Source organism: Ischnura elegans, chromosome 4 (genome assembly GCF_921293095.1).
Source record: "Ischnura elegans chromosome 4, ioIscEleg1.1, whole genome shotgun sequence".
NCBI classification, from domain to species: Eukaryota; Metazoa; Arthropoda; class Insecta; order Odonata; family Coenagrionidae; genus Ischnura; species Ischnura elegans.
Genome location: NC_060249.1, coordinates 51,323,373 through 51,467,551, shown reverse-complemented (window position 1 = coordinate 51,467,551; position 144,179 = coordinate 51,323,373). Strand labels below are relative to the sequence as shown.

Sequence of the window (144,179 nt, the reverse complement as noted above, 5' to 3'; positions counted from 1 at the left end):
CACCCACCCACCCACCCGCCCGCCCGTGTCCATCAGCATCGCCTCAACCCCGAATCCTCCCCATTCCAACCCACTGCGCTCTCTCTTGCACGTTACACTCACACACCACCCCATCCCATCGCAACCCGCTCGACGTCGCCCGACCCTCGAGACGCGATGGGGGGAAGGGGGACCACCCAAGTCGCGCTTCCTGCCCCCCCATCCTCCCTACTCCAACACACAACGGCCCCTCTCCCATCTCGGCCCCACCCTCTGCCCTCTCTCCTTGCAACTTCCTCCCCTCTCTCCACACAGCAACGTTTAACACCCCCACTCTTACCTAAAGGATTCCACTGTTATCGAGATTTTCCGAAATTTACCAATACCGAATGGTCCGGACAAAGAAATAAATTTGCAGCAATTAGACTACAATCTTGTATTACAAAGTATTGCCATAGCTAATTTTTGTTTTCTCCTCGAAAAGTGTTTGCAGCAATTGGGTTATATTTCGTCAGGAAGGAAGGAGCTTATGAGAGGATCATTATGTAGGAGCTCAATTCCATGAAGATGAAAATAATAATTCGTCTTTATTGGGTGATATAGGGACTAGAAAGTCCCACCTTCCATCTAGCCCCTCGTCAAACATTACATTTTTGCAATTAAATACATTGTCAAGATGCTCATGTAATTACATGCAGAGAAATTACATTAAGACTAATAGTAACACGCTTTCCAATAAACAAACAAAGTCATACGTTAAAATAATTACCATTTACCAAGTGTAAAAAGATGGGAGCAAACGTGGGAAAAACCTAAGGAATATTGACTTTCGTTCTTATTGGAAAAATCCCACTGCAAGAAATCGTCCACATAAGAAGATGGCATGAAAAACCTGCGAAAACTTACTGAGAAGAAAGGCAAGACCGCCGTAATATTTCTCATATACTCCATTCAAACATACAATAATCGGATCAAAATAATGATGAACCCGTACAAATAAAACAGGATCGGTATTGTGCCTTTGTAATTTGGGAGGATTTTATTTTTTGCGAACATCGCTGAAAGAAAGAAGCAATGAAAATGCATGCAAATATTGTATCTCACGTCTGCATTTGCTGTTACAATTTTATTTTCAAATTTTCCACAAGTTTTTCCTATGACCTACGATTCCATCTATAGTGTCCTAAGTTTTGTTTAGGACAGAGACCCTGCAGCTATCACAGAATATAGTGTGCAATAGCTGAAGCTGATCTAAGAGACCGTTATTATTCTTTCTATAAAATAGGCTCTATTATTTCTTTCCTTTGAAATTCAACTTATAAAAATGCTAACTCACATCGGCTCCGGCGAATACCACCGTGGTCTTACCGTAATCATTTACTCGTTGCTGGCGAGAATTTGACTTCGCTAATTGAATAAGGGAATTCGCGGATTAGGTTTACATGGTAAGTTAAAAACAAGAATTTTACACTTTGCTAGAAAGAAAAGTGAACGTTAGTTCATTGTAAACAAACTTCCTACTCCTTACTTACGTCAAATATTGTGAGAAAGTACCCATTTCCTCCGCTTGCATTGCATCGACTAGAGTTAACTTATGTCCGTGTTGGTATCGTGGCTTGTCTAATTGCTGATTCCAATTTCCATCGTAGATTCCCTCGTTCATGCTCAATTCGTAAAATAAATGAAGAATCTTTTCACTGACGCCACTGCTTCATTTTTGTCAGCACTTCTATGCCATGACTTTTTTTCTAATACGACAGATAAATTATATTTTTTTCAACAAGCAGACAAGTATTACTATGGGGATCAATTTTCCGATTACAGTATGCTAAGCCAAAAAATTATCGCGGTAAAATGGAGAGTTCAGTCAGTGGAGAACGAGAAAAAAAACCAAAAACATACGTACAAGAATTGCAATGAGATAATTCCCATGGCGATTATACCGAGGCTCATAGTATTAGGTGTTCATGGCAATTTTCGTATATTTCACCCTCGTTCACGCAGTAGGACTAGAAATATTACACAAAAACATATGTTAAAAGATTCAAGATAATGACCTTTACTCCGTTTATCTATGAATTATTTTTTAATACATCGTTCAGAGAAAAATGATGGCAACGTTAAGGACTTGACCTGTTCTTCCTTTTGATGTGTATCCGTAAAATTTTCTCGTAAGATGAGCCTCAACTTTATAATTGTTCAAAGTTGCTTCGGTTTAATTAATCGCATTTGTTTCTACGCCAGTAATGATACATTACGCAATTTTTCGTGAATAACAAACAGGACCTGTATCAACGACTAAAAATGCTCCATTCCTCTATAGTAATATGATATAAAGGGATTTGTAGTAAGAAATAAAGCCGGGAGAATTTCGTTAGAATATTCTCGTATGTACCATGAAAGAAATCAAAGCCAACACCACTAAAAAACTTGTTCTACTTGTAAATATCGATAGAAATAAAATAGAATAACTTGCCATGAAGGCAACGATGACTAAATCGAGGTATTTTTGGACCTTATACCTTCCCATGGAGCTTCCTGCATAGTTTCGTTACACGACGTCCCAATAGACTGGCCGTCTCATTTCTCTTCAATTTTGTTCAAATCTGAAGCTTCTTAATGGCAATCGCCAGAGGTAGAATATTTTGCCAAGTGTCCATGCTGAAAGTATTTGATCAAATGATAAGAGCCTTTTTATCGGTCTTCAAGCAATTTACCAGATATTTTTCATTTTTTATACGTCCCATTTGAAAAACAAACGTGGAGTTAGTAATGAAACAGAATAAGTATAACTTGAGAAAAATAATAGAATAATAATAATGGCCATTGATTGATTCATAATGTAGATAAAATTTTCAGACTAGTATCGTGGTAACTAACTCACATTCCTACTCGATGAATGCGCGATGGATGAAAACAAGACATTTTTACAGTCTCTAATTAGTTTAGTCTTCGAAAAGACCAGGTGAAGTAAGAGTTTTGGCAAAAATAATTGCTGCCTTAGGCTAGAGAGGGCAATCCCCCACATACTCGTGAGGGCCACTGCTTTCTCATACCTCGTACCAATAAGAGCCTCTAGTACTTAATCCCCTTTAGACCTGTCTTATTCTGTTTTCGATGCATAATAATCGGTTAAATTCATGCTCATGGGATATAGAGTAGGTCTTTATAAAATAAAAGTAGGCGGACAAAAAATTGAACAAACAGAGAAATTCAACTATTTCGGCGGAAGTACACAACGAGGAAAACGGGTACAGTAGTAAGGAAATTAGGAAGAGAATTGCGTTAGAAAATGACAGGATTAGTTTGAACAGGAAGGAGCTAATGAGAGGATGATAGCTAAAGAGTTTTAAAGGCCGTTTTACACGGTACACGGAATTGCGCAGTCTGACGTACGTGTGAAGGCGCAATCAAAATTGCGTCGTGTAAAGCGGTGAATTGCTAGAAAATGGCAAAATAGCCCCTGTTCTAATTTCGTTCATGCATTCGCGCAATTCCTCGCCATTTTAGAAATTAATGCAGCTCTGACGTGCGCAATTCCGTGTACCGTGTAAAACGGCCTTAAGGAAAGGCTGGAGAAGATTCTTATCTGAAGTAGGGAAATCGCTTTACGGTGCGGAAACATGGACAGTGGACACTTATTAGTAGGAAGGAGAACGAGAAAAGTCTTCCGGGGAGTCCGGACCCCCACTACCATTAACCCCCCCCCCTAGCTATGCCGCTTATTAATCCTCTCGGTGTAAACCATTTGTTGTGGTATGAGTTCACACGACGTCTTTGGTCTGCACACGCACGGACGCAAATAGTGATCCATGTTGTGGAGCGGGGTATAAGCTGATCCGGTGTGCGTTATATGAAAATCGTGTTTTTTCAATTGTTTTCCGTTCAGCTAAAAACTCTTCCATGTGACCATAAATTCCGAGTTCCAAGTTTCCCTCTTCTGTGGGTACTATCCTTCCTGAGCAACGCCGGGCTGCCTGCTAGTGTGATAGAAATAGGAAGTTTGTGAATCAAACCGCGAATTTGAGAGCGGGAAATAAACGCTACTCCTTTGAACTGTGATAGTGCTCGTCTTATCGAGCATTTTAACCTGCATGCCATATGGGAAGAGCTCCGCTCGCGAGCGGAAGAATTAATGAAAGGTTGCTGGACAACTACATTCTCCTTTCCGACAAATTATTTTTAATTAGGGGGTGTATTCAATTGCCAGAGAAAGTTATTTTTTGACAGCAGATCGAAAATGTGGATTCCAGATGCTTCCTCTAAATCACTTTTCGCATATTTTTTTACTTAATCCAAGAGTCTCTCTGACTAATTCTTTAATTATAATTGTTTTTTATTCTTGTACCGCAAGTCCTAAAAATGAAACAAGCTACAAAAGTCATAATCAGCTATAATCAATGAAACAGTTGCACCCTGACTGCACATGGCGTCATTATTTAGTCGGAAACATTTTCAACACATTCCTTAAGGATGACACTTTGAACCCAGAGGGTTAAAAAATTCTTTCGGAAACCTCCGCCATCGGATCCATTTCCGAGGCATCCTCTCAGAAGAGAAACAAAACACACACGACGCCTTGCATCGCATTCCCTCCCCGACGTCACCAGCGCGGAGACGCGAGGAGACACCCCCGACCACATGCCTCCTCCCCACCCTCCCTCTTCCCTTACGACCGCTTTATTTTTACGAGCACTTAATCGGGTCCTCGAAGGAGGCAGGAGACAAACGATAATGGCGCGAGCAGCCATCGCCTTCAGTGACTCGGGACCCCCAACGAAGGGACGCCCCCGTGACTCCCCTACCACAGCTTTCAACCCCTCTCCTCCCTCCCCCAATATTACCCACCATCGCAACCCTCTCTCCGTGTAAAGACGGGACTTCAGTCACTATTCAGGGCAATAATGGGGTTCAGTGATGACGGACACGGGCGTCCATGCACGAAATCGAAGGAGCATCCATTAGCTCACACCCAGGGCCGGTTTAAGCGGTAAGTAAAGTAGGAGGACGCATAGGGCGCCAGGGAAAACGGGGTGCCTCAATGTGCAGTAATAATCAATTCAGACCAATGTTCAATACGAATTTGCCAAACTGAAAGCTAGAAAAATCTCTTTTCAGTATTCTAAATATAAACTTCTTAAGAATGTTATCATTTGTCGAATAAATACATGGTCGAATTTCTTGAAAGCTCTTGATTAAAGCTTTTGCGGCTCATGGTGATTAGTGATAGATATACGGGTGTTTGCCGCGTGATGTATCGTAAATTGCCCCGACGTTTCGTGACCGACCGCTGGTCACTTCTTCAAGGGAATGGTGCTGGGATTTGGTTTTTGCTGCCTTTGAATTTCAGGTGGGAGAGGTGGGCGGAGCGGAAGAAGAGTAAGGACTGGAGGGGGAAGATGAGGAAATGTTGTGGATGACTGGGATCAAACTCCAGCAACTTTTCCTTGAAGAATTGACCAGCAGTCGGTCACGAAACGTCGGGGCATTTTCCGATACATAACGCGGCATACACCCGTATGTCTCTCTTTAATGTTCTTGAAAGCTGACTTTTGTTGCGTTTATTTATTTATTAAAATTTTTTGCCCTGAATTTTGTACATAAAATTGTTTTTTTTAGCTCTAATAATATCACATTCAATTAATAATATCAAGAACGTTATAAGTTCACGTTGATATTTAAATCTTTACCGTTAAAACCAAATTATTTATATTTATTTTGAAATATATCCAGACATCATCCCTACCACCTGTTGTGAGCACAAGGGAAGGTATGTATGAATATCGTTTGCCAGAAAGAGACAGAGAGAGAGAGAGAGCATAAGTCTACAAAACCTATTTTCACACCTTTAACTCAATTTGTAACTCAATAACTTTGTAATAATAGCTATTTCCATCTTGCCTTTTCCCCGCAAATCCTGTAGGACTCCGTTACCTTCGGTAATGATGTGCCATTTCATATTTCTTCTTTCGGTTCTAATCTTAGAGGGGAGGACGCGTAGCGGAAACCCTCTCCTTCTAGCTTAGGCGGATGTAGAATTAAAGGGAAGTGCACAGAAGGACAAGGCAGTTCGTCGTCAAGTCAGAGTAGTTAGTCGTTAGTTAGTTCGGGTTAATTTTGATAGTTGGTTATTACTTGTTAGTTCATCGTCCTGAGAAGAAACACACTGTAAGTAAGCCGTTTAACTATAAGACACTTGACTCTCTCTCACTGCTTCGAGAATATTTGCACTCCCCGCCTAAATCCACTACTAGTGTGCACAAACTGTGACTGTGTAACAAAACTTGTTTTAAACGTAACGGAGGTGTTCGATTACCTGAAGATCATTGTAAGGTAATCGAAAGGCGATGAGTTGTTGTGAGCATTTAGATAAAATTAGTGGTCAGTACGATATCTTTGTTTATCAGTCCTAAGATTGGTTTGACGCAGCTCGCCACTCAACTCTCCTATCAGCTAATCTTTTCACACCTACGCATCTCTTCTCTTTCACGTCCCTCTTTACCAGCTACAGACATTGAGTTAAAAGTATTCTTTTTCTGTTCTTACCATCTACTGCTCCCTCGGCGATTGTCTTCATCAGACTGCCAGTTGCCTCCATGCCTCTTTTGGGAGAATTTGGGGGTCAAAAAATCGATTTTCAAAAATGATATTTTTCGAATCTAAACCACGTGATACGTCAAAAAACAAATTTTTAGACAAATCAAGGCACTTTCAGTAATGGTCAAATTGTTCAATTTCACTATTTCATGAATTACCATTGCAATAACGGAGGGAGGTACGTTATTGCGCCATTGAGAGTGGCCAGAAAAAGCCAGTCCTTTTCCCGGAGGCTGTGGGGATAGGAACCTCCCCCCAGCGAGCGAAAGCGAGTTTTCTCACTAAATTCGGATCGCCCAGCTCGCCAGAGACGCAAGCGGGGAATTTTGTATACCCATTCCAATTCGCAGGGGTTGATAACATATCCAGTAGCTTTATGGATCTCTAGTCATAAAGCTACTGTAATATTCATGTGTGCTCAATTGCAATATTCGTGGTATGGTATTTGGAAGAGGCGACCGACAGGTGAGGGAAGCGTGGGGAATTAAGGGTGGAGTGAAACCTGACCACATCAAAACCCAACTATGAAACGAGGAACTTGAAGAGCAATAGAAGACTGTCTCCTTTTACTTTGATTGTAGAGTGTAGAGATACCTGGAGCCAGCGTTAGCATTTTCTTGATGAAGGACTCCAGGAGGACTAAGGCTTTAAGTCCCATCTGAAGGACGAAGTGCTGTGCTGAAAGTGCCCTCCGAGAAGCACTACAGAGCAGCAATCGGGAAATTGTATTTGCGCCGGGATTTGAAACCGGACATACAGGGGAAGAAGCCAACACTCAATCCATCACACCAACTCAAACACGGAGCCAAAGTACTAAACCAAAACAAAACTACGAAACTAGAAATTCCATGAGCGATTGAAAACTCTCTTTTCTCCGGCTAGGTGTCATTAAAACTATGACTTTAGATAACCCTTCCCTTCAGTAGCAAATTTTGATTCGAGTATACATCTAACCAACATCCAAATTCAAACATCCAATTAACAGCAAGGTATGCAACCATTCACACAGTGTCCATATTTCATTCATTATTATCACAGAATACCTTGACATTATATTAATACAAATATACATTCATGTCGTCAACAGGATAATAAAAGAATGAGATGATAAAACCACAATAGTCTTCGGTGACTCGGAACGCCCACCGAAGGAACGACCCCTTTACCTCCCACACGGTTTTCCTCCTCATCCCCCGACGTCACAACCTTGTTCCCCTCCTCTCTGAGCAAATATATCCTTTCTGACCGGACCCTATCCACCTAGGAGAAAAAAGGATTCAGTATCGCTCACCCCTGTCTTCTCTATCAATGACTGATCTCTCCCAACAAAGGATTAAAACAGACTTAAAACTTATTTACAATATTCTAAATTCACACATTGATTGTCCTGATTTGCTTCCATCCATTAATTTCAGAGTTTTTTGCCGACCCACTCGTACACATTCCTTACTCCATACGCCTATCCCTAGACTATCCCTCAGTAAGCGCTCACTCTAACACCGCCTTTGCTCCCTGCTCAATTCATTACCAGACAATATTGATCGGTTTTTTTCTGCCATTAAACTCATTTGTCAAACTCGCCATGTCCCATTCCTCGGCTAATAAATAAACCGCCCTCTCCACCTCCCTTCCCTCGTGCCTTCTATTTTGTTCTTTACTATCTTATGCCTCTTTGTTCAGATTTTTTATGTTAAAATTGCATGTTTGGTACTGCGACACTATAAATTGGCAGAAATGCTGTATGTGAGCAACTCCTTAAATAAATAAATAAACACTGATTCCCCCGTCGGACGGTTGTCATGAAAAAAATTTCTACACTTACTGAGGATTCGCCCCCATCAAGACGGCTATCGAATAATCCATTCACGTGATACCTCATAAAACCTTCAGGGTCGTAAATACCGTTAAAAAATCGCATTCAAACTACTCACATTAAAGAAATCACATTAATTGCAACAAATCCCTGACATAGACTTAAAAACATAGCGAAACGTTGGCACAAAATTACGCAATTAATTCTAAAATACCTACACTCAAATACACTAATAAACGTTAAAAATTGAGGTCAAGGGAAAGAAAATATAACTCAAAAACTCACATTGATACCACCGCATTAAAATGATGATTAATTTCGATTATCGCTCAAGTGAACTGCGTACCAGTATGCATACTACAACAATTACATATTACGTATACAGAGCGAACCATACCTGATAAGAAATGGAGAAGTGTGTGGGGCAATACTTATCAGGCCAAGTACTTTTTTCACAGGGAATTTATTATTTTGGGATTCACATATTTGTGCTCGAGACTGCGTACTTGGTCACTTGTTCGTGAAAAGAATAAAAATAACGCTATTTCTCGCGAAATACGGAAAAGGACAAAATGATGGAATTCGGTCCAATAACACGTTTGGTAGGGCAGTGGCGTAGCCCAGAATTTCGTTCGGGGGAATTTCGTCCAAAATCAAAGACGGAAACTCTTTAATAACAGGGTACTAAGCAAGGGTTTTAAACTAATTTTAACACTTTTCATAATCGAAAAAACTTCATTTTACAAAGAAATCTTTTAATTCATGATATATCAATATTTTGTTTCCTTTTATTAAGCGAAGTAATTATGTTCAAATATTTCGTTGGGGGTGTCCGGAACCCCCCCCCCCCCCAACTCGTAACGTCACTGTGTGAGGGGGGCAAATAGATAATTGTAACGAATTTAGTATAGCTAAAAATTATTACATAAACATCGAGTCTCGTAAGTGTTCGGTCTTCGGAGAGCTAATTTATAATGTTTGTACTAATTTACATATGTTTTGATCCACGCACGAGTTGTGGCGTACGAAACTTCCGGCGCAACACCGCGGACGGAACGATGCAAACGGATAAAGAGGCCGTGGAAGGGGGTGGGGTGAGTGGGATGGGGAGAGAGAGGGGGTGGGAGTGAGAGTTTGAGGGTGGGGAGGGGGTGGAAACGTCTCCAAGAGCATCGGTGCAGGACGGGTGCATTGTTAAGTGAAAGACCACCCAGATAGACCGCCGACTGAAATGCCACCAACGGACCCCCACCACCGCCACCACCCAAGCACCATTACCTCAACCACCACCTCCTCATCCGTATCCCATTGAAGAAAAGGAACTCCCCCCCCCCACCCCCTTTTCGCCTCACCCCGTGGGGTATCGCGGTTGGAGGAGGAGGGGAGGTAACAGAGCCCCAGTATTCACTTAAAACCCCCACTCATCCTCGGAACCCTATCATTTCTTTCTCCCTCCCCCACGACAAAGGAAACGTTAAAAGGGAGGGATATGCGGAGGGGAAAATTAAACGTAAGATGTGGGTATGGGAATCAAATCTATTAACTCATAGTCGCCCAGAAAACTTCCTGCTTGCGATTGTTAAGATATTGAGGCATGATGCTGCTATGGTCGTATTTAGTAGTCTAGTGAAATATATTGGTGATGAATCAGCTTGCAGTGGCGGATCTAAGGGGGGTGGAAGCTAAAGGGGATATTGTATCATAAAATAAAGCAGGGAATGGCATTGTATATATTATTTTAACTTTCCTTCATGCAAAATTGTGCTTGCCCCCAATGGGTCGAAAAACACGCTAGAAAAAAATCGAAATATTTGGAGGTTGCCACTTTGTGTAAAAGTATTTAGTTATATTTTTCGTTATATTTACCTACTTTAACGAATTTAAATATTAATTAGCTCCATAAATAGTATCTATTTTATACCCATTTGATATATTACAATCTAGGGGCAGATATAGAGGCGAACAGGGGGGGCTATAGCCCCTCTCCTGGGTATCCATTTTACACTGGATATAATGGTAATTTTGTTCGGACCCCCACTACTGTTGGGAGGTTACCCCCCTCTAAGCCCACCCTCCTTGCCCCTATCCTGGATCTGCCACTTTCAGCTTGTTTTCATAAAAGAGTACGGCCTTAAGGACTTTATTTTTTCTAATATTAAAAGGCCGTAGATTGTTAATTTATTTCTATAAATAACATCTGAAACCACTGGCGGATTCAGGGGGGTCACAGATGTCATGAATTTTACCAAAACATTTTATTAGTTTAATATTTCATGTATCCTTAATTGTCTAAAATTGTTCCATTTAATCTGTTGTTAAGAATAAAAATGAAATTATTGGCTTCACAATGCGAAAAAAATGGGTACTTACCTAATATAAAATCCCCGGACCAGTGTCATGATCCATGTCATGACTCCCCAAAATTTGATGCTGAATTCACCCCTGTCTTAAACATAACCACACTTTTCAACTTTCAAAGAATTCACGGGGGGTCACTACTCGTTGCCCAATCCAAATAACAGACCAAACATCTATCCTTTCACTGCTTTGTTCCCGAGAAGAAGTTCGAAACGAAATTCGAGGAAACCAAGAGACCGTGCCGATGTGCGCCGTTTCCCGGTTCGCTTTGGCGTAATTCCTTCCCCTCCTTCTCTAATCTTTCCTTCTACATGGGCGAGGGGAATTGAACAGGGCACGAAGGTAACACATTCTTCCCACTCTAACCTGAAGCTCCACCCACCCGTCCACCGCCCGTAACCTCCTGCGCTTCCATACCCTGGAGCTCTTCCTTTTTAATGTTCCTCGGTGACCATAAAATTCTTTTCAATGGAGTTATAGAGCGAGAGGAAGTCAGTGCCATTTTCTACGTTAAACTCTAACCTTAATGACTTTTTCCGGGAAGGTGGCTAGAGCATCGTTTTCCCCTAACCATACTGGAGACCACACACAGAATTTAGTACCTGTTTAAAATTCGACGATCATACCTTAGTGGAGAAAATTTCATGGTCATTACCGTTGAAACTGTTGACGCAAAGTGATTGACTTGACTATTATACATGACATGGGACTATATTAAATAACCGAATACGCGTATGTAATCCTCCGTCGACTTTATTTTTTATCCAAGCAAATTTTGAATTGAAAAATAAAATGCTTTCATTCTAAATCCATATTATTTTCTTCATGAAATGTAGATGAAGGAAGCGTGATCGTCCCCCTATTGTTCATCGCATAAATTAATTACCTCTGCTCCCGAATTAGCGTTAAAATACGTTTATTTGCATACGACGCAGTCATTTATCGTGAAATTAGTGATCATTCTGACTGTGAAATTCTATTATCTGATTTAAACATCGTTCATTTGTGGAGCCAGGAGTGGGGACTCTTAATCTGAACAAATGCATGTCGGTACATTTTTTGCAGAGTTTATCCAACTATAACCATGTTTATGCTGTGGATGGTATTAACATAAAGGCAACAGACGAATTGAAGTACCTGGGAGTTATGATAACCTTGAACCTATCGTGGGGAACACATAAGGAATATTTGCAGCATAGGCCTGAAGAAATTAGGATTCGTTAAGCGTATTGTGGGAAGATTTTCGGATGAGAAAGTAAAAGAAAGGTAGTATTTCGCACTCGTCCGACCGCACCTTGAATATGCAGCGAGCATATGGGATTCGGTGCAGAAAGACTTAATCCGCGAACTGAACAAAATACAAAAGAAGGCTACTTGGTTCGTCAAAAACCTCTACCTAGTAGAGACAGCGTTACCCAGATATTAAGCGAATTAGGTTGGGAGCCGCTGGAGACTCGGAGGCTGCGCGCTAGGCTTAGATTGCTTGAACAATTGAGAATGGATATCTTTAACAACGACACGGAGAACGTAATATAAGAGCCGCACTATATTTCCAGGTCCGATAGAAGCGATAAATTAAGAGTGATATTTTGCGGAACGGATAGATATGGGAATTTGGTTTTCCTCCGAACCATAAAGGATTTCAATAAATGCTAGTCCTAATTTTCTTAGAGCACTCCCTTTTTATGTAAGAACGGCTGGTGTCCTAACACCCCCTGCCACACGTCTTGCAGACGGCTTGCGGGGTACTATGTAGATGTAGATGCCAACGCAATATTTATTTTATACGATGTGAGGCACGATGTGGCGTGGCAGAAGTTCTTAATCATCATCATTAGCAATAATCCTAAGATTGGTTTGACGCAGCTCTCCATTCCTCTCTTCTATCCGCTAACTCTTTCTTAGCGAAGTATTTCTTCTGTTTTACAGCCTTTATAACCTGTCCAATGTAACTCAGTCAGGGCGGTCCCTTGCCCTTCTTCCCTTCCACTTGTCCTTCTACAATTGTCTTAATCAGACCATCAAGCCTCAAAATGTGGCCAACCAAGTTCTGTTAAGGTCTTCTGCTTAAGGTTTTTATGAGACTTCTCTTTTCTCCCACTCTTCTTAGCACTTCCTCGTTACTCACATGGTCAATCCATTTTATCTTCATCATTCTTCGGTAGCACCACATTTCGAATGCTTCCACTCTTGACTTCTCTGCTGCTATCAACGCCCAATCTTCGCTTCCATTGAGAAACATACTACATACTCTGATGAATTGTTTCCTTACTTCTATGCTTAAGTTCTTAATATTAGTGAAATTGGAAAAAATATAAGTCTAACTTTACTCATTAGCAATAACAATTCTTTAATAGTCAAATTGGTATTTATTCTCAAGCTCGAGAAAAGTAATTCCTTTAGGAATAATAGTATAACATTTTTATCCATGTATCTATACAAAATCGAATCATGAGGAGGACTAATGAAGCAGGAATCTGACTCCAGACAACCTATTCACCCTCAGAACTACTGTTTCCGTCAGAAGAACCCGCGCATACCTAAACCTTCTCCACAAACCCCAATCCTGTGCCAACCAGGGCAAAAATTCCTTCCCAATTATAACATCCATGTTTTGGAATTCATTACCCTCTCAACAAAATGCCCCGCCACTCGCAAACTTTTAAGAGGAAACTGCGCGAAAATTTAAAGCGGCACCACTGTTGTTTCAAAATATAAAAATATTTGTTCTGAATGATATCATAAAGCTAAGTTTTATTTAAGTATACCGGGAATATACGTAAGTTTTATTTAAGTAAACCGGCCACATTAATGACTTTACAGAGTCAATCGCAATGCACAAATTGTGAGAAAACTCCGCAGAGAAAAAAAATCATTCGCCTTGACCGGGATTCGAACCCGAATACCTCGATTTCCGGCCGAGTGCTTTTTATAGATGGAAATTTTACACACAAATTTTTTTAAATTTGCTAAAGCACTCGGCCGAGAATTGAGGGATCCAGGTTCGAATCCCGGTCATGGCAAATGATTTTTTCCTCTGTGGATTTTTCGCACTAAATTTTTTACCACTATATTAATGGATTTTTGGCATTATTTATGCTGAACTAATCAATAACGATAAAACGTCATAAATTATCGGAAAAAGAGACGGAATATTTGAAGTTTTAATAAATGTAACGACACGTTTGCATCAAGACGATATATCGGCAGGCCGCACTTTTCGTCCACGATGCAAAAGCCGCTACAATGTAGAGTCGCCGCCGATGTAGAGTCTACATCGGCTCACGAATATTACAATGATATCGGCCCGACGCACTGAGAGGGCTAATCCTTCGTCTCCCTCTTCCACGGACTCATCCAAAATTCACCCCATCCCGCTAAGAGTCCCCTTCAACCGTCACTCACACTTCACCCTCATCCCCATTTAAACCCCTCGCAAGAGTATTTCGCCGTGGGTGGTCGAGAACCTTGCCCCTAAAGTCCTCGTAAAATGATAATATCGGCGTCAGCGTTCCGCTCACGAAAAGAAAGAAAAACATCAACCAGAACCATTAAAAAAGGAGAATAAAACTAAAAATCCACCAGGGTTTTCGGGTGAGAGTACACAAAAATATCAATAAACCTGCGAGGAGCTGGAAACCTATGCCAAAGAAGTCACCTGCAATGAAGAGAAAAAATTCATCGCATGTTGTGTGTTCGATAAACATAACGTATAAATAACAGTGGTGGTTTTAAAATTAAATCGGCTACGGTTTTCCACACCAGAAAATAAAGAAGAAAATCAACCAGAACCATTAAAAAAGGAGAATAAAACTAAAAATCTACCAGGGTTTTCGGGTGAAAGGCCAAAAAAATATCAATAAACCCCCAAGGAACTGGAAACCAAAAATGTCGCCACCAACGAGGAGAAAAAATTCATCACATATTATGTGTTTGATACACATAACGTATAAGTATTACGTGGTGGTTTAAAATTAAATCAGATTTGGCGTTCCGCTCCTGAAAAGAAATTAAAAAATCAAATAGGGCTGACAAAGATTTCCCAAATTTAGGTGATTTTTCTAACCTCAAATGGCATAACTCTGGACAATTAAAGGATCGAATTTTTCTGAATGTAAAAAGCATCCAAGACTGAAATTGTTTGCATAGTGCATCGATATTTTTTATAATAAAATTTTTTTCTAAGATAAAGCTTCACAATAATAGCAATCACAAGGATAAAATAAATGGTGGCCTTTTTTTCGGTATTGAATTGTTAATTAATGGCTAATTTCTATCCTTCAAATAATCCCTTTTTGTGTGTTAAAATTCCCCACTACCCCGCTTCAAATTACCCAAAAGCTACATCAAAATATTTATGTATGCATATTCATTTATATAAAATAAAATATACTGCACTATGCACTTTGGTTCCATAGTTTTCAGTATAAATGTAAATTTTCATTTGTTGCTTCGACGCTTGACGCAGCTGTTTAAAGGATAAATAACTTTCGGTAGGTTGGGTTCCGGGATTAAATTACGCTGTTAAATTTAATCAAGAGAAATTTATTCACATACATAACTAAGAGAATTCAGTATTGGTCACTGGACCTGATTTGGGAAATAGCTTCAAATGGCGAAATGGTTTTAAAGGAAAAGTTTACAATATTCAGTTCCGGAGGGAAACGAAAATAGGAGTCATAGGTTTAGTTTCGTTCCCACACGAAATTAAAATCACCAAGGAGTTTAGTTTCGACCCTGGAAGAAACTTTACTCCCAGGAACGAAACTAAATTAATCTAAACTCCGCTGCTCATAATTAAGTTTCGGTCCCAGAAGTTGAGTGGAGGGGGAAAATAGGGAATAGTTTCGACCGGTTTCGACCCATTTCATGACAGAATATAGAGAGGTTAAAACAATGTGCTCAAAAATCGAATGGACAGTTTTCGTTCACTGTTCTCCTGTGTGTGGTAAAAATATGAGTGTTCTATGCATCTAATGACAATAAGCCGAACCGCTACTTCATTCAGCCATATTTGGTAATCGGTGTTTGGGTCGAAACTAAAGTGTTCGAATGTGAATCACGTGTTCCCTCCGGTGCGAAACATAATATGTGTTTCATTTCGTCTCAGAGGTTTAGTTTAGTTTCGACCCGAATTAGTTTTGAATGAGATTTCGTTTCGACCCTGACTTTAGCTCCGCGGGTTTAATTCTTTTTCGTTTCGTTTCTACTTTTCTCTCCCGAGAACGAAACTATTGAAACTTTACTGGTTTTGACTTTCGTTTAGTTTCCAATGCAAACCCTGGTTTGGACCCAATAGATCCGCCCCTGGATGTAGATGAACACTTAAAAACTAATATGTGGAATATGGACGCGCCGTACCGCACGGCGAGTCAGTCAGTCAAGAGCGCATTGGTTCACGGGCGGCGCTGAGAAGACCACCTACGAGGCGGGGAAATCAATTAAGGCCGCGGGAATGGCCGCCCCACCCCACACCTCCCCCCCCTTCCCCACACTTCCCCTCTCCGGCGGGATATCCCCCGCAATTTCCGACTCTCCATTCACAAGGAGAAGCCGCCGCGGAAGGGGGAATGAATGGGCTTGGGCGGTAAAGAGAGAAAGGAGAAGTCCGGAGGAGAGCGGCCGTAGGAGAGAGGACACACACACACCGGGTAATAGATACGCAACGCGGGTGGCCCGTGCTCAAAACCAGGTGAGGGAAGATGTAGGATGGGGCTATCACGCGGGGCTAGGCGGCCCTATTCGATGAGGCCCTATTCGATCCCATAGAAGGCTCATTTCTGTTGCCACTTCGGTCACATTTTAATCGGCTTTCAAAAATGGTGATGGGTGAAATACGATCAATTTTTTTCATATATTTGTCTGTATAATGTTTATAATGGCGAGGAATATCATTGAAGTTCTGTGAATTTGATAAACAACAACATCTTGAATGTAAATCTCGGTTATAAAATCATCATGTCTATAAATTTTATTAATACCCCCCCTAATTATACCTTATTTCCACGTGAAACTCGTAACAATTTGTCCGTCAGCGACACGAGTGGCGACTTGTGTAAACCCATTTAAATGCGCGGTGTGTGACAACACATTTAGAGGCCGACTTGAGGATCCTCTATTGTAGAAATTCGCGCACGCAGGCAAATCGGGGATGGCCAACCAAAATGAACGAGTACGAATATTACAAAAGAGGATCCTCAAGTCGGTTTCTATCCACCGCGCAATTAAATGGGTTTACCAAAGTCGCCACTCGCTTCGCTGACGGACAAATTGGTATAATTAGAGGTTCAACCGAAATTTTCAATCATGGTGATGCGATTTATCAAATTAATTACTATTCAATGCAATTTATTGCAATGGCAAAAATTATACTGCAAAATATTGGCTAAAAGAGAGTCGCATTGCACTCATCACCGCGCCGCAGACATTTTTGAAAACCGATTAAAATTCGATCGAAGTGGCAGCAGAATTCAACCCTCTTTGGGATGGAATTGGGCCTCCTCTATGCAGTCCCCTTCTGAACCACTTTGAAAATATATCACAACTCCGCGGGACTCGTATGAAATTTTGAACAATTAATTTCTGCATAAATATAGGCACAAACAACCTATTTTTAGTATCGTACATTGATTTTCACTACTTTGGTCAATATATATTAAATATAGATTTTACTAATGAGCAACATTTGAAGAAGGGGTATGGTGTATACTGAAATACAGAAAGTTCGGGAACCTGTAAATAAGACCGGATATTGTGGCTGCTGTGATAAGAAGTAATAGAATTATGTGGCTTGGTCATGTAAGAAGAAGGGATGAGGATGCAAAGATAAGATGAGTGTGGAGAGGTCTAACAGAAGGAAGGCGGCCATGGGGAATATCAAGACTTATTTGGAATTTCTATGTGGTTGAAGACATGAGAAGGCTTGGGGGAGTTATTGACAATTGCGAAGCACAAAGGAGTCCGCAGACAACCCGTTGGTGGAGCTAAAAATCGAATTTGATTTGAGTTGCCACGAGAGTAGGTGAGTGTGTACCATAGAGTAGTGCGAAAAGGTTTACATTTTTATTTCAAATCTGCTTGGGTGCGAGATAAATTTTGACAGGTGGGTATTTAAAAAATATTCAAATTGGATATCTTCGAACTGCGCTAGACGTTTGAATATTCAAAAAATTGCGACTTTGGCCAGTTTTTTCCGTAATTTTAAGGACAGTCCTTCGTGTTTTTTTGCATGAGAAAAAAATACTACATAATACGAAAAAAAACTGTAGTTTCTTATTTATACCTGGATAACTAGATATTTATTCCTCTCTATACCGACGCTAGAAAAGTCAAAAATACAAAGTAATACAATTTTCTTGCATTTTTAAAACAAATATCTGTCAATTCATAAGGATCCACGATGGATACAGAGGCAACGGGAATCCTGTAAAGGGTTTATTGCATTATGGATGCATCTATGGCTCGGTATAAGGTCGCTTACGGTAATTATTCAAATTTTGCGCGGTGGACGAGCCAAAAAATCATTATTGTTGCTTGGTCACAATCTCTAATCGTAAAAATGTTGTTAATGACCTTCTTGCATGACTCCATACAAACGACTCATTATATTGATGACAATACTGACTTTGTTTTCTCAGCTCAAAATGCAACTCAAACCTACCCCAACCAGCCTTCCTGGTTTTTTCCACTCCACCATCGCAATGATTTTTTCCCACTCCACCCAGTAGAGGATACAGAAAAAACTCGAGGGGGGGCGCAAAAGATATCTCGAGTTACCTTTACTTTTATCCAAATAAAAATAATCAATTTTGATTGAAATCCTAATTAAATATATTACACACACATATACCAGACAATGCCATCTTATGAAATAAAGAATTTATAATTGTGGTTCTGCAATATTCTGCAATGGTAATACGGGCCGGCCCGCAAGGGGGGGCGCGCCCCCCATCTGTATCCTCCACTGATTCCACCATCTGGTTGTTTTCTGATGGTATATACGAGAAGAAGAAATTGATTGATGAAGTCGTAAGAAGAAAGTATTGTAACTGTATGGGACTTGCCTGAAGAAGAAGTGACCATATAAAACCTGGGTCGCTCAAATAATTTTTTAATGAGGCACAAAAAAGTAATTTCCTTTGCTAAAATGCGTAAAATCTCGTGGACCGGTAGAATTTTCAACGCATTTCCAGTGATCGCTCAAATGATAGCACAAATAAGATCGTTTCACACCATTTTTTAAATATTTTTTCTCAAGTTTAGATTCATTTTATTTTCTCTCAGGGAAAAAGTCAAAAGTGATTTTATTTCCTCATCAGAAAAGAGGAATTAAAATTGTTTCTCCGTCGCAACTACGATTCCTTTTTTTCAACCTCTGCCATCGCAAAAGGTATTGGCACTCCAAAGACACTTCTGCGTAGATACTTATATTGATATATCGCTTCGGACTTTATGCAAGAGTTTTAATAAAAGGTTAGTGAACAGTTTTATCGGAAGTGTAACTCTCTACGGTGTGGAAACGTGGGCACTATGGAAGGAGGACGAGAGAAGATTGGAGGCATTCGAGATGTGGGTATGGAGAAGGTGAAATGGACAGAAAGGAGGACGAACGACGAAGTGCTGGACATGGTGGGTGAGGAGAGGCAACTTCTAGATGAGATACGGAGGAAACATAAGATATGGATGGAGGGAGTACATACTTCGCGGGGAGGGGATGTTGAAAACGGTGTTAGAGGGTAGAATGTTAGGGAAACGAGGGAGGGGAAGGTAGAGAATTGGATTTTTAGATATATTGAAAGGGAGTAGGCCTTACAGTGAATTGAAGACGGCAGTTCTGGAAGGAAAGAGATTACTTCTTTAGTACTCCATGGAAACCTACCTTAATCGGTAGAATACTATAATAATAATCGCTTGGGAGCTACTGCTATAGCAGTCCATTGCCTGGCCGTGTTTGCATTGCATCCTAATCTCGCGGGCTCGAAAAGACGCCCGATTCCAACGTGGCAATTACTCAGGCCACATGAATTGGTGAACAACACTAATCCAAAACAAATGTTTCAAATCCGCCATATCCTCCTTGAATCTTCTCACATGAGAAAATACATCGTATAATCTCGGCTTCAGAGTTTTAAATAGTCTATGCGTTCTTTTATGGAACATGTGATAAGGCAAAGGCGAACAGGTATCCCGCCGGCTTTTTTTCTTGCGGCCACTAGCGGCTGAAGAAAATATTGACATTATACCAAAACATCCGTCAAAAATAAATAATGTTAAAAATCGCATTGTTTGACTGAACTTTTTAACCGATAAAGATTATTGCACTTTGAAATGATGTGTTTTTATTTAATTGATGTAATAGTAAAGTGACCCGGAGTATTGTGGCCATTCGGACGATGTGAAACCGATTTTTCGCCCTTGCATTAAAAAAGGTTGAAAACCCCTGTGATGGGGCAACAGATTTCTCTCGGAAAAAAATCGATGTAATACCTATTTACCGCCAATTTTCGCGCAATAATTTATCACTCAAGCAAATATTTACGATCCGCATGGTCCTTACCCAAGGGCGCACCCAGGATCAAAAACAGGGGGGGGGGGGGGGTCAAGCCATGGTTGTTCAAGTGGTAGGTAAGATTTAAGCATGGAAAAGGTGAATGACATCAGCGTTTTAAGGAAACTGTAACAGCTCTTTATTAATTTTTATAATCATTTGCTTGAAAAAATATTATTTTCCTTACAGACATTTGCGATTTTTGCTCCTGGGGGGGGGGGGGAGGCAGCTGCCCCCTCCTGCCCCTCGCTGGGTATGCCCATGTCCTTACCTAATAACCTGAATAAAAGTTGAACAAAGCGCCATTATTTTGGCACGTCAACTGACGCGGTCTGCTCCGATCTGGTACGTAATACTGATGAAATTCGCCATTGGTGGCGCTAGCAATCAATCGTCGGTACTGTGGGAAAAAGACCAGCTATAAAGCGAATGATCATGCTGAATGATCACGTCATCATTCACGGGATCATGCGCAGGGATGCCAACTTACAAAATATTGGGGGGGCCCAAACCGGGGATCTTGCCCCGGGAAATTTAATAAGTAGTCAGTTTTAAGTTTTTTAAGCATTATAGAGGAGTCACATGATCAAAATTAGAGCCATGATAACTCGAATATCGATATCTGGGCATTCCGGGAAAAATCAACAACATTTTTTCCACACAACCATAACGAATTTTTGAGGGGGCTCGGGCCCCCTCAGGCCCTATGGAGTCGGCGCCGCTGATCATGCGAGCAAAATAGAACATGTTCTAATTTTCACCGAATGATAATGCGCATGACGGTTCGTTCGCGAATTTTTCCGTTATACACGGCGAATGATTTCATCCGCATGGTCCTTCATCGTTTAGAGCGGTCTTAACACGGGGAAGTAGGTGTGCCACAGTGAGTCTGAGGGGTTAAAACCAGTTGAAATCTCTTTAATTTTAAGTGCACCAAACGCTTATATTCTCGTTTAATATATTATTACGCCTCGCCACGATTTTTCTCAATTACATTAATATAATTTCATTTCAATTCCAGCCAGTCAAAGGAAAATTTCACAACCCGAGACTGAGACAAAACTCCTGGAGCAACGGTTCCCAACGTTTTTTCCCTCCCGTACCTCCCATCCTCTATATGTATATAATATAACTAATATTGTACCCCCAAAAATGTAACGTGCACATTTTATTGCATAATTTAACTACGGATAGTCGACTTTTTTAGTTATAAATAATTATATAAACAGATACTTTGTTTTAAACATCCCATATAATCACTTCGGGGACTTTACCCCAGCGCCGGCCTCGGTGTCGCCGTGGTAAAGTTCCCGACTGTTAACATTGATTTGAGACGGGATACAGGTGAGAGCAGGGTTTTTTCGGGGTCTGACAGGTCATCTCATTTTTTTTAGATCAAAGACAAAATACAACAATTACTGTAAAAAATATTCTCTTTATTTTGATGTGAAAGTTATTAATATTAAATTAAATGATTGATGCTCTGTAATACACAAAATAAAATCAACGTAATGATAACTGCTTTGTCCATTTTGACATCTTGACCATTTTTTAAGCATCTGAGGGGGGGGGGGGCACGTGCCCCCGTGCCCCTCTAAATCCGCCTATGAGTGAGAGAGAAAGGTTGGTGAAGATCGCCGTCATTGAGAAAATTAGGAATGCAGGGTTCAACGAACGATGAGAGAATTCGTGAACGTTTAAACAGTTTAAAGTTCTTCTCACAGCACCCTTAAAAGAGGCGGTTATCCCTCGGATGAGGATTATCGACGAGTTAACTACGTACATACAAATAACACCCCAACACATGGGCATACCCAGGATCCAAACTAGGGAGGGGGCAGGCCGTGGTTGTTCAAGTTGTAAAATTTTAGCACAGAAAAGGTTAGTGAAACCAAAATTTTAAGAAAATTATGACTGCGTTCCGTTAGTTTAGAAAATTATTTGCTTGAAAATAATAATTATATTTATTTTAGTTCCATGTAAATATCTTTTAAGCTTAATTTATTTTCGCTTTTAGGGAGGACAGCTGCCCCCTCCTGCCCCCCTCTGGGTATGCCCATGCGCCAACATTGTGTCAAAAGTCATACAACGCTTGAAGAACTGGTCCTCATGGAAAAATTATTTCAGCACCTGCTCATCCAGCATGGCTCCACGAAATTCATCTTCATACACAAAATTTTATTAGTGACTTAACTTAATTAACTTAAAATTAATAAAACTGGCCTTCACAATTTAAATAAATAAAAGATTGTGGCACTATTCCACAAATTTTTTTACTGCATACAATGCGTTTCGGCTCACAGAGCCATCATTTGGTACAAGACCAGTCTTGATCTGTCTTGATACCTGTCTTGTATCAGATCTGTCTAGCACCAGATGATGGCTCCGTGAGCCGAAACGCGTTGCACGCAGTAAAAAATTTTGTGGAAAAGTGTTACAATCCTTTATTAATTTAAACAGTATGTCTAACTTCCACCAACTGAAGCCTAAACTAAATCTGTTGAACTTATCCTTCACAAACTCAATTACCGAATTTAGTAATCTCTATCACTCATTAGGAAAAATTTATATTGAAATTCTAGAAAACGAGAGGGTATGGTCGAAACAGGGGGTATATGATTTTACATGTGCCAAATATGAATCTGATTTCAGATTTGAAAAGTAGTTTGTACAGCCAAATAGGGGCCGTTTTCAGTGGTGGATCCAGGATAGGGACAAAGGGGGGGAGGGAATGCAGGAGCATGGGGGTAAAACTCACAGCAGAAGTTGGGGTCCCTGAGGTTACAAAAATGCTGAAAATTTCGAGGCTTGTATTCACCACTTCAAAGTCGTCTCATCAGTGGCGGATACAAATGGGGGGTGCCCGCATTGTCTAACATTGCAGAACCACAATAATAACTTTTTTTATACCATAAGATGGCATTGTCTTGTATATGAATTTTTTCAGTTTACATAAAACTTATTTAAACTTTGCATGTGACTTAATTATCTGTAAAAGTAAAGTAGTAAATTACGACAAAAGTAAAAGTAGCTCAAGATATCTTTTGCGCCCCTTGAGTTTTTTCTGTATCTGCTACTGACTGCAATGCCATTGATTTGTGCCATTTCCACAGCCAAGTGACAGACAAGCATTGGTGTTTGGCCAAAGTTCATTTTTGATTGGCATATTTTATGTGAAAAATGGGAAATTGGGCTGTATGTACTCAGAGATGCAACATGAAATGAAAACTCAATTAGCCATGTAATATCTTCCACTTCTTGTCCACCTTACAAACATTAAACTCTCTGTTGGAGGGTGGGAAAGGGGAGAGTTACACCACAAAGACCAACCCCAACAACACACATTTGGATATACATATGTATATATATTGTATTTTCATGGGTCACATACATATATATTTTTGTTATGTATAACATCTGTAGTACATATGTATTATTGAATGTATTTCCTTTGTATTCATACATATGTAAAAGTGGCACTTGTTACACGATAAATACATTTGTATTTTTTGTGTATTTTGAAATTTGGATACTTATGTAAATGTGGTCAAAAATACACAAAAATACAAATGTATTTATCGTGTAACACGTACCACTTTTACGTATGTATGAATACAGAGGAAATACATATGTAAATGTGGTCAAAAATACACAAAATATACATTATGTATATTTCCTGTAATACTTGGGAGGTAGATTTTCGTGGCGTCTTGCGAAACGTTCATAAACATTTTTTCCAGAAATAATATGTTCACTGCAAACGCCAGATTTCCCTATTTTAATGATCATTCATCCATTCGAATTTATACCCAGAAAGCTTAAAAATAAATCATATACTGGTCGATGTGAGCAAGGGTAGTAAATATGGCGGCTATTTATGTTAATTTGTAAATGCACGCGAAATACAGACGTATTACATATGTAAAATTCAGTTTCTATCCGCGAAATATACACATGGAAAAATGGTTCACAATACATGAAAAATACAAAACATAGTACTTGCACAGATCAAAAGTAAAAGCGAAGTTTGATTTTTTAAACAATATTTTAATGTAACTGTTTAGACAAAAAATTAAATTCTCAATTCCGCGGCTCACTGTCGCTAGGGAAGTGAGTGGGAGTGATACTCTCGTTGACAGTAAACCTCGGCCTCTGCATTTCGTTCGAGACTACGAGAACGTGCTGTAGGAGGAACTCTGGCATCTACGCTAATTAGAAAAAGGAAATCCGTTATTAACTAGCTACTGATGTATAGTTAATTTTATATTTGTTTGTATTATTATACTTATTGGAAGAATTGACATAGTGTTTTAATCCTCGATAACCGGTGCGTGTGGATGGTGTGCTCAACCCGAAGCTATGTTTTGCTGGAAATGTGCTTCAATCCCACACGTTATTGCGATTCGTGCAAGCCAGCTCCAGCAGTTTCCTGTCACTGGATTATTAAGGTAAGGTATGATTTATCTTTTATTGTATTGTACGCCTACATAGACTACATTAATTATGTTATTTGAGTATATTTGGATACAACTATTGGCGCAATGTGTTGACCACATTGCGCCAATAGAGGTAATTATTTTGTTTATGTTTGGCTATTGTTTTCCTTTTTTGTTGAGTTATGTATCGAGGAGACTAGTGTCCATTGAAGTTATATGGTAAAACATAGTAATGTCAATCTTGTACGTATAAATTAATAGATTATGCGTCGTATAGTAATTCCGTGCTTCGCGGCTGAAGTTAAATTTTTTCTTCTCTTAATTAAGAGCAGAAAAAATTGTTTAAGGAATGTTTTCGTTCACGTGTAAGTTGTTTTATCGCTGTTTATTACCACAACCTACTGTATTGTAGTTCTTGCATTCCTAGTTATCCTATGCTTTAGTCATAACATATTTGACCGTAGACTTATCAGCGTAGCCTTGTCACTAATAGATTCCTCGAGGTTCCGAGCGGTTTTGCCCTCTACTTCTAATTATTTAACGAACAAGAAGTATTGGTCGTGTAATATATCGGTTCCCTTAAAGCAAAATGTAATATTTCTTTCATCTTGAAATGCAGTCAATCAAGGTGCATTTCGTCATTATTATTAACACAAGATAAATACGTAATTTTCATGCGAAAGTTTGTCATTATATGTAAGAAAAAGGTGCGTACGGGCCAAATTAATTAATTATAATTTTCTTTTCATGCTCTTTCGCGCATACCCAGCAGGCGACGATGTAAATAGCTTGGCCTGGACAAGAGGAGAATGGATTACGGAAAAGACGACGAAGCATAGCCAGAAGACCAGGTGGAATTGTTAATACCGAGGTAAGCTTTGAGGGAAATTTTTTTTTTACCATAATGGAGAGGTTTCTTAAAGTTAAGCCTGAAATTATCGGTTATGTATGAAATTTATTTGTTTGAAAATTTGATATCACAAGTTTATATTTTTTCTGTGTGAGTCATCCGCTACTAAATCATGGTAGTAATATATTAGTATCATGTAATAAATAAGCATACTCAAGTAAAAATTTCTCCCTTGCAACTTGACTGAAACTGGGCTGAAACTACCTTGAAACTCACTGCCTTGCTTCTATGCTGAAACTGCATTGAAATTGAAACAAACCAGTGGAGTTTGGGAGAGGGATGGCAGTGCAGTAGCAGTGCAATTAAGAACTCCAGCTACTCCAATGAAACTCCCTTGGCTGACTAAACTGAAACTCCCTTGGCTAGCTACACTGAAACTCCCTTGGCCACTAACTAGACTGAAACTCCCTTGGCTACCAGCTTGACTGAAACTCCCTTGGCCAGCTAGACTGAAACTCCATTGGATAGCTAGGCTGAAACTCCCTTGTATGCCAGGCTGAAACTCCCTTGTTTGGCTGAATACATTTCCCCTACCCAATCCATTAAAATTCCCTTGTCAAATCATATGAAACACAGTCAATTAACAACTTATGCAACCCAGCCAACAGTGGATGATCACATAACAGATTTCTCCCACAATTTTGCATGCATGATAAGAGATAAAGGGTGGATAGGTGATTGCGATCAACAATAGTTATTATAACTGCAATGACCACAGCATTTTTCAAGACACAATTTATTAGAACATGAAAATACATCAATAAATTAATAACTGTTAAAAGCACATAAAAAATATTCCAAATGAAAGAAGTCATGGAAGTTAGATGCTCCTGAAAAAGAGAAGAAACATGGCTGATGAGAGTCACATACGACTTAACTCAAAATCAAATTAGCAAAATTGCACATGAAAACTCTCCTTTACTTGGCTTATTAGTTATATGGTGCATTAATGTGAACCATTCAAATTATAGAAAAGCAAAACTTAAATTATCACTGAGGAAGCATGCGCTTTGCATCATAGTTAAATAAAAAACGAAGCGATGACTCGTTACTTAGGCTATGTGTGAACTCCAAACGAAAACCACGTAAGATTCCAAAACATTCAGCAGTAACTAAATAAGTATAAGCAGTAAATATACATTGCACTATAGCGAAACATACCCGCATTCCTTATTTCTTCGAAAGCCCGTTCGAGCTCACGGAGTCCGGTCCTCCGCAGGATGACTAACGGACGGCCCGGCATCCGCGGCATTGATGACCGGTCGGTGTATTATCCTCCTCGTCACTCCTCGTCCGGGGTATCCATGAGGCAGGAAAAGTGGACGGCAGTCGCCAACGCGTTGAAAGAAGAATTCGTTATTGGCTGCATGACCCCCGAAAAAGGAGCTTGAAATCCTTAAACGTGCCTGGATTAAAACACGAATTCAATATGTCAACGTTCTCATGGCTAAACATGGAAGGAATAAACATGCCATCAGAGAAGTTAAAATGCTTACCTCCAATTATGACTGCAGTCACCACCACCAACCTCGTTCTCCCCTTCACCTTAATTTCTATTAATTCTTGCCGTTAAAAAACGTCGAAGTACCGGGAAAATATTTATGCAATCAATCTTTTCATGCTAAAACCCACGCTCACCTCGCTCCTAGCAACTTGAGAGAAATAACGGCAACCGACAGCTTGACGCGCGGGAAAAGGTATAAGTGTTGCCAAAAGCTAAATTTAAAAAATGCATTGCCGCTGGAAACAGGGGTCGCGTATATGTCCGGTAGAAGGGTTCCGTATGTTGGCAAATCTTACGATGGGTAGCACACGCGCAGCAAGGGAGAAGCAGTTCAAATTCATGAGGGAGAGGGGATACCCAAATGCTGCAGCAGCTCTGTGGCAGGGCAGTTAGACATTCGGCAAGAGAGATTCAGTGGAGTTATTAAGTTGGCCTGGCCTTTGAGCCTACTGTCCAGCTCAGTGCCAGTAGAGCTCATGTGCAGCAAGGGAGAAGCAGTTCAAATCCATGAGGGAGAGGGGATACCCAATACTGCCGCAGCTCTGTGGCAAGGCAGTAAAGACATGCGGCAAGAGAGACGCAGTGGTGTCATAAATTCGGCCTGGCCTGAGCCTATTGTCCAGTTCAGTATCAGTGGGGCACATATGCAGCAAGGGAGAAGCAGTTTAAATTCAATGGACTTGCAAGGGAGAATGGCATCAGAGTTTCAGTTGAGTGCTCTTTTTCTTGTTGAGGACAAGGCAGTGCAGTGCAGTGACAAGGTTGTTTCAAGGCAGTTTGAGCGCATTCAGTGGAGTTTCAGCCCAGAATCAGCTCTGTTTCGAGGGAGAAATTTTTACTTGAGATACCAATGGATTCACGTTTTCCTAGTTAATTTATATTTAAAAGTAGTCATATGATCTTTTCTCATATTTCTCATTCTTCTTAAGAGAAAGGCTATTAATTTTGTAAAATGAAAGCATATCCCCAAAATATATGATTTCTCAAAGGACAAGGTCAAATCTGTGCTAGTTGGGACCTCGACATAATTGGTAAATGAAAAAATTTAAAACTTATGTCTGGAATCTATCAGAGAAGCCAAACTTTCATTTGCATTCAGAATACAGAATTAGTACTAAAATTACAGACTTCACAGAATACTGACTGCCTATATGAATTGATAAAAATAAAATTGAAAGGCCTTGAGCTCCTATTCAAATCTTACAAAAAGATATATTTTTGCATGACTTTTAAACTTGACTTCTTCTTTTCTCCTTTCAGAAAGTGGCTAATTGTGCAGAGTTGGTTTCCTGAATTCAGGTTTCTTCTTGTGCAATGGGTTACAATGCTTGTTCCGTGCTAACATTTTTTTCTATTTTCCAACTCAAACCATTGTTTGTACTTGATTTATCTTTGTGCCATTTTTTAAAAACTAAGTGTCACCTACTGTTTGCTGGCCCTTAATGCTTGTTAGCAATATTCATGGCCACACTTGTTATTTGTGTTTATTATTTTATTTTTCTCTTTGAATAAATGTTTTATTATCTGTACGTTCCATGGTTTCCTTATATTTATTCATCCGTTTGATCCATATTGATATTAAGTGGATGTGGGTCAGAAAATCAATATGTATAATTCGTGTACGAGGGCCTGCAGATACACATGTATATTACATGTAAGGATATTCAAATTTCCAATTTGTAATACGCATGTATACATACATCCTGAGGGACTTTTGAGCCACTTTTACGTGAAATATACAGACGTAATACGATTGTATTCCATTGTATACATATGTATAATTCATGTATGGGTATTCAGATTTCCAATTTGTAATACGCACGAATACATACATCCATAGGGACTTTTGAACCACTTCTACGTGAAATATACCGATGTAATACGATCGTATTCCATCTTATACATATGTATTTGGTCACGTTTTTTTTGTGTATTATTGATGTAATACAAATGCCGTGTTATCTGGGAAACCTCAGCCTCTCAATGGGAATAGCCAAGCTACTTACAAATGCATGTACTACACACCAACTCATGCATTCAAGCAGCAAAAGCAAGATCCTTTGGGAGAGCCTTAACCGGTTTACAACCCAGGATTCTTCACAGGGCAGGAGAGGCTCTGCTAAGGATGCCTGGTTTTTTGAAGATGTACACTCATGCACCTGATAAATAGTTGCACACTCATTCACGTTGTCAAGTGATCTTCAACATTCCAGGAGTAAATAGCTCAAAAAAGTGTGTTGTGAAAGGTAAGAAGGAGACGAGGAACAGGTAGAATGAGTATTTAAAAACACAAGGTGGCCCTCTTCAGCAAGCTGAAGGAAAAATGCACTTCCTACACAAGGTCAAAAGGTCATATTGTGTACTACCATACATATAAACACATGGGCTGCTATTCTGGATAAGCGTTGCAAAAAATAGCATATGCTATTCTTCGGGTCATTATTGCAACGACCCCGTATTCTGAATGACGTGTAGTAATAATTTTGTTCGGAATAGCATCATGCTATTCCTTGCGCGAGCTATTTGGAAGCTCCGCCCCTTCCCGTATGAAAAACTTTCTGAACAGTTTGCGCAACCAATGGGGGAGAAGATATTTTATATATTTTTCTGTATTTTATGGAATATTGACTTGCAATTTCAAATAATTGCTTCATTTGCATTTAAAAATTATATTAAACCGTGGATTTATATAATACGCTTTAAAAATCTCGTTTAGGAAATCAGCTGATTGTTGTTGTTTTGATAATATGACAATGGCTTCAGACAGGTGGGTTAGGTCATAATTTTACTGTTATAATGATGATTTATCGGGCATAAATATTGAATCATTTACCTATATCCGATCGGTCCTTTATCGTGAGATATATGTTATGCGAAATAATCATTGAAAGCTAAATATGTTTGATTTTCTTCGTAATTGTCTTAGGCTTCGAAGTCTGTCTGTTCGTTGCATGTCAAAATAAATATGTACCAACTTTTATTGCTTTGATCGTGACGATATAGCTTTACTGTATGGACTAGGAGCTTTCGTTTTTAATACTAACTTTATATTATATGACTCCCTAATTTCAGTATTCAATCTCTGTTTAGGAACTGAAGTAGGTGGAAACGTCACAGCTGTGCTTTCATGTATTACGATGGAATAGTATCGATATTTCAGCTGCAGATTTGGAAAAAGCAGAGGGAGGTGATGGTGAATTTGAGGATGATGGAACAGCTGTGAAAAAGTGAATCTAGCGATAGTGAATCGTGTGGAAAGTGCTGTTGTGTCAGTTATCATTGTTTTCGTATCAGCTGATTTTAATGTGTAACTGAAATTTTTATAGACCCTGAACTGTGCCGATATACTGAAAATTAATTGTGTGAATAACTTGCTTGGCTATAGAGGAAACAATTTGTATTGAATTCCACATGATATGTATTGCGTTTATGATGTACATGAATATTCCATTAAACGTTTGTGGTGAATCATATTTGTTCGGAAACTTTTTTGTGTTCGGAGAAATCCTTTGTTTTCAAGCAAGTAATTCAAGTCGACTGCCCCTGTTATAATTTAGTAAATTTTAAGTTTTAATTGTAGAAGGTAGCGAATAGTGGGGAAAATAATTTCGACGCGTTGCATATATTTGTATATACTGTCCAACTGAGGAAATGAACGGCTGATCAAAGTATATGGTATTATTATGGTAATATATGGTTTTCATTGAAAGCTATAACAATTATTATATTTGGCGAGTTAGTGTGTTAACACAAGCTTGAAATTTTTCAAGAATAGACCTCATAGCCTACATTGAGGATATTTTTAGTAGCAAGTCAAGTGATGAAATAAAATTATGAGTTGTACATATGAGTAAAACGCGGAAAATTTGGGCTAATCGTAGTAATTCTTTGCATTAATTGTTGGGTGCTTTCCAATCACCTTGCGCAGACTAGCTCACATCGCAACAGATTGAAACACACTAGCGCACACTGAAACAGACGATTGGAACGCATCTGCGCTGGTGTGTGGACCGATCGGCGGCAAAAGTTGAATGTTCAAATGACCGGTAGCTTTTGAACTGACCTTCGCCACATTATTATTGAAGAAGGATGATAAATGTTCGTATATTTCATTTTGTATTTAGTTAAAGCACTATTAAGTATTAATTGAAAGAAAATAATGGAACTATCGCTACTTATAATAATTACCTCTCCCGAACTGCTACAGTGCCGGCAGTTATACCATGGAAGAAGAACATGGTTATACCAGTTATACTTCATTTCGCATTTCTAGATTGAGATACATGTACAACTTACATCCATATCACGCAGGAAAAGCCGTAAAAAGTGTTAACACCGCATCATAAATCTGCCGATTCTATAGTGATTTTGCGGTACTGAATTTCAGTTAATGGAATGCAATTAACGCCACATGAACGTTAAAGGAAATTTGGTATATAATACGCCCGCTATCCATGTAAGCTAATGAAATAAATCTGCTTAGAATCTAAGCATTATAATATTTTAGTTAAATAGCTTACATTCTCCATTTCTAATTTTTTTGATAAGGACAATTACTCTAGAAAATCTACTAGCCTCCTCTTGCTATCGATCTTTGCTCATGCGTTATATCAATCATTACGTTTGACGAAGATAATATTATATTTCCCAAATTACGACCTTAATTAAACTTATGTAAGACATATATAGATGAAATTATTGTTTATTATTCTCAAATGATCATCATACGTATCTTTGAGATGGTGGAATTCATGCATTCATTTTCCGTCACCAATATATTTTCCCGCCATCACAAGTTTTGTCTGCTAGCGCAGACGAACGACGGTGCTGGGTGTGTTCCCATCTGTTTAGCGCAGATGACGTCACAGCTGCGATTGGAACACGCTCTGAGCTAAACAGTTTAAAACAGATCAGCGCAGATACGCGATTGGAAAGCACCCGTTATTGTTTTCGTACTGTCGATGAAGCAAGCTTGTGCTTCATATATTAAGCTCGAATGTTAATTTCTAACCAATTCACTTAACTAGTTAAATATTCATCACTTATGCTACTATTATTTAATTAAAATAAAGCAGATATCATTTTATTTTTGGCTATTATTCCATTTTTCAATACTGATTATGTTACTTTAACCTCAGAAAAACAATCCGACATCGCAATGCGCACGTTTTCAGGGTTGCAATACCGAATAGCTCGGTCTCGAAGACCGCGTAATATTATAGCAAGCCTACCGGTTGCAATACGCCGTTCAGAATAGTGAATTGCTACGGGCCTATGCTATTCTGAGAATTACGTCTTCCGGTGTAGTAAAAACACGAATTGCAACCGTTCTGAATACCAAATAGCATAGGCGTTGCAATACGCTATATTATAGCAACATCGGTTGCAATATCGAAGAATAGCATAATGCAATTCCATCCAGAATAGCAGCCATGATGGTCAACATAATAGCTCAGGCAAAGAAGACTTTCTACAAAAAGAAGAATCTTTTTACAGCTGAGAGTACAAGCATAGAAGTAAGGAAACAATTCATCAGATGCCATATATGGAGCATGCTTCTTGATCATAGGCGGATCCAGGGGGGGGCACGGGGGCACGTGCCCCCCCCAGACCCTTAAAAATATGCTAGATTTTTAATACGGGCCCATTATCATTTCGTTCGTTTTGCATAACAAGGTATCCTTGTGCCCCCCCCTGAATAAAATCCTGGATACGGCCTTGCTTGTGCCCCTCCCAGAAAGAAATCCTGGATCCGCCCCTGTTTTTGATGGAAGTGAGGCTTGGACATTGATAGCAGCAGAGAAGTGAAGACTGGAAGCATTCAAAATGTGGTGCTACCAAAGAATGACGAAAATAAAATGGATGAACTTGTGAGTAGGTAATGAGGAAGTGCTAAGAAGTGTGGGAGAAAAGAGAAGTCTTCTAAAAACCTTAAGCAGAACAGAGGACAACTTATTTGGCCACATTATGAGACGTGATGGTCTGATGAAAACAATCATAGAAGGACAGGTGGAAGGGAAGAAAGGCAAGGGATGTCCCCGAATGAGTTACATAGGACAGGGTTTGAAGGATATAAAAGAGAAAATATACTTCGCTGTGAAAGGGATAGCGGCTAGGAGAGAGGAATGGAAAGCAGTGTCAAACCATTCTTAGGACTGTTGACCAATGATGGTGATGATCATGAACACATATTGGTTCTCTCACATAAAAGTACGTGTTTCAGCATCCAGAGATAATGGTATGGTCACATATTTTTACAAGATTTTGCATTTTAATTTGTGATTCCCCTCTATGGAATTACTTTAGACTATATGGACAAAGTTTTTGTTCTTGCAAAAAAATAAATGCATAAATATACTTTGAAATATATGCAAGTAATAAAAATGTGATTTAAAAACATGCATTAGTTCTTGATTTGCATGAGTTTAACTGTGCACTTCCTTGGTTCAAATCCATGATGATACCGTGCCAAGCAGCAATCAATATCCCAAAAATTTCCAGACAACATTTTTGGTGTTAATATAGAACATCCATGCATTTTCCATATCAGTCCAATTAATTTTGTGAAGATATCTGTCAAATCCGAGGTGGCGAATATTGAAAAAACTCACAGGGAGGGGTGCAATGCTGCAAAGTATTTTTCTAGCAAAGAATGGATTATCTAACTACCTTAAATGTGTCATGCTCACAATTTGCCTCGCTCAAAAATCTCAGAATAAGTCCTCTATTCATAGGATAACCATAGCAGTGATTAAATATGATTTGATGCTTTCCCGGCAAATTACATGGGTAAACTGTTCTCGGGATTCCAAGGCTGTTATGAAAGAATTAACCCGGTGGGAATCTAGAAAACAGTTTACATGGCAGTCATTATTTATTAAAGTTTTCCACCAATTAAGGTAGATTTCCATGAAGTACTTAAGAAGCATTCTGGGAGCCTCCCCTTCCTTCAAGCACTTCCCTCTTTAATTCATTGTAAGCCCTTCTCTCTTTCCTTCTGTCTAAAAATCCAATTCTTTTCCTTTGCCTCACTCGTTTACCCAACATTCTACCCTCTAAAACAGTTTTCAACATCCCCTCCCTAATAAGTACTCGCTCTATCCATACTTTCTGTCTCCTAACTATCTCATCTAAAAGCTGCCTCTCCTCGCCAACCATATCCAGCTCTTCTTCGTTCCTCCTCCTTTCCACCCACTTCATTCTTTGCCACACCCACATCTCGAACGCCTCCAGTCTCCTCTCATCCTCCTTCCTAAGTGTCCACGATTCTGCACCGTAAAATGCTATTCTCCAAATTGAACTCTTTACTAATCTTTTCTTTAAACTCTTGTATAGCGATCCTCTCATAAACTCCTTCCTGTTCATGAACCCCTCCTTTGCTAATGTAATTCTCTTCCTGATGTTCTTACTGCTGCATCCGTTTTCCTCTAATGTGCAGCCCAAATAGTTGAATTGATCTACCCACTCAAGTTTTTCACAACTTACTTTTTCCTTGAGTCTCACATTCCTAGCTCCTTGGCCCATGCTTGCCCACCCAGATTCTCCGTCAGCTACCCTCACTTGCCCAGTCTGGGCCATGTATATAGATTACGAATCAGTCGCCTATACCTCCAGTCTTCACCTATTTTCTTGAGAAAATCCATTAACTTTACCCAGTCCACCCTATCAAATGCTTTCACAAAATCCACGAAAAAGGCGTACACTTCTTGGTCATATTCTAGGTTCCTCTCCACAAGGGACCTCATTATTGCCATTGCATCATGAGTTGACTTCCCTTTTCTAAAACCAATCTGATCCTTGCCCAAATACCCATTTGCCCTCGCTTCCATTTGCCTGTTCAATAACCTCAGTAACACTTTCGCCACATGCGATATCAAGCTAATGCATAGTCCTATAATCTCTTCATTCTTCTTTTTTGGTAGAGGAATTAGAATTGTCTTCACAAAATCCTCCAACAAACATTCCTCCTCATAGATTCTGAGTACTTGTTCGAAAAACCTTATCTCCATCCCTCCCTAGATTCTTCAGCAGCTCACTCGGGATATTGCACACGCCCATGGGCGCAGCTAGGAATTAAGGCTAGGGGGGATTTTAGGTGCAACAAATACATATGGTATGGGGGTATTGCATACCCACCAGGGTAAGCAGGAGTTGCGGGGGGCCTCCTCCAGAAAATTTTTAAGAATAATGGTTCAAATGGCGAGTTTTACAGCTGAGAGATATTTGATAAATCCTAACACTATTCTATAAGTAATAGGTACTGATCCAAATAATTAAAATGGATTAAAATTAAAAATTTCTCTGAGCTCTGGGGGGGTTTTATCCCCCAAAACCGCCCCTCGCTGCACCACTGTCCACACCTACTGTTTTCTTAGCCTTCATATCCCTGAGGGCTCTCTCGATTTCTGCATCTAGGATCCCTGGCCCAAGATTATCCTCTTCCTCTGCCCTTTCCTCCTCTAAAGTTAATCTCTCCATCCTGCTCCTTCCATCATACAGATCATTGACGTATTCCTTCCATCTACTCTGTACCTATTCTCGCTCAGTCAGCATCCTTCCATCCTTAGCCTTAATTTTTCACATGGCTTGCCCTCTTTTGCCACCCGATAGCGATTTAACTTTTGCATTCAATGCATCGACCTCTCCTTCATTCTGAAACTTATCCTATTTCATCACACTGTCTTTTCCACCAAGCCTCCCTTGCCCTCTTAGTTTCATGCCGTAATCGATTATTTATTTGCCTATGCATTCTGTTACCCTCTTCTCTGTCCATGTTCTTCCACTTCCTCCTCTCTTCCATTTCTTTTATCATTTCTTCCATTATCCACGGCTTCTTCATATGTAATTCCACTGTCAATGTAGCCAACTTATTTCTCATCCACTTTAACTATTCCAGATTTAATATTATTCCACCCTTCCTCCACATTCTGTGGATTTCCAATTTCCTGCACACTATTTTCCACTATTTATTGCTATTCCCTCCTCATAGTCCCCTTTAGAGCTTCTACATTCCATATACTCGCCTTTCTAGCTTTCAAAATAAGTTTTTGAATCTCACGCTCCATTTCATAAGTACTAAGTTGTGGACTAAATCTGCTGCAGGAAAGCTGTGTGAGTATTTCACATTATTCCTAAACCTCTGTCATACCATTATGTTATCTATCTGATACCTCCCTATATCCCGTGGACTTCTCCATGTGTACCTTCACCCTTTATGATGATTTAACCGCGTGTTTGTGATGAATAACTTGCTTCTCCTGCAAAATTCTGCTATTATCACTCCTCCGTCATTCTGCCTTTCTAATTCAAATCCTCCTACTTTGTTTTCATCTCTTCCTTCCCCGACTGAACCGTTCCAGTCTCCCATCACGACTAGATTTTTCTTACCTGAGGTTTCTCTAATTATTTCCTTTAGCTGTTCATTCACCTCATCTACTTCTTCTTCCCCATGATTGCTAGTGGGCATGTAAATTTGAACCACCACAAGATTGGTGGGTCAAGCCTCAAATTCTGCCACAAGAATTCTATCCCTTACCTGATCTATACCTACCACATGCTTACCCATCTTCCCGTTTAATACTAATGCTACCCCTTGTTGACTTTTCCACCACTATATGTAACCCTATACCCTCCACTCCAATAATCCCCACAATCCTTCCACCTTATTTTGCATAATCCCAAGATATCAATCCTCCTTTTCTCCATTTCCCTTTTGATATTTTCTAACTTCCCCGCCCTCATCATTGTCCTCAAATTCCATGTCACCACATTTATTGCTGACTTCTTCTTCTCCATCTTCTTGATCTTCTTTTCTTCTTTCTTGATTGTTGCTGCTGTTGATGATGATAAGTCTCAGCAAGGATTTCGCATGTTGACGACCCCTAGGCCCTTACCGGCCTCTCAGCTGTGAAGGACACCCACCCTTTGTGGACGGGTCCTGATCGATGAGATTCCGAGGATCATTTGGTTGTACTCCATGTTTTCAGGGAAGAGATAGTTGGTAGGGTTTCCCACTTCCATTCCAACAGTGTTTTTTTACATGACACCATCACGTGGACTACCTTTCATTAGGCTCCCACACTTCGACCTATCTGGCATGGGTGGGCCTACTGGGAATATTTTTGAATTAATCCCACCTGTGGAGCTTTAGGGATCATGGGAATGCACAAGCCTTTCCACCACGACAAGGTTGTAGCCCAAGGGAAAGGCATAGCAGTCATGGTATGCAAACATTGCATCATAATTTATGGAGTATTTTTGCCAAATTAACACTCATGAGGAGCTAGCTTTTAATTATACCCATTAAATATTTTTAAAGGCAGTTATAATAGCAACAAAACTCAATTACACCTGCTGTGAAATCACATGATGATTCTTTATGCATCTAGACCTATTCAGGTTGCAGCATTCAGGTTGCTTGGCCCCTCCCCAGAAATAAATCCTGGATCCGCCGCTGATGGTGTTCTTAAAGCCACAATGTCAATACCTTAGGTCTGAAATTTAAGCCACCAAGTTGGTCCATGGGGTTGCAGATAGTAGGTCAGCCTCTAGAAATAAGAGGCTAGATGTACATAATATAAGCAAATTAACTTGTTGAATAAGCAGTCGTGGACAAAAAGCAATGGAACTCTGAGGTGGAATGGGTCTACCCCTGGGTAAGGTAGGTCGTCTAAATGGTACAATAAGCCGGTGAAGATTTCATGACTTGGTGACAGGAGGCCACCAACAATTATGCCTTCTATTAGCCAGGAAAAAGGGCAGCATCTCTTCTTCATGTGAGCGAAGGTGAAGACCACAATGGCCAGCTCAGTGACACTCATTTCACTGCAGGCGTGGTAACATTTACTTTAGCAGCTGTGGTACTGTGATGTGGAAGGCCAAGGGAAACCACCACATTATTAACCAGAGGAGTCACAGCCACTCCATCTTAAAGAATCAGACATGATGGAAATCTCTCAGCTAAAACATTCCAGAGGTTAACTAGTCCCCCATTTGGATCTCCGGGTGGGGACTACTCAAAAGTCAACTACGATAAAGTTATGAGAATAGGAACATGGAAATGAGATCACTTAAGACCTGCGGTAAGCTAGTAAGCCTTAAGATGGAAATGCAAAGATTTAATCTCGACATGCTGGGAAGCGGTGAAATGAAGTTACCTCAAGATGGAGGCTTTTGGAGTGGAAGCTACAGGATTATACACACAGGATCCCTAAATCGTAATGCTGGGGTTGGGATAATGCTCAGATGGAGTGCTGGAATGCATGTGAAAAGCTTCCTACAGTACAAAGAAAAGAAAAGTCATGATAAAGTTATGGACTAAACCCGTGGATGCCGTAGTGGTACATGCCAAGACAGATTACGAGGATGAAGAAGTTGAAGATGTCTATTAATGTGTCATGGATGTAATCAAACAGGTCAGTGGTGAAGACAATACAATTGTTTTTGGTGATTGGAATGCTGTCATTGGCAAAATTCTGGATGGAAGAATAACAGGAAAATATGGATTAGGAAATGGAAATGAAACAGGATAAAGGCTTCTGGAATTCAGGCCAGAACACAAATTAATGGTTACCAACACACTGTTTAAGAATCACAATCAAAGAAGATGTACATGGAAAATGCCAGAAGACAAAAAAAGATTTCAACTAGACTATATTTTAGTAAAGCAGAGGTTTAGAAACCGGATAGGGATAGGGGAAAGTTACCTGGGACAGATATTAGCATTGATTATAATTTAGTGATGATGAAATGCCATATAAAATTCAAGGTAGAAAAGAAATCAGCAAAAGACTAATACCTTACCTTACCTATGTGGCCACTCAAACCTCAGGAGGTTTTTGGCCTCACCAACAACATGTCGCCATCTATCTCTATCCGCCATCCATTCTGCATCTGCTCTCATCTTCCCTAAGTCCCTTTTCACTTGGTCCTGCCATCTAAGTCGGGGTCGCCCAAGCGGACGTTTTCCTCGGGGTTGATTTTCAGATACCATTCTTAGCATGGACTCATCTTTTCTCCTCTTTACATGCCCGGCCCATCTTAATCTCCTGCTTTTTATTTGCGCTATTATATCCGGATCTGTATATAATTCTCTGAGCTCTTTGTTGGTTCTGATCCTCCATACTTCATCTTCATTAATAGGACCATATATTGTTCTGAGGATCTTATTTTCAAAAACTATCAATTTCCTCTCCTGGTTTTTTGTTAAAGTCCAGGTTTCGGATCCGTAGAGTATTACTGGTTGCAGGGGCGGATCCAGGATTTCTTTCTGGGAGGGGCACAAGCAAGGCCGTATCCAGGATTTTGTTCAGGGGGGGGCACAAGGATACCTCGTTATACAAAACGAACGAAATGATAATGGGACCGTATTAAACATCAAGCATATTTTTAAGAGTCTGGGGGGGGCACGTGCCCCCGTGCCCCCCCCCTGGATCCGCCTATGACTGGTTGTATTATTGTCTTGTACAGTTTTGATTTAGTTTTTCTTGACAGAAGTTTACATTTTAGCAATGATTTAAGAGCCCAATAACAGTTGTTCCCGAGAAGTAACCTTGCATTTATCTCTACCTCCTCTTTATTTTCCTGTTCTATGGTTACTCCTAAGTATTTAAAGTTTGTTGTCCTTTCAAAGGTATAATTTTGGACTTTTAAAGCCTCTGCTTCTATATTTTCTGCGTGTCGACCAACAATTAAGTATTTTGTTTTTTCTTCGCTAATTTCTAATCCTACTTTTTTGGTTTCTTTTATCAGAGACTCTGCAAGAGTTTTTAACCCATTTGCATCCTCCGCCAATAAGGTCACGTCATCTGCAAAAGCTAGCAGATTTATCTTTTTGCCGACTTCAATCCCCGGTTGTTGCTCCTTTACGGCTTTAAGTCCATTTTCTAATGACAGGTTAAAAAGCAATGGTGAGAGTGCATCTCCTTGTCGTACCCCCGTGACTACATCAAAACCTTCTGAAAATTCATTATTTATCTGTACTTTGCAACTTGAGTTTTCTGTACATATCTGAGCCAGTTTGACTAGTTTGTTTGGGATTCCCATTCTCCTGAGATATTTCCATATTTGGTTTCTGTTGATACTGTCGTACGCCTTCTTAAAATCAATAAAGAGGAGGTGCGTATCTCTATTGAACTCCCAATACTTTGATAAGATTTGTTTAATGATAAAAATTTGATCAATCGTAGACATTTGTTTTCTAAAACCTGTCTGGTGCTCTCCTATAATTTCTTCCGAGTATTCCTGTATTCTGTTATACAGTATTTTGGACAGTACTTTGTAAGCCGTGTTTATTAAAGATATTCCCCGATAATTGCTGCATACTAACCTGTCTCCTTTTTTATGCAGCGGGACTATTATAGAGAGGTTCCATTCTTTTGGTATTTTTTCCTCGTTCCATATTTTCACTATTAGTGCATGCAGCTTTCTTAAGAGAGCATTTTCCCCGGCCTTGAGGAATTCTGCTGGTATACCATCCTCTCCAGGAGCTTTGTGGTTTTTTAGAGCTTTTATCACATTGCATACTTCCTCCTCAGATGGATCTTGGATCTGTATTTGAGGATATATATATAATTCATCTTCTTCTTCTGCTGGGGTCCTGCCCGCATTAAGGAGGTTGCTAAAGTAATCCTTCCATATATTAAGGATATCTTTTTGGTTACAGGTAATTTTACCATCTTTACCTTTGACCCCAAATGTTCTAGGTTTAAAACCCTGTTTGAAATATCTCACCGAACGGAAAAATTCTCTAGAATTGTTATTTGTTCTGTCTTCTTCCGCTTTCTTTGACTGATCTTTCACAAAATTTCTTTTAGCGGTCCTCAGTGTCTTGTTTGTCTTTCTATTAATTCTTAAATATTCTTCCCTTTTTTCATGGTTGTCGTCTGTAAGTAGTCCTGCCTTGGCTTTTTTTCTCTCCTCTATCATTTGCCGGCAGTCTTCATTGAACCAAGTTTTCTTGTTCTTTCTATTATTTTGGAACCCAACTACTTCCTTCCCTACTTCCTGAATTGAATCTCGAATAACTTTCCATTTTCCTTCTATAGAATCCTCTTCTTCCTTTTCTAAGGCTTGGAACCTATTAGCAAGTTTAATCATGAACTCTTTCCTAATATTTGGGTTATCAAGTTTTTTGAGATCAAACTTTTGTTTTGTCTTTTGTATATCTCTTCTGTTTTTGCACACTTTTTGCCTTACTTTTATTATTATCAAGTAATGGTCCGTTCCACATTCTGCTCCCCTCTTGCTTCTAACGTCTGTGATGCAGCTTTTATGTCTATCCTCAGTCAAGACATGGTCAATTTGGTTTTTTACTTGTCCATTTGGAGAGACCCATGTATACTTATGAATATCTTTTCTTGGGAAGGTGGTCGACATGATCTTGAGATTTTTTGCGCTTGCAAAGCTTATGAGCCTCATTCCATTTTCATTAGTTGTTTCGTGCAAACTGTTTCCTCCTGTATATTGTTTCCAGCTTGGTTCATTTCCTACTTTTGCATTTGCATCACCAAGTAGAATTTTCATGTCATAGTCTGGTATACTTGTCATCAGCTGATCCAGATTGTCATAGAAAAAGTCTTTTACATCATCCTCTGCATCCTCTGTAGGTGCATAAAAGCAAATCACAGATATCTTCTGAAATTTCCCTTTCAGCCTTATGTAGCATAATCTTTCATTTACAGGTTCAAAGGTCATCACAGATTCCATAAATGTTTTTCTTACAGCAATTCCTACGCCTGCGTAGTGATTACCATCGTCACAGCCACTGTAAAAAAGGGTATGACTAGATGAATTCAGCTTGCCATTGAATGGCCATCTTGTCTCTTGGAGACCTACTAAATCTAGTTGGTAACTATCTAGTTCTTCCATGACTAGTTTAAATTTCCCTGGTAAAGCTAAGGTTCGTACATTCCATGATCCGAATCTCAAATCCTTAAAACGAAGCTTTGGTCTAATTCCTTGATGTCCGTCCTTTTCCGAGGCTTGTTGTTGGTGTTTCTGAACAAGATTTTTTTCTGGTGTAAGGTTGTCAGCCTTACGTCCAACCCCCAACCTGGGGGACCAGGAGTTTGTGATCGGAGTCCTCTTCTCCTAGACCGATAGTCTTTTTTTTTTTTTTTTTTTTTTTTTTTGCAGGTCTTCAAGCAAAAGACTAATAGCAATTAGAAAAAATAAAGGAGCCAAAAAATCAATATCTCTTTCAAAAAGTAGTGTAGAGCTAGATAGGATGTGATCAGAGTGAGAAATTAGTGGGGAATAGCTAAAGAAATATCAAAAATGAGCTTCATTAGACCGCTGAAGTTCTATGGTGAAGAAAATTTGTTGAGAAAAAGCGATGGATCACGGATGAAATCCTTGATGTCATTGAAGAACAGAGAAAGCATAAAAATGCGAAAACTAAGGAAGTACAGGCTTGGTGCGAGAGAATAAGGAATGAGATTTGTTGCAAAGTGAGGATAGCTAGAGAAGCGTGAATGATGTACATATTCGAACTAGTGCAAAATAACCTCGTACAAGGGATAGTGGAGGTGGCCTATATAATATTTAGTGAGGAACCATTACAAGGAATGGAGTACAAGACGTAGTACCATAAGGAACCAGTAAGGAAATATTTTGATTGGAAATGAAGACAAAGCCGAGAGATGGAAGGGATATCTGGAGGAATTATTCAACAGAAGCAAACTCAGCAACACATTATCAAGGAGGTAGAAAAGGATGACATGGGAGCCAGTATCTTAAGATTGGAATTTGATGCATCAATAATAGACATGCAAAAGAATAAACCCCCTGGAATAGATAACATATGAGCTGAGCTAATCAATGCAAAAGAAAAGTTTTTAACTCATTTGTACAAAACTATCTACTATTGTGTACTCAAGAGGAGATTTACCCAGTGACTTTGAGAGGAACATTATCCTTCCTTTAGGGTCTTCGAGGGTTATCTCGTATCAAGCAAAATAATTGCACCCTATATAACAATTAAAATCATATCCGTTTATTTTAGGACACAATTACAAACACACGGCAAATGTGAGTGTTGGCTGATGGCCGTGGATTCAATCACCGTTTTGCATGTTGGCAGGTAAGTCTCACTCTCCTGCACTCCAGGGAGCTACTCCTCGTTCAAGGAAGCCAAAATCCCTAGCGCCCCTTTCCCTACCGGCACCAAGAGTCCTCCGCCTGTCTCCCTCCAGGCAGTGCTGCTAGTAGCTAATGATTCGAATGCTACAATTCCTATACCCAAAATGAAGAGAGCAGAGAAGTGTGAGGATTTTAAGGCGACAAGCCTGATGACACATGCGTCAAAGATTCTGACAAGAATCATTTACAGGAGAATACAATGAAGAGCAGAAGAATTCCTGGATGAGGACCAATTCATATTTTGGAAAAGCAAGGGAAGATAAGAAGCAATTTGGCTCTTAGGCTGCTCAAAGAGAAGAGAACGGAGCAAGATTTTTCAACTAGGAGAAGGCATTTGATAATGTGGAATGGAATCCAATGCTCATAATTCTGAGAGAAATTGGAGTGCCCTACTACAATGGTCGTACAATTGTGCCCAGTTTGTATAACCAAGTAGCTGTGATAAAATGTGGACTCCAGTCTACAGAAGTACCTAATAATATCAAAAGGAGTGAGACCAGGGTGTGCACTTTCCCCCTTAATTTTAAACGTTCATATTGAGATTGCCATCAATGAAATAAAGGAGAAGGCTTTGGGTATTAATATCCACAAAGAAAGAATTAGTATGGTGCGATTTGATGATGACATAGCAATCATAGCTGAGACAGAGAGGGATTTGAAGAAGACTTTGACAAATATGGAAAGGACTATAACCAGATATCAGCTGAAAATCAACAAAGTGAAGAGTGAGATATAAGTATACAGTAAAAGAGAGGAGGCTAAGACAAACATTAAGCTAAGAATACAAAAGTTTGAAGAGGTATAAGAGTTTTCTTATCCTGGAAGCTGATGACGATGGACTAACCAAGAAAGAAATACATAGTAAGTATAATAGCGCAGACGAAGTGGGCTTTCTACAAAAGAAGAGTCTACTCACTTCTGAGAATACAAACATAGAAGAAGGTAAACAGGTCATCAGGTGCTACATATGGAGCATGTTTCTCTATGGAAGTGAGGAGCACCAAAGAAGTCAAGAGTGGAAGAATTCAAAATGTGGTGCTACCGCAGAATGATGAAGATAAAATGGAATTGAAAGAGTGAGTAATGAGGAAGTGCTGAAAAGAGTGGGAGAAAAGAGGAGTCTTCTATAACCCTTAAGCAGAAGACAGGATAACTTAGTTGACCACATTATGGGACATGATGGCCTGATGAAAACAATCAAAGAAGGACAGGTTGAAGAAGGGCAAGGAAAGTCCCAGACATGATATACAATTCACTCTTATCCTAGCTTTCCACGGTTTAACAATTAGTCCTCTCCCAGTAGATTGTTGCCAAACCAGTCAAAAAACCAGTTTCAGAGATATTATTTTTTTAAAGTGGTAATTGGCATTTGAATGAGTAGAATACAAATAAAGATCTCATTTTTGAAAATGTATCATTGCTTAACCCTTTCACTGCTGTGGACGTACTTTTTCGTCATCCCTACCATGCGGTTAGCACTTTTGCGGAAGCACTCCGAAAGGTTGCTAATCCGGGACCCGGAATCCTCGACCAACTCACTCACGCAGGAGCGTCTCATCGACCCTACCAGCGGGGGGGCCTACCTCCCAAAAAGTGACCGCTCTGACTACAATTTGAAAATCAATCAATCAGTCCGATCATCAAAAAATAATTACTTGCATTGCACTCCAGCCAAATAGGGAATCAAGTATGTCTTTGAACCGTGTTTCTGTGATGAAAAATAACGATTTTGTTGACTTTGCTAAATTGGCCATTTTCCGGTTGTCCGCAGCCATGTTTTTAGTAAACTTAACTAAATCGTTATTTTTCATCGCAGAAACACGGTTCAAAGACGTACTTGATTGTTTGATTGGCAGGAGTGCAATGAAAACAATCATTTTTCGATGATCGGATTGATTGATAGGTTTTCAAAATGAAGTCAGAGCGGCCACTTTTCGGGAGGTAGGCCCCCAGCTGGTAGGGTCGAGGAGACGGTCCTGCGTGGGTGAGCTCGTTGAGGATAGGGTCGCAGATTAGCGACCCTTCGGAGGGTGTACCACACCAATCCTAAAAGTACCTACTCCATGGACCCATGAAACGCATTTTAACCTTTTTGCCGCATGTGAGGAGTAGGTTTTCGGAGATTGAACAGCAGCGAAAGGGTTAAAGGCATTTATCAATTGTGATGTGATGTATAAAGAGACTCTTTCCCGTTGTATGTGATTAATAATTTTTTTCGGGTCGCCGCTTGGGTCAAAAACTCCACCATAGCCAACTTACGATGAGCATGTTGCTCATTGTCTTGTCAGGGCAGACTGATATAGGGATCCATGAACTGGGCTTATTTATGATTGCCCAGGGATCAATCTAGGTGTGATTTGTCTAATGATTGGGTTCCATGATTGGCTGAGGTGAAACCCTTGGTCTTGATTAGTAGTTGTAGAATTGAGGATTAGGGTGCGTTAACGGCTAGGTCATTTTGCACCATTTTCTCTGTTTAAAACTTTTTCTTATTTTAATAATATTAAGAACTTCCACCATATCGTGCCCAATATCATGCAAGACTTTTTCTTTTTGTCGGTTGATTTTCAATTGCTTCTTTCACTGCCCTGTCCCAAAACCCTTGGGTGTGACAGAGCATTTTTGTCTCTTCCGATTTGATGGCATGGTCATTGCTGATAGCATGCTCTGCAACAGCCGACTTCACAGGTGGTGCAAGCCTGAGGTGGCATTGATGCTCCGTCATCCTGGTTTCTATGGCCCTGGACGTTTTCCCAACATATCATTTGGTGCATCCACCAGTCGCATCCAGCTTGACTCCTGGGCAATCACATATAAGCCCGGTCCTTCGATCCCTGCACCAGAGTTCCCTGAAGACGATGTGCAACATACTCTTCGAAACATTGGCGACAATGGATTTTTCAGCCCGAGGGGATGCCTGAGAAATATTCATTGCATCAGTAATTACATACATCTGAAATACCAAGGTCTTCTCACCTATCTTGTGAATGCCATAACCTCTCAACAACTTTTACTTGATTGAAGATTTCACAGTTCACGATGAGCATTGATGCGATTACGAAATTCTTCCTTTATGAAATCACCTGCAGAACTTCATTACATTGGGAAGATGGGAAGCACTGTCAAAACTCGATCGGAAGAATGCAAACTTGCTATTTGACTGAGGTAAACAATGAAGTCAGCTGTATGGTAACATGAAGCCACAGGACATGTGATTGACTCTGATAAATCTTTAGTGATCAATTAAGAGGGATATTTCTATCCCCAACTCATCTATGAAGCCATTGAAATCAAGAAAAACTAACAAAATTTCAATGGACTCTTGGTATTAAAATAATATAAGCAATACACGGAATCCATAAATTTGAATGTACACTCCTTAACAGTGGCGGCTTGCCCATAAGGACTCTCGGACACCACCCCTCCCAAAGATTTGAAAAAGGGAAAAAAATTTACTTCTAATTAACCAAATTATACATCTATAATAATAATTATACATACATAATAATTATACATCTAATTAACCAAAGCGTTTTTTCAATCGTATATATCAAAAATGTAGGAAAAACACACAAAAATAGTGGGAAAAGTTTGCATTTGTAGCCGCCAGACACTGGCCAGAATGTCCCAATCCATCATCATGCAGTTATATGTAGAGTGGTAGTGGTGGGGGCTGCTGGTGCTATGACACGTCTAAGCTTGTGCCTTATGGAAGTCTTATGGGACGCTGCCTGAGCATGCGCAGAGCGACGTCTTATCTAGTGAGTTGACATCGCCATGCTGGCCGTCAGCCATATAATCTTGGTATTGCAGTGTTGCAGAATACCTTGTTTTGGTGACAGTTGACTTATTATGTGTAAATTGTTTTAATGTAAATAGGACTAGTTGTAGTTGAGTTAATCGAGTTAGTAATTGTTGGTGTTTTAGAGTTAGTGATTGTTTTGTGTATTAGTGAGTCATAGTGGTCTCTAGATTGCCTTAAAAACTCACTAAAATGTACAAAAATAATAAAAATTTTGACCCCCCGGGGGAGTTTGCCTCTCCCAGCATTTAACTCATGAGCCGCCACTGCTCCTTACTCCTCTCAAGCCAAGTTTTCATATAATAATTTTGTAATTTCCTTTAATTCCCATAACTTAAATACTTTTCATGCATAAATCATTATAAAGATGTGAAATATGTATGTAATCCAGCAAAAATATAATGTAAGTCAACCTATATTTCAGCCATCAATATAGAGTTCAAAATTATACCAAGGGCTGTAATCAGTGGCGCCGACTCCATGGGGCCTGAGGGGGCCCGAGCCCCCTCAAAGATTCGTTTGAGGGGGCGGAGCCCCCTCAATATTTCAAGAAAATAATTAAGTTATATTATGTTTTGTGAAATCACAAAAATATATTGGTAATTTTTATTTCCCATGTTTGACGATAGTTACCTTTTAAAATAAATTCAACAATGTGTTAAAACAAATAATTATAAGGTTAAGCAGATTAACTGAATCAGGTGGTGTGAATCATGATAGTGTTTCGGTGCTGCGACACACTTTGAATTTAACCTCTTCCCGGGGCAAGACCTCCGATATGGGCCCCCCCAATATTTTTTATAAGTCGGCGCCCCTGGCTGTAATTAACTTTCTGATACTGATAATATGTTATTTCAAGTTAAAGGGAAACTATGAACCTATAATCTATTGTAACTATTAAGTATCCAATGCTAATAATGGCATGATGAAAAATATTCTATAAATTTTAGAAAAACTGGAAAAATCTAAAAAAGAATTTAATTGAAAATGTAAATAATGAACCATTTTAAAAGTCAATGGAAAAATTAAAAATTAAAAAAATAATTCTCTTCTGAGATTTGAACTTCAGTCCATCAAAAGTGACTCTGTGAAAGTACTCATATTTTAGTACCATAATGTCACTGTGTTGTGTAACAAGGGACTGGACTTAAAATCGAGGAAGGGATTGGTGAAGTGTTATGTGTGGAGTGTGTTTATGTATGAATCTGAGACTTGGACGATGGGGAAGAGAGACAGGGACGGGATTGGGGCGTTTGAGATGCGGGTTCAGTGGAAGATGGAGGGAATACGGTGGACGGATCGAGTAAGGAATGAGCAAGCATAAAACAGGATAGATGAGGAAAGAACAGTGATGGCTAAAATAAATAAAAGGCAGAATAACTGGCTGGAACACATGATGAGAGGTAATGCCATTCTGAAGGTAGCCTTCGAGGGATTGGTGGAAGGGATAAGAAGAAGGGGAAGGAGAAGGCTAAAGTTCATAGGTGTACCCATAGGTGGATCCAGGGGGGGGGGGCATGGGGGCACGTGCCCCCCCCAGACACATAAAAATATGCTAAATTTTTAATACGGTCCCATTATCATTTCGTTCGTTTTGTATAACGAGGTATCCTTGTGCCCCCCCTGAACAAAATCCTGGATATGGCCTTGCTTGTGCCCCTCCCAGAAAGAAATCCTGGATCCGCCCCTGGGCGTACCCAGCGGGGGTAGGAGGGGACAGCTGCCCCCCCCAAGGAGGGAAAATAAATTTAATTAAAAACAAGACAGTTTTGAACAAATTTTCTTTTGAAGAAAAATGATTTGGTATAAGACATGGAACTAAAATAAAAAAATTATTTTTCAAGCAAATAATTTTTAAAAAGCTAATAAATTGCTGTCATAATTTTCCTTAAACTTCGGTTTGATTAACCTTTTCTGTGCTAAAATGTTACAAATTGAACAACCATGGCTTGCCCCCCTCTCTCCCCCTATGCTTTGATCCTGGGTACGCCCTTGCTAAAGTTGATTGACCGTTTGAAGATGGGAAAGTACAGAGACTTCAATTGAAGTTAAAAGAGATGGCCAGAGATAGGATGGAGTTGAGATGGCATTGGCGCAAGGAACCAGCCGACAGGCAGAACACCATATGATGATGATGTCACTGTGAACCTTATCAATTACCTACGAGAGTCTCAAGGGGCTTCTGTTAGCGTAAGGGATAAAGGGTCAGGTCGACCCGGACCCTACTCTTTAGATGTGAATTGTATGTAAACTTAGATTATGTGTCTATTGTTTTGTAGATGCCACGACAGGTCAGGGGTATTGAGATGTATGTGTTCTTCTCTGGCGTGGGAGTGTGTAGGCCATGTCGTAACGGTACTGTACTGTGTTCTTATATCGGTTGTGAGCGGTATGTGTGATGCAAGGATAATAAAGTGTTTATCCGAATGGACTATGTGTTTATTAGTTCCGATCTCTTCTGCTAGGGAGCACTTCAAGATGAAAGGAGAAAATGATAAAACATAGCATTTGCATGGAAGTAATGTGGAGGCCAGATGGCAAACATGGAAAATGTGCACTTTCTTTGAATGGTAATAACAAATCCTTCATTCTGAATAGCAAAATCACCTGTGGAATAGTCATTGGATCACTAAAGGTATTCACATTAGATAAGTAATTGGACAGTGGACCAAAATTCCATTACAGTGGACATAGAAATTCGTTTCAAAATTGATCATGCTTCTCACGACCAGAATAAACCTTGCCTAAAGCAAAAAGGATTTAATGAGTGAAACAAAATTCTTTCGCATTTTCAGTGCGTGCAGGGATACCACTGATAGATCAGCCCAAGGGGAGATCATGCTCGCTATCACGTGGAAGCAAATCTGCGGCGTGGCATTGAAACTATTTGCTATTCAATCTCCACTCAGAACAAATCTATAATCAAGCGTAAATACAGAATTTCCATATGAAGAGGGATCAGCAAGTGAGCAGCTCATTACAACAACCCTAAGACTCCCATTAATAAAGGACCATACGGCGAATCCACGGGATGGACAAGAAAAGGCAAAAGAAAACCTTTAACACACTGAAATTGCAGCATACACTGTAAATATATTACATATAGTTGCATAGCAAAAGAAAACCAGAGGGTATACACTTGGATGGATAACAACTATATGACAATCGAGAGAAACTTAAGAAATTTACTGTGGAACTTTTTACTATCATACTCTTCAAATACCAGGAGCGCAGGAGGTAGAAGGGGTGCAGCTAGGAATTAAGGCGGGGGGGGGGGGGGTTTAGGTGCAACTAATACCGGGGTGTGTGGGGGTAAGGAATACCCACCAGGATAAGTGGTAGGAGCTAGATTATTAAAATGCGGAAATTTAAGATAAACGGATCAAAATGGTGAATTTTACGGCTTTATGAGGGATATTTTATTAATCCTTACACTATTCTATTAGTAATATCAATCTAATTAAGTAAAATGGCTTAAACTTAAAAATTTCTCTGAGCCTTTGCTGTGCCACTGGGAGGTAGGACCTGAGACGTGAGATGAGAGAGAGAGAGGCGGGCGTTGCCATGTTTTCTCAAAAGACTTGTCAGTGCATGGAAGGGAAAGATTGTGTCAAAAACTCTCTTCCCACTTGGCAACACAGCTAACTTACTCCCTAAGTGTACACCACGGAGGTCTGAAAGCGACTAAATTTCCTGTAGGCTAGACTCTGCATATCGCATTTTGGTTGGTGTTCAGGATGTCATGTGCCCTAGGGCTTGCGATTTTATTACCCACCATTAGTGTATTCATAATATGTATACAAATTATTTGGTTTTAAAAACCCCAGTTTAGACGAATGTTAATTGTCAATTTTAACCTCATTTGAAAAAGGCCAGATTGGCACCCACGCGATGCCACCCCACGTGACGTCACAGGGACCTAGATGCTATACGAGTAGATAGGAGTTTTACATCGTCTGAGATTACCAATGCATGCATGAGGCACAGAGCTCAGGGAAACATCTCTTAATAATCACCTATTAAAACTGCCTATGGTCAGAAAGTTTCCTACGTTTGATAGGGTATTAATAATCCTTAATTAAGCCAAGCGCTGCCTGCACCAGCAGCCTGCATTGCTCATAGCCTCGCACCAAGGTGGCCTCACATGGTGGCAGCTGAAACCAGAATGACATCTCACACAGGCTTTCCCCAGCATTTATACTTAGCCACCACCATTTCGCATGCTTGAAAATTTTCACTTTTCATTTAATCGCTAAAATAGATACCGTCACTTAAAAATCTAAAAGCATGAAATACGTACTCCAGGAGTAATAATCTTTCCATTTAGGCAATAAAAAAATAGGAAACCAACCTACTGGCAGAAAGGCAGTTCAGGTAGAAATAAATGCATGGTTGTTACATAACCAAGCCCTTATACGATTATACGATTGAATGGAAGACATCAAGTGATGGCATGAATTCACATGAAAATTAAATACGTAATTATATAAGTACTACATGAAAACTAATATTATTTTGCAAATAAAGATTACTGCAATGGTTGGTAGTTTTATTAAAATACATTTATAATTAGAGTTTTTAAGAGATACATAGATATTGTGTATATTTTCATGATGGAAAATTGTGTACATATATATAATCAGTGAAATATTACTTGTTTACATCCATTTAAAAATCTTCCTTGAAACAGGCACACAATTACATAATACCATTGATTCTGATCAGAGCACATGATTGGAATATGTACATATTTTTTTGGGAAGGCAACATTTTATCTGCCCGTTTTCCAGCTAACAGGCTCCCTAAAAATCTTCTGGGAACTTACCTCCGAGCTTCGTCTACATAGTTACGGAGTAGAATGCTGCAACAGCGATGACAATTAAACTAAATGTGCTGATATCAAGTTCTAGGTTAGCATTAGTTAAACCTATTAGTTAGCTTTGTCTTAGCATTAAAAGCATTGGCGAACCCAGTATCAAAACTGGAGGGGGGAAAGCTGTGGCCGTTCATTTTATAACTGAGATAAAGTTAGGGAAACCAAAATTTCAAGAAAATTATTAAAGCGCCTTATTAGTTTATAAAATTATTTGCTCGAAAATAAAATATTTTAATTACATGTTGTATACTAATATCAACATTCATGGATTCAAAGAACATTTGTTCAAACTTTCGTTTTGATCATAATTTACTTCTGCTTCTTGGGGTTTCCTTCGTTTGATGGGGTATTAATAATCCTTATTTAATGCCAAACCCTACCTGCTGGCAGGGCACTCTGCTACCTGCTAGCAGCCTGAATCGTGTCGGCGCTCATAACCTCGCACCAAAGTGGTCTCACACGGTGGCAGCTGGAACCAGAATGACGTCACACGGGCTTTTCCCAGCATTCATACTTAGCCGTCGCGTTTTCGCGCGCTTGAAAATTTTCAGTTTTCATTCAATCGCGAAAAATAGATATCGTCATTTAAAAATCTAAAAGCGTGAAATGCGTACTCCAGGAGTAATAATCTTTCGATTTTAGCAATAAAAAATGATAGGAAACCACCCTATAGGTATTATTTCACGTCCCAGGCTGTGTCTCAGAAACAAGAGGTATCGCTTTCATAAGTATATTACCCTAAAAACCTATTTTGTTTTGCGATCTTATGGCTGCAATCTTTATTGGCCTTAAAGGTTTAATAAACAAACGCGCATATCGCCGCCCACTTTTGATGAGTTGTTGACAGTTCAACACTCGAATATTAGAAAAGAAGATCCTCAAGTCGGTCTCTAAATTTGTTGTCACCCACCACGCATTTAAATGTGTTTACAAAAGTCGCCACTCGCGTCGCTGACGGACAAAGTGATCCGAAGTTCATGGGAAAATATGGTATAATTACGGGTGTGAAACGAAATTTATACAACTGATAATGCGATCTACCAAATGCTATCCAATGCTATTCCTCGCAATTTCAAATATTATGCTGGAAAAAATTGGAAAAAAAAGGATCGCATTGCGCTCTACGCCGCGCTGCGGACATTTTTGGAACCCGATTAAAATGCGACCGAAGTGACAACAAAAATCATCCTTATATGGGATGGAATTGTGCCTCCTCTACGCGGTCCCCTTGGCTCAACAATTCGTGCTCAGAGCACAGCCCACTTAGAGAATTTATTGCCAATAAGAGTGTGAAGAGTCAAACGAACCACGCGAAAATGATTCGAAGGAGAATGTTGAGTACCTGTTCAGCGGTGACTTGCTCGAAAGTAGGGCTTGACGTCATCATGTTATCTGGATACCTGGAACGTTATGGATATCAATTTTTCGTCCCCAATAGTGATGAATGGAAAAACGATGAAAATACGATTATTTACATTTTTCAGACTAATCGGCAACCAAATAAATTTGGTGGACGAACTCATGCTTTGTTTATTGCTATTGCGATGGTTTTCTATGACTAGATTTACGATTTATCATGAAATGTCGAATATTTGGTTTAGTAAAAAGTTGTCGTTAAGGAAGAATTCTCTAGGGTTTCCTCGGCGTAAAACGACTTGCAAGGCTCAAGGGTTTTCCACCATTGACCATATCACAATGGGCATTCCACCATGTCATAATTGGCTTGGTGAAAAACCCGAAAAGTCTTTCATGCGGTTTTTGAGAATTTAGAGCATACAATTAATTGATCGTTAATTTCTGAAAAGCAAAGGCAGGAAGCCAAAAAAGTGTGATTGAAGAATTTCGAAATACATAAAAGGACCTTCGAACGATTACAAAGTAGTTCGATTATAACAATAAGATTCAGGAAACAATAGACGGCCGCGTACCGGAACCGACAAAGAAATACGAGTTCGAATGGGATGATGGAGGACAATGGTCACAGATGAAACATCCCACTCAAACTCATAATATAACACAGCAATCTATACTTCCCCCTCTAGGAGTTGATCCGTAACCACGGTTTACTTGCTCAGGCATTTCGATAACAGTTGGTCCACTTGAGTGTTCTCCTCGAGGCTCATTTGATTTCCGCTTGAGTTTTTCCTCAGCCGCATGCCTCCTATTTCTCTCCTCCTCCACCGTTTCCATCAAAACCAATTTCTCTTTCCTCCACTCCTCACCCTGCCTCTCCAAATTCCTAATCTTCTCCTCCATTTTCCTTCTCGAGCTGGCCTCCTCCAGGTTTCTGAGCCGCTCCCTCTCCTCCTTATCCATTTCCTCCCTCTTCACTTGGATATCCCGCCTCGACCTCTCCTCCGCTTCCTTCCTCAGCCTCTCCGCCTCCACCCTCACCTTCAACGAGTCCACCCTCGCCTCCTCCGCCTCCCTCCACAGCCTGCACCTCTCCTCCTCCAACTCCCTCTCCCTGCTCTCCTTCTCCGCCGCCCAGTTCCTCTTCTCCTCCTCCACGTGGTTCCTCCACCAGGCCTCCACCTCCTCCACACGCAGCCTCCACTTTCTCACCGTCTCCTCCTCCACCGCTCTTATTCCGCTCCCCTCCTCCTCCTCTAGCCTTCTCCTGGCCTCTTCCTCCCTCCTCTTTACCTCGACTTTCGCTCGCTCCAGGTATCCGGCCGCCTCCTCTTCCATCTTCTCCAGCCTTTCCTCCGTCACCTTGGTCGTCCTCTCCAGCTCCTCTTCCCTGTTCCTCACCTCATTCTCCCTCCTTCCGATCTCCTCCTCTTTCCTTCCCAAATCTCTCTGCCTCTTCTTCAGCTCCGTCTCCAGCCTCAAGAACTCTTCCTTCTTCCTCTCTTCCTCTTCTCTCAGTCCCTTCTCTTCCGCCTCTCTCCTCTCCTTCTCCAGCACCATGGCCGTCTCCTCTCTCCTCTTCAACTTCTCCTCCATTCGCTTTTCCTTCCTCTCCACCTCTTCTTCCATCCTCTTTATTTCCCTCTCTCTCCTATCTATCTCTTCCTCCCTTCTTTTCAACTCTTCCTTCCTTTTCTTGTTCGCTTTCGCCTCTTCCTCCTCGAGTCTCCTTTCCGCATTATTCCTCTTCTCTTCTTCCATCCTCTCCTTCTCCTCCTTCGCCCTTCTCTCCTCTTCCCTCTTCTCCTCTTCCTCTCTTTTCCTTCTCCTCTCCTGACGCTCTTTCTTCATTTTCTCATCCATCCTTCTTATCTCCTCTTCCCTCTCCTTCATCTCCTTCTCTCTTTCCTCTCTTTCTAGCCTCCTAGCCTCTCTGTTCATCAGCAGCTGTTGGTACTGCCTCTGTGCCTCCTCTGGATTTTTAGAGTGCAAGTGGTAAATGATTTGTGGCTGACCAGGAGGCTGTTCCACACTCGGCATCCTCGCTTCCTCCCTGAAAAAGTTTAAGAGGCAAATATGAGCGGTAAAAATCTATATGAAGATAAATTATGCTTTTCGAAACCCACTGGTTGCATGAGTAGGTACCAATGTTGAGCCTTGGCGATGTTTTTCTAGTTGGCTGCAGGCACGTAGCCAGGAATTTACTTCGGAAGTTCTTGGTTGCCTTTGCTGTTTTTTTTATAATTAAAGCGTAGGAATCGGAAAACCTCACACTTCATGAACTTAATGCTAAGCATTATGCTAGCTCAAGATATTTCGTTTGCAGATTGGCGAAAGTTAAAGTCATCGTTAGTTATTTACAGACATTAAGAAATGCGAAACTATGTGTATCGAAAAATGGATTGTCAGAGATTAAAAGCCCCTGAGCTAGTGGTCTTCTTAGAAGATGTATCGCTGGTAGTCGCCACAAGGGAAACAAAATTCGGTGGGGCAGAAGCCCCCTTGAAGTCCCTCACCTTGCTACGTGCCTGGCCGGCTAGAATACTAACAATAAGGTGCGCATGTGTAAATTAAAAATTCCCTGCAGATATTAAGCTACCGAAGGCCTATTCCGAATAGTATTTCCTTTTACATCACCCAAAGTCAGTACCTTCTGAAGAGCTGCACTAGTCCTCAACTCATATAATTATTAACCAATCGGGAGTTAAAAAAAACGATGCGGGACATGGATTACGTGTACTTGATATTAACTGGGGGTGAATAATGGATGTATTCACATATTATTTTTGAGTCATCAGCCAATGCACATATCAACAAGATCTTTCGTGCAACCATTACCAGCCTATATGAATAAAATATATTCTATAGTTCATACTGTGGTAATGTCACCATATTAACCCATCATAACCCAATTTTGCTTCTAAGCAACATCAAAGATGTATACGTTCTCTGCTCTATTTAGGAAATATTTAAATTAGTCATTACTTTGTTGTGTAAATTGTAGTGACGAATTGTTTAGCTCCAACGATAGTTACCATCAAGATCAATTTTGCGTTTTCATCCCTTAAGGCCAGTTTAAACGTTACATTAACACGTACGAGTTAGTGTCTAAATGTATGGACGCGAGAATGAACGTCAAAATTCAACGAGTAACCAATCAACAAGTACGACTGCAGGAACAGGAAATAGAACCTGTTCTAATTTGGTCTAGGCACATTTTCCGATCTGGTCCACCAAAATCGTTCCTGCTTATAGACATTAATTTGTACGAGTTAATGTATAGTGTAACCATGTATTTTGGTGATACAAGAGAGATATAATTTAAATATCTACTCGATATTGAAAAATTATGTAAAAAACTGACATTTTGTATTAAAATTTGATTCCATCGCTAATAATGAAAAAGTTATTACAATAATAAATCAACTGGTAAAGTAAAATTGTAAAAGGAAAAACTTTGGCCAGTTAATTTTTTTAGTAGCACAGCGAAGAAATTATCAGAAATTGACGAAATGATTTCTTCTCTTTAGTATTTAAGTGGGATCACCACGTGATACCAAATTTCTATCGGAATGATATAACAAGCAAATATCACTTTAGTCATAATTTTTTTTATCATTCCGACGTCTTAGTGATATCACCAAAGATTCATTTTTGACAAATAAATGAATGGATTTAGAATGATATCAAAAAGATATCACGAAGCTCATTCGATATGATGAAATCGAATGATGAAATGGAGAAATTAAAAAAAATTAAACAGTTCCGCACTCACCGTGGACTTTCCTCATCTTCACAATCCGAAGGATATGAGACAGTGTAGCCTTGGGCAACCCCTCCATCCATTCTGGAAATGGAAAACTTGAGTTAATTTTTTCTAGAAATTTGAATGATGTGAATAAGTCTTTGTGAGAAATCAGTCGGATAATTCCAATTGCATGTCCGATATCGACCCTCACGGTTGATTTTCCTCCAGAGGTGGGAATTTCGGTTAATTTTGTGGATTCGGTTCATGGAATTGGATTCGTGGCAATGACTCGGTTCTTTAAATCGTTCATAATGAACCATACGAATTTCGAATCCATGTGAATCTCGAATCCGTGTGCCTTGAATCCGCGAATCTGTCAATTTACTACATTTCAAATATTATGACGGGTAGCTATTCACAGTTATTTTTCATTTTAACCACATCTGTAATTATTTTTTCAGATTTGAAAACCTCTTCGGTCTGTATGAATATTATGGAACACAAAATTAGTAGTCCGCAATTATTTTTGTTGTAAAATGTAATTACTCTTAACGTGAATAACTCTTAAACGAAGTTAAATTCGACGGATTACAGATATTTGATACTGTTCCGTTGAATGCAACTATTTTATAAAAAATTCATGGTTATTAAAACATTTTAATTTGAAAATGAAGAATTCATTCTAATTCAATCTTAAAAACTCCCGTACCTCAAGACTTTTCACTGATATTGTCTGAATACTTATAGAACTGATTACTTTTCAACGAAATCAGCGTGTACTTTCTTTAATTACACTGAAATACCTACCGGACATATGTACGAGTCAAATCGATAGTAATTAAGGTAAAGAATTCATTTTCATAATCAACCTGTATTTCCATCGTAATCAAATGATAATAGGGTAGTTTCCTTCATCAAAGAAACCGAAAGGCATTGATTGCGATTTGTTACCCACAATTACTGTATTCATAATATACAAATTATTTCGTTTTAGAATTACCGGTTTAGACGAATGGCAATGGTCCATTTTTATCCTAATTTGAAAAGGGCCAGATTGGCGCCCATGCGATGCCACTCCACGTGACGTCACAGGGACCTAGTTTCTATAGGAGAAGATAGGAGTTATACATCGTCTGAGATTACCAATACATGCATGAGGCGCAGAGCTCAGGGAAACATGTCTTAATAATCACCTATTAAAACTGGCTAAGGTCGGAAAGTTTTCTTCGTTTGATAAGGTATTAATAAACCTTTTTTAAGCCAAGCGCTACCAGACAGCAAGGTACTCAGCTACCCTCTAGCATCCTGCGTCCTATCAGCGCTCAGAGCCTCGATCAAGGTCACCTCACAAGGCGGGAGGGGGAACCAGAAATACGTCACACGGAGAGATTTCCTTACCCGTCGCGTTTTCGCGCGCTTGAAAATTTTCACTTTTCATTTAATCGCGAAAAATAGATATCGTCATTCAAAAATCTAAAAGCGTGAAATACGTACTTCAGGAGTAATAATCTTCCGAAATAAGCAATAAAAAAATAATAGGAAACCACCCTATTCACCGCCTTTCGTAGGATCATCGCAGTCAAGCTGAATTCAAATCGTTCTTGTTGAACAATTTGGATTCGGCGGATTTGAATCTTCCATCATATCGTTCACTTTGAACGACTCGAGTGGAATTCGTAGATTAAATTCATTCGTTTCCTGCCATTGAGTCGTTCATTTTGAATGACCGACACAGCCGTATTTTTCACCCGATGAAAAAACCTCAATTAAGGTGACCATTAGGTATGTGACCACAAGGTATATGAGTGGGTTGGAAGCCCAGGGGTACAAGTGATTTCTTTCTTAACAGATTTAGGTAAATTTAATTGTTAGAATAAATACACAAAAACCTGGTTGCCAAGGTAAACGAATGAGTCTCTGTTCTCTGCTGACATCGAGTGGAAAATCTAACTACACTACACTACTACTATACACTACTAAGTATCTAATTTATATCGTTTGTTTTCTGTTCCTAATTGCTGTACCTAACTCTGCATAGGAAAGAGAAATCACTTATACACCTTGGCTTCCAACCCACTCATATGAGATAAGTGTTTTTCATAATATCCGACAGGGCACCCCATTATAAGGTACAAAATAGACTAAAAATGATATTGGCAAAGTTTCAACTCAACGTGATGACGTTAACACCTACCCCATTGTGGGTAAAGTTTCGATAAAAACGATCTTTACAAAAATATTGAAAATTTTCGCCACTAAATAAAAACCATATGTTTATGCAGAAAGCTAAATCTTAATAGTAGTTAAATTTTGTACGACATAAGGTTTTATGCTACTAAATGGGAAATTTTATTGAATTTAAGCTTTGCTCTATGCACATCTTTGATGAAACTGAAAAAACTGATAGATTTGGCAGAATTCACCATTTTCAGGTCAGTTCTTTGAGCATGTGTTGCACACCTCTAGATACCTGATAAAGTATTCTCTTCATATCTGAGAATATTCATTGATTTCGCTATTTATTTTAAGATAAAAATTGTTTAATTTTTCGCTAAAAATAGAATTTTTTTCATAACTTTACCCTCAACGAGGCAGGTGTCAAGGTTAGCTTGTTGAGTTGGAACTTTGTCAACATCATTTCTAGACAATTTGCCAACTTTTAGGGGAATCCCCCGAAAAGAAAATGGAAAACTGAAAAAAATGGCTGGGCTCCGCCTATCGTATTTTGATTGGTTTTCAGGAAATCACGTTGTGTCATGTAGTGCTCTCCCACCTTACCTCCCGGAAAAACTTGGGCCTGCCTCTTAGGCGCAATGATATTTGAAACTAACACTCCACCCAGCGTTGCTCGGGAAAGATAGTATCCAAAGAAGTGAGAAACTTGGAATTTGGATTTCATGGTCACATGGCAGGATTTTTAGGCACGCTGAACGGAAAACAATTGAGTAATTGGTTTCCGTATGATGGGCACGGGATCAGCTAATGCCCCACAATATTGATCGCTGTGTCCGTATGCGTGAAGACCAAAAACGTCTTGTGAACTCATACTACAACAAAAAAGTTTGCAGCGAGAGAATTTATAAATAAGAGTAGTATTATTTGAGTTAGTTTGCCGTGTAAGCGAGTGAAGATGTGTACCTACCTGGCAGGATATCCAATCATAGAAGTTTGATGACGTAACACGACAAATGGGAATGTGAAAACGACGCAAGCGACGCATCGGACGCAACTGAAAGTAGTACTATGGCTTTCTGGAGCTTAAGTTGCACCTATATACTAACTTTGATTGCTATCTGTACAGCCGTATGGAAATGCATAGCGGACAGACAAACAGATGTCCTCTTTTATATATACTAGCAGGCCACCCAGGGTTGCTCGGGAAGAAGAGTATTCAAAGAATATATCTCCTTAGTACTTGGAATCCATCGTCATATTGACGTCTCAATGGAACAGTATGAAAGAACGCAAGAAGAAACATGATTTGTTGGAATGTACGCCCAATAGTACAGCAATGTTATTCGTGGGCCATTTACCTATGAACGGTGAAGTTGCGAATAAAGGCAATATTGGAACTGAAAGTCCTGTAATCGGCCTGCACCTCGAATACATTGTACACACAAAGATATTCAAACATGGCAAAGTGAATGGGGAAGTTATCGGAAGGTGGGAGAGTAAGCAGAGGGTAGGGTGCTAGGTGGCGCTGAGCGCACTTGCAGGGTTCGACAATGAGAAAAGGAGGCAAAGGATGCATCGGACGAAACTGAAAGTAGCGCTACGGAGTTTGCGACCATAAAATGCGCCTATGTACTAAATTTGGTCGCAAACCATGCAGCCTTATGGAAATAAATAGCGGAAAGACATACACACTTTTATAAATATATATCAAGTCCCAATCAAGCCGCATTTTTATCCTCGGATTTCTGGCTTTTTTCCACCTACCACAGCACCGTTGTCCTCGTCCTTTTTCCATTATATGTTCCTATCCCTTTCTTTATTTCTCGACGAATTTGTTTGAATATACATACATGTACACTATCTGACCCGGTATAAATTATTTCTAGTGAATATTTTGGAAGTCAAATCAAAAATAACTCACTTATTCTCAGTGTGTAGGGATGTGATAAATGACTGAAACAGGAAAGGTGCGCTGTGAACGATGACGATGGGTAAAAATAACAAATCACCAAGCATTCATTTTTTGAATGCATTGTACTTTTATTACCTTAATGAATAAATTTCAAATGACATCTCTTTAAAAAAATTGTGACAATTAAAAAAAGAAAAATTATCGGTCCCTTAGTACAATGGATTGTGCGATATTTTTAGTGAGTTCATCTTTGACCAACTCAAACAAACTGGATGGTTTACCCACGCGAGGGTATGCTACGTATAAAACTATCCGCGTAAAAAACACGTTGTATCCAAATATAAGCCGCAAACAGACATCGTTTGGCCTTGAGACTACTTGACTGTTATTGCGAATGCCAATCTGATTTGAAAATGAAGCTCTTTGAAGTTTATTGGTACATCTACCGGAACAATAGGGATTCGTGGTAGTGATACATGTTCTCCTTAGAACTTCCGATTGAAAATGTTTGACAACGTTTTTCATAAATTTTTAAATGACTAAACGCGTGCCATTACACAGCCGTGGTGGGTTCAAATTACGAAGAATATTTAAATGGAGATCCAAACCTTGTTGTAAACGGTGCGATGGCAAAACAAATAAATTCAAAAACTCAGGTGGATAATTTAAAGCTTCACTGTTATCGAAAACTGTATCGATGGAAGAGATATCAAACTACATAAACAATAATGACAGTCGTCAAGGAGACAGTAAGCCAAAAACGCTAAAATTTCAGCTTTTTGTGGATTTTTTCTAAACTCACCGTAAATCAAATGGAAAACGAAATTCGATTGCAAGAATAAGAATGTGCATTTATTCTTCTTTCCAATGGTATGTGTTTCAACTTAATGCGACCATTATCACTAATTTAAATATGTAAAAGAAAAAAGGCCTGCAGGCATTAAAAACGAGCTTTACATGTATTTCTTACGGAAATGACTCAGGGCCCATTCCAGGGCCTCATGGGCCCTCAAGAAAAATGAAAAATAGTTAACAACATATTCTCAGTCCTACTGAACATACACACGAAATTTCACAGGAATCGGTCCTTCCGTTTCGGAGGAGTTTGTCCACAAAAAAACCTTGACACGAGAATTTTATGTATGAATGGTTTGGGATACAAGTGATTTCTTTTAAAATTAGGCAAATAAAACAAATAGCCCGGTAAAAACAGACATTGACCCTTGCATATATTGCCAACAAGCTGGAAATTTTGCATGAACCTCAAGGATACCACTCTAATGAAATCCTGAAAAGTCCCCATCGATCCCGTGTGTGCAAAAAAATTTATTCAATGTCAAAGTTCACAAAAATGAGTTTTTTGCATTTTTTGGCCAAACGGTTGGTTTTATGATAAAAATTGCTGAAACCAAAATTGTAGATCAGAAAATTATCTAAATAATTGTCATTTCTTTTTTTTCTCGAAGATTTACCGTTTCTGAGAAAAAGCCATTCGAAAGTAGGCTGGAGCTGTATTCTCCGTAATATGCATAACTATATTGTAGCGCTCTCCGAACATTATTGGACGCGTAACTAGCATATTAGTTACGAGCTCTCGCCTGTCTATTTTTTGGGCTAATTTGACCGGGCTAAAACGAGATGAATTAGACATTTTTTACAGTGCATTTGATTTTCTACTCGATGACAGCACAGAACTGAGACTCACCCGTATCCTTTGGTAACCAATTTTTGTGTATTTCTTTTAACAATTAACTTTACCTAACTCTGTTGAGCGAAAAAAAACACTTGTACCCCTTGGCTTCCAAACCACTTATAATAGATCTTCAAATAAATTCAGAAGTGAGGAAAGAAAGGAATAGGAAGGTATAATGATCGAGGTGTAGGTTCACAAATATAAATGATCCTCATAATATACTGCGGCATACCGAATTCCAAGTTCATTAAGTTAATTAAGTAGGCTTTACTAACTCACCTGATTAAATTTCTATCTTATTCGTCCCAGTGAAGTCCAATGAGTCGCAGAGACGTTCTCAGTCACAATCTCACTGAACAAACGTCGATTGACGCCTCCTCGCGTCCTCTCTATCTCTCTGCTATCGTTATCTTTCCGAGAAGTCGTACTGCCGCAGTGAATCATTGCCGAGAAAATTTTTCATGCGGGAAGAATTCAGTTTTCAAATATCGTGAGATTTGAGATAGCGTGAGATTTGGCTCGACCCTCTATCTTCAATCTCACGTGGGGTTGTTCAAAGTGCGTATTTTCAGAGTAAATACGTTAGTCTATGCTTCATTGCGTTGGATTTATTTGAAAAAAAATTGATAATGATTTGTTATCCCATTATAACCCAATGTTGCTCCTAAGTTACGTAAAAAATGTAACAATTTTCAGCTCTATTCAGTAAAGATTTAAACTATGTGCTATTTTTTGCTGTAAAGTTAAATGGCGAAATATGTAGCTGCCACAATAGTTACGATCGAGTAGAAAAAATTCGTATTTTTAAAATGAGAATTCTTCATGTTTTATTTCTCCCAGAAGCAGCTATGGATCTATAATAGTTAAGACTATTATTTAAGATTACTAAGAATCGCAATCTAGAATCACTGTTCACACATCACAAAAAAATTACGTGACATTTGCCAGGACACCCTCCCCCTCTCTCCGAGGTGAGAATGAGTGAGGATCGGTTCGACCCTCTTCCTCCCCCTAGACGCCTCACGTAATTAATAATAAATACACCCTTAGTAAGTGGAGGATTGAGTGGTGGATAAATCAAGAGAGATAGTTAACCTAACGGATAGTTTTCTCCCGAACCATCAAGACAATCCTATATTCCCGTAAAAAGCACCATCCAACTCATTCATTATTATTACAGTATTCTACCGATTAAGGTAGGCTTCCATGGAGTACTAAAGAAGTGATCTGGGAGCCTCCCTTTCCTTCCAACGCTACCTTCTTCAATTCACTGTAAGGCCTACTCCCTTTCAATCTATCTAAAAATCCTATTCTTTTCCTTCCCCTCCCTAGTTTCCCGAATATTCTACCCTCTAGCACCATTTTCAACATCCCCTCCCCGCTAAGTATTCGCTCCATCCATACATTCTGTCTCCTCCGTACCCCATCTAAAAGCTGCCTCTCCTCGCCAACAATATCCAGCACTTCGTCGTTCCTTTTCCTCTCCGTCCATTTCACCCTCTCCATTCTTCTCCATACCCACATCTCGAATGCCTCCAATCTTCTCTCGTCTTCTTTCCTCAGTGTCCACGTTTCCGCACCGTAGAGAGCTACACTCCAGATCAAACTCTTCACTAACCTTTTCTTTAAACTTTTGCATAACGATCCTCTCAGAAGCTCCTTCCTGTTCATGAACGCCTCCTTCGCTAATGCAATTCTCTTCCTAATGTCCATACTACTGTATCCGTTTTCCTCTAACACACTGCCTAAATAGTTGAACTGCTCAACCTGCTAAGTTTTTCACCACCCACTTTTATCTTAAGTCTCACATTCCTCGCTCGTGATGCTTTACAAAACCGCATAACCTTCGTTTTCTTGTTATTAATCCTCATCCCATACACCTCGCAACGCTCATATAACGCATCCACTCATTCATTATAAGAGAAAATTATTTAAAACAATTTGGGTCCCATCAGCATAGTAAGAGAATGTCAAGGTAGTACTGAACAATATTTTGTATATTATTTGGTGATGCAAGCGAAATGATAATCCTTATTTCGCTGTACTGGTACAAATTAGGCATACAAATATAATTTAAATTGCTGTATCTTTGTGCATAATAAAAAGAGAACTTTTGAGCGAGTATCAACAACTATATGATTACGCAATATCACCCATTTAGAGATAAATTGTTTCAGACAATTATAACCGCACATTTTTGTCCAACCTAAATTATCTTAAAAAGTCCAGAGCATTAAATAAAATAGAAGTAAAAAGTAGTAAAAAGTATAAAATAAAATGTCAAAAATGTGGGATACACAAAAGAAACCGTTTTCACGATAACCGTAAAGTGCATCCAAATAAAATGTTTTTGTTGCCATGGCTCAGTAACTAAGGAGTTTCGACCCCATGTTTATGGAAAAACAATGATGACATTCAACCAGGTTAACACAGTCGTATAGGCCGACGTTTCGAAAGACGACTTGTCTCTCATTTCCAATGCGTGTGTTACTCAATGTAAGTCCAATTTCACACCAATAAAAATAATAAAAAAATAATAATAATCTATTTATAGAAATGAAAGTCCGATTTCAGTGTGAAATTGGACTTTCATTGAGTAAGACACGCCTTGAAAATGAGAGACAAGTCTTCTTTCGAAACGTAGGCCAATACGACTGAGTTAACCTGGTTGAAAACCCGAAAAGAGTTCATCTATATAATTCACCAGGAGAAATAAATATCGCTTACAAGGCCATAGCCAGGGGGAGGATCTAGGGGGATTGATCCCCCCCCGAAATGAAAAAAATTAAATAGATACTTTATGCTCGCTTGGTGCTCACACGACGATATTATGTAGCGGCGCAGGGACATCTAGTAGTCCAATGCGACTTAAGTCAATAATTATCTAAGCGAATTTGTAGGTGCAGTGTATGTAGTTATAGTGCAGTGTGTGAAATAATAGTGCTGTGAATTAGTAGAGAGGTGGGTGACTTATGAGCCTCCTGAGGGACCGTAGAATTGACATCGACACCGAGGAGTTAATTCATTTGGCCGCTGCAAAAAAAGCTAGAAGGCTAATTTCAATTTTATTATAATATTTTGATATTTTACTTTAAGGGTTTATAATAAATATGTATATTTAACCAACCGTATACGCTATTTTATTTATCTTATAAAAATAATTTTATGTTTCTCTACTATTCTATAAACCCTTCCACCCCCGCTCCACCACCACCCCTCCCCCCGAAAATATTTTCTGGCTACGGCCTTGATCGCTTACGATTAAAATTGTCTACCCTATCACCTCCTGAAATACTGCAGATTCTTCATGAAACAATCTGAAGAGGAAACCAACGAAATCAGTCTTTTGTGGTGGCTGAATGTGGTTCGGCTGATTGTGAGAGGACCATAACGCCACTGAAGCCGTTCGCGCTAAAGAAACAAGAACATCTTCCTTGCGCGCATGTGTTAGCCCCTTCGCAGCGAAAACCATAAGTCCCTCAAAATCTATTTATAGCACGCACATGCTGTGGAATGCCTGACGTCCTCGCGCGTGCCAACTTGGGGAATAGGCTTGAAGGCGGTCGGCTACTGCTGTCAGTTGGCTTGCATCTTCGGAGTTTGACGGACGTTCTGATGTTTCAACCCATTTACACGTGTTTAAAAGACTGTGGAAAAGTGGTTTTTAAATGACCTAGTGAAATATCTAAACTGTGAGTCTGATTGTCGATGGTTTTTGGATATACAGAAGTGTAGAAGTGAAAGGAATGCTTAAATATACTGCTCAAAAGAGGACATTGACGTATTGACCAATGTAAGTGCGTTGAAGCCGAACATATTTTACTCAGTCATGTCTGGTGTGCTCGATCGACTATAACTTATAGTTTTCATTGTCAATATGCTTGGACAAAGGTGGTAAACTTGAATCAGGCGTACCACCACTATCAAATCTTTGTGACTGAAAAGACAATTGCCTCGGCGAAGGAACGCGACTTTTGCGATGCTTAATTAAATCAATATCTTCTACTTTTTCTCTTAGAGTGATTCGTGATTTCGCTATAATTTGAAAATTTTCGGCATAATCGAAAAGTTTTAGCATAATCATATTTAACAGCAAAAATTTGAACATTATCATACACTGCCAAGCAACTATTTATCAACCACATATTCCATGTATGTACCAGTCAATTGAGAAAATAAGTTAGGAATATCCTAGCAAGCAGAACACCAATTACAATTAAACGTTTTATCATCCCACAGGCCATCAATATGATTTAACCCAACTATCATATTAGCCCTGGTAACATTTTTCTGTGACTTTCAAAGTGAGACTAAATGTTAATCTTGACGTCTTCCGATACATTTTCCTGCGATTATTCATAGGACGACGATAACGAAGCAATTTCCTTTTCCTCATCGCCATCTTCCTGTTCCTCGGTCTTAAGCCACGGTGGTAAACACGCTTTTTCCTCGAAATACACGCCATTTGGCTCGGTTAATTTTAGCCTACTCAAAGGCATCATATTTAATTTTCAACTCATTGATCACAGATATCACTGGTACTCGCCATGTGACTACTATTCTACCAGCAATAACGCTTTGTGGCCCACGAAAAGATACTCTGTCTAGTAATCTTTTTATCATACTCAATAAATGATACTGAATATCATAACTTATAGGCTTAGACTGCTTAAGCAATTGACATTGGATATATTTAAGAGTGACACGGAGAACACTATATTAGAGCCCCACTATATTTCCAGGTCCGATAGAAGCGATATATTAAGAAAGATATTTAGCCGAACGGATAGATATGGGAATTTTTCCCCCGAACAACAATGGATTTAATAAATACTAAGCATGCTTCGTTAGAGCATTTCCTCTTTATTTGCGAATGGCTGGTGTCCTAACACCCCCCCAACACGCTTGCGAGATAGCATGACATGAAGTACACCAAATTATTAAAAAAAGATGACACTATGTAAATCAACACCTAGAGTTGCCAAAACACAAAATTACCAACATCTGGGCTGAAAACATATTTTAAATTCTATATATCAAATTTAAAAAAACAATAAAACTACCTTAACCAATATTTTTATCCACATAAATATAATATTTTTGTTTATGTCACAAACCTTTTTATTTGCCTTTCCGCCAAGAACAGCACCGGTCTACCGCTTCCACAGCCAGACGCTTACTGAGGCAGCGTGCAGGGTTGTGTGTTTATGATCATACTCAGCGGATATAACAGTTGATTCTACGAACTCCTCTCTCGTCATCGACATGCTTGGTTTAATCTCACACCCAAACTCTCGACTCAGCGCGAAGATAACGTCTGCGGAAGATAAAGAAGACTAGGAATTGAGTCTGCCGGCATTCGCAGAGTAAGATCGTGGCGGTCACAACTCGCTGAGACTTCCTAGGACTCCGGTGCGACAGGATTTTCGGCAGGTACGTTAGAAAAACCAAGGATATTCCGGAAAGAACGAACATTTCCGCGGTCACGCTTTGATCGCTGCGTTTTTCTAGGGTTTTCTACCGCATCAGTTTGCTTGTGGAATACACAGTTTCGACCACTTTTCATGATGAAGCTCTCGCTGTTCATTCGTGTTTTTTTTCGGGTATTCACGAAGGTTTCCGCGGTGGCTGTTTGATCGCAGCAGTTTTCTAGGGTTTTCTTCCGCGTCATTTGGCTTTTTAACAACAGTTTCGACCACTTTTCTTGGTTGAAGATTGAGCGAATCATTATCGTTGTTGGTATTTTTTTCGGCTGTGCACGTAGGTTTACGCGGTGATTGATTGCAGCAGTTTTCTAGGGTTTTCTTCCACGTCATTTGGCTTTTTAACAGCAGTTTCGACCACTTCTCTTGGTTGAAGAATGCACGGGACATTGTAGCTCTTGGTGTTATTTTCGAATGTGCACGAAGGTTTCCGTGGTGATGGTTTGATCGCTGCATTTTTCTAGGGTTTTTCTCCGCGTCATTTGGCTTGTGGACTACAGTTTCAACCACTTTTCTAGGTTGAAGATGTCGTGATTCATTGTAGCTTTTGGTGTTTTTCGGGTGTTCGCCAAGGTTTCCGCGGCGATAGATTGATAGCTGCATTTTTTCTAGGGTTTTTCTCCGCATCATTTGGCTTGTGGACTACTGTTTCGACCACTTTTCTTAGTTGAAGATGTCGCGTGTCATTGTTGCTGTTGGTGTTGGTTTGTGTGGAGGTGATCGAAACTGTTGGTTATGTTCTTTTGGTAGTGCCCAGCGTTCTTATTCGCTTTGTCTCCCAAAGTTTCGTGGCCATAGCTGGTCTCTTTCAAAAGTTAATATATTTAATTTTCAACAGACGCATCAGCTGATATATCACAAAAGTTATCGCACTAAAACTGTTCATTGGATTTTTACCGAAGCTGTGACAGGTTTTTCATGCATGGTTGTATATTTGTCATTTAAATTTGTGAGCAACTAGTGACGCCCATCGACAACTAAATTTCATGGTCTTGTTCCAATGTAATCGGAGGACTTCTTTAAAATTCAAAAGGAAGCTGTACGATTCGTTTCGTGGGCGTTGCTGGCCACTTTCAAAAGTCACCAGCACAAGGCCACGAAACGTCGGGCGTCCAACCGAATAAGTACGCAGGGCACTACCGAAAAAACGTCACCAACAGTTTCGACCACCTTCGACCTGAAGATGCTGGCAGGATAGCCATCGAAACTGTTGCCACACGTTGTTAAACTCGGATGAAAACCCGAGAAAAGGTACTTCGGAAAGTTAAGAATCTCCGCCGGTCATAGAAAAATGTTATGAGCAAGGAATTAATGTTTTACTAGTGACTGTTTCTATTGTTCTTTTTCGGGCTGCCGACCGGGTCAGGCTCTCCGACTCTGCCGATGCCACGTTTCAATGTTATACTCACGAATATTACAAAAGAGGATCCTCAAGTCGGCCTCTAAATATGTTACCACTCACCGCGCATTTAAGTAGGTTTACAAAAGTCACCACTCGCGTCGCTGACGGACAAATTGCTCCTAGTTTCACGGGGAAATAAGGTATAATTGGGGTGTTGATCGAAATGTATATAAATACACCAAAGTATGAAGTTCGCCATGAAAAAATATTCGACTTAGCCGGGATTCGAACCCGGATCTCCCGATTGCCGCTCAGGTGTGTTAGCCAGTTACACCACCAAGCCATTTTCTCAGTTCGAACTTCACACCCGACCGGGAATAGGGAGATCCGGGTTCGATTCCCGGCTAAGCCAAATATTTTTTCATGGCGAACTTCATCCTTCGGTATATTTAACTTTGAACCCGTGCGCGTGACTGCGTACAAAGTCACTTCTTTCTGCAGTGCTTTTAAATGTATATACGTGACATGGGCGTACCCGGATAGGGATGGAGGGGGGAGGCTGCCCCCCCCCCCCAGAAGCAAAAATCGCAAATGTCTTTAAGGAAAAATATTTTTTAGAGCAAATAATTAAAAATAATAATATAGAGCTGTTACAGTTTCCTTAACATTTTGATTTCATTCACTTTTTCCATACTTAAATCTTACCTACAACTTGAACAACCAAGGCTTGCCCCCCCTCTAGTTTAGATCCTGGGTACGCCCTTGATACGTGGTGATGAGATCTATCAAATTCATAACCTTCCAGTGCTATTTATCGCAATTAAAAACATAATAATGCAAAATGTTTGGATAAAGTGATCGCTTTGCACTCATCAGCGCATCGCTGACATTTTCGAAACCCCATTAAAATGCGACCGATGTGGCAACAGAAATCAGCCTTTAATGGGATTCGAATTAATTACTCTTCAATAACATTGAAGAGTTATTAATTTATCGAATTATTATTTATCGTTATTCCTCGTCATTAAAAACATTCTGCTGCAACAAACTGGGAAAAAAAGAGGATCGCATTGACTTAACCACCGCGCCGCGGACACTTTTGAAAACCGATTAAAATGCGACCTAGGTGGCAACAGAAATCAGCCTTTTATGGGATGGAATTTGGCCTCCTCTATGCAGTCCCCTTGAGTATACTTTTCCATTTTCCTCGGGGCTGATAGGTGCTCCGGTGACGGACTTATTTTCTGACGTGGGTGGGCTAGGCCGGTTGTGATTGGAAGAGGAAGGTAAGCATTTGCTCGCCATGTTTAAAATGGTTTCCCAAGCTTTGCTCAGGATTATGCCTTCGTCTCTGTCAACGTTGTGGATGGCTGAAATGAATCACTGAGGCCTTCTCAATGATTTTAACCAGAGTCAATTGGAATGGCATAGCCGTTTTGGCTGGTCCCATCTCATGGCGTGGGCGAAGTCAGTGGACTGCTCCGCGACAGCTGACTTCGCTGGTTGGGATTGCCGGAAATGACGTCGGCGTCCCTTGTTCACGTTTCAATGGTCCCGCTCATTTCTCCAATACGTAGGTAGATCGTTAGTTCTCTCCTAGGAGTTTGCCAAGTGGAGGCCCAATTCCATCCCATACAAGGCTGATTTCTGTTGCCACTTCGGTCGCATTTTTATCGGTTTTCAAGTGTCCGCGGCGCGGCGATGAGTGCAATGCGATCCTCTTTTTTTCCCAGATTGTTGCGGCAGAATGGCGAAGAATAACATTGAAGAGTTATAAATTCGATAAATCACATCATCATGCACATCAATTTCGGTTAAAACCCCTAGTTACACTGTCTGTACCCCCCTTCTGCTTACATGACCAAGCCACATAATTCTCCTAATCCTTCTCACGGCCACAGTATCTGGTCTTATCTACAGGTACCCGAGCTTTCTGTTTCTCAGTATACTCTATACCCCTTCTTCAAATGCCGCTCTATTGTAAAATATATATTTATTTTATACTGACCAGAGTAGTGAAAAACAATGTACGATATCAAAAATGGATTATTTGTGCGTACATTTACGCAGAAATTAATAAATGTATTCATTAATGTATGCAGAATTAATATTTCTTTTGGTAATCAGTAGCTGTTGAAGCGTTTGAAATAGGGATGGACGGATCCAGGATGTTTTTCGGATCCGGATTCGGATCGGATCCTTGATTTTCGGAGCCTGATCTTTCGGATCGGGTGTTTTCGGATCCTAATGCATTTTCAAATTCCTCCTATTAAACGAAGTAATTATTCAGTTTATTCTGGGTACGTACAATAGAAGGAATGCTTTTTAGATTTTCATACACATTTTAATATTTTTATAAATTAAAAATCATTTTTATAGGCTTTCAAGTTGTTTGTTTTTAACATCTTCACATGCTCAGGACCTAAACTGTTACGCTTAGGTTTGGAAATGAAAATAAGAAAAATCTTCGGATAAACCACTGACCAGTGGCGTAGGACAAGAATCGTATGCGACGGCACATTTGAAGAGAGAATTGGAACTCTTTACACCCTTATTCATTCACTGAAGCTATTATGTAAAATTTCGGATCCAGATCCGATGTCTTCCGCGAATTTGGATCCGATGTATCCGATGAGGGGCAATATCCGCGGATATTTGGATCCGAGGTATCCGATCCGGCCATCCCTAGTTTGAAATCAACTGGTTAATCCCATAGTTTTGCTGTAAGCATGTTGCGTAGAAGGGAGTTTTAAGGGCGCACGGCTTGTGCCTTAATGAACTATTGTATTTTTGGTATTTTGTGAGCGCGTCTGATTACTTCAATGGGAATTAGGAGCACCCACCGGCTTTATACCCCAAGGTACTTTACCGACCTTGACATACCCCGGTCGACGCCACTCCGCGGCCCGTGCGAAATGCACAAAAAAGAAAAACGGACGCCAAAAACATGTCGCTTACATACAAACGTCACAAATGCCCCATGACCTTTTCATTTTTTTCTAAAACAATAAAAAACTTCTATGAATTTTTAAAATTTAATAGGCAGAAAGAAAATTCTTTTCTCAATTCAACAGAGAAATTTTCATGTAAATCAGAGTCCTACTTCGCGAGATATTGAAGGATAAATATAACAAATTTTGAAGCGCGCACAAAAACTGCCGCCATTCGAATGGAGATCATTTCAAACGCATATTTATACTCTGATGTGATAAAATGTTTTATCATAGTTCTTTATTTATAGGATGGATGATCAAGCTCCTGAGGAATATAAAGTATCGTATCCATCAGATCCCGAGGATGAGGAGAGTCCTCGGTGAGTATTCAACAGTATCATAGGAAATCCATTGAGCGTCACCATTCGTTTTCTCGGCTTTGAAAAGACATGCATCTGACTTGGCATTCATTTAAGTTTCCGGAATATATATCAAATAATTAGCGTTAGAGTTTTTACGCGTCCATAAAAAAGGCCATCACTAAATCATTCATTAGATATTCCATTATGATTTCATAATTTCCAACAAGTTCCATCTTTGTTACTTTATCTTATTCTGAAATAAATACCTATTTATGACAGCTCACAAGCCGGCTCTTGTTTTTTTAGGATGTAGTTTTCACAAACCGTCACTTTCTTTCCTAAATGTGATTGGTCTTCAAGGAACCTACAGAAACTCGAGAAAAGAAGCGTCAGGGATGCTAGTAATAGCGAAACCTGTTGAAAATCCCTTGGCAGCAGCTCGCACGTTAATATGTACAAATTCACACAATTCAGCCGTTATCTAACGGAAACGTATCATCATCATCACTAAGAAATCCAAATTTCCAAAGGCATAAAATATAAGTACTTCAAGTAATTAAACAAAGCCAGGTCATCAATGAAGTTTTTCACTATTTTTAGGAATTGGTAAGTTTGATAACCTAGTGATGAGGTTAATATGTAGTATATTAACGCTGTATGCAAAAGCCTATCAGGCTTAACTTTAAATAAATTTGTTATACCTATGTCATCCACTATACTTTCCACTCAAGTTGGTTACAACTCAACAGGGATATTTTAGCACCAAGTTCTTCACAAGTATGAGACGGAATTACGATCGTTTGAAAATGGCGAGGCGTGAAATGTAGCCAGTTTGGACGTTTCCGGCACTTTGAGTTAAATATATTTGCGTAAATTGAAATAAAAATACGTGTCCTGTTCTGTAATGATTAATATAGAGTTGGGTTATAGATCTGGGAATCAAATGCAAAAATTTTTACCACCGCTACGATATTTTCTTGCATCTTCATCAGGGCTATGAATAATGGTCACGATAAATTAATTCATGAAGGTATGAACGATTTACAAAACCGGCAATAATAAAATAAAAATTATAAAAAGAATTCAATTGAACATAGATGAGAAAAGAAGAGAAAAGAATTTTAATGTACCATATTTGCATATTGTTTATTGATTTTGTTTAACTAGTATAGTAAAATGTCAGGATTAACATCAATTTGGATGTGTTAAATAACAAATTTTTTTCCTGCGAATGTCAATGTCTGATATTTTATTGTAATTATTTTTATTTGTAGGGAAATGAATAATTTCTTCAAATTATATTTTTTTAATTATATTAGTAATCTAAAATTTCACCCTTATCCAAATCAAAGGTTATTTTCCACACAATTAAATTTCATCCGCCCGCACGAGTTTAAACCTATTCCGTTCTACCTTCTTGTGATACCCCAGCACCTGTCCAAAATTTCCGTGTAAAGGGTGGTGGAAAATTGTTTCGCTAACTTTAAATACTGGATAGTTCATTCAAGTTGGAACCAAATATACCTATGATGGTTAGGACGAAAACGTACCATTTTTAAACTACAGAGACAGAAGAGGCAAGCGCTCCGATTGGCCGCGACTTTGCCCTGTTGGCGGATGCTCTGGTTAAAGGCAAATAAAGGCAAAGCAACGTTTGTGTGCTGATTAATTTCCCTAGCGTCGTTCGAAGTCATGAATAGGGTAGTTTCCTTCATCAAAGAAAACGAAAGGCATTGATTACAATTCGTTACCAACCATTAGTGTACTCATAATATACAAATTATTTGGTTTAGAAATCCCAGTTTACACGAATGCTAATGGTAAACTTTAACATCATTTGAAAAAGCCAGATTGGCGAACATGCGATGCCACTCCACGTGACGTCACAGGGGTCTAGAGCGATACTATGCGAGTTGTCAAGAGTTTTACATCGTCTGAGATTAGCAATGCATGCACGAGGCACAGAGCTAAGGGAAACATCTTAATAATCACCTTTTACAATTGCCTATGGTCGGAAAGTTTCCTTCTTTTGATAGGGTATTAATATTCCTTATTTAAGGCAAGCGCTACCTGCTGGCAGGGTACTCTGCTACCTGCTAGCATCCTGCATCGTAGCGGCGCTCATAGTCTCACACGGCGGCAGCCGCAACCAGAATGACGTCACGCGGGTTTTTCCCAGCATTCATACTTAACCGTCGCGTTTTCGCGCGCTTGAAAATTTAACTTTTCATTTAATCTAGAAAAATAGATATCGTCATTTAAAAATCTAAAAGCGTGAAATACGTTATCTAGGAGTAATAATCTTCCGATTTAGGCAATAAAAAATTAATAGAAAACCACCCTATTTTAGCATAAGCTGCTACCTGCTAGCAGCCTGCATCGTATCGGCGCTCATAGTCTCACACCAAGGTTACCTCACACAGCGGCAGCTGGAACTAGGATGACGTCACTCTGGCTTTTCCCAGAATTCATACTTAACTGTCGCGTTTTCGCGCGCTTGAAAATTTTCACAAGCATTTAATCGCGAAAAATAGATACCGTCATTTAAAAATCTAAAAGCTTGAAATACATACTTCAGGAGTAACAATCCTTCGATTTAGGCAATAAAAAAATAGGAAACTACCCTATTGACCGGAACACACGGAAACAGGGCAAACTCGCAGTCAATCGGAGTGCTTTGATCAAAGTTTCAGTAGTATACAAATAGTGCGTTTTAGACGTGAACATCATCAGTAATTTAGGTTCTTACTGACATCAGTCATCCAGGGTTACGGAAATTGTAACGGCATCGGCTGAAGTCAAGTGATGTACTCGGGCTACGAATTACTTAACCAAAAGAGTCGCCATAAAAATTTAACCAAAAGAAAGTATAAGTAGAAGTCAAATGTGAGTGTAGTTTTGCACCTAGGCACATTGCAAACGTCAAAAATAATTTTTCAGAGGTATTTACAATATTGAACTTGACAAGTTTCATCACTGCTTCGAACCTTTGCACACTGAACTGTTGGCAACACTTATGACTAATATTCACAATCTAAACGGTTAATACTAAATAAAAATATTTAATAAACAAAAGATATGTAAGACGCACGTAAAATCCGGGAATTTGAATATATTTGCGGAATTTCTGCGAATTCGGTTTAGTGGTTTTTGTTTTACAATGTTTTTACCAGAGATTCCCGGCCGCCGTGCTAGTTTCGGGCAGTTTTTCGCAAATGTCTTTCTAACATTATGATGAAATTATACTTTTTATCATTTTAAATTATCCTAATTTTACCGTAAAATATCTCAAAAACAGCACAAGGGAATCTCTTTTTCTTTGGATCGTTTAAAGTGCGTCTTTCATAGAATATTTGACCAATGCTTCGTCAAATTATTGTTACTTTTACCTAGGCGATCTAGCTACCTTAAAATTTCTAAATACAATTTTTCTCCACCCTGTATGAAGGTTCTTATTTCCTAATTTGCACCCTAAAAACGCCTTCATAATAGATTAAACAGGGGTCAGTAGATATAATATAATATATTGTAGAACATGCCTAGTGTCTGTATTTGATTTTGGATGGCCAAGGTCGCTAACATTTTTACAGTAAATTCATATATTTTCATCTACTAACCTTCCATGCATAATTATGAAGCAATCCAAAATAATTCTTTAATATTGGAAATATATTCCACCTAATGTGACTGGGAGCTGCAGGCAGGCTGAAAACATATTACTCGCCACAGCACCAGTTTACGTGTTGAAACTTTTTCAGGGAGGAAGCGAGGATGCCGAGTGTGGATCAGCCTCCTGGTCAGCCACAAATCATTTACCACTTGCACTCTAAAAATCCGGAGGAGGCACAGAGGCAGTACCAACAGCTGCTGATGAACAGAGAGGCTAGGAGGCTAGAAAGAGAGGAAAGAGAGAAGGAGATGAAGGAGAGGGAAGAGGAAGCAAAGAGGATGGATGAGAAAATGAAGAAAGAGCGGCAGGAGAGGAGAAGGAGAAGAGAGGAAGAGGAGAAGAGGGAAGCGGAGAAGAGGGCGAAAGAGGAGAATGAGAAGATGGAAGAAGAGAAGAGGAATAAGGCGGAAAGGAGACTCAAGGAGGAAGAGGCGAAAGCGAACAAGAAAAAGAAGGAAGAGATTGAGAGAAGGAAGGAAGAGATAGATAAAAGAGAGAGGGAGATAAAGAGGAGGGAAGAGGAGTTGGAGAAGAAGGAAAAGCAGACGGAGAAGAGGCTAAAGGAAAAGGAGGAAGAGAGGAGGTTGAAGATGGAGAGGGAGTGGAAGGAGAAGGAAGAGAAGAGACTAAAAGAAGCGAAGGAAGAGGAGGAAAGGAGGGAGAAGGAGTATCGGAGGAAGAAGGAGGATTTGAAGAAGAGGGAAGAGAAAATGCGAGATGAAGGAATGGCGGAGATAGAAAAGGTCAAAGATGAACTGGAGGAGGAGAGAACGAAGCTGGAGAGCGAAAAGGAACAAATGAGCAGGGAAAAGGCGCAGATGAAGCAAAAGGTGAGGCAGGAGATCGAGGATGGATTGAGGAAGGAACGGTTGGGAGTGGAGGAGGAGGTGAGGAGGAAGGTCGAGGAGGAGTTGGATGGGAAGTGGAGGCGGAGGTTGGAGGAAGCGGAATCGAAGTGGAGGGCGGAGAAGGAGGAGATGAGAAGAGAATTCGAGGAGGAAAGAGAGGAGTTACAGCGGACGGCGAAGGAAAGGGAAATGCAGAAGGAGAGGGAGAGACAGTCGGAGGGAGAGAGGATGAGATTGGAAGCGGAGGAGAGGCTGAAGAGGAAAGTGGAAGAGGCAAGGACGAAGGAGAGGAGGGAGTGGGAGTGGAAGATGGAGACGGAGAAGGGAAATTGGCGCGAACAGGAAAGAGAAAATTTGAAGAAAGTGCGAGATGAATCGGATAGAAGGTATAAGGAGGAATGCCGAAAGTTCTCCGCAGAACGTCTCAGGAATGATGAATTGGAGCGTCAACTATCGGCAAAAGCGTCTATGATTACGTCGTTAAATCTAAGGAATAATGAGCTGGAGCAGGAATTAGATCAAAGTCGCCGAAGTAGGAGGAGTAATCAATGTATTTTGCTCCGCCTCCGAAGTTGCGTCGTGCAGACCCTTCTCGGAGTCGTGTTTTTCTTCACACCATTGCCAAGGTGGGTGTTTGATTATTTGGAATAGGCTGCCACATTTTCGTTTACTCTCTTCCGTGATACGTAAGGACATTGTGCCAATCGTTGTCGGGATTGTTAACACTGGATCTCCGTCGGAAGATGGTGCTTCGTGTGTGAGGATTTTTTCCAACCTTCCATCTCCTGAAGAAATCTGCAATGTTTTCCAACTGTTGGTGCGCATCCCGTCATTCGTGAAACAAACGCTGTATTTCTTTAAGTAAAGTGGAAGAAATAATATAATGGACAGCAAAAAAATATGTATGAATAAGGGCTCATCGTTTTGTTCCAGAAAAAATTGTTTTCCTTCCGACTGTTTTTATAATCTTATGACAGCAGTATTCCAGGTTCCCGTAAAGTAAAAGGGAGACAATAAATACCAAAGGTGATTTTTGCGGCGCCAAGTTATTACTCCGACAAAGCAATGGCATCAAATATCTACAAAGGAATATACCAATTTAGTGAAGAGAACTCGGGGAAAGTTAATTCAATGATTATAAATTTCCGTCGTTGCTACCATGGTTGGATTTTTAAATTTTTGAGCGCAAACTCAAAAAAGAACCGACGAGCATTAAACAGCGATTGTGAAAAATAAAATTTCTGTGTTTCCTTCTCCTATCTAATATTCAAGTTTGCCCCAATGATCATTATTATTCTTCCATTCTCTCAATACTGCTCGGCCAACTGAGCAAGTATTTGGTAAGGTATAAACATAACACGATTAATGATGACTGCCGAGTTCCGGGTTCTCCAGCAGCGTCTGTCGTTTATAGTTGACTACTGTTTCGAAAGCCATCCTGATTTCGTCTTCAGGTCGAAGGTGAGAAATGTTTTAGTCACGTCCTGGTCGCGCCGAAAGCGCGATTTAAAGCTGTACCGGTGAGCATTGTAAACCAGCCAGTTTACAATGAACAATGAAAAATGGCGCACGTGGTAGGTGTATTGTTTTTTTATTTGTGAAATAGAAACTTACAACTAAAATATTTTAATACAGAAATATTGACTTTTCTGTAGTCATAACATTGATATAACATTATTGATGTCATTAAATTACAAATAAATATTTTTTTGTTTATTTTTTATTATTTTTAAATATTATTATTTTTTTAATATTTTCTTATTTTTTTGCAATTTCTTTCTCTTTTTTGTGTATTTTTTTTAAATTAATCTTTGCTACATAGTGTGAATTAGCAAAAGATTTTTATTATATTTAATATTATTTTAGTCCTTTTATTTTTTTTAACTTACAAGCAAACATTTATCATTGGAATCGAGTTCATGAAAAAATAAAACCTAAGATTAGATGGAGGTTAAGACATTATTTTTCGCCGCCTTATATAGCACCGCCCGTCCTCCCCCTGTGCGTTGATTGGTCAATAGTTCACTCTTCCACACTGGGTGCTGATTGGGTAGCCAACAACATTCCAACACTTCTCACCTTCGAGCTGAAGATGAAGGTAGAATGGCTTTCGAAACTGTAGTCAACTATAAGCGACAGACGCGGCTGGTGAATCCGGAACTTGGTAGTCATCATGTACAACGCCGCGGAAACCTACCTACGCACGAAAAACACGATTAAGATAACAATTAAAGCAGGAAAATATCCTGCCGTGATCCCAGGTGACACAATACCGAGCGATGCATCTAAGTTGTGGTACACGACTGACAAAATTTAACCCTCTTTGTACAGAAATAACATTTATTCCCCTTTTAAAACACAAAGAATATATATTGATATGAGAAATAGTTTAGTTTTTTACATTCATTTTAATACTCATTGGTTTTTTTGTGCATGATTTGAAGTTGCATACATCCTGACCTACATAGTTAAGAAGTGATTTCTTGGCACTTAATACTTACTCTCCATTCCACGCTCAGTTTTTTTTTCTCCATAAGGTCATGTGCTCATGTTCTACAAATGCATTTTCTTATGACAGCTAATTTTTCTCATAGATAAAATACACGGAAAACAGGCATAACTGTCGGAAGAAATCTTTAATCGACATTCTTAATAGCCTACGTTGATTCCTTTCTTGGCAGCGACCGGCAACTTCTCTCCACGAAGGAATGGATTGCTGTCCTGAAAAGACAAATGAGGAAGAAATTCATTAAATACCGTCTTATCCTCACATCTTGAAATTTATCAAAGTACCCGAAGTACCCTGGTACCCGAAGACTAAATCGCAATACGTTTGACATAGTTCAATTCTAATTCATCAGCTTTTTCTCATAGTATCATGCATCCCCATTTGTTTTTAAAGAAAGTATACACAGTTTAAGCATGGAAAGTCTACTTTGTTTACTTTACTTTACTTACTGAAAGTTTACTAATTTGGTTTTTACACCAAAGGTTACACTAAGGACCAATTATTTTACAATATTTCCACGCTGTCAATCAATTAACATCACAAAGTCACTGAAAGGAACAGGAGATTATTTTCATCTAAGGTGCATTTACACCACCACCAGACTTTGTCCCACGGTATTTTGTTAAAAAAAACCGTTCAAAGATCCTTGCCCATCATCAATGACTCATTTGAGTATCTATGCGCCTTTCTAAAATCATTATCGAAGCGCTGGATACGGTCAAAAGAGCTGTTTCTTCCAAACTGACAAAAAGTTATGAAAAAATAACGAAAACGTGTACTCGTAAATTTTTCTTTGAACGGTTTGTTTCTGCGAAATGCCACGAAACTCAGTTCAGCGAACAAAGTGGCAGTTTTTAAAGGGGCTGAAAGTTGGGAGGGCAAGTTTAGAAGTAAGGGGTTAACTTGAAAGATATACCTATCACTCACAATGCAACTAAAGCGAAAGTCAAACGATTCTTGACCTTCCAAAAGTCCGAATATACGAGGGAGAATGCTGGCGAGTATAGGATTTCCAGTATCATGAGATTTTGAGCTAATATCCTTTTCAAATATCTTTGCGACTGGCCAAGTCGTGCAAGCTCGGAATTTTTTGAGCGACGTCTTGGCAGGAGGCGGAACCTACGTCACCAGGGACGTGGGATGGGGGGAGAGAGAGGCGGGCGTTGCCATGTTTCCTCAAGAGACTTTGTGCGTGAATAGAAACGGAAGACTGTATCAAAAACCCTCTTTCCACTTGGCAACACAGCTAAGTTGCTCACTGAGCGTTCACCGCAGAGGTCTGAAAGCGACTGAATTTCCCAGAGGTTAGGCTCCGCCTTTCGCATTTTCATTGGTTTTCGGGAAGTCACGTGCCCTGCGCCCGCACCCTACAAGAAACTTGGGCCTGCCTCTCAGTCGCAAACATGTTTGAAATGAACTGTAGCACGCTCGAAGTTCTGTTGCATTATCGCTAGCATCGTAACAATTATGCTTGTTCCCAAAGTTAACATTCAGGTGGAGTTCATGGAGCTACCTCTCCAGCTATGAAAAATCCCACTGAATGCGACCACTACGCAGTAGCTCAGTGCGAGCGCTAATTGTAAGTCATTTCTCAGAGCGGTCTTCCCGGCCGCTACTTTCCTGATGGTTTATTCTGTACATCCGAGTGAAATGAAGATATTCGGAGATCTTTTGGATCTTCAAATGAATCGTTCAATAAGTCATCCATTTCTCAAGGCAACGACGATGATACGTTGGAAATGTACCGTTCCCGTGGAAGTGAGCTGATCTAAATGATCTGTTACTCCCGCGCTGTTTGCGGTTACCTAGTGACCTTACAAACAATACCCGTATTTGTCTAGGCAATAACAAAATCATCCCATTTTCGTTCAAATACGGGTGGACGGAAATACCCCTGTTACACATAAAAACATAACTACCAAGGTAACTTATAGCAAACCTCAATAAAACATGTTCAAGTCCAAAGAGTTATCATGGGATTCAGGCAAGGATGTTTTCGAGTATCTTAAGCTTGGTCCTGAAAATCCTTAACTGAGAGCTTCCTTAGACTCAGGAAAGGTGAAGTATGACTAGAATAACACACAATAGATAGATTCGGGGATAAAAAAATCGGAAAGGGGATTACATCCAATTGATATCGTCCCAACTAAGTGCTACTGAGCAGGAAGAGTATCGAGGGGTTCAATCACTAACGAAAGTTTTGTAGGGTACAGCCTTAAGGGTATCCTTCTCATTGAAACACTCTCAAAATTCACCCCCTCTCCATATTGAACCTCTCTTTCCCCAAAAAATCCTTTCGTCTTGGACTCAATTTCTCGTCTGCAATGGGACGTAAGCCGTAAGAAATTGCAAGTCTCTTATATGAGACAGATTAAAAATCAAAACACACACGGAAAAAGCTGAGATCCGATATTGTGTCTATCATTCGAGACTAAAGTTTTCATCGCGTTTTTTTTACGCATGATTCAGAATTTTTCCGGTGCATATTTTCAAAACGTATTCTTCTATGCCCACCTTTTGCGCTCTGTAAAACTCAGAATCCTATTTTTTAATTAATTTAACCACACCGAGCGACTCGATAAAAGTCTCGGTGGTGTTAACTACCGAATTTATTAATATAATTCGTAATATTTCGTTCAGTGAATTTTAGGACCTAGTATTCATTCCATAATGTGTTTATTCAAGTTATAAACGCCCTAGCTTTCCCAAAGTTTCATTTCTTTATCATACTGCAATGGTAAATGGGATTACCTCACCCTTCTGGTTTGCGATATCGTGTACTGATAGCATTCGTGCTCAAGACACTCTCTGATTGGCTAGATGTAAGTGGTAGACCATGAGAATGAATTTGACCATATGTCTCACGGCTTGTGCCCATTGTGGAATAGTGTTTAGGCTCTCTTACACCTTATGTCCCATTGTAGACGTGGTATGAGTCTCAATACATCCATACATTCATGCTTGGCCAAAAAATTAATTTAAACAGCATTTTCTTCTAAGACAATGTTGAAGTACGTTATTACAAGCATGAGAATAGACATGTTACAGTACATGCACTTGCCCGTGGCGTAGCCAGAATGACCTTGAGGGTTTGTTTTTTTTTAAGTTTCACCATCACGATCACTGCAAACTAAAGAAATTTTATGGGGAAACCCCCTAAGAAATGTTCGTTAATTTTTATTTGATAAAATTTTGACTTAAATTTTTGAATAGCGATTTTAAAAAGCCTCTACATACTTATTCTCTGTCGAACCTCAACTAAGTAAAACCCTAGAAGAACACCCATTTTGCCTATGTTCAATTGTAACTCCCAATATTCATTCCCCTAGCTACGCCACTGAGTCCAAGATTTCTTCTACATCATAGAGATTTTTCATTTCTACATCATTACTTCACAAATACTTTCTGAAAATTTCGTGAAGAACGATAATGAACATTATTTCGTGAACATTCGATAATGGACAGCACTAAGTCATTTGATAAGCAACACTTATCGTAATATAAAAAGGCATATGGACGCACCTTTTTCACGTGGAATTTTTTCGCAACAAGTGTTTTGTGCTGCTCCACCTGTAAAAGGAAATTAGTTAAAATAAGTCTATTGCTCACCATTACGCAACATGACTTATTTTTAGGCAGATTGTCTGGTATATTAAAAAATACCACTTAGTAGCTTGCTAAGTTCTTACATTTTACTACATGAAAAAATAAACTCTGTGTATATTAAGAGCAATTCTTATCACCAATGCAAAAGCTGTTTTTAACACTCCAACTTTCATTTTTAAGCTTATGTTTCCTCTAATATTTAAGGATTAAATGAAAAAACAGACAGTTACCGGTAATATTAACAGCTAGATGATACGTAATTGTAGCAAGGGAAAGACAGTACTTTTCCAGTTAAAGAAAGAGACCTAGTATCAGACTCGATACACTCCGTTAGTGTTGAAAGTATGTGGTTGCTACGTTCACAAGTTTCCATTACGGTCAAAGTTATTCGTGGAAGATATTGTTTTCTCAACAATAAAAAATAAAAAACCTACGTTGTAATTTAATTGATTTATCTATGAATCCGGAAGTATTTTGGTCCGATTGGCTGAGGTTGGTCATTCGAGGCTAGTAATTAATCAAAATCCTTCTCATTATTATTATAATTAACTTTGCAATTTACACTCAGTCAATAAATATAATGAATAATTTTCAATTTGGAATTATGCAGAGAGGGTAATTCAGTGGACCACGGCCGTGCAAGAAATGGAAACTACAGAAAAGGCAGGTGTGTAGAACTTAAATCAATTTTGTATAAAGTCGATTGATGCCCTAAATAATTGAAAAAATAGCTGCAGATTTGTTTAGGGTGTGAAAGAAGTACATAAAATCTCTGAAAGAATGCATTTAGGAAAAAATATCTCGGACTCGGATTTAAAATAATAAACATACGCTGCTTACTGTATTATAAATCAACAAGCCATCCGGTGCTTTTCGGGATGGATAGTACTCATAGATGTGAGAAACCTGCGAGGGAAAGATGTGGGAGTTCACTGTCACATGGCAGGAATTTTATGTAAAGGAACAAAGCAGGTATGATGATGGTTAGAGATGCGTGAAAGTCGTAAATGCGATAAATGCGGCATAGATGCGATGACTGGACTTTTACGATATTTTTACGCCTACTTGCCTTTTTGGCAGCAAAATTCGTATATTTTGTACCGATCGCAGTCAGTCCGCTGACACTCACCGCTTAAAGCATGTGAGCGACTGGCCAGTTACTACGAGTAGTTCGATGGGACTCTACGTGGCCGCGAACTACAAGTGGGCGCGGGCAAGCTACACCTCCGCCACTATATGTCTTACTCATTAATTTATTAATGTTCTACAACATAATTATTAAAATATTCCGTATTTGTCATATAACTGTGTTTCACTACATTTTATCGTCACCTACCTCATTATGAAAATAAATAATAGACGCTACACAATGCGATAGACTGTTATTGAAAGTGCAATAAAATAAAAATGAAAGTGCGATTTTCACGTATCTCTAATGATGGTATACATATTTAACAGCAACGAAAAAAAAACGATTTCCGTATACCGTGCATGGGATCCGCTCATACTCCGCTCTACAAAATTGATTATTGTGCCCGTGCGTGCGCTGACGAAAAACGTCGAGAGAACGCATACAACAGCAAAAGGGTTTTCACCAAAAGGATTAATAGTTAAGTGTAGAATTCTTGGAGTTAGGTTTTCATATTGACCATGTGAAGAGATGTGCCTACCCGGAAGGATGTCCAACCACATAAGTTGAATGACGTGACGTAACAAACTGTAATGAGAAAATGACGAAAAAGACGCGTTGTACACAACCAAAAGTAGGACTATGTTCTTTGGGAGCATTAGTTGCGCCTATGTACAAACTTTGGTTGCAATCCGTGCAGTCGTATTTAAACGCATAGCGGACAGACAAACAGACATCCTCATTTATGTATACATGTGTAGATGATAGATAAATATGGACATTTCATTACTACCAAAACATTTCTTTGAATATCCGAATATTACCCGTAATAAAGAGTTCAAGGCGCAAAGCGACCTCTACTGTCGAGATTCTGCATAAATTAAATACTATCCACTCCGATGCAATAGTAAATTCTTCATTTTTTTAAAACATAGGTAGTTTCGAAAATCGTATTCCAAAGAATTTCCGAGACTGATATTCAGGAAAGTCCATTTTATCTCACAGCCTAAAGATAATGCTGATTAAGTTGAAATGATAATGTCTTCTCCGTCAAGTAGTTCAAACGAGTGCAATATCTGTGCGTGGGAGCTGTCGCTATCACGAGGCAGTTTGAGAACAGAAATTCAATCAAGTTATCGAAGAAACAAAAAAAAGTCATTCTCGGGACTTTGGACAGAATTAAAACTTGGGGCGTTATCGAAATCGCCAATGAACATGCTAACTTGATTTCCGTCCACTTGATGGCGAAGAACAACGATCTCATATTATGATAAATTATTTATTAGGGAGGAGATCTATCAGTCATCGCCGCGTTAATAGTTTCGGAATTTGGAGATTCTATGCTCCTTTATTTTTAAACTCGGCGACGACCGCTAGATGTCACTTCCATTTGAGACAGTTTGCAAGTCTCCTTCCAAACACACCGATTTTGGACGGCCATTAAAAATCCGGGCGATATTTTATCAGTGGAGCTTACACATACGCCGAATATTTACCGGCAAAAGATCACTTGCTTGCTTGTCGTGATCAACTGGCTTTTTATCGGAACCAGTCGGTCAGTATGCAAGCTCCCATGCCCTCCAATGGTTCACTATTGAAACGTGGACGGCCGATTTTGTTAACGACCTCGGTGTGTGTACAAGAAGCCTAAATTGTCATAGGATATCGTTAAAAGTTAAAAATTAAGGAAAAAAGGTATCTATGGAGCATCATACGACAAAAATGAACTCGCCGTATAGGATTCCTATTAATTTTTACTGGTTCTAATGCCGCAGCTTGTCCAATCATGCGACAAATGTTGATTTATATCCGAATATATTTATAATTTCCACTATAGACTCATACGGCGTTTTTTATACGTTGATGATCATGATAAAAATAAAACGGCAATTAGAAGGCAATACTGTGGTACATTTAACAAAATCTTTTATTATGGATGTAACGAAATACCGTTTAAAAATAAATAGAATGATGGTCCCCTAAAATCCGTTAAATGTGAGTTGTACTGTATATCCCCATTTTACCACCACCGTACTTCATGGACCGCGGAGAGCAAAGGGCGCTACCTCAATCCTCCCTTACCATTCCTCCGCTTCCGATGGCGTCGTCGCCGGCGCCGCCGGATCCACCACCGACCATCGCGGCACCGGCCGCCGCCGCAGCCGCAGAGGACGAGTCCCCGCTGCCGTCGTCTCGGGATCCGGGGCACTTGAACATATGCTCCGAGTCGCACATGCAGTCCTGGTTGGCCTGGAAGTCCCGGCTGAAGGAAGCCGTGTTCTCGAAGGTCTCGAGACACCCGTCGGACTCTGAAAAGACACGGCCACTAGGTAACGACCATAGCAGTGCCAACCTGCCTGATCCAATTCCAGGATGATGAATTCGGTTTTTGTGGGAAGGCTGTTTTTGGTCCGTTTTTTGCCCGCAACCTTACGCAATGTTCAGCTTCAATGGCCTTACTTACCACCTATATGGGCAAGTGGACTTACTTTTGCATTGTGAAGAAGCAGGAGCAGATTTCCACAAATTTTATGTTTATTTTATGACCGGTTTCGCTTACAGCATCAACAGGTACGCCAGGAGCAAATTTTCAGAAATTGGTATTTATTTTACGGCCGGTTTCGCTTACATCCTGGCGTACCCGTTGATGCTGTAAGCGAAACCGGTCGTAAAATAAATATAAAATTTGTGGAAATTTGCTTTTGCTTCTTCCTAATGTTCCGTTTCCACTCCATCCCGCCTAAAACCTCGTATTATACTTTTGCATGCTCATAACTTAGATCAATGTTTAAATCATGAAAAACAATCTAATGTCAAAAAATTTCATCATAAATTCCTTCCCACTATGTCACATAATACTGCATTTTCAGATTCGATTCTATTCTCTATGCTATTCTGTAACGCATTGCAAACAATGGGTTAAATAGGTAAATTACATAACGAATTCAGACTAACAGTGCCAACTAGCCTGCCTATTCCACAGCCAGGTTGACTCTACTGCCCTACCGGTCGTTGCCTTGTCGTCTATCGTTGTGGCACTTTTGCCTGTCAAAGTGTTGCACCTTATTTCTCCTATTTTGTGGGCAGGCAGTTTTTGATCCGTTTATGCACGTTTATTTCCCACAGCTTTGCGTAATCTCAAGCTACAGCTCAGGAACCGAGTTTAAAATGTGTGTACAGCGATTCAGCATCGAACGCACCAACCCATACCACTGCAGTACTTGGTACGACTGAGATAGACCCTGAAGTGTGGCTGCGAGAAATGCAGACAGACTGACACGCTACAAACTTAATAAAACACTAAAACATTGTAGTTTCACTGCAACAATGGTAGTACTCCGGAATTCTACGTTTTCCGCTTTCACAATGAGTGTGGTTGCCAGAGCACGTTATCCACGGCAAAAACAAGGAAATGTATTAAGTTAGGAAAAATTACAAAATTTGCCTTCTACGACTTGAGTTTTCTTTGATACTTCACAATTATTTAAACCACTACATTTTTATATACATAACGACACCCGGGTTACGATGAGTAATAATTATCTTCAGGCGTAAATATGATGTATTTATCTTATTATTGTTAACTGGTCACCTAACGGAGAAAGAGATGAATTTTAAAACGGACCCCAGAATAGGAAAAGGATGGGTAAAGATATTCGTTTATCAGAGTGCTGTCCTGAATTTCAATAATTCTACGATTTTACCTTTAATCGTAGGCTAGTTAAGATACACTGTATGATTTTCAAAACTTGTGTTTCAGAGATTTTTCTAAAATTGATTGAAATAGAGATTACGCGGGACTAGTTTTGAAAATGATAGTGTATCGAAAGTAGTTGAAGATTAAAGGTTAAGTTTTAGAAAGCAAACTTTTTTGTTTTTCCTAACTTAAAACGGAATTCTACAAAGTTAAGGCCTCAGCAATAGGGAACTTGCATATATTTCAGATATAATCAATAGCCCCAAAATTATATAAAAATATATGTTTGCATACCTCGGTGAAAGTTTTTTTATTATTTTATGACGTGGTTTGCGATATTTAATGCATCAAAGTTCACGAAAATTTTCAAATTCAAGTGAGAAGCGAAAACGCCCGATGATTGGCTGGTAGAAAAGTGACGTCATAGTTCAGTACGAGGCACGGCGGCACGGCCATAGTATAGGTTGCATAATTGAATACATGCGACGGCGTGGTTATGATTCATTTATTGAAGTGCAGACGTATCGGAGTTGTTCATAGTGACTTCAGGGCTATTATTTGATCTATTTCTCCTCCATTGAAAGCGATAGATTGCGTAAAGATGAAGGCATATGGTTATTCTTACGCTGATCCTAGCAAGCTTCCTGTTACTGATTCCATCATGATAACAGGGCATTTTAGTGAAACTGTAGACTTCGTCGGCTCGGAAAGTCGATGCCGAGAAATGGAAAGGTAGCTGATGTGCATCTGTAATGTTTTATAGTTCATAACAAAGTGAGACTTGCGTAAAATATTGTCGAAAGCGTATACTCATGTGAAATGTGTATTCTTTTGGCAGTCCGGTAGAGTCTTATGGTGAACTTATTTCCACCTCGAAGCTGTCGATGATACTTTCAACTTAAAAATACCTTGCCTGGAGGGCGACAGGAAGCTCTGAGGAAGCCAGACAATCAATGTTTCAATTAAGTAGCGATAATATAGACGAACTTCCAAAACAATCTACCATCTTGTGACTAAAAACCCCGAAGCCACTTCCTATTCTGCAGAAAGAATCGGTCAATCGCACTTCGATCAATATAATAAACACAACGTCTTCAGGTGTTAATAAGTTACTTTTGAAATGAAATACTTCCTAAATTAGCATTAAAATGTGCATGTTTTCCAAACAGAGTCTTTAATACATTTTGGGAGCTTTTCTCACGATATATCTGAAACCTACTCTAAAGGCGAGCTCATCGTCATTGCGATCGGTTGTCACTTAAAAATTCCGTACCTATCGGAAATCCTAGAGGGATGACCTTCGACGATGACCATGATCACCTGCACTCTCACTATCACTGGAACCCGTGGTGAAAATATCATCCCAATCCAATTTCTATTTGGTTTTAACTGGGAAAGAGCAACATAGAACTGCACATTCTTTGGACAACTTTGGGTTTGACTTTCCCTCAAACACCCCTTTCCCCTGTGGTGCACATAAGTCCAACTTTATACGGTGGCCTGACAACCTTTAAATGGATCCTTGCTTTATCTCTTTAGCCAAGATATAAATTTGCAAAGTACAGCGGCACATTATTTTGACGCCGATAGTAGGAGAAAACGCTGTCTTCTTGGGTGGCAGTCAAATGTATGAGGAACAACGTTGCTCTTTATTTTCATATTTCCTCCCTTGATTTTAAACATATTTATATAAAAAAAGTAGTGGTTTAAGTAATAGTGAAGTATCCAAGAAAACTTAAGTCGTAGAAGGCAAATATTGTTATTTTTCCTAACTTAATAAATAGTGAAGCTTACAAATTTTTATTTCTTCATTTCCAATATGGAGAGGTATCACAAAGTAAATTCTGAAGTTATCAGTCATGCAAAAATTTTCAGTTATAAGATGCGATTGGAGCATGTGAACCCACGACTCAGAAACTTGGAATCTGACATAAGCAGAGACGAAAACGCTAGTCTTTGAAATGTGATGCATGAAATGAAAATTAAACATTGCTTGGTTACCAACGTGGACCTACAACAACCAATGAGGAAGGGGTGACTACTGCTAAATTCAGTTGGCAAAAGAAGAAACGTATTAGTTGTCCACTTTCTACGTCACTGCACGAGGATGACAACCCTAATGGAAGGAGTGGTCGAGGGCCTCTTCCGGCACGACCCTATTGTCCAAGTTTCTGAGCCATGGGTTCAAATACTCCAAATATATTTTTTTACGTTAATTTTCCGGGTTGATAAAGAAACATTATTTGATATCAGGTAAGTTTTCTTTTCTTCTTGATAGTAGCTTTTTTGCTTGACATACTCTTAATTAACTCCCTTCCATCTTTGCCGGAAGAAGATACAATGCTCTTAAAAGACTGGCTATAGAAAGAATAAATTTGGTGTTTCTCGTTCCGTCCAGTGGCGCCAACTCCATGAGCCCTGAGGGGGCCCGAGGCCCCTCAAAAGTTCGTTATGGGTGTAAGGAAAAAATGTTTCAGGCTTGTTGATTTTTCCCGGAGTGTCCACATATCGAGATTCGAGTTATCAGGGTTCTTATGTTGATCATATGAATAGTCTATAATACTTAAAAAATTAAAAAAAAACTCACTTATTATACAATTTCTTGGGACAAGATACCCGGTCCCCCCTTCGATTGGTCCCCCCAATATTTTTTGTAAGTCGGCATCCCTGGTTCCGTCCGCAATTTGGGCGGAATTCGAGAGAGCTTCAGATAAGCCGGAAATTTCATAATTAACACGAAAGAAAAGTGGATTGTATGAAAAAAAGATAATTGGCCTCCACGAGAGCACTGAGTGACTTACCCCAGGTCTCCAGGCTAGAGTCTACACCTTCAGGCGCCTTGATGATAACGGTGATACTCGTTGGTCGGTACGACGGTGAGTGAGGCCGGGTTCGTAGCCTCATGGGCCCAGGAAAGCATTCGATACCGCACAAAAATTCCGACAGGTGTCGGATTAAGGGGCAAATCCCTCACTGCCCTCTTTAGGCCATAAATGAAAACCCACTTTGGGCGCGAATATTAAACACTTGGTTGCCCACCACCCTTTGGGTTGAGGATAAAAAAAGAAGAAGATGGGTAAACCCGACACTCACCCGTGTATCCGATGGGGCACGGATTCGGAGGGTTGCAGTAAGCAGGCAATACGGCGTCGCTCTTCGAGTCAGGTCGGCCGCTGCCAACACCAGTCGGTTTCAGACGCATCTTACCCGGAACGGGTCCACCACCTGCAGACCACGGGAGAGATTCATCTGATTTAAGTACACCGGGACTAGCCACGGCGATGGCTTTACGGATTCACCCGCACTGCGCACATATATTGAGCGAAAATTTCACAGAGGAAAAAATCATTCGTCTTGACCGGAATTCGAACCCGGATCACCCGATCCGGGCCATTCCACCCTGTGGAAATTGTTACATTATGCTGGAAAAGGTTATCTGGACTGCTGAGCATATTATGTGACTAGCAGCCCAAATCGTACGCACTGTGCCACAGCCGAAGAGCTAAGCACGAACTTGCTAGCTTAACTGGCTTAGGCACTCGACAGGAGAACCAGGGGTCCAGGTTCGATTCCCGGTCAAGGCGAATGTTTTTTCCTCCGTGGAATTTTTGCACAACATTTATCTCACTTGACACGCCATATTCTTCATTCAAAACAGCTTAACTTACGGTAATTTGGTGCGACTTTGGGGTTGATAAGTTGTGAAGAAGAAAACATTGGTTCGTACCGGTGTTGACTTTCCTATTTTCCGAGGATCATTCTTTTGCATTTGAAGTTGAAAATTTGGAATTGAAATGTACTCCCTACAAATATTACACAAAAAGGTAACATGGAGTCTTCTTGGGATTTTCATCTGTTTAATGTACAATGCGTTTCAGATATTAAGCCATCTACAGGCACAAGTACCAAAATCAAAATACTCATCATAGTCATAAAAGTATTACCCTATAATATGCACAAACTTTAATTGCTAGGTTTCTGGAGAAGTACCCTAATACCAGATTAATCAATGGCCAACGAAGATGTACAACCAAAGCTTTCAACATGAAAAATCTCAACCGCCTATCGAGAGGTCGTCTAAGGAATTAATGGTCACTAAAAATAAGTAACCTTACCAGTCACCAGTTGATCGCTTGGTGTGCCCAGAAGATGGAGTCTGCATCCCTTCGGAAACGTCGCGTCGGTCAAGTATGTGAAAACTCGACGCAGCTTCAACCCAAAGACCGTGATATTGCAGTGTGTAAGGAAGTAGTTAACTTTTTCCATGAAACATAAATGGATAATATTCTCCGATTCCACCTTCATCCACGTCATTCAAGAAGTAGCCGCTTACCAATCACAGCATAGCTTAACGTAGTCACCCCCAACATGATTTTTCATTTATTTATCAATGCTTCTTTCTTCTGAGGAATATCCTCCGCGTCGCCCAATGTGATTCTAACATCCTGACATGCTTTTGTACTTGGGAGGTTCCTAACTCAGCCCATTTAGTCTCATTCAATTCAGAACTATTCAATCGTCCTCACTCATCTCATTTTACTCAGTCCTGAGATAGCAATTCGTTAAAAAGAGTTGGGTAGATAGTAGGGAATGATAAGTTGCGAGGAAAAACCTACAATCCTCATTAAGCCATTTCCATATTGTTTTCTAAATGGAAAAAATGCGAAAGTCACCACCCGCTTTACATGAGTCTATGACGTCACCTGAGGAATGGTTTATTCACTCACTCGGAGAGAAAAGCTTTCCGAGGGAATGAATCGCTCACTACAGACTCAATAACTCGGAACCAAGTGAGATCGACGCGCGAGGCCGAGGAAGGGCAGAGAGGCATTGAGCCGCTCGACATGCGTTCGTGACGTCATCAACTTTTCTGCGGAAGGGTTAAGGCGGTCGTAATTTTATTAGCGCGAAATAGTTCGAGAAACAGGCGACGTATTGAAAAAAGTATGACACCCTCTAGTGCAAATTTTTAGAATGGGGCACGTAGAAGGCACTGCTGTTTTTTTACAGCTCAGTTTAAAAAAGTTGAAGACTGAGCGCATTATTCTCACCGGTTGCGTGTCCATACTGGTGTCCTCCCCAGAGGGAGCTGTGCTGGAGATACTCTCGGTCCCGGGTCATTGGGTGACCGCCGCGAGGCCCCACTTGGCCCAGAGGACCTCCGCCCCCGGCGGACAGGAATCGCCTCGCCTCCGCCTCCTCTGCGGCAGCCTCCGCCTCCTCCGCGGCCTCCTCTTCGGCCGCCGCCTCCGCCGCTTCCTCTGCTTCGGCTTCCGCCTCCAGTTGCTTCACCTTCAGGGCCCCCAGCGCCAGCGCTGACGGACTGTACCTGTGGGGAAACGGGGGTTTTGGTGGGATTTTTTAAAACCAAATTAAGCTTTAATATGAAAAGAACCGACTAAAATGGCCACATTATATCGCCGTACTAAACTATAGTTCGTTTAAAATAATTTCAGGCTTGATTTTGTGGAAGTTCGCTGTATCCATAATAGTAATGCTGGGTAGACAGTAGGGGATAATAAGTTACGAGGAAAAACCTGCAATCCTCACTAAGCCATTTCCATATTGTTTTCTAAATGGAAAAAGATGCGAAAGTCACCACCCGCTCTACATGAGTCGATGACGTCACCAGAGTTATGGTTCGTTTACTCATTCGGTGAGGAAAGCTTTCCGAGGGAAAGAATCGCTCAATACAGAGTCAATAACTCGGAACCACGTGAGATCGACGCGCGAGGCCGATGAAGGACACACACAAATGGTAACACAAATTGTAATTTCCACTTTTTTAAGTCCACACTCAACACTGACCATGGTTTGAACACATTGTGTCATTTTCATGGTCAATTGAAAATGTATGACATCCTCTATTGCAAAATTTTAGAGTAGAGGACCTTGAAAATTACACAATGAGTTGAAACTATGGTCGGTGTCGAATGTTGAATTAAAAAAGTGTGGAAATAACCATTTGTGTTCTTCACTATGGCTTATTAGTCTACTAGCAGGGACTCTTCGCAGGGCAGGGGAGACCCTGCTAAGGATGCCTAGTTGTACGGCCTATATGCAAGAGCGTGATCAAAATGCTTGTTTTGGCAAACTATGTGGCCCTCTTCAGCGAACTGGAGGGAAAGAAGTGCACTTCCAACGCACGGTCGAAAGTCTCCATTGAGACCATACATCTCAATTTCCCCGTCTAATGTCTCCCAACGCTCGCCCACCTTGCAAACAAATTATCACTGGGTTGGTACAAGGGAAGAGGTAGAATTACACCACAGGGATCAAATTCCAGTCTCTCAAATGGAAAAGCAAAACTCACTTACAAGCACACACACACACAAGCATAAAAGCAACCACAACAAGATCACTTGTGATGGTTGCATGGACCCAAACTAAGGCCTCTTGGACTGCAACAAGGGATTCTTCACAGGGTAGGAGACAAGGGCGTACCCAGGATCGTAACTAGGGGGGGAACCCATGGTCTAGGCGCGGGCAAGGCAAGTTGTGACATTTTAACATGGAAAAGGTGAATGAAACCAACATTTAAAGAAAATTATAGCAGCGCTTTATTAGTTTATGTGATTATTTCCTTGAAAAAAATAGGTTTATTTTAAACTCGATTGTTTCAGGCTTAACTTAGTGAAAATCCATTACAAACAATGAAAGGTATGGTACTTTTTCATACAATTTATTTAAGACGATCGGTTTCGTCGCAGAGGCGACATCTTCAGGTACAGAACAAAAAAAAACAACAAAAAACAAAATAACAATAAAAAAAAACGATTTCTGTACCTGAAGATGTCGCCTCTGCGACGAAACCGATCGTATTAAATAAATTGTATGAAAAAGTACCATACCTTTTATTGTTTAGGTTTATTTTAGTTACAAATCTTATACTAACAAATATCATTTTTCGTGGGTTCAAAGAAAATTTGTTGAATACTTTCGTTTCAATTCGGTACTGATTTTGCCAAAAGACTTTTCCGATTTTTGCTTCTAGGGGGGAGCACTGCCCCCCCCCCCCCTCCCGTCCCTCGCTGGGTACGCCCGCGATGGTAGAGACGCTGCGAAGGATGCCTAGTTGTTGAAAGATATACTCACACGCACTAGGGAAACAGTCTCACACATTTCGCTCACCCACGGATGGCTTCAATATTCCAAGAGAAAAAAGTTCAAACAAGAGCGTAATCAATGGTCAGAAGGGTACGAGGAGCATGCCCAATACGTATTTCGGCAATCAATTTGGCCCTCCTCGGGGAGCTAAAGAAAAAAAGGCACTTCCAAGGCACGATCGTAAGTCTTCATATTGCATCTTTGAGGCGGTAGAGCTCAATTTCCCCGTTTTCTATAGTTAGCGCGGGGTTTTTGGGATGACACTCCAAAAGATTAGCGGAACAAGTCATTCAGTGAAGATATTTTTATTATCATTTTTTTTCTCTTCTTATCTTGACCTCGATTAATACATGTTATAATATTTCCTGGAGTTTAGGTCAATGCCTTTTATACACTCTGATTAATCATATAATTTTTTTTTTTTTACTTGAAGAGCCCTCCTCAAGGTACTCAAGCATACTTAGATTGGACAGCCTCTGAAAAATCTCTTCCATCCTATCCCTACTATCAAAGAAAGGCTAGGATAAGTAATTTAAAACTAGGGATCCACAGTTTTTCTTTGGGAAATTCCACTTTTCAGTAGTTTTTCTTAACCAAACAATATAGCCATCTTCCATGATTTGAAGTCCTTCATTACAATCTCTGATGATGATCGAAACGTTGGCTATAACTTGTTTTCGTAAAATACATTGACCTAAACTCCAGGAAATATTATAACAGATATTTTTATTTACTATAAGAAGATTATTGTGATTCCGTAACACATTGAGACGCGCGAATGCCCGCCCTTCGGACTTAAATATACGTCACCGACTGCGTTCCTGCGTACGGCGTCATAACGCCGTAGCTTTATCCACGTGACCACCCAGCTTCCTGCAAAGGTGCTGATGGCGGTATGGCTCCTACGTAGGCACTTATTTTTAAGTGCCTACGTCTAGACATTAAAGTACCATGAGACGTCTTAATGACCATCCGGTGTCACGTCCTGTGAGCCGGCGGCAAACTCAAGTGGCGCCGCTTACACTACCCAAATTAAGTCTGTTCTGCGGAAGTTTTACGATAGATTGCAATCAACGGAGAATATATTATAATATGCTGGGTTATCATAAAATATTGGTGCGGTTTCAGTAATTCACAGGAAGATAGCAGGGATAGGATGGAAGAGATTTTTCAGAGGTTGCACGATCAATGCTGCGCCCTGATTATGTAAATGTGACAGCGACGACGGCGAGAGATGACCATCACGTTCTCCTATCACGTTCCGCTGTATCACGCGATCATGTAAGCCACCGTCATCGCGCGTATCATACAGGTACGAGCGCGTGAGGTTGGTATCATTGAGAAATCTGAAGAGCCAATGAAATCTTTCGACACATTTCTGTCCAAGAATGCGTCGTCTGCGGAGTATTTGAAATAACAATAACAAACAACGAAAACATAAAATGGATGCAGTTCAAAGCTAAGTACTTCGCTTCGCCAATAGATAATATTATAATAAAGTACTCGTATTATGGTAAAGTTATGGGGAAAGTGTTGTATTACTTTCCGATGTGTGATAACGTAATCCATTATGCTAATGCTCGCCGGGAGATGCTGCAGTCATTATATTTACTATATCGTAGAGAATGGCCAAAAAGTCGTGATCTTGGATTGAAACTAATTAATGTTGAAATGATAATGGAAGTGTAATCGCGCTAGCATTTGAATGTAAGTAGTTAATAGTTGATTTCATCATCATCACTGGTCAACAATCCTAGGATTGGTTTGACGCAGCTCTCCACTCAGTTCTCCTAGCAGCTAATCTTTTCACTCCTACGTATTTCTTCTCTTTCACATCTCTCTTTACTTGTTCCATATATTTTGTTCGTTTTTATAGTTGATTTATGATGATTAAAAAATCGAAAAGGAGTTTAACGATGTTCATGGTGAAACAAAACTCAGTACTATTCCACAAACTTTTATTGTAACAGTCTACTAGTTTCGACGTTTATACCGTCATTATCAAGACTAACCTGTCTGTTAAAATAAAAGTTTGTGGAATAGTTCTGAGTTTTGCTTCATCATGAACATTTCATCGTCCCAACAGGTAACGCCCAAATCAATTGAGTTTAACGATGTTGATATGTTGGAGAACGTACTTGGCAAATGTTGATAATTAAACTTCGATATAAAGTAATTGACGTATAAATCACGGATGTACTTCAATTAGCAGTACTTTCCAATTTGCTGTGTGGAAATAAAGCAGCTCTATCGAATTCACTACCGTGCGCATATAACAATTGAACAACGTGGGCAACTATAAAGTCAACAGAGCACTTCAGTTGAAATAATTAAGAATTATATTGGTTTTTTATCGGTTATAGGGCATTTTTAAATTAAATAAACAATAATTGTTTGCTAACATATGCATTTCGTGCTCGTTTTTATGTCAGCATATGCTTGTCACCATGGGTTTCGAACGTGATAGGCCGATGACGCTCGCAGCGTGATAAAGAGAGCGATCACGGTTTCATAATCGCTGCTATCACCTTCCGTCGTGGGAATCGCGTTGCCCCTGGCAACGACATCGCTCTCACCCTTCTCACAGTTACATAATCAGGGCGCTGGAGTGCCTTGAGGAGGGCTCTTCAAGTACAGCAATCCGTCCGTCAGATAGGACGTTAAGTCGAGGAACCCTTGGCACCTTTCGTTGGGAGAAGGCTAACATAGACGCCGGGCTTTTCTCTTGTCGAGCAACGAAGGGCGCACGTATTGCAATTTATTAAATATGTAAAAAAAAACTGTTTGAGACGACAAATGCGAAATACGAGATCGTATATGAAAAAAAATGTAAACGATGTGGAAAACAGCACAACCCTTTTATTATAGCCCTATATATTCGGGGACAAACATCAATGAAAAGCTAAGGTAAGCATATAAAAGTTAGGAACCTTAGTTTTTATTTGGGAAATTCCACTTTTCAGAAGATTTCCTATATCAAACAACATATCGATGACGTATCTCAAATTCGGCCGGTTTGGGACATGTATCTTAAACAAAGTGTAATAACATTAAAAAATAAAATACAAGCAAATAACAACTCTTTGTTTTCAAATGAATGCTTCTTTTTCAGTTTTATGAACTTTTGGTTTTTAATTTCAGTGTACAATTAAAAATATTAATCGTTTTTTTTTTGCTCTCCTAAAAAAGTTGCTATTTTTGAGATACGTGTTGTTAGAACTTAGCCATCGATATCCATCTTCCAAGATTTGAAGTCCTTCATATTCCACACAAGTTATTCACCTAATCCCCATTCTCCACCCAGTCCTATACCGAAACAGCGACATAGCTAACTTGATCATGCCAATGGGAAGCTGTCAGAAATATCGTCCATAAACCATGGTAGCAGTGGCGTAGCCAGGAATTTCGTTCGGGGGAAGGGGGGGGGGGTCCAAAACCATGGGGAAAATTTTTGATAAACAGGGTACTAAGTAATGGGTATTCAACTAATTTTAACACTTTTCATAATCAAAATACTTCATTTGTTGAAAAAATATTTTGTAAATTCATGATTTTTCATTATTTTATTTTATTTTATGAAGGAAAATAACTGTGTTTTTATAATTCAGGGGGGGTCCGGACCCTCCGGACCCACACCTGGCTACGCAACTGTATGGTGGACGCGGAGAGAAACCCGAAAAATCAGGGTCCACGTAGAAAAGAACTATCCTCCTCTAATCGCTGCCACATAATACTGGAGCATTCGGAGGATCTCAGCCACTAACTTACCCTCTGAGCTGCTGCCTCTGCGGAGATGGAATGTCGAGGTAAGCATCGGCCGCGGCCTCCGCGAGGTCCTGGCCCATCCTCTCGACCACTTGCCGCAGCAAATCATCACCGAAGAGGGCGTCGTTACTCGCGCCGTCCAACTGCATGCAGGAGATCGAGGGAATGATGCAAAATGAAAATGAATTTTTGTAAAAAATAACACTGTTTTTATCACGAACCTTGATGTAAACAAATTTCTTGTTATGGCTCTCTATCATTCTCGTTCCTTCTAATGATAACATCGCCGTCTTCGGTTATTATTCGGCCATTATTTGAAATAATTTCCAAATTTAATTTTATATTCTTAATAACAATCGCAAAAAAATTAAAATCATCGTACAAGAGTTAGACTACTGCGTTGCCATCTGATTTCCAGTTATCCTGAACATTTCAGCATGATAGCTAATCGGAAATTGGGTTAAAATTGAGTTGCACGATTTGAGCCGGACAAGATGACAAACATCAAAGCGAGATTATAAAAAAAACGTAAAAAAGCTATGTACTCATTTACATTTCATGACAAATGGGTTCAATTTGAGCACGAATATTACATTAGAGGATTCTCAGATCCGCCGCTAGAATTGTTGTCACTCCGCGCGCATATTCATCAGTTTCAAAATCGCTACTCGCGGCGCTACTACAATCGATTTCCACTTTTCACGAGAAATTACACGGCAGTAATACGCAACTCAGCCAATAACTCATACAAACCACTACTTAAAGGCATGTGAGACGGTTGTCAACTAAAAAAGGTCACTACCACTACAGTTAATGGCGAAAGTCACACGGAATAAGATACCGCTACCTATTATTGGCGCCGCCGGATAAAATGCGCGCGAAACGGCAACAGATATTAAGGCCGTTTTACACGGGGCACGGAATAGCGCAGGTTAGAGCAGCATTAATTTCTAAAATGGCGAGGAATTGCGCGAATGCATGAACGAAATTAGAACAGGGGCTATTTTGCCGTCTCTCATCCACGCATTCTCGCATGTGATCTAGCAATTCACCGCTTTACACGACGCAACTTTGATTGCGCCTTCCCACGTACGTCAGATTGCGCAATTCCGCGTACCGTGTTAAACGGCCTTTACACGACGCAAGTTTGATTGCTCCTTCGCACGTACGTCAGATTGCGCAATTCCGTGTACCGTGTAAAACGTCCTTTACGCTTAACCGCCATGTTTTTGAGTCTCCTTTAAAGGAGTCCCCGTGCAATTACCTTAGGAAACCACGTTGACAAATCATTGGTAATGCTGGGTATTTTCCGATTCCTATGGTTATTTTGTTGGCATTAAGCTATCATAACATCGTAAGTAATGTATTATATGCATTTATGTTATTTTATGCGTAATGCCTTCTTGTTGCCATTCATTGCTGCAATTCCTCATTTGCTGTGACGGGTGGTTTTTAGGTTTAAGAAGTTCAAAGCAACTAAGGCACAATTCTATCTCTTTTCTACCCTGCTAAGAATAGTGGTTTTTATATCTGATTCACGCATTTACGGCCATTATGAACCCTTTGAGTAATCACCGTGAGCTGTTAGCGAATATTTCGGCTATAATTTATCACCTCCTCAATCTCTATTGCCATTTTTCGTTGCCTAAAGGTATCGAAATACCTCCTCAAAGCCTTAAAAAAATCTTCCTTGACATCTTCAAATTTATTTTCCGCAGTTTCTCAACGATTCATCGTATTACAACAATCTTATCATCACAACACAATCCTCGATGTGTAGGCCATATTGGCAAATTATGTCAGCGCCGCCATCGTTGTTTTGAGTCTCGAAATCCTCGCGAAACATTGAAGCTCTAGTGTCCAAGAATGTTGAATACGCGGTTTCATCACTTAACTCAAAACAATGGAATGTCGGTCTCTGCGCTCAGCACACGGGAGTAGTTGAAGCTGGACTGGAGCTCGTCCGGGACCTCAAATATGGCCGACTTCCATGTTTTATTACGTAATATTCACCCAAGTTTAGCTTGTTCTGCTCTCTCTAAGTTGTACTGTTTCCCGTGTATTTAAATGAAGAGCAATTCTAGTGGCCTTTTCTAAGATGGCCAGATGCGCAGTGTCATGACTTCTTTTGTGGAGGAGTATTAGCATTCCATCGCCATCTTACACCAGTTGCCTTAACCCTTTGCGGGGCAATTTTATTTAATTAGAGTAGTCTGGTCCAAATTAATTTTTAGGACATAGTAAAAAGAAATTATTGACGGGATTGATTGTTGAAATTTTATATTTTCTTATTTTATTGTTTACGGTAAAAATCCACTAGTTGTAAATCTATGCATGTTCAATCAAAAATTTTATTGTTTTTCAATATTCAATCTATGATATCTCTTGAAATGTAGCCCTTGTATAATTGCAGCTCCTTGTGATGTAGAGATTAATCCGACGTTAGATCTGATGCACTAGCACTAGGACTGTTGAGCCAGCCTAGATGTTGGCTTCCAAGAGTCACGCATCCATGAGCAATGCGGGACGATGTGGTCTCCCTCTGCCTTTATGGGAACCGGTCACTTACTGGCCGCGCCGAGGGCGCGTCCATAATTACTGTATCCCTTTATGGTAGGTTTTTGTCCCTGGTTTTCAAGCATCGCGGACCGCGACGGGGCAAGATCGACCAATTAGATCATGTAGCCGTGTCACACAACAGTTACCTTCTGGGTATTGGAAGCTATGCTTTCAACAAACCATCTATCAAAAATATCAACACAAGCTGTATGTATAAAATAACGGGAACTAAATTATCTCTCGCGCGTTTGGTGGTCCGATTGTCATTTGTTTCATTATGTTAATAGGATAATATTTTCAGCTGTTTACATTTTCCTGACCCTTTTGCAGTGGGTTGAAGTCCTCCCCTCTCAACTCGAAGGTCTCGGGTCCGTGTCCCGCTTGGATAATTTGCTACTATCCAGAGCATAGGTATTTCCGATACTCCATCATTGTCGATGGTTAGAAATTTCTTGATGTAATGGCATTATATATGCTGCTTAAGGGTAGGTAAATATAAATACAAAATATCGAAATATTTTATGTTGAAATAAAAAATCGGAGTTATCAAGCATACGGAAGGCCGCATGATATTTTTGCAAGCATAATCTCTGCGTTGACTTACCTTTGCCTGAGGCAGGAACCCCCGGACTGGCACGGCCACAAAAGTGGCGATGAGTGCGAAGGCGGCCACGCGGAGGGCCAACATGGTGCGCTCGACAGCTGCTGACACCTATGTGGGAATAAAACAACAGATGAACGTCACCAGAATCAATTGTTGCGGTAAGTCAGAAGATGAATGTGTTCCAGGGTGTTAACTATTCTACATAGACACAGGAAAGAAAATAAACTTTAATCCAATCCATAATAAATGGAATATTAAGTGGCCTGAGGTAATTATCACATTATTAAGGTTAAGTAGCCATTCGGTTGCGTAAATCAATTTCTCGCATTATTTCGACAAATCCAACGGGCATTAATTTTTTCGCGGTTATTTTGCTATCAGGTTTAATATGAGTTTTGTTTGACCAGAAATTCGGAGTTTCTAAGAAATTAAATAGTAAAAATCAAAGGTATTTTATATTATTTTATTTGACTGAGCCATCGATTGAAATTTTGGGATTAAATGCGATGCTTTCAAGACCAGATTGACGCAATAATATTTGAAAATTCGTCGATGAGAAGGATTATTTCAAGTTGTGAAAGTGAATGCATCGCAGGCAGTGCCGTTCCAAGATCCTAATAGTGAATTGAGCAGGCAGTACACCTTCAAGATGAGAACCAGTGTGATTTGCAGGAAACATAACTTTACGGCTGTCACAGGGTCATATTTTCCGGGTGTTAAAAAATTTCCGTTGAATCACAGATATTCAGCTCATTAAGCGATTACTAAGTTTTCGATTAATCACAAATTTCACATTATACATTCAATATCTTTCAATTTTACCGTTTTATTTTAGAGAACTCATCCCAGCAGCTTTAGGACATTCTTCGGTTGTTTTCGGATATTTTCCCGTAGATTCTAAATCCCCAGTTTTATCCTGCTTTTTCCGCATTTCCCGTGTGCGTGGGCATCCTTTATTTATATCACCCCTAGCAACCGCCGATCACTAACTGACGCATGCTCTATTGATAACGAAGCTTCAACTGTTCAATGGTAGTTGCGCTGCTAATACAAATTAACGGTCCCAAAATCGCAGGAACCATTTACTGAGGAACGTAATACATCATGAGGAGCTAGGCCATACTGGGGCGTTATTTTTTCGCTTCAACCATTAAAGGAAAGGTTTAGATCATAGGAAGTTTAGAAAAATCATTTAGTTTCATTGTGAAGGCTAGGTAAAAAGTTTTCAACCACTGGACGCTGATTTCACCTTCCAGAGCGATTTTGAAATCCTCATTTTTCCCATTAATCATTGAAATTTAACGTTTGGAGTGAATAACCTCGACAATGTATCGACGCTTTCAGGAGGATTGTTTTAACGAAGAAAGCTTGATTGTTATTCAACAAATTAAAACTACCAATAGCACTATCAAATTAATGGCTAATTATCAAAGACTGTCTACAGAGCAAAAAATAACTGCCAATGTACCTGCCACTTGTAATAAAAATCATAGGTAGGCCTTCATTCTAACGAGAATTCTTCGTTTATGGAAAGTTTGAAGTTAACTCTTTACGTCATTAGAGTTTACAATCACTTCAAAATGAAGATACACATTGACATAATATTTTTCGCGACGATCTGTGTTCTTCATTTCCCGTTGGCGATATGTGTGTCGTAAAATATTGAAATTCGGATAGTAATCCCTGTAAAGATGGGAATTATGATGCAGCAGAGCCAAAATTTTTTTAAAACGGTTCAACGGAAATAAAAGAGTTCACTGATTGTTATAATTTTTTTGCTGGTAAGTAGTACCAGAAAATTAATACGCCCCTTCAACTGTTTTAAGAATATGGTTCATATTTCTTTCGCCTCATGGCACTTACAGTAATAGACTATCGTCAACAGATACTTCCTAATTCTTAACGCTCAAAATATATTATAACCAAAGGATTATATTTTACCAAGAAAATGTAGCAAAAATAATAAAATTATAGTTTTTTTCTTACATACAGTCCGGGATTATATTGCAGTATATAATATTATAAGCAAGATCAAATGTAAGCATTAAAAAACGTAGCATAAATTATGTAAATATCATGGAATTTAAAGTTATGCATAAAGATCAGATAATAAAGATTTTACATAGTGTGAATAACATAAAATTTTACTCGAAAAATTTGCATTATTTAGTCCGGGGCATTCAACTGTAGCCATGGTAATGCTGAGATAATCGAAAATGTTGTGTTAAACAAGGCTACATGAGTATCAAATTTGTCTAATTTAAAGACTTCCACTATCATTATTATCCAAAAAACGTTTTCTTTCTTCCCTCTCGTATAGAATGATTCGGTTCCAATTATCTATTTTGGTGATAATCGATCCTTTGGATAATGTTTTAATAATTCTAGGTAATGGAAGATATAGATCGAACCCACTTTTGGGCAGATGTTGCGTTCCCTCATTTATGACAGAAAATGCTTTTATCACTATATTTTTAGAATGCGTAGATAGTATCCTGGCAACAGAAAGTAAAAGTGTGTGACGGTTCAAATATTGTTTGGGGATCAGAAGGGACCTGGAGCAGCAGTGGAGCGGAGCGAATTTTCATTGTTGCTCCGGGGTGCTCCACTCCGCTCCGGCCGGAGCGGAGCGGAGTAGGTCGGAGATATGTCGGAGCGGAGCACTCGGGTGGAGGGCATGTCGGAGCTCCTCGGAGCGGAGCGAATTGCTATGATGCTGCTCCGCTCCGGTATTAATTTTGTGTTAACTTTGTTCCATAAATTCTATTGCCACATGGAAGTGCGTATTTTCCAAATAGAATTAACCATAATTAATTATTAATAGAAATACCCACAATAAAACTTAATTAATTTAGATATAATGAAGGGTTACCCGCACGTGATGGCACAGCGATATTTAATAGTAATTCCCTTCGTGTCATTTTTATTTAGAATACATCATTTTATAAAGAAATATCGGATTCTTAGCATAATGATACCCTTGTAAAAGTTGACTTATATTCATCAGTATGTCCATAGCCAAATCAACCATTATAACGAAAATTTAATTGGAAATCAAAATTAAGTGATGCACTACTTTCCGCTATGTTTCAAATTTTAAGCATACGTTTAAGAATACGTAGGTAAAACCTTTCAACATGTTATATAATGTCTTCACAGCAATTACGCCAACTGCGATTTTTATCTTTCACGAGTATAATGTAGATTTTTTCCTGGCCGCAACAATAATTCACAATGATTATTATTTATGCGGGTTTTAATGGCATTGGAGAAACATAATAAACTAATAAAATAATTTAATTTTGTGAACATGTTTTTATAGTTGATTATTACATGTTTTACATACTATTCTTAGCTATCAATAAAATTCAGAGATGATAGATGGAATATTTGACAATACTGCCATATACCATGCCTTAACTAACTGGCCTTGTAGGGTATATATAGATATTTTATCTTGTTTTTTGTTGATGTTTTTCACACTTATGAGCAAGAAAAAGAGCGTATTCCGAAGTTATGCGCTCGTGAATCCAAACTTTATTTTATTGTGATCCTCTCTGTTGAGTAAAAAATCAACAACTGATGGTTACCAAGGCCGTTTCATGCCATAATTTTTACGATATTTTCATGAATAAAAGTCGTCTGCAATTATGAAATAATGCTATTATTTTTCTATAGTTATAAATACCAATTTTTCATCATTTTACAATCTAAAGATTATAATTAAAATTAATTAAAGATTTATTACAAAGGTATTGAAAATTTGTGTTTCCCTTGTATTTTGCCTTTTTATTACAACTGAATTCAGAATCATCTGAATACAAGAAGTTTAAATACAACTGTTATGCAATTGTATCACAAAAATCGGTACAATTTGTAAATGTACAAAAGATATACCATTTGTAAATAAATGCTTGCATTGTTTGGGAAAGAAAGACTACATTTCAAAATAGGTGTTATCGCGGAATTCAGTTTAACAGACAGACATTGCTCAGAAGAACCTCTAATTAGAAAGCATGTTATTCGGAAAAAAATATGGGCTTTGGTTAAAATATATATAACTTTTACATATAAGAACATATGCATTGTAAAATTTCATTAGAAATGCTCTTTTCACCCAACGAAGGGCCACATCCTTAATATTTTAAACGTACTACGTTATGTCATCGTAAAAAAACCATATCCCAGAATTTTTAAAATATTAGCCTACAGCATTTTTATTTTTTAATATCGCCCGACAAAGAATTTTATAATGCGATAATAAAATTAATAAATTATTAAAATGGCGACACAAAGCCTGTCAAATTATAAAACAACATAGATAGCGATTATCGACTATCGTATTTTATTAATCCTTAAGATTATCACTATCATTATTTATTATTCAAAAGAATCTAACGCAAGGTATTTAAATAGAACACATATTGGACTGCCCAATTTGAAAAGCATTTTTTACATAATGAAAAGTAAAGAAAACTTTGTAATTCCGCATAAATATTTAATTTACGACCTAGGTTTCGACGTGGCACGTCATCGTCTGGTACAAATGCACAGAAGACAGAGAATAAACAGCCGCACACAAATTGTTTTTTTTAATCTTTACTTTTCATCGTGTCAAGAAGGTTCCATTAAGTCACGCCTGAAACAAATACTTTTTACATAATACTATTTGTAAATTGAAATGTATTGGTATTAAATAATACCGCAAATCACGTAGAATGTGGAATAACTCAACATAAAAATAGCCGCAGGGAATATCCGATGCGTTCCACGGCTGCAGAAGCGTGCATGCGTCGATTTCCCGCCAAGAAGCGAAACATTGGCGCTTGTGTTCTGCTCCGCTATGCTCCGGCTCCATTGTCGGAGCGGAGCAGTTCCATTCCTGCTGGAGTGGAGTTCTCGCAAGAAATGCTCCGCTCCGGAGTGGAGCACCTAGGTCCCATTGTCGCCGCTCCGCTCCGGAGCGGAGCAGGAGGAATTGAACTGCTCCGCTCCGACAATGGAGCCGGAGTATAGCGGAGCGGAGGAGCGCTCCAGGTCCCTGGATCAGATGATATATCAGCCAAAATATGCAAATTTAAGGGCGTAAACATTTTTCATCACCTTAGAGATCTTATGTTAAACAAATTTAAATTGATATTCCTTCTGTTAAAAGATAATTAATCCCTTTGAATGTGTTAAAAATCTCCTTTATAATACCGAAACAATTCATTACGAGGAACGAGTAAGCATATGGCGTAACGCAGACAAGCCGCAGCTCGATACTTTTCAAGGACACCTTGATTCGTTGATCAATCGAAAATTTCAGCGTATAATAACCGGAAAGGGTTGCCCGTGACAATTGAATACCGATAACCACACCCATACTTCACTCTCTGGAATATTAACAACTAATTAAACCAAATCTTCAAAAAAATATAACGTAGTCACCTGTTTATCAACACGCCCTAATTTCCAGGGCACCGCATTCCCAAATTATGAGACTTTTGGACGTAATTACGACGCAAAAATACACTCTGATGTAGTTGAATCGATACCCTTATTTTGATGGGTTGAATCTGGCAAGTATAAAGCTACCATGAATAATAATGACCATCGTTAAAAGCATGGATAGGTAGCCAAAACTGCGAATAAATGAGTACCTTCAATGTGGCATTGAAATTTTTTTTCTTTGGCGTTCGATCCATGCGATTACAATGGCTTCCGAGGTAAACAATCGTTCGACAGCCATAATAATAAATAAACAAATCAATGAGGACTTAGGGCACAATTATCTTGTCAGTCATCGATATGATCGCTTGCTTTGCATTAGTTTCCGTGAGATGTTACAATGGAGCTCCAGATGGCTAGCTAAAACTAATTACTCTCTAGCTCTTTTAGCGAAGAAAGGCACCAGTTAAATGGTATTTAGAAAAATACCAATATTTCTTTCGGTGTTCAGACAAACAAATAAATAGTAAAAGAAACAACAGTATCTTTGTCATAAATAAACAACGAATTTACGATCATTCAGACCATGAATACAAATAGTTATGTTATGGAGCTCCGTATCAATTCATGCAAGAAGGTATGATCTCTCGCAATTCGAAAAGAAAAACTGGCATATCCAGGTGAATTCTATTTTAATCTGGGGTAAGAGTGTCACTGAGATGAGGGAATGATTTATCCGTCGCGAAAACGTCAAGATTCGATAGGATATAGCACCCGCATCCTACCACCTGTATCCTATTGGGTGAGAGGGCGCCGAATTGGTGCGACAGGATTCAAAGTATTGACGGACTTGCGGTTCATAAATGCAAGAGACAGCTAAGAAACGAACTGTGGTCGTGGTCGAAAAAACGGAGAGGCATTTGTCATGAAGATGAGAGCTGGAAAAATAATTATTTCCTTACCTTATTCTTTTCGTCGAGTCCGCTCCGTGTTATCCTGGCCAGTGCCACGAAGATTCCGCAAGATGGGAGCTCCCGTCTCCCCAAAGATCGATCGCGAGGAGTTTCGTGAGCGCTCCATTCGCGGCGCCAACGTCAAACAAAAGAAGAACGGCACGCGAGTCCCCTATATTCGCGCGCAGATGGAGGAACACGAACCAAGTCCCCAGGAAAAAAACCTACGAAGATGGGACAGGAAAACGTCATCAAATTGGAGTTAAATTCATAAAACTATTCGAGAATCCAGACAAGTGAGGCGTCAACTATAGGCTGAACTCGGAAGAAAGAGCTCCGATAAAACCAAGCTATAGCCTTAATAAACCACGTTGGCAAATCATTGGTATTGCTGGGTATTTTCTAAATTCTCTCGTAATTTTGTTGAATTTAAGGGCGTAGGTAATTTATTTTATGCATACATACTCACGTATAATGCCTTTTAGTTACCATTCATCGCTAAAAATCACTTACAGTGATGGTTGTTTATAGGTTTACGGGGTTTTAAGTAACCGACGTATTTTACTTTCTGCAACAGTGCTTTTTTGCTCGGAGTCACGAAAATATGGTCATGAGGAACCATTTGAATAATTTCCGTGAGCTAGTTGCGGATATTTCAATTGTAATTAATTACTTCCTGAATCATTGTTGCTATTTTTCGGTGCTCCTGGGTAACCAAATGGCTCCTCAAAATGAAGAAAAATCTTCCATGACATTTTTTACTTAATTTTTCGCAGTGGCTCGATGATTACACCAATTTTATCATCAAACCACTATCCTGAATGTGTAGGTAATTACGTCACTAATTAACTAATTGCGTCAGCGCCGCCATCGGTGATACGAGTCTAGAATTCTCCTGTCAGTTGAATGAAGTCTAATAATAAGAATTATATGAATGCCATGGAGGAATAAAAAAAGGTAATGACACGCTCGCTTTTGTGAGGCTGCTTCTATATTATTTTCCACCTTGCCATACTATCATAAAAAAGAACTACATAACATGAACAGTCCATTGCACTTTACGGTATTTGTCTCAGCCTATCAACCTTCGATCCAGCCAATCAAAACTCGAATTACCTAGTTAACTCAAATATTGTGTCAACAGTTGGGGCACCAGTGTCGTCCACCACAAGTGGCCTAAGTAAAACTTGAGTTGCTATGTTGTTATAACCCAGACATATGAGTTAAATATTTCACAAATCATAGCACTAACCATGCATAACTCCGTAAGTCCATTTCAAAATCAATTGAGACAAACCATTTTGTCTGCACATTTTCAAAGCTACCAAAACTACAACTTTGAATTTTTCCCATAGGTGACCCTATGCGCTGCTGAAGGTAACATATAAAAATAGAAAATAAATAAAGGCATGACCTAAAAAAATATATACTTAACGAAAAGTCATTCCAAATTGCTGCAAAGAATACTACTTGTGTCGTTTTGGAATCCACGGTTGTAACAATGAAAAAGATTTTTGAGGACATTAGATAAATTTCAGGTCTTCCAATAGAAATTCCTATCTTCCTTATTATTGATTTAAATTAAGGAAAATTTGAGAGTTAACAAGCTGATACATACACAAAGTTACACCGACTCACGCCGCTTTGAGCCAGGGCTTCGAGTGAAGTGGGCTTAGAAGGAAGTTCTTCATCTTCATTTATTTTAGTTGAACAAAACATTATTTCCCATCTCGTAACACAGGGAAGTTGAAGGACATCTCACTACATTCGATGCGTGGGAGTGAAACATTGCATGAAAAATTGTAATGCCGTTTAGAAGGTGACGAGGACAGAATTAATAGAATTGACTGATTCGCTTTCAAAGGCAATGCGTACACAATAATAATAATAATATCATTTATTATTCTCAGATTATTACATCCCACTAGAACAATTTTTAAAAAAAGTTTAAAGCTCATCATTTAGTTTAATGTCTTAGTATTACAATAATAGTTTGAAATCAGTAACAATTGCAAATACACAAGAACAATACAGAACATGGTAAATAAGTTTGGGCTATTTGGGAATAGGTATAATTTTTCCTGAATTATTGCGGTGAGTCTTTGATTGGTTTAAGAAGATTGTTACAGGTTGACGAGATGATTTTTGAAAATTTGTGGGCCGATAATGTGATTCAAGTATATAGTTGGGTTCAGCTCTGTTAACAACATTAGGCAATGTAGTTCTCTTGAGATAGAGGTCATTATTAATGCACTGTGGTTCATTGTTTTTAAGAAAAGAATGCACGAAACACGCCGATTAAAATTTTCTTCTAGTTTTGATGTCCATCCAGGAGAGCTTGTGTAAGTAAGATGCTAAATGTTCATCTTTCTGGACCATAGAAACAAAGAAAGCAAGAACACGGTCATAAAAACAGATTTGGGAAAAGAAAGAGAACAGGGGCCACAGTTGGGCAAAGTATAGAGATTCAGGAGGCATGATAAATGTTACCTCGAATGAACATGGCCCGACCAGTTGAATTTGAAACTGCTTAGGAAGAGTAGGGATATCTATAATTAAGGATTAAAAAATTAAAAACAATCCTCTAGATATGACAGATTTTGCCCAAGAGAAGATAATTGAAACAGGTGTAATTATTAATGCACGCATTTCAAGAGAGTAAATCAAGAATTACAATGGGTTTCAAGGCATATTTATTCATGCAGAGGTGCAAATAAGAAAGCAAGGACTCGATAATATGATGGCTTGCATTGGATTAGGAGTTAATTGGAGTTTTAGAGGCAAGACATTATGAAAAATTGAAAAAAAAATAGATCGCTAGTCGGATGTGCTTGACACTGGTCGTAATTGTTCTGTTCAGTTTTCATTCCGAACGGTTTATTGTGATGAATTGCAGTGCCTAAGTAATTGGTTGCTTTTGAAAATGTTCAATCCGACGACTTACTACGCGCAGCTACGGGGTCTTATAGAGTTCCTTAAAGTTTCTTCACGATTTAATACGCTAGATTCAATAGATCTAGCGATACATTGTATAGAAAAATAAAATCTTTTCATTCCAAGTTTAAAACTCATTACCGTCCTCACGCCAAATATTCTGTCGCTGTTCACTGCTGCGAAATTCCGAGAACCGTGTAATCACTTCATTTTCCACGAATGAGATATGAACTAGAGATAAGATTTTATGGAGGACTGCTTTCAATGCAATGGCTGTGTGGATTATCAGAAACGGCATATATAAGTATTCTCTGAAACTAACCATATTCCACCAATATATCAAATGATAGTTTTTTAAAGATAAAATGGAGGAAGCGATTGTGAAACATGGAAACTTTTCGCAGAATAGGAGTAGACAAGAAACTGTGGGGCACCATACGCTAGATAAGACCCGTTGGATAGGTCATGCCATAAGGCATAGTGATCTCGTGAAGAATGTAATGGAGGGAATATTGAAAGAAATATCTTCCTTGAAAGACCCAGAGATAAGTACTTAGGGCAGGGAAAGAAGGTCGCTAGGAAAAAGAACATTATGGACCTGATGCTGAGAAGTTGAGAGATGGAGAATTATAGTACTTCACCAATCTTAGGATTGCAGAGTTCATCTACTCGCAAGTCTTCTATCTACCCGACTTGTACCTTCAAGAGGTCCTTCGCAGTAAATGGTAGCAAATTATGGAATGCCTTACCTAGTGAAATACGTGGTTCCAAAATTGGCCGAATATTTGGGCAGAGACTCTTTAACTTCATGTTTCTCAAGAAAATTACACGCTCAGATCAGGCCTTTCCATTATGAATGTAATTTTATTGTATGTTCTGTATATTTTCACAAAACTCTGTACCTGTATTAGTTCATATATTTATATGAAATTAATGTTATTAAATGCACTGTACAAATGGCACATTGTTAAAAAATTTTGTTTCTGTAAACGTTTATAAACTGTCTTGTTAATTTACTCGAATCACTTAATATTGTCTTGTTTTGATTGCATTGCTTAAAAAAATGGTCCACTAAATGCAGGTATATTTGCACGATGCGGACGATTAGTCACTCGTAAATTTATGGAATGCTCATGTGAGGCTAAGTAGCCTCCGAATATGTTTCAAATTATTTTTCAATATTCTGCGTTGGGATTGCAAAATAGAATGTTTTCTCTCTCTCTCTCTCTCTGTCTCATGCCACCAAGAAAGATGTGCGGCAGGGGGTGTTAGGACAGCAGCCGCTTGCACAAAAAAAGGAAATAATAAAGTTTAATATTTATCATAGTTCTTTATCGTGCGGGCGAAAAACGAATTCCCATACCTATCCGTTTGGCAAAATATCTCTCTTATTTATCTTTCCTGCCGGACCTGTAAATGTCGTGGAGTTATGACATGATATTCTTCATGACGATCTTGAAGATATCCATCCTCAACTGTTCAACAAGTTTAAGCCTAAAACGTAGCCTACGAAGCTCTATAGGGGCTCCCTACCTAATTCGTTTAACATTTAAGTACTGATTTCTGTATGCCCGTAGCAGTTTTTGATATGAATGTATCAACTGATTTCATACTACTCGTAGGAAATGAAAGAAAACGTCCCATAATACACTCAGCCAGTGAATTGAATTCACTCTTTCATTAAATCTTAACTCATTAGATCATATCTCATTCGTGAAAAACGGAGTGATTACATTGTCTTTCGCAGCTGAACATTGACACAATATTTGTCTCCGGGCCGCTATTAAGTAACAAAATTTGAATGACTACATTGCAAATAGCCTCTTGCATAAATAAATTTAAATATGAAATATCTAAATATTTGATATTTTTGCAAATAATCTCATGCTGGATCTTTACTCCGTGAAGAAACGTTAATAAACTATACGAGCCCTCGCAGTAAGTTATCGGGAAGCTTTCGAAACGTTGGGAAAAGTTACCCAAAACCACACCCGGTGGTAATCTCGAATAATAATTATTCCTTTAGTACATTATTCATGTGGTTTGTTTCAAAAGCTGCAGCGTGAACGGCGGTGACATATATATTAAATGCCATGGGAAAAAATTTCCCCAGACCGGGAATGGAACCTTTGCATTTGGTTTTAATTGGCGCAGTGACCCGGAATACCAAAAGGTCTGTGGTTCGATTCCCGGTACCGGTGAATTATTTTACATAGCAATTAATGTGGGTATGTTATCCGTTACAGTGTGAAGCATCTTGGCGAGTGTAATACAATGTGATCAGACCTGTTAAAAACAAAAGGGCACAGAACACTTAAAGATATTTAGGATAGTAATGAATGCTTTTAGAATTATTCCAAATAAATATTAGAAAATGGGCTCACACACTAAACTTGCTAGCTACTGTAATTTGGAAATTCAGTGTTAAAAAAGCTAAATTCGGTATATTGCGCAAAAAAACATCGTTCGGAGCCATGTTGTGTATGAAATAATACCGCTAGTGCCGATTATTGTAATTTAAATATGAAAATGAGTGTATTTTATCATAGTATAAAGAATTTTTAAATGTTTATAAATTTCCTTTGCACGCCGGACACGAGGCTAAAGCCGCGCTTCTGAAGTCATTCCTCATTATGATCATAAGGAAAAAAGTCCTGATGAGAAAAAAGTGAGTCGAACACTTATTGTACCACCCATTACAAAACTTGATGACGGTGGCGGCGGGGTAAAGTCCTCGCCTACCAAACAAGAGGTCGCGAATATTTAACGACGAATTCGAACGAATCTTAAAATCCGGTTAAATGAGGACGTTAGGTCCCCGGGGTATAGGAAATATTTTGCCTGCCAAATATTATGCTAGGTCTATTTCAAAAGGTACTGGAAAATATCATACCAGTGAGCATCCTTGAACTTGAGCGAGACATGAAGTTGTGTGACGAGGGGCTTGAGACAATGAGGAACAGACCGTTATCAGTTCATGCCGCGCGGGCAAATTTGAACAGCCCCACCGATACGAGGATGTAGTTCAATCAATCGTGCACAGATGGAGCAGATGGGCGAGTTCCCATCCGGCGTTCGCTAGCATGTGGCGGAGACGTCGGAGTACAGAGATGATCAAGTTTACGTCGAGCCAAATTCAGGTACAGTGCAAGGGCGGATACAGCATCAAATTTGGGAGGGGGGTGTTGGTAATGAACTGCATCCAGGGAGTATGGGAATACCCCCTGGAGAGAGGGACTTTCTCTCGTATAAAATATATAAAATATTTACGCATTTTGGAACCAAAAATTTCGGTTTTATTCTTAAAAACAGATGAAATCGAACAATTTTAGACTTATAAGGATACAAAAACCATTAAAAATAATAAAAATTACGGGCGTTTGATAAAATTTGGGGGGGTTATGACCCCTATGTTGCCTCCCCCTGGAACCGCCACTGATAAAGAGCGAGAAAGATTTGAAAATTTTGCTATGGACCCTGTTTGTTTTTATTTTTTACCAATTAACGGAAATCCTTTGTTTCCTTCATGATTAAAAAAATAGGTTCCACGCCTCAATTCAACGTATTATCGAATAGAATCAAACCATGTTTTTAAATTAATTTTGAGTTTAAATTTAATAAACAAATTTTTGTAATAAGTCTCCTTCTTTTTATCAATAGCGGTATTTAGCAGCCGATAACATTTATACAGGTCAGACAGCAATTCTGGTTTCATTTTTAGGTCTCCAACTTTCCCACACATTCGCCTAAAGCGGTACCATCAAGAAACTGAAATTTTTAAAAATAATAACGGCATCACAAAAAATTCCTTATCCTAATGATACCAACACAAAAAAATTGGGTTCTAAAAACCAAGCTGTAGCTAAATCTGATCTGAAAATGCAGATTTTGCGTTGATTTCGGTTCTCACATTTCATTTGCTCATCACTAATGATTTCGTCTATTGCTCTATATCACAGGACACGAAACAAATGCAAAATACTTGGTCCATATGAATTTTTCATTGCCTATAACCATTCTTATTAGCAAGTCAGTAAACAAATAATATTCTGCGGGGAAATATTTATTTTTTGCAACATATACATGAATTCCTGTTGATCAGACATAATTTAAAGAGTAAGTTCATTTTAGCAAGGACCAACTGTCTATAGATTTTTTCAATTTTCTGAAGAACATTTAGAATTCATCACAAACTTTCCTCGAATGCCGATCAAACTTTAAATCATAGAAATTTTCCACGATTTTCCAGAGTTTCCATAACTGCATAGATATATCTCAGAGCTTCTTGAGCGGATACTGGCGATTTTGAATTTCAAAAAAGACGTTCAGCGGGACGTAACCGAAGCACAACTTAGTTCAACGGATTGCAGGTAGATGGCTCTGTGCATCGAGACCTCGGACGAAAAACACGGAGACACCTGTGGGAAAAGTGCCTCCATAATATGGCGGGAAGGCTCGAAAGCCGTGAACTCAAAGGGCTCTCTCTAGTTCCAATAGAATGAATAGAGGTAATAACTGTCCCATCGGGCCAATAAAACAGTTGGATTCGTACATCTTCTTTCGTCCAATAAAATAATGAGAATATTTTAAAACAACAGAAAATCTCATAATATGTTTCGCTCAAACGTGGACGAGACAAAAATTAAGCCAACTTTGAGCAAGATGGTTAAGTATTCTCTTTCCAATAAGACCAATAAAGCACTTGAATAAGTAGTTCTTCTTTCTATTTTATATCAAAAAGAAAATTTACAAAAATGACCGGACATATCGTAATTTATTATGCCCAAAAGCGGATAGTCAATGAAAAAATTGCACGGCCTTCATTAAGTAAGAGTATATAATTTCCTGAAAAAGACACTGCGGCTTATTGTATGATTATAATTAAAATAATTCTAACATATTATTACTATATTATTATCATATCCCCGATGCGCATAGAGCAAAAGGAGGACACAAATAATCGCAAAGCAGCGGTTATAAGCTAAGTGTATTTTTCGCTGGCAACAAGAATCTACTGGAGGCAAGTAATGACTAAGTACTGTATCAATTAGGATTTCAAGTAGAACAGCGAGTAGATTAGCTAGCTAGCCACTCAATAGGTGAAAGTTATCACACCAGAATGCAGAGAGCTTATCTCTCATAAACCACATGGAGGTGCAGTAGGCCCATTTCGAGGGGTGTTTACGATTCTATGTGTATTTACAACAATTGTGTTCAATTACCAAAGGTACCGCAAATGATCACAAAACTTTCTTCACGCCAGATATCTCTAATTACTGAAGGAATTGCCGCTTTACTTGCCAGAAGGCTATTTTATGGAGTCGCCCGCAAGTGCAAATATTCCGCGGAGAAAATTTTCATTTGTATTAACCGGAATTCGAACCCGAATAACCCGAAAGGACTGCCATCTAAAGCCAAATAAAAATCCGCAGGGTGAGAAGATGGCGTTCGAATGGTAGCACACCTGGTGCGGATGATGCGGGTTCGAATCCCGGTGGGGCAATTACGTTTCCCACGTGGAAGTTCGTACCTTCTCACCGTCTAAGTTATCGACTCCTCAGGTTGTACGCACAATTTTGCAAGAATTTTGCTTTGAAAAATAACGAAGACGCGTTCATTGAGATAGCCCTAGTGAAATTTGGTAACATATGGACGGCTGAGAAACAAATTGGTGCAAGTACATTTTTGTTGATTTTGAGATATCCATGGCAACCGAATCGAAAATGGTCTATCTTCCTAGAAATGCAATGGTGGAAGTCATAGTTACACTTGAGACCGCCAGGTAGCAGCTGTCAGGTGGAAGTCCTCAGTACAGTTCAACTTCTTTGCAAACTTAATTATTTATTCATTGAAAAACCTTGATTTTTTTTACTTAAACCAATCTGTTGGTTACTTAATGGCGGTGGTAATTTCTTCATATGGTGCACGCTTTTTTTAAAATATGTGTTTATTTTACACAAACTAACAACCTTAAAAAAATCTTTTTTTCCCTTGGGGTAAAAAAATCAGTTTAGGGGTAAAAAAAACCGTGCAAATTAACTATAAACATCCAAGCAATCTCGATACCCCTCACATGTCAACTACATTCCTTCTCTCTGGAATGGGGGGTTATTGTTCACACAGCACTTTCGTTCTTAACTTTAAATAAGTCCCACACAGGAATGTACTTCTCAAATTTGAATATTTAATTTCCGTTTAAATTTTTCTGCGGCTTTGACCAGGCCTTCCTCTGCAATTACAAAACAAAAAATTATGAAGATGCTCATTGAGGTAGCTTTACTGGAACTTGGTAACATATGGTACATAAAGATTTTAAACATATGAGTTAATTTTACACATACTAGCAACCGCCACAAAATCCTTTTGATTCCCGAGGAGTAAAAAAACAACACAATTTTAGGGCTATAAAATGCAATAAAATAAATGCTTAATGGAGATAATTGAATTGAAGTAGTTGGTATAACAGTTTTTGTATTTCCCTTTTGCAGTTAGCGGCTTCAATGCTATGGTCACGTTGGCTCGCCTATGTATACAGCACCTGATCGTTTTTTAGCCCCTGCAAATTCAGTAATCCGCGAATTTTTGTTGCCAATATGGTGGCATGAAACGGGCAAGGTATGAGTTCTGCGTTGCCTCTCTCTGTCCGAGTGTTTTTGAATAAGCTAGTACCCTCAGACTTGAATTAGACCAAGTACCGTGTTAAGTGGGATTAAGGGTTCAGTTTGCTTTCATGGTTGCCATTTTTAAAACTGATTTTAAAAAGCGGCATTTGATCGTTCTTTATCAATTAATAAGCCATGCAATTCATCTTTTTTCATTCATACCCAGCCTATGAAATTAGTTGTTTAAGCATTAATCTGAAAACAAATACAGGGCGCGACCGGAGTTGGAGCCCCTTATTCGCCAATTGGCGGATTGGTGGCGGTTTCTAGAACTATTTTTTAATACAGTCTCACACACTTCTCTACAAAAACTATACCAATCAGACACTGTTTTATCCGTCACTTTCAAAACTGCCATATTGTACTTTTGCATACACTGCCCTAGCCATTGACTAGTCAATTTTAAAATTTGACATATACTTAGATGACTATTGAAAAACCAAGAACCCATTCTTACAGATTGTGAACATTCATGCGGATTTTGAGTTTTTACATACCCATTCATTTCCATCAGTCTTCTTCGGTCTCTTAGTTAATTTCATTTGCCTTTCACACTTAGGACATTCATAACTTGACGCAATCAAACCTTCATTCATACACCAATTTAGCACACACTTTTGTCCGTAAACAGGCAATAAAGCGAAATATCCGCTAGAATATTTAACCTCTCTTGAAAAACATTCATCCAAATTCATTTTGTAATCCACTTCCATCAAAGTCATGTTCGAACGTTTTATGAAATGGTAACTTCGATAATAAATCCGATTTGTTGATAAAAGTTTAGTAACCATAACGCGCGAGGAAAATTGTTCTAGAAACCGCCGCCAATTGGCGAATAAGAGGCTCCAACTCCGGTTCACCCAAATACAGAGAAAATCGCATTGCAGAACTCATCTAAATTCGGGGCTTGACAGCTCGTTTACTCTTTTAATATGTATTCCAAACTAATTTTGTTCTACATTAAGGAATAACCGCATTCCGTATTCTCTCGACTGTATCAGCTTTGAAAGTAGTGAGTAAGGGGAATAAAATCATTTATTGTGCACCTTTCTATGTCTATAGCATAGCAATAGCATCATGCTTTTCTCAGTACTAAACGGAAATATCTTCATCAAGGCCATTAAATTACAACAATTCTACTATTTTAGCACCGATGAACCACAAATGGAAAATACATATAGACACACAATAAGCCTTACCCGTCTATGCCTAAAAAAGCATCTAAACGAGCTCAATACCTTTCATATGTTACCTACGTCTCTTTTTCTGAAATGAAGGCCTCGTTTGAAAAAATCATTTTCATTCTATACTTTAGATAAGTCACTCACACGAATGTAGCTCTCAATTTTGCAAGAATTTTGCTTTGAAAAATAACGAAGACGCGTTCATTGAGATAGCCCTAGTGAAACTTGGTAACATATGGACGGCTGAGAAACAAATTGGTGCAAGTACATTTTTGTTGATTTTGAGATATCCATGGCAACCGAATCGAAAATGGTCTATCTTCTTAGAAATGCAATGGTGGAAGTCATAGTTACACTTGAGACCGCCATGTAGCAGCTGTCAAGTGGAAGTCCTTTTGAATAATTATTTACCGTTTCAATTTTTTCCATGACCTTGTTAGGGCATTCCTTTGTAATCGCAAAACAAAAAATTATATAGATGCTCATTGAGGTAGCTTTACTGGAACTTGGTAACATATGGAACATACACTTCTTGAAATTCGCATTGATTTTACATGTACTGGCAACTTTCAAATAATCCTGATGATTTGTGAGGAGTAAACCGGTAATAGGGCTAAACATACCGTGCAAATTAAGGTGCGACAATTATTTCCTGTAGATGGCACACAGCACGGCGAGAGTTAATGATTTGATCTCTCAACTTAAATGCTATAAATGTATATTTAATAGAGATTATTGTACTGAAGTAAATGGGAGAATAGTTTTTGTTTTTCCTTCGAATAATTTTCACCATCCCTTGAAATAATAGAAGGTATTATATAAGAATGTATTTCAATTGAGAGATAGCGCTTCCACATACCTCACCTAACTATTCGGAAATTCATATCACCACTACAGTAGGTTTCTTACATTTCAAATACTATTAATTATTTTCAATTTGCATTCAAAAGTTTGTTTCTACTGCCATTATATGACTACCACTTGCGCTCTATCGCCATGATAGGATATTGTTTGTTCGCCATGGAAGCGGGTCACGGGGACAGCGGCGGAGGGGTTGGCGGGAGACGCAGCCAGGACCACGGCGCATGCGTAAACGAATACAATCGATATGGAAGGCCTCTCTGTTTCTCTTTCTCTCCTGCGGACATCCCACGCGTGACGAGGACCAAGAACGCGCCCGAACGAAAGTATTCCATTAAAAATATCCACTAAATAAATCGTATGCTTAACGTGAGCAATGTCATGATAAATTTCAGAATCAACCCAGTCTCTACGTCAGTTTTTATTGCAATTTTCCCGAGTCGAATATGGTTCCCCATCCATTCATAAACACTAAGCATATGTTTATCTTGGCGAGGAGGGCAGCCAATTTCCTGGAAGGCGACCGTTCCATATCCTGGAGTACGAGGTATGACGAATGTTTGCGAAACCGAGGCGGAAACAAAATATGGGATCGGAATAACCACGGGATACGATCATTATTTGGAGGAAAATATCATCCATCATCGACTACAACTATTACTATATATGTCTTTAAAAAATCAACCAACATTGGTACCACTATATTTTTTAAATATTCCAAAGAAATATCGATGACACGTTGACGTTCCACTTTTTCCTAATCGAAAATGGCCCTCTCTGCGTTCGTAAACGCTAAACATATGTTTATCTTGACCAGGCGTACATGCAGTTTCCAATAGTCCGTGTTTTACGTTGAGAGTACTGACGAAAAAGATCGTATTGTATTCTCTAATGTCCTCATCAGGCCTAACTAGGTGTATGAAAATCTTCATTTTCATTTATACGATTAGGCCTCATCTGTTACACCTATTCGTCGGCATAACATCCAGCGATAATCTACCCCTTGATGCCTAATCTATCCCAATCTATTCTTTATTTAAAAAACTTTCCGCAAAAGGGTATAATAAAAAAATAATAATAATTCTACTTTATTGAGCAAAATAGGGACTCGAAAGTCCTATCTTCCACCTAACTCCTTAAGGGTAGAGTGCTTGAAAATGTCAAGCGTGGAAAATATTGTTTGGAACAATACAATTACAATTATTCTTACAATCCCGAGAAAAAAGCAGAGATCAAACCACGGAAACCTAAGTTCTAACAATACCGTGATCATTGAGAAATAAGGAGAAGGTACCGGTAGCATTGGTAATATATTACCTCTCAGAACAGTGTCGCACCACTCTAGACCCTGAGAGATAAAACCCGGGTAAGTACCCTTATAGACACTTCATCTATACGAGGTGTGCTCAGACAACAAAGGGAAATTACGAATTTCGCGGATTCGTAGACTTCTATTGTCAAATTATTTTATTATGTTGGTATACACGCCAGTGAAGTATGATAAAACTTTCAGCCGTATCCATTGTTTACTTCGTTTGTGCAGCCGCTGAGTTTAGACGTGTTTTTATGAGTTCGGTGATTTTCGTTTGTTCAAACAAATGGATCAAAGAATGATTGCAAAGTAAAGGATACTCAGAAAATAAAGCGCAAAAAAGTGTGTGAAATGTCATCGAAGGCTCATGGTAAGTCTGCTAAGAGTGAATCAAGAATTTGCGAGTGGTACCAGCGTTTCCAAGATGGCCGTGGCCGTGAAAAACAATAACCCCCCATTCCAGAGAGAAGGAATGTAGTTGACATGTGAGGGGTATCGAGATTGCTTGGATGTTTATAGTCAATTTGCACGGTGTTTTTACCCCAAAAACTGATTTTTACCCCACGGGAAAAAAAGATTTTTTTAAGGTTGTTAGTTTGTGTAAAATAAACACATGTTTTAAAAAGTGCGCGTACCATATGAAGAAATTACCACCACCATTAAGTAACCAACATATTGGTTTAAGAAAAAAATTAAGGTTTTTCAATGAATAAATAATTAAGTTTGCAAAGAAGTTGAACTGTACTGAGGACTTCCACCTGACAGCTGCTACCTGGCGGTCTCAAGTGTAACTATGACATGCACCATTGCATTTCTAGGAAGATAGACTATTTTCGATTCGGTTGCCATGGATATCTCAAAATCAGCAAAAATGTACTTGCACCAATTTGTGTCTCAGCCCTCCATATGTTACCAAGTTTCACTAGGGCTATCTCAATGAACGTGAATGAAGACGTTTAAGATGACTAACGCCACGGCTGCCAATACATCAACAACCGATGAAAACGTGGAAAAATTAAAAGAAATGACTATGATAATCTAATCTAATCTGCGGCGAGTACAGATAATATTTTTGGAGTGCCCAATACCAATAATTAGTTATTAGTAATCAAAATAAATGTTTTACAATAGTTTTTTGTGGCTAAATTCAAAAAAGTAAATAAAAATAAATAATGAGCGGGTTGACTCTTAAAATAGATACTATTGTTTTAAAAAGGCTGAACCAAGTGAACGATTGAAACCAAACTAAAATAGTTTATTTATAAATTTCAAAATTACTAATGAGTGAATTCATACAAAATATGCCTCTAGCCACCACCCTTTGCCGGCAGGGCTAGAAGAAGTGCGAGACCAGCATGTTAACTTCGTATCACTATTTTATCACGTGCATTGTGTTTATATTTATTCAGATTAATTATTTTCCATTTCGAGGGGGCCTCTCCCCCTCCCTTTTATTCCCCCCATTGAAGCTAATGAATATCTAATGGGGTATATTTTGAAGGTGACAACATTAATATAGGCGAAGGAATAAATATATTAAAATTTTCTATTAAAATTTTCTTCATCTTCTGAACACACTTAGTATACCCTGGCAAATGCATATAGTATTGGAAATGAATTATGGGTGAACACGGGGATTATATATCACTAATACTGGGGTTGGTTAACTGAAGAGTCGATTGAAATGTCCCTACTTCGCATGGGACAACTTCAGCGGCCACTGAGGGTATCAATGTAGCACCAGGTAGAATTCAAAGCTATCATGAAATAATGATATTTAATACCCAGGTAGTAGTAAGTTTTAGTTATCAATACTTCCAGTGCACAAACGCTAAACATTCGCCCATCGAATCAAATCCTCTCATCTAGTACTCCTAGGGCTACTAGATGAGCGGATTTGAATCGGTGGGCGATTGTTGAGCGTTATTGCAGTGGAAGTATCGGCGTGTATTCTGAGCTTTTAATGAGGGTGGATGGTTTATGATAAATATGAAGATTGAGAAAAGTTATGAATCTTTGAAAAAACGAGAGGTGAACGGAAAATTTAGGTGTAGTAGAAGGTCAAAAATTAATTTTTATTGGCAATTTCCAGCCCAGAAAAGATCTTGCTTCTTTCAGTTTTTGAACTTGTTCTAACATCTAAGGTTTTCGACTATGTACGAGAATGTAAAATAGTTTTACAGGGTGTCCCATTAATCTTGACCACCCGAAGTAACTTTACGTCCACGAAAAGTTATTTCGGGTGGTCAAGATAAATAGGACACTCTGTATATTGCTGCACATTTTCGACCGTTGCCTCTTTCCTGGTGGAGGTTTTTCGATCTCACTGCTATTATAGATGATTATTCTCACACCTTCTATATTCAGAAACTATTTCTATGTACAATATTTCACACCTCTTTCACAATTAATCCAATCACTTGGAAGAGTTAGTTTGCATGAATCCAGCTAGTAGGTACTTAGGTATCACTCTATTACCTCTGTTTTAAAATCATTCACTTGTTTAAAATTCGTTTGTTTCACTTGTTTATTCTCGTCTCGTCGTATTCACTTGTTTAATATTCTCGTCAACGATATCTGTCATTCATTAAGCACACACTATACTTTAAGCGTACCAAGGTTAGCCTCTTTTTCCATCGGAATAGCTGATCTACGAGGGGCATTTGAAAAGTAGGGTCTCCAATTTTTTTCCAAAGTTCTAGAGATATTTTGCCAATGCATATTACATGGTTAGAAACCTTGAACATTCAGCTATTTTTCGATCTAGTTGTCCTTGCTTTCGATGGCTTTCCGCAACCGTGAGACGAACTTTTGTGATCCCTCTTCTAACCAGCTTCCCGCCGCTTTCCGTAGGAAGATAAGAAACGCTTCTTGAACGTTGTCGTCATTCGCGAATTTTGGTCGTCCCAAATATTTTTTTAGGGCCGCAAAGAGATAATATTCGGAGGGAGCGATGTCTGAATTGTAAAATGGGTGATCAATCACCTTCCATCCAAATTGGTTGATGAGTGAGTTCAGTGGTCCAAGGAAGCATCAGCCTTGTTCTAGTACAATCGAATGCCTTCTGTGATGCCTCGATCAGATTACGATTGTTCCAGCAATCGTTGGAACTATCGTGCATTCACACAAGGATGGTTAAAACCTGTGCTGTCCTCCAGTGCTGACATCTAAAGTGAACGGGAAATTGACGGTTAGAAAAGCTGTTGAGGTATGTAGGGTCGAGATATTACTGTGTTCAACGTGTATTTAACGAATAATTTTTCTTCCGCCCATATTCTTCCTTGCTTGGACAAATCCATGAAAAAATAGAGCGCAGGGAGCTTCACGAACTTGTCGCTTTCTATTCCGGTCTCCCAGCGCCTAAACATCGTAAATTGGCAACGTGAACCACGTGAACTATCGCCCGGACATGCATTCACACAGCTAGTTATGCCTACTATCGTTTGGACGATCGTTCGGACGCATCTTTTGTCCCGGATAATCATCCAAATCGTGCTTAGGGTATCATAGGGCGTCACGGAGTTGATTTTTGTATCCTTGGGTATGAAATCGACCTGTGGGACACATATTCTAAAAAATTCTATAAAAGTGAGAATTATACTGCTCATAAAATTTGTAAATTTATTGTGACTCTGTTATCTATTAAGTGAAACTGTTCCTTGAAACTTCACTGAAATCACAAGAATCTCTAAAATAACCTTTTGGAATAACTCTTTCAAAGGAGTATCAGGTTCCCTTTTACCTTCTGGCACTTTAATTTAATTTCTTTTACAAAATATATTATTCTTACACTGAGTATGTTTTAAATGAAGCAACAAATGAAAACGTAGAATAGTATAATTACAAAAACAACTTTTGCTCAAGTTATCCGAGTCTTTTTTTTATCCCACTTTTCACATACGCTTCACGATAAACCCCCAACGAACATCTTTTTCTGGCTACGACCTTGAAAACTGCCACAGATTCTTAAGCCAAAAATTTGGTGGAATGGGAGTCTGTGGAAAAATAACGACTTGCGCTGGTGAGCACTCGTTGTGACGTCGTTTTCATGCATCACTTCAGCCGGGAAAGAAGAAACCGTCTTGAGCCACACCAACGAGGCATGCAATGACGTCAAGAGAAAAAAATGACGATCTTAGTACGTGGGTGAATTCATATTTTCCATAGCTCAAAATCGAATAAAAATGTGTAGTAAAGCGTGCAAGATGTCTGTGAAGTGAACAAAATCCGAGGTCAACAATTAAACCTCAACTTTTGCATTTTTAATTAGAAACATCAATCCAATAAAAAAATATCTCTGTAAAATCAAGCATATTAAACTTCCCAGACTCCAAATAATAGGGTAGTTTCCTTCATTGAAGAAAACGAAAGGCATTGATAGAGATTCGTTACCCACCATTAGTGTATTCATAGTACACAAATTATTTGGTTTTAGAAATACCGATTTAGACGAATGGCAATGGTCAATTTTATCCTCATTTGAAAAAGGCCAGATTGGCGCCCTTGCGATGCCACTCAACGTGACGTCACAGGGACCTAGTTTCTTTACAAATAGATAGGAGTTTTACATCGTCTGAGATTACCAATGCATGCATGAGGCACAGAGCTAAGTGAAACATGTCTTAATAATCTCCTATTAAAACTGGCTAAGGTCGGAAAGTTTTCTTCGTTTGATAAGGTATTAATAATCCTTATTTAAGCCAAGAGCTACCTGTTAGCAGAGTACTCTGCTCCCTACTAGCAGCCTGCATCGTATCGGCGCTCATAGCCTCGCACCAAGGTGGCCTAACACGGCGGCAGCTGTAACCAGAATGACGTCACACGGACTTTTCCCAGCATTCATACTTAACCGTCGCGTTTTCGCGCGCTTGAAATTTTTCACTTTTCTTTTAATCGCGAAAAAAAGATATCGTCAATAAAAAATCTAAAAGCGTGAAATACGTACTCCAGGAGTAATAATCTTCCGATTTAGGCAATAAAAATTAATAAAAACTTCTTTATTTTAGCATATGGTGCTACTAAAACGGTATATTTTTATTAAATATAAAGTTTTTGATTAACATGATTCTTCCCAAAGAAAATCCATTAAGTGAGGGAAATTGTGTTACCGATTCCAAATTTTCCATCTCAAATCAGTCAAAGGAAATTTATAATCACAACTTAGTACACCCATGAAGTTCCAGCAATATTTATTTATAAAGCGAATAATATTAATCCATTGGCTTTTTATTCGCGCTAGTTGAGAAAAAAGGATTTTATTCAATGTTTGTACAAGGTAAAAACTTCTGTACCGATATTGAAAAATGTTCGCCATGTAGTTGCCATGTAAATAAATAAATAGTTTAATAGAATATAAATAACCAGTTTTGAATTGTCGAAACATGAGGCAATCGACCCTCAACAAATGATTTTTTTAAAGATGCTCGCGCAACCAAACAGGACCACTTGTTACGGACTGACCGAATTCATAAATAGCTTTTATTACAATCCTGATATCCGTATATTCCCTTGTACCCATGACGCGAAATAAGCAGTAAATTATTTAAAAATCGTCACATTTTCCGCTATTTCTTACGTAATTCAGGAGAAAACTTTCTTTTTAATAGTGCAAATACAGGTTAAACATAAAACGTTAACTTGCGCAGATTTTTTTTATGATTTTTCTTCTTCTAAAATTCTTGCCAAAGCAATTTTAGAAGAAGAAAAAAAATAAAAACACCTTTCTTAGCAGAAACTCTACTTCCTCATACTGCATAAGCCATTTCTTAACTGCGGATATATAACCCCATCTCTTCTCCTTCTTTGCCACATTTTTGGCAACATACTATATAATTTTGGCCCCAAGTATTGATATGACTGTCTATATATTTCAGTCGTCGGCCTAGGTGTATCAAAGTTTCTCCAAGATCTAATGTCATAAGTTTGTGGTCTGGCCTTTTCACCGCTACGGTTATAGAAAACTCTAAGGACTTTATAAATGAATAGATGCCTTAGTGGGAGGATATCTAATTTTATGAAAAGAGGAAATGAGTGGCTTTTCCTATACGATCGCGTTATAACCTTGATAACCTTTTTTGCGCCACTATCAATGGTTTAATGTTGATAAAATATGCTCCACCCCAGCAGGCTATTCCGCATTGCAATTCTGAATTAACAAGAGCATAATGGTCATTTTTTCTTGGGATTGACTCAATTCACGGTTTATGCTCGACTCATTCCGAAGCACTCACTACAGCCATTTTCCCTCCATTTTCTGGAGTTCTGAGCTTCCAGGGGCCACCAAGTTTTCACCAGACTGTAGTTGCGACAAAAATTTAGCATATATTTTTCCCGCGGATCCACATTTCGACATCTTTACGAGGTGTGCTCAGAAATTATCGGGAACAACAGGTCTTTTAAAAAATACTTAGTTATTTATTCATTAAAATTTATGCTTAAATCTTTTAAAATAGCTCCCATGAGATAATATGACGTTGAGTCAGCGCTTCTTCCGATTCTCGAAACACTTCTCAAACTCGATCTTTGGGATAGCTCTTTCAGCGATTCGCGCTAAATGTCATCTATGATGGTAAAACTACGGATCTCTAAGGTTTTATTCATTTTTGGAAATAGGAAAAATTCACAGGGAGCCCGGCGCAAAGGGAGCGTGGGAATCGTTACAGTATTGTTTTTGGAAATTCACGAACAAGCAATGAATAGTGAGCCGAAGATTGCCGAGCTCATTGAAACACGTCTAAACTTAGCGGCTGCCACTGACAAAGTAAACAATGAATACAGCTGAATATTTTATCATGCGCGTGACTGCATACGAAGTCATTTGTTCCTGCAGAGCTTTGATACTTCATGAGCATGTATGCCAGCATAGTATTTTTTTTATTGACATTTGTACTCTACAGACCCTCGAAAGTTAAACATTCCCGTTATTAAAAAAACAGAAATTTATAAAACGAATTAGTTTTATCCATTGGACCATTATTTGAGCTACATGAGAAAAAAGGATTTCTTTCAATGCTTACAAACGGAGAAAATCCAACGTACTTATATTGAAAAAACGGCCACCATATCGTTGCCATGCAAAAATAAATAAATACAACTGTTATCACCTTTATTTTACCATCTGCGGAACCGAACACGAGAATATTTCACCCAAGAGGGAGAGGTTGACGTACACACCATGTGGTTTCTTTTCATGGATGATGTTTCGTCGACTTCTCCGCCGCAGAAAGACACAACATTGACCTTCAGGCAATTGCGTGTCTCGGGTTCGTGTAACAGGTCTGGAGATCATCGGGATCGGGGAGACAATGCCAGATGAGCAGAGTGGAATAGTAAAATCCCTTTAATCTAGAGAAGATGCTTCCAGCGCATTCAATTGGTGATAACCTAACGTTTTTCTCTTAATATTATATGTAATAGAGAAGAAGGCTATAAGTTGGACTCCGAAATAAGGACATTGTACTATATGTCCCGAGAAAATCTTGATGATGATGTGATTCATATTTACTGACCGCTTCTTACTGTAAGTGTCCATGTCCCTCCTCCTCCAAGGTTTCAAAACATTACTCTCACTCCCTAATAGACAATACTCATTATTCTATTTACCTCCCTTGGCCACACACTTCGTCAACCCCACCATCGCCTCTAAATAGTAATGGCTAGCGTAGTTCGATTTTTAATGTAATCTCTTGATATTGGCGATGGGTTGTCGAAACCAATGAAGGAAAAATTTACAAAGTTGCATCGCCTGGGAAGCTACTTAGCTTCATTCCTCCCGGCCTTGAAGAAGTTCCACAAAATTAGTCCACCGACGATTTATTTTATATTTCCAAGAAAAAAATTAAAACGACATACGCGAAACAAGATTCGTTTACCCTTTTTGTTGTTCACGTGGGCGTTGGAGCACTTTTATTTTAAAAGATATAGTTTCCGGCGTTATTCCGTGGAAATTGCTGACATTTAATGCAATTAAATCACTCAGTCTTATTGCCACCCTATTATTTCGACCGACCTAGTCATCAGCGCATAACGCCATTTACTGGCTCCTCATAATGGCAAAATGTGCTAAATCCTAGTTCGGTCGACATAAAAGAGTATGGAGATAAGTCTATTTGATTTCATCATGCTGAGAACTTATATTTTCCATATTTTCAACCCTGATTCACGCTCAACTCCTGGCCCAGCACAATTAAAGCGAGTATACTAGTGAAATAGTACTCTCAAATATACTCTACAGTCTCAAAGAATGGTTGCCGAAGAGAAAGCACGATTTAACGACGTAATGTAATGTAAATAATTATTTGCCACTAAGAAAGTACCAAGAGGGCACGCCAGGATAGAAATGGCAATGGTAAAATTACAAGGTTTTAGCAGGGCAGGATGAAAGTCGCTGTGCGGCTTGGTGGAGCTGGAAGCTGCATCGTCGAGCGAGTGTCTCACCAATGACTTCCAATGCCGGTGCATAATGCATGATTCCTTCTACCCTCACAAAACGTGCATCATATTAAGAGGCGTCATGAGCGTATCATTTTCTAGGAGTATCCTGCCTTCTTCAAATTCGAGTAGAAAGCAACTATCTTCCTTCCTCCCAACTATTTGACGCCTGCATAATTCATTGAACAACGGCATGCCTCAAATTGTGAGGGATAACGAAATTTTACCGAATGACCTTATAAGTGGCGACAAACCAAGTATCGAACCATTCACGGGCATATAGAACAACTCTTTGTTTAGATTTTTTATGTTAAAATTTCAAATTTGTTACTGCATCACTATAAATTGGCAGAAATGCTGTATGTGAGCAACTCCTTAAATAAATAAATAAAAATAAATAAACAACATGTACAGATGCAATCCGAATTATAGTGACATAGGCAAGTTACAGATAAAATCTGATGCAACGTTTGATATTTTAAAATTAATGCTGATGTTGCTAGGGAGTTGTTGATGGGAGGAGAGAGGAAAAAGGGAAAGTTATTCGAAGTATTAAGGCAAAAAGAAACTATATCTTGAAAAAAAAATTATGAGGATTTGCAAAACAAAACGCCTGACGTTACACTGAGCACTTAGAATACTGAAGATGATGTGAGGTAACGGCATGACATGAAATAATATAGGACTTTTTCACTTATTGAGGATTGGGAGAGAAGGGTCGTTTTTTAGGGTTTCGGAAGAGTATCAGGGAGGGGGGGGGAGAGGAATGAAAGGTTCTAGGGAGGTCGAGGGTACCACTCACGTCCTCACTGTCTTCTTCCGTGTTGTGGTCGCCCGGATGGACACCAACTCACCCCTCCCCTTCAATCATTAAGACCTGTATAAGGAAGAACTCTTAAGACTTATCTTACACTTGATAATGTTGTTTGTAGCAACGATACGCGTAGTATCAAAAATAAAACTCAGCGGAAATATTGAAATGTCCAATTTTACTGATATAAAGAACTTCTACCACATCGTGCCTAACATCATACAAGATACAACTTATTTATGACGCTTATTCTTGGTACAATTGGGATTATAAAGTTCCTCTCGAAGTCCTTTGGTATCTCACCTGTCAAATACATTTTACTAATGATTTTTTACAGCTGGTTTAACGTCTTTTCTCCTGCATATTAAATTAGTTCTGCGGAAATATCGTTAATTACAGATGCATTATTCATCCGAAGGTCTCCTACAGCCTCATCAAATTCTGATCTTAAAATTGGGACTCCAATGTCATCTTCATCCATTTCCCTCTCTTTTTCAATAGCAGTCATTCTTAGGCTGCTTCCCTTGTAAAGATCCTCAAGATATTCCATCCATCTCTTCCCTTAAAAATGATTTATGAAAAAATTGGTGTATTTTCATATTGTCTCGGTCTTATATTAATTTTGTTGCATCATCAAAATGAGCGGTAGGTTTCAAACAGTAGAAACAAAATGGAAACGTAAACTAACAGATCACACCGCGCAATAATGTGAAACAACAGAAAGTCTCCTATCCTGTAGGCAATGGGCAACCTGAAAATAAATATAAACCCGTTGTTGCCGAAATCGCAATAAATATACTCAGAGAAGAGGACAGCACCTATCTTGGGCTTCTTCATATCAATAAAGTTCCGTACATTTTCGCTTGATTCTGCATGATCTATCGTGCAACAATGATTTTCCGTGTCTCAAAACGCGGGAATATAAGTTTTTTATTCTTTTCATTTAAATTTTCTCCAAATATCCTGGAAATAATCTATCCCCCTTATGATATTTGAAAAAAAAAAGATCGAAAAACCTCTCCTAATTTTGAAAGGAACTTACTCCATCGTAGAACCTCGGCTGGGATGGGAGAGTTTGTCGCCCACACATCCATGGGAAAAAAAACTCTTCGAGTGCCTTTGTCAACGGGAAAGCAGGCTAATGCGCGTTTAATGAGAAAAGCTCCACGGTGGTGCGTCGGAGAACTAGGAGGTGGATGCTGAACAAGAAGAAGTGTACACTAGAAAAAAAACGAAAATGCACATATTAGCACAAACCACGAAGGGTTTATTCAGAGTTCACGTTCACAGGTCGTTTTACACGACGCGAATGAATTCGTTTGCACTATTGCTTGCGTGAACACTGGTGTTAGGGAATTTGATCCATACACAACTAAAAGTTATGTACTGCATGTAAAAAGTGACTTGAGTCACGCGCACGGATGCAAAGTTATATGAATGGTGAAATGATAGAATTCGCCATTAAATAATAATTTTCGAACGCGGATCTCTCGATTGTCGCTTAGGTATGCTACCAGTTAAATCACCAAGCCATATTCTTCCAAAATTTACTAGGAAGGCCTGTGCCCCTGGTGTATGGAGCACCGAGGTGCGCAATTGGAAATAATATGGAAGACAAGTTCATAATAGAAGAAGGAAAACATTGACGATCACGGTAGTAGTCTCTCAATGGAAAAGTTGGCAATCACTGTTAGACAATCCTACAACCCTTGATTGGTCACAGCTCTCCTCTCAATTTTCCTGTCAGCTAACCTTTTCACAACCAAGTATTTCTCCTATTTCACATTCTTATTTCCCTGTTCCATATATTTTATTAGAGGTATTCGTTCCCCGTTCTTGCCATCTACGTTTCCCTCGAAGGTTGCCTTCATTAGGCTATCATACCTCAGAATATGGCCGATAAGGTTATTCAGTCATCTCATAAAGGTGTTCATGAGGGTTCTAGTCTCTTCTTAGGGCTTCCTCATCCCTCACCCGGTCGATTCCTTTGATCCGTATCATTCTCCTGTGTCACCACATTTCGAAAGGCCATACCCTTGATTTAACCACTGCTGCCGTGGCGTAACTATGGGGGGATGAGGGAATAGATCCCCCCCAAAGCCTCATAGAAGCAAAAAGATTATTAATGCTATTGTCTAGTTTTGATATGTAACAACTACATCTTCTTAAAGTTAAACCTTAAGAGCCAAAATGATGTAAAATGTATTTCCAGGCATGTAATTTTTCAAAAATTTTCCCAGATCTCCCGATGCCTGGAGGGGGGGGGGTGGCCACCCCATCCCCCAAAGCATATTCCTTGTTACGCCACCGCACTGCTGTCATATTAATGAACGATAAGTTCTGATAAATTGTTTCCCAACTTCTATGTTTATATTTCCCACTATAAGTAGATATTTCTTTTGGAGGAAAGCGCTCTTCGCCTGAGCTATCCTGCTGATTATTTCTTTCTCACTTCTTCCATTACTATTTATTCCGCTTCCCAAGTAACATAATTCATTCACCTCTTCCAGTTAAGTTTCCATATTTTAAAGTTAGTCTTGACTGCTTCTCTTCTGCTGCATACTAATATCTCAGTTTTATTAGTGCTTATTTTCAGCTGATATCTACCCACTACCCTACCCGTTTAAATCCTTCCATTTCTCTGGAATGACGGCTACGTCATCGACAAATCGTAGTATGCTGATTTCCTCTCGGTGGATATTCACTTCCGTGGACTTTTCTTTGATTTCAACAGTTTCGTTAGATCTAAGATATTTATCAAAGGTTGGCGGTCCTTTTTGAAGGGTGTATCCCAAGCTACTCGATTGGTGCACAGGGTTTCAACGACCGTCGTAGAATGGAGGTCAGTTCGATCAAGATGGAACAAATATTTTAATCAGAAGTACAGATATCGAGATATCTAAGTAGGGTTTGGGATTCGCTATTCATAAAAATGGAAAGAACATCATTTACAGATGATACCAAAATATATCATAAAAAACCGCACCCGACCAGCCCTTTATCTTATAACGAAGACCAATGTAAACAATGAAATTGCAGCCAGGAAAATACATTTGAAAGTAAGCTTAAATCGGTATTGCGACCCGGTATATTACCAAGGACGCTTATGCTGAACTTTCTTTTTCCTTCAAGTTTGCCTTTGATTGTGTTCTAACTTTACACGTTTGAAAACATTTGCAACGGTAAATTTGTATGCAAATAAAGTTTTCGTGCAAAAAAAGTTATTCATAATAATTCCGATGGCAATTATATCCCCTGAATCGGGATTCGAACTAGCAGTGTGTCTCCACTGGCGGATACACGGATATGAGGGGGCACCGGAGGCGGGCGCCCCCGCCCCCTTTGTGGACTGACAACATTGCCGAACATACCAGAAACGCAATTGTAACTATTTTATGTCATAAGAAGGCATTGTCTTGTATACGTGTATAATCAGTTCAAATAAAACTTAAACTTTATAACTCAAACGCCGGCCTCGGTTGCAGCGGGGAAAAGTCCTCGTCTGCCTGACAAACAAGAGGTCGTGGGCTCGAGTTCCACCTGGTTAGGTTTCCCCTATCCAGGGAATGGTTGTCCTTGTACTTGCGGTTGTTAAAGTTGTTAAATACCCCGATATAAAATGGCCAATAGGTACTGTATTCGGGGTTTGGGGAAAAATATAATAGAAATTAAAAAAATAATGTGACTTGATAATTTTTTTTACGATAAAAGTAACGTGATATATCAAGAGATATCTTTTGCGCTCCCCACCCTCGAGTTTTTTTCTGTGTCTCGTACCTAGCTATGGTTTGCGTGGTTACATGAAACATAGCACAGCACAGGTTATATTTCCTTTAAATCCATTGAATGATGCGATCCACATTTATCTATCTAGAAACCTGATGATTAAACCCCCTAATGTTTTAATGAAAAAAACGAACTAAAATTGAAACAACCAACCAACTAACCTTCCTTCCTCAAATACTGGCATTTTTGTCGGGTCAATAAGTAATGGCTCTTATTTTTTGTGTATCGGACTATGTTTTGTTACATTTAAATATCGGATGCGTTCTATCGTCCGGTCACACTGATATTTTTATTGCATGGACCTTTTTATTTTTTTTTAACTTTAACACGTCACTAAAAATATATTTTCTCGAGCTCTCCATTGGCTTTCATCGGCTGCCCGAGGTACTTCCGTTTTCAGAAACAAAAACAATCGAATGATAGTTTGTTAATTAAAATTGACACAGTCGTTGAGCCGCAGAATGGAAGGAAAACTGATGTACGCAATGTTTTTTATCCTCTGTGCACGTATATTATGCATACAAGGCCCAGAAAACATATAATTTTTGGACTGTCGTTCAATAAAGAATGATAGGTGCCATTATATTGCAAAGCAATCTTCATTAACACGTCAAACGATAGTTTGATGTTGAAAATTCGCTGATAAACAACAGGGGATAGAACAAGTACCTATGTATACACACAAGAAGTCTCTAGTGGCTTGAATGAGTACAGCAAGGCACAGAAAACATAGCGAGATCTTTTAGGACATCATATGGATGTTCGACGATAACATTTAGGAAAAACTTAATAGACTTAGAGATTAAAGATAGTAAGGCTTAAAAGGAGAAGTTACATTACGACATCTTTGTGTAACATTTATCATTACACTAAGAAATTAGACTTATTAAGCAGCTGAAAACTTTTTTCAAACAACGTTCAAATCGGATGTAACAATCTGAGAACAAAAAATTACATGATTAGAAATTTTTTTATTAGGAAGATAAACAAAAAATAAATAAAAAAAAGATATTTCAGATTTGTTTCCCACCCAAATCAAATCCTCCCTCATCCCTTCCTCAAAGGTATCTGTGTGATGTTCTCACGCAATACGATGTCTAGTACCAGATGATGGCTCTATGAGCCGAAACGCTTCGAACACATTAAATACTAGTGGAAAAGTGCAACTACCTTTCATTTCAATACGTAACACAATATCACGCCTGAAAGGGTTCAACAAAGACGGATAAACTATGATTTGATACGTAATATGATTGCAACGTTGAGCCTCAAAAGTGGAAGTTAGATTCACCCGGCGGGCACAGATGAAACATTGCGAGCAGTGTGAAACAAATGAAAATATTGAACGGCTCGCCCACACGCCCCCTTCTCCTCCCTCTCCCCCCTCTCCCCCCCACCCTCTCATAGCCACTGCAGCAGCAGCAGCGCAGCGGTCCCATTCAATAACATCCTCGGGGATAAGGGAGTAGAGGGGAGGGGTTTCCGAGGCAAGGGGTGGGGAAGGGGGGCGGAGGAGAGGGGTAGGTTGCGCGCGGCCATTGAGAATCTTTGGAGGCTCCGTGGCTCCATTGATGCGGGCGAAACCCACATCCACAAAAGGGCGGAACACACACAGAGCAACGTCACTCACATATCCCCCCCCTTCTTGTTCACCCCCTGCACTACTTCCTCTTGCTGCTCCTCATCCTCCTTCTCCACAGTAAACCCTTTAAAATGAAAACTAGGCCTGCTCCTATGCGAATACCATCCGATGCTGCTGCATCACCACCCTCTCTACGGTCACGGAAGATAGATCTGAAGAGGTTTCAGAAAGAATTTTTAAAAAACTCAAAAAGTTCGTTGATTCAAAATGGTGCAGCCGTTGAGCTGCGGGATGGGATGAAAATATATTATTTTTTAAAAATGTGTTTTATTTTATCTATAATTCATTCAGTTATTAAAAACGTAAATAAAAGTTTGAAATACTAACCAAATATTTTTGTTAGCAACGGCCGAGTACCGAATATTATGTAACTTTATATTGAAAATCGACAGCAACATGTTAATGTAATTTTGACTATATTATAAATATTATTACAAATTTGCTACGGCTTCAAAAATCTTTTACATGTATTACACTTACAAGGCACAAGGAATGTATATTATGGACGGTATTTTTTATTGGGCAAATTTTATTGTGTAACGTAGCTGAAAGGCTGCACAACGCTATCAAAGTTCCAGTCTGTTCTGTGTTGATGTCTGATACCACCGTACCCTTAAGGTGAGTTGAAAGATAGTTTATAGAGTGTCACTGAAGAGAAGAGAATTTATTTTGAATAGTGGCTGAAAATAAAAGTGTTATAAAAATTGTGTTTTACTGACCCGCAAAATTTTACCTATGCATTGTAGCTAACGGTATTTAGTAAAATTAATAGGTTTTTTTCATACCATAATTCTCCGTTACAGCTGAAAATTTGCATCGGGAGAAAAAACACCGATGAGAAGCAAGTTCTTTCTCGTTGAACGCACGTTTTAACGCACCATTAACAATTTGTTCTAAACTACCATGATAAGTGAAAATTCAACTAGTGTAATGACTTGAGGCTCAGTCATTTCCATTTTATAAAAAAAATTACCTTCGCGTCACTTGTCAAGCTATACCAATAACTTTGGAGTCTCTAGTTATTTTATCTGAAATTCCAATTAATTCATATTTTCAATAGCCTATAGGCAGGACGAATGTGAAATTATAAGCACCGTTGCCCTTAAAACTACATGTAGTCAGTAAAAATCACTGCGCATAATAGTGAAAATTTACGGGAAGAAATATTATTGATGGACAAGCTAGCTACCTGCCTTTGAAATGCAATTTTTCAACTTTCATCCCGTATTATCAAAAATATTTACATAGGAGTTTCACACGCATTCGTGCAAGGATCCAGCCTTCTCAATTTGATCAAGTCTACAAAATATAGTGCATTCCGAGGTACTCAGCATGTGGGTTTGGAATCATCATCAAAGAACGCAAATTATACCAAGTTCTTGAAACAGATCAGTATTGAATTCACAAGGAATCTATTTCTATCCATATATCGACAGCGGTAATGTTGATAAAATTACTCAGGTAAGTGATAGTAGCCATAGTTTGCTATTTTTTAATTTATTACTTACGAAGGTGCAATCCTTGGCCAAAATTTAGGCATATTTTCTCCAAGTATCTTCCGCTCAACCGGTATTTTTTCCTGCCGGATTACTCACTTAAAACTCATGCTATCGTCTTGAAATTATCAGGGTGCATAAAATAGACATTGGTCAATGTGTACCTACAACTCGAATTTTAAAATTTTACTTCGCATTTTCCATATTGACACAATTCTACTGGTTATATTATGAAAGTTCAATATGATAGCATAAAATAAATTAAACGTTAATGGCAATTTTCCACGAATTTAGTTTGATGTTCCTTTCACGACCGTATTCAATAAATTTCGTATTTTGTCTTTAGATCCTTGTCTCATGAAGATGATGCAAAATGTAATGAAACCGCTGCGTGAAAGGGAACTAAATGTATTTGTGGAAAATAGCCAGTAACTTTTAAGTCACTAATATGTTATAATTCCACCAGATTGAGCCTGAAAAAGATCTCTATCATAGTATTTTATCGCTATCGATCGATATATTTCGGACCGGGCCTTAGAGTGAAAAACATAAATAAATCTTTGACAAATATTTTAACGTGGTTAATTTTTATTGATTATGATATGGTTATTTGTAACATTTAGTCAATTAAAGTATGCTTGTACTACATACATCATATCCTGCGATACCGCGAGATATATCGCTATCGATCGATATAATTTGGACCGGGTCTTAGAATAAAGCAAAAAAAAATAAAACTTTGGCAAACCCTACTCCTCTCGCAGCAGTTCCCACCTCACAAATCTCTAAAAATGCATCAAATCGGACGATACCGCGAGACATCGCTATTGATCGATACATTTTGGACCGAGTCTAAGAATAAAAAAAGGAAACTTTGGCAAAAAATTTAAAATTAAAGTACGTGGTTAATTATTATAAAGAGGACAAGGTGACTTGTAAAATTTAGTCAATTAAGGTATCTGTTCTCTAAACGCATCGAATCGGGCGATACCGCGAGATATATCGCTATCGATCGATACATTTTGGACCGGGTCTTAGAATTAAAACAAAAAAAAATAAAACTTTGGCCAAAGCTCCCCCTCGGAGCAGTTCCCACCTCACCAAGCTCCTAAAACTCCGAAAGCGTCTATCCCTCCCCACTTTCCGTGCACAAGACAAACGATCAACGCCCACACGTAAAACCCCTTAACCCAGGGGTGGGGGAAATCCGTGACTACCCCCTACCACCCCCACCCCCTCAGTCAACGCGTCCCACGAGCCGCCACTGACGTCAGAACTTTCGAGGCTCCCGATTGGTCCGACGCCCGCATACCCATCCCCCAGAACCCATCCCGTTCAAAACCCTGCTCCCTCCACGAGTGGCTGGTGACGTCAGAGGGCATGGAAGTTTCGCCGCCGTCGTGACAAACACACAGACAGACACACTTATACACCCACGGAGAAGCGAGGAGTCCTTCGATCCATTCAGTATTTCACATTCCACCAGCCAGTCACGTATACCACATAATTTCATCCCACGCCGCGTCTCAGCACCTTGTCGCACATGTAGTACTTCTTTTTTTATCATATTCATTATTTCGTTGCATTTTTTTTTCGCCCTTCTAAACCTCCTTTAACTACAACTTAACGAGGCGTAACTTTATTTATTATTACCAAAACCTTTGGGTGAAATATTCCGTCAATCAAATCTGAGACCGCGAATGAATCGTGAAATGCATTCAAGTGACTCTCAATATTTTATATTACTATCATTAGATAATTGTATTTTTTCGCCCATCTAAAGCCCCGTTCACAGCAACTTAACGTGGCGTAACTTGAGTTAATATTACCCAGACCTTTGAATGAAATATTCCATCAATCAAAGCTAAAACCGTGAGTGAATCGTGAAATATATTCAAGTGAACTCTAAATAGTTAATATGATAGTCTTTGGATATTGAGGTATCTTCAAAACTTATTCCTGTATTTGTCTCACCACCCTGTCACCCATGCAGAACTTCTTTTTTCATATTCATTATTTCATTGTATTTTTTTCGCCACTCTACACTACTTAACGCTACTCTGATTACAACTTAGCGTGGCGTAACTTGAGTTAATATTACTCAGACCTTTGAATGAAATATTCCATCAATCAAAGCTAAAACCGTGAGTGGATCGTGAAATATATTCAAGTGAACTCTCATTAGTAAATATGACAGACGTTGGATATAAAAGTATTTTCAAGGCATATTCCTATATTTGTCTTAGCACCCTTTTGCATATGCAGTACTTCTTTTTTTACCATAATCATTATTTCGTTATATTTTTTCGCCTCTCCGATGTCTCGTCCCCGTTCAAACCATCTAAACTTGGCCTTAACTTTATATAATTTTACCTAGAACTTTGAATGAAATAGTTCATCAATCGAAGCAAAGACCGAGTGTGAATCGTGAAATCTATTCAAGTGTACTATCAATAGTAAATTAGACAGTCGTTGGATACAGTATTTTCAAAAAATATTACCTTTTTAATTATTTGAATTTTATTTCAATCCCCTTGATTTTTCTTGAGTGTATCTTTGTTGCATATTCTTATATATCAAAAGTTCATCTCGAAGACATTTTTTGCTATTCAGCAATAAACACAGTGTTACGAGCGTTTTTGTAAAGGTAGTCCCACCAACAGGCAGCTGGGGGTCACCTAAAGCTCTAAAATTGGTTTTGTCCCTATGCTATTTTAAAATAAGTAAATTTTTTAGGGAGCAATGAATTTATTATTCTTTTTAATTTTTGCACTTTCTCAGCCGGTCTAAACAGAGGAGGCAAGTTTAAATTTGCTCCTTTAGAAGTTCGCTTATATTTATGGATTTCAATGGTTCAATAGGGACAGCCTATGAATACCGTCTAGAGATAACTAATTAATGTGATTAAAAATACGCCAAAAGAAGAAAGAATTTTTTCCGTAAGCAGGTAACTTTTTTCCTAAAACCTTTGATTTCGGTCTTTTCAAAAAAACAATATTTATCATAGGGTTTGAATACAAATTGTCATTATTTATGAAAGATAATGGTAATTATTCGCAAAAAATTGAAACTCATCATATTAACAATTAATAAAAAAATTTGATTGAATTTCATACTTACACAGAAAAATATTAAAAATAATTTCTGAAAACCCACAACTGATACAGCCTAAAAAAAGATTCTGTTTCCTAAGGTTTCATGAATGCGGAAGGGCATATATATACTTCCTGCTTACATGGTGGAGGGCAACAGTCTTTTCACAAAGCAACACTTAATACAAGTTTTGGATACCCATTCTCATTACTTGTGAAAGGAAGTGGCAATTTTTTCCAAAAGAAATAAACAAATCATAGCAAAATTTAAAAAAAAATGTGAGATGAAATTCCATACTTGCACTGAGAAACAGGAAAAGGAATTCATGACAACTCGCAGCCTAAGAAAGGCCCTGTTTCCAATGAGTTTATGAACGCGGAAGGAAAAACACTTATATTTGCTCATACGGGGGGAGGGGTTAACAATGGCCAAGAATGTGCCAGCATAATACTTACACGCTCTCTTAGTTTCGAAGTGGGAAAGATTAGAAGTTCGCTACTTTTCTAGTTATCCTACTGTTTAGTGGATCCCCTAAAAATTAATATTTCCAAAAATAACTCAAATGAATTCCAAAAACCGCAAGAAATATCGAGGTGTGGATTTTCGTTAATGGAGACCCTCAAGGAAACGGCTTGCATTAATAGGTGATTGCTTTGAGTAGGTAGTTTTTTGCATAGTTAGAGTAGGGACAGGCTAGAGACACCGTCTGGAGCTAAGGAGCAATATTAATAAAACATACCAAGAGAAAAGAGGACTTCTTCCATAAGCAGGTGAATTGAGATTTTTAAAATATAGATTCCACTTTCTTTTTACTAAGCAACGTGTAATTTACTAGATAGTTCTTCTCATTATTTATGAAAGAAAGTGGTACAGTCAGTACGCCATACTTGGAACAGGGAATCGACTTGAGATATAAGGAGACTTTTTACTTTTTCATGGTCGGCTACCATGATATAAGCAGTATGAGTGCTATTGCTGCATAATCATACTGTCTGCTAAGAGTAGTGTTAATTCATTAGATATTTTCTTAAGTTAATATATTTCCTGCTGGTAAGTTTTGTTACTGCTGAATGTAAATAAAAAGCCTACTATACAGTCCCAAGATTTTTAAGAATTTTAGTTTTAACATGGTAAAGGTATTAGATAACAAAGGTTTTTCATGGAAGGGGGAGGTATCCCTAACTTGGAAATCGCACACAAAAATAAAACAAAATAAAAATAAATAAAAGAGAATCGTGGGTGAATAATTCCTTATTTTCAAAGTGCAAGGCCTCTTCATTATGAAAAAAAATCCACAGAGAGGAATAGCTCTTCAGAGTACTGGTAAACATTCACCATTTGTGGTTATTTCCTCCAGTATTTTTATTTGTGTTAGAACATAAAATATGTCATTAAGGGGTATCCATTAATTGCGAGAGGTGATTTTGGTGATTTTTAGACCCTCCTTCCCTCTTCTCCTTTAGTGAGATTTAGCTCGACCCCTTTACTCTAAACTCACGTGAGATTGTTCAAAATGCGTATTTTCAGTGTAAATACCTTGATCAATAAAATAGGGTAGTTTCCTATATCAAATAAAACGAAAGGCATTGATTGCGATTCAGTACCCACAATTAGGGTATTCATAATAGACTAATTATTTGGTTTTATAAATCTCAGTTTAGACTAATGTTAATGGTCAATTTTAACCTCATTTGAAAAAGGCCAGATTGGCGCCCATGCGATGCCACTCCACGTGACGTCACAGGAGCCTAGATGCTGTGCGAGTAGTTAGGAGTTTTACACCGTCTGAGATTACCAATGCATGCATGAGGCACAGCGCTTAGGGAAACATATCTTAATAATCACCTATTACAATTGCCGATGGTCGGAAAGTTTCCTTCGTTTGATAGGGTATTAATAATACTTATTTAAGCCAAGCGCTACCTGCTAGCAGCCTGCATCATAGCGGCGCTCATAGCCTCGTACCAAGGTTGCCTCACACGGCGTCAGCTGGAACCAGAATGACGACACACGGGCTTTTCTCAGCATTCACACTCAGCCGTCGCGTTTTCGCGTGCTTGAATTTTTCACTTTACCTTTAATCGTGAAAAATAGATATAGTAAATTTAAAATCTAAAAGCGTGAAATATGTACTCCAGGAGTAATAAACTTTCGATTTAGGTGATTAAAAAAATAAGAAACTACTCTATAGTAGCGAACGTAACTTTGTGGAAATCCTTTATCGTAGGAATAGAAGAAATAAAAACTTGGCTATTTCCATATGATAATTTATTGTGACCGACCATGGTTTCGTTACGGCGTAACATTGTCAAGGTGAGGAGGTACAGGTAATTGACCAGTATACATAGAAAAAAATAGGATGGGTTGGGAAATTTTCGGGTGCTGTTGCTTAGGGGGATATAGGCGTAGTTTTTTGGTGCCTATACTTGTAACTCCTCACCTTGATAATGGTACGCTGAAACGAAAGCATGGTCGTCACAATAAATTACCATGTGGAAATAGTCAAGTTTTTATTTCTACTATTTCTACCTTAATCAATGCATCATTGCGGTGGGTTTATTGAAAAATAAGTTGCTTAATTATTTTCATTTAAGATTGGTTAAAACTAGTATTTAGGATTACGATGATCGGATTTTTATACTGGTTCTTGCGGAAAAAAATTACGTGAATCTTCCCAGGATGGACCACCCCTTTCACTCACGTGAGAGTATGTGAGAATCGGCTCTATCCCCCCCCCCCCCAAACGCCTCATGTAATTAATGGATACCCAATAATTCTAGGTAACTGGTTGGAGTGTTTTACAAAAAAATTAAATGCAACATAAGGGAAATGTTTGGATTGAATTTCACTCTAACCCTGAGAAACTGAAAAGGGGATTTCAGTCAACCCAAGCCTGATACAGCCTATGAAAGAGCTTGTTTCCAATGGGTTCATGTATGCAGAAGAGCAAAAAGCACGGATATCAACTGTCAAGGAAAATGAGTTCCTCATACTATAGCAGGTTATTCTTTGAATTTAAAAAGAGATCTCCCGGATAGCAGATGCAGGAATGTCACGTGGAGGAAGCTTGAAGCGTGAAGAAGAAAAACCAAAAGATCAACTGACACTCTTTTCAGCCTATGTTTGCT

The 144,179-nt window shown here is 39.1% G+C and overlaps 3 protein-coding genes across 5 annotated transcripts; 1 reads left to right on the top strand and 2 right to left on the bottom strand.

The window, feature by feature from the left end:
- Positions 1 to 53,732: 53,732 nt before the first annotated feature.
- LOC124157443 (vicilin-like seed storage protein At2g18540) lies at positions 53,733 to 68,059 on the bottom strand. 2 transcript variants are annotated; one of them, XM_046532144.1, is made up of 3 exons: positions 67,961 to 68,059; positions 57,091 to 57,162; positions 53,733 to 55,368 (listed from the first exon to the last, which is right to left on the bottom strand). In XM_046532144.1, the coding sequence occupies exons 2-3, from the start codon at positions 57,159 to 57,161 to the stop codon at positions 53,967 to 53,969; spliced, it is 1,473 nt and encodes a 490-aa protein (XP_046388100.1). In that variant the 5' UTR covers position 57,162; positions 67,961 to 68,059; the 3' UTR covers positions 53,733 to 53,966. The 2 variants fall into 2 exon arrangements, with proteins under 2 accessions (XP_046388100.1, XP_046388101.1); XM_046532145.1 differs by lacking the exon at positions 67,961 to 68,059 and adding an exon at positions 63,123 to 63,229.
- On the top strand, positions 66,444 to 78,720 carry LOC124157442 (trichohyalin-like). Of its 2 annotated transcripts, none has more exons than XM_046532142.1 (3): positions 66,444 to 66,636; positions 72,910 to 72,981; positions 76,722 to 78,720. In XM_046532142.1, coding segments are annotated over exons 1-3 (1,485 nt in total). In that variant the 5' UTR covers positions 66,444 to 66,634; the 3' UTR covers positions 78,133 to 78,720. The 2 variants fall into 2 exon arrangements, with proteins under 2 accessions (XP_046388098.1, XP_046388099.1); XM_046532143.1 differs by lacking the exon at positions 66,444 to 66,636 and adding an exon at positions 68,175 to 68,276.
- Positions 78,721 to 79,803: 1,083 nt separating this feature from the next.
- Positions 79,804 to 108,967, bottom strand: LOC124157441. Its single transcript, XM_046532141.1, has 8 exons — positions 108,850 to 108,967; positions 102,458 to 102,565; positions 99,298 to 99,437; positions 93,474 to 93,751; positions 91,516 to 91,647; positions 86,808 to 87,034; positions 83,513 to 83,560; positions 79,804 to 80,202 (listed from the first exon to the last, which is right to left on the bottom strand). The coding sequence occupies exons 2-8, from the start codon at positions 102,539 to 102,541 to the stop codon at positions 80,131 to 80,133; spliced, it is 981 nt and encodes a 326-aa protein (XP_046388097.1). The 5' UTR covers positions 102,542 to 102,565; positions 108,850 to 108,967; the 3' UTR covers positions 79,804 to 80,130.
- Between the last annotated feature and the right edge of the window lie 35,212 nt (positions 108,968 to 144,179).

What these genes read in the sequence shown, in the direction of transcription:
- LOC124157443 (XM_046532144.1), bottom strand. Translation starts at nt 57,161, where the DNA reads ATGGATGGAGGGGTTGCCCAAGGCTACACTGTCTCATATCCTTCGGAT. An exon ending in GAAGATGAGGAAAGTCCACG is followed by an intron (nt 55,369 to 57,090) that starts GTGAGTGCGGAA and finishes AAACTTTTTCAG; the next exon opens with GGAGGAAGCGAGGATGCCGA.
- LOC124157442 (XM_046532142.1), top strand. An exon ending in GAGGATGAGGAGAGTCCTCG is followed by an intron (nt 72,982 to 76,721) that starts GTGAGTATTCAA and finishes AAACTTTTTCAG; the next exon opens with GGAGGAAGCGAGGATGCCGA.
- LOC124157441 (XM_046532141.1), bottom strand. Translation starts at nt 102,541, where the DNA reads ATGTTGGCCCTCCGCGTGGCCGCCTTCGCACTCATCGCCACTTTTGTG. An exon ending in GGTTCCTGCCTCAGGCAAAG is followed by an intron (nt 99,438 to 102,457) that starts GTAAGTCAACGC and finishes TCCTGCATGCAG; the next exon opens with TTGGACGGCGCGAGTAACGA. An exon ending in AAAAATTCCACGTGAAAAAG is followed by an intron (nt 80,203 to 83,512) that starts GTGCGTCCATAT and finishes TTGTCTTTTCAG; the next exon opens with GACAGCAATCCATTCCTTCG.